Below are 121,896 nucleotides of genomic sequence, written 5' to 3' on the forward strand. Positions count from 1 at the left end.
ATGCCATGGGTTACGGCTAATCATTTAACTGGTGCTGTTTTTATTTTATTTATCTTCCATCCGTAAAACCAGGATCTTAGACTATGTCTACACGGTGAGAAAAGACCCTTGGTGTGACTATGTCTGGCTTGGGTCAGTTGACTCAGGCTCATTCTGGTGCTTGGGCTGTGGGGTATAAAATTGCAGTGCAGGGGTTTGGGTTTGGACTGAAGCCTGGGCTGTCACAGTGTAGACATACGCTATTGCAGAACATCTGATCCATGATACTAACGGTAAGTAACCTCAAAATTACCTAAAATAGCTAATGTAACTACATAGATAAGGCTGATATCTCAGGACCTGGTAGGTCCTAATAGTAAGTGTTTGTCCCACTAGAAAGGGGGATTCTTGGATTTTAAACCATATCTAGCACCCACCTATTTCTAGCCCTGATAGCTTACCAGACATTCTACTTCAATCCTTTCAGTGGTGCAGAACTGAATTTTTATTATTGCCCATCCTGAACCTCAAGCCAGTGTAATCCTGAGGGGCTGGAGGGGCTTGGAAATGCCATATTTTGGGGGGGGAAGGAACATTTGCCACAGTATTTTAAGTTATTTATGTGTGTGTGTGTGTGTGTGTGTGTGTGTGTGTGTGTGTGTGTGAGAGAGAGAGAGAGAGAGAGAGATGTTTGGGACTGCTTATAAAATTGGGGTGTTCAAAGTTCTCCTATCTGATTAGGGCTAGTGGGCAGAGGACAGCTGAGCAGGTGAAAAATTGTACAATAAATGGAGTTCATCACATCACACTGGTACCACCATGTCTACGGTACAGACACATTCACACAGCCAATTGCTCAGTGTGTCCTGGACCAGATTTTCAGAGATGCTGAGAACCCACAACTCCAGCTGCAGTCAGAGATCTGCAGCTGCTCAACACCTGGGGGCCAGCCAGGCGCCAAAGTGTCCCCGCTTCCCCCCCCCCCCCGCAAGAAGATATTAATAGCTCTTAAATTTAGATATCAACAAAAGCAAAAAAATTCAGGCAAAAATTGAGTTACTTACTCTGACAAAGTTCTGAGAGTTTAGACCACGTAAAATTTGTAAGACAAGTCACATGAGGAGATACTCCAGGGATGCGTGTGTAACCTGGTTTGCAGGAGTAGGTCACTACGGTACCAACTAGAAACTCTCTCTGATCGCTTCTGTCAGCGTACGCAAGTACTGGCGGGTAGGAACATCTCCCTAACAATCCAAAACAAGACAGGGATCTGTAAAAGTCATTTAACCCTGACACCTATGGAGAATGAAGCGCTCTTATAAGAATGTGGCATGTGAGACCAGCTCTGGAAATCAGTGGCCTACATTCTGCTCACCACTGCACTGAGCACAGAATTTGGTTCAGTAACTGCAATAATATAAAACATGTAGGGCTGGATTGTGGGCTGGGGGACGAGACAATGCAGAGTTATGAGGGGACACAATCTGCAATGACTACCTGCTTCACAGAGGACAGTAATAGTAAGCAATGAGAAACATGAATAGCAGTAATGTGTAGTGAAGTGGCGTGATGCTAGCCCCTGCATGGAATTAAAAGGAGAACTGTTACATTGTTAAATACATCACCAGGCTTGAAAACAATACATTTTCCCTTATGAAGAGATGGAATAAAGAGTTAGGATCAAATTGCAAATTTCCATTTGTATAGCACCTTTTCTGAGGACCTTTCTGAGGAGCTTTATAAACATCGGTGAGTGAATTCTCATCATACCCTTCTAGAGGTAGGGTCAGCAATGTTACCCCCATTTTACAGATGGGGGAACTGAGGCAGAGAGAGATTAAAGTCAAAAACTTCAAGTCTGACAGCTAATTAAGGATAGACAACTTGGGACCCCTACGGATCGTGATGTACTCTATGTGTCTCCTGTGAAGGCAGGGAATTGATATCACCATATCAGAGTTCATACGAACAGAAGACAGTATTGGTATTTAAGTATTGATAAACCATTGCATATTATATAAAAGCATATGGTCACAGGGGGGACTAGCCTAATTAAGAAGGAAGCCCTGTCCATCTGTGCTTTGTTAATGGCCTTCTAAGGGGACTGGAGAAAAGACACACAGTCTACCTAAAGGGGCCAGTAGCAATTGGTAAGGGTAGGTAGTAAGGGGAAGCAGAGATTGGGTCAAAGTTCTTGAGAGAACTGCTGGAGTTCTCTATAGCTTGCAGAGGAGAACTAGCTAGGAGAGCAGTGGAGGGAAGTTTGCCTATTGATCTCTTCCAGCCAAGAAAGAAGATCCAAGGAAAACATCTTGTGGCTCAATGTTTCAAACTAGAAACAGCAAGCTGAGGAAAAACCCAGAAGGGCATTAGGAATATGAGCACAAGGTGAGTGGCCGGGTTACTTTGCATTTTTGTGAAGGCCAGGGTAGGTGGACACTGCTTACTCTACTTGATTTGGGTTTTGAGTTCAGGTAAGGGATGTTGCGGAGAAATGTAGGAACCTGGCACTCTGTCTGAAGAGGGACGCTAAAGAAGAGGCTGTTTTTGGTATTAGAGATGTACTATGCTGTGACCTTGCTATGACTTTGGATGGGTGGGGCAGATATTCAGAAGCATTCATGTTAATAAATTAGCCCTCAGCAGGGGTATTATCAGACTGAAAAAGAATTGCTGCAAGAATATTAACAAGGGGAAACTGAGGTAGGGTGCCTGTAGGGTCACTTCTAGTCAGGAGAGGCACTTCAGGAGGCCTGTCTTGTTACCACATATGCCAATAAGGAATATCCATCTCTTATACTGTCATACGAATACCTCTGGTGGTGTCTCATTTCTAAAATGAAAGTCACAGGCGCTTTCTTGCTCTCTTGCATGAAAGGTGTTTTCTTTGTCCTCCCCGGAGCTGGGAAAGGACAGGCACCAAAACATTCCATAAACAAAAACCCAGATGTCAAAATCCAGCTTTTCCACTCTGCAGTCCTCCCAGTTTAGTGCCGCAGATGAAGATTAACTGCCCCAGCATTTGAATTACCTCCCAAACCCAGAGCTGTTTTTATCTGGTGTTGACTGGCCTCAGACTCTGCTCTCTGCAGCCAGCCTCACCTGGTCTTTCAGTATTAAACCTGGGCAATTAGCTCCTGTCTTTTCTCACCAATTGCTTTCCCCTGGGATCTGAACTCTCTGATGTTCATTTGATTCCCAAAAGAAAGTGAGAAAGGAACTTCAACAGAAAAAGGCTGCAGCCTAGATAGACATAAAATGGAAGAAAGGAAGCCGGGGGAAAAAGACAGACAGATAATCTAATACACACTATTCATATCACATTCATTCAATCATATCACATGCAACATAATGAGTTTTGTAGACTATAGAAACTTGCCCCAATATAGACACCCCACAGAGCATCACCCTACTCTGTCACACACTTACCTAGGTCACAAACCGGTAGCTGCGGATACCACTTGCCATCAGCTTGGCATTGAATCTTCTCAGCGCCCCTGAGGATGTAACCAGGATCACACTGAAACGTGACATTGGTTCTGTATGTATAGTTATGTGGAAGTGGAGATTTCAGGCTTCCATGTTGAATATGTGGGACTGGACAGTGAGTCTCTGCAAAACACCAAATAAGGCTTTCCAGATCCTTTTATTACTTAGAGCACATCTTTTAAAGTACCGGTTAATCCTCCCCACACCTCTGCAAGGCAAATAAGGAAAGAAACTATTTTACAAACAGAGAAACTGAGGCAGAGCAGCAAAAAGACTTGCCCAAAGTCTGAGAGGAAGACAGTGGCAGAACTGGGATTAGAACTCGGAGGTCTCCATTTCCCGGCCATGTGCTGGCACCGAACCACCTCTCTATACATTGTAGTTATTCAGTATCTGAGCGTGTGTGTCAGAGAAGTGGTCAGAGCATAGCCCATCATTATATACACCCCACTCACAAGCTGTTACAGGAAAATTTCATCTACTGTCACCTACGCACTGGCTTTCTTTGCTGCCATTGTCTAGGTAGCTTTTGTTACAAGAAAACTCAAGAGTGACACTAGATGTAAATACAAATATTTTTGGAGTCATCATTCCATTTTCAACCACTGAGGGAAACAGCAAAGATGGTGGTGCTCAGTCTAAGACAGGGAACAATGAAAGCCAAGTCACGTAGAGGACTGCTGGATCTATCTTCCAAGCAATCTGAACATTGTGAAAACACATGGTCACAAAAGAACATCACATTTTCTTAATCTTGCTGTTGACCTTTGTTTTTTAAGGAAAGTTCTTAATTCCACAGGCAATCCCAACAGATCATATCTTATTGCACTGGATTTGTGATGAAATTTGACTATTGGCAGGTCTCCTGGGGGGCGATTATGGGAATACTGGAGATGGGACAATGCAGTATTCAATACATGAACAGCTTCCATGCTGCCCGCTCCTCCCTGCAGCTTCCTGCTGCTAAATCAAGCCACCAGGATGATTTCAGCTTTTTGGATTCACTGTTCCTGCAAACGTACTGGTGGTGCAGACAGGGAGGATTATAGGCTTAAGGGGACGCTGTCAGGACATCTGTGCTGGGAACCAGTAGCCAGAACAAGGGTCGTGCACAGGTGGTGGAGAAATCAGTGTAAAAGGAGGAAAAGCATTAGCTTGGATGTGAGTCAAACACCAGATCAAATATATGCAGGGCCGGCTGCAGCGTTTTTGCCGCCCCAAGCAGCGAAGGAAAAAAAAAAAAAACCTGCGATCGGCGGCTCCTTTACCGCGCCGCTTCATTCTTCGCAATGGCAATTTGGCGGCCGGTCTTTCCCTCCGAGAGGGACTGAGGAACCCGCCGCCAAATTGCTGCTGAAGACCCGGACATGCCACCCCCTTCCATGGGCCACCCCAAGCACCAGCTTGCTGACCTGGTGCCTGGAGCTGGCCCTGCATATATGGGTGCTGGGTGAGAGAGGAAACTGGCAGCGTGCGTCTCAGGGAGTAGGTTGCTGGGAACATTGAAGGCACTGGAAAGGAGTGGTCAGCAATGGGATGGCAGAGGGAGGATGGGTTACAGGGACACATTGCACCAAATCATTCAAACATCCTTTCTACCTTTCCCAATATGAGTCATTTTAGTGTAATGCAGAATGAGTTACCTTCGCACTGAGGGGTAGGCTCGCTCCAGGTTGGAGTGACCTCATCACCAGCGATACACTGAATGGAGGCTTTTCCAACAAGTGAGTAGCCTCTGTCACATCTGTATGTTACCGATGAGCCATCAACAAAATCTCTCTTGCCCCAGTCATTGTACTGGCCATGGGAGATGTTTGGGGGTTGGGAACAAACTAGAATTGAAGAGTAAAAAATACATTATTTATACAGTAGATAAAAATCTCTAAAAAGAAAAGGAGGTGACAGATTCCCAGCATTTCCTGATGCCATTACAGGAAAAAACATAATACCTGAAAGAACACCCCAGGTATTTCCAACAACCTGCTATCTTGGTGTTCATCTCTTGCTATGCATGGGATCAGGACAGCATGCACAAAAATGATGAAAAGATGGTTAAGTGTTTATAAGGCCAGGGCCGGCTCCAGGGTTTTGGCCACCCCAAGCAGCCAAAAAAAAAAAAAAAAAAAAGCCGCGATCTTGATCTGCGGCGGCAATTCGGCGGGAGGTCCTTCGCTCTGAGCGGGAGTGAGGGACCATCCGCCGAATTGCCGCCGAATACCTGGATGTGCCACCCCTCTCTGGAGCGGCCGCCCCAAGCACCTGCTTGCCAGGCTGGTGCCTGGAGCCGGCCCTGTATGAGGCCATTCGGCTGCTGTGACTGTCATTCACATGCTTCGTGAACAGCACTGTAACACGGATGATGATGATGAAGATCCACAGAGAATCTGAATGCCTGCAGCTTCAATTGACTAGAAAGTCAGGCCTTGACTCAGTACATTGGCCCTGTTACACTTCCACCCCTCCAAATCCAGATCTGCACCTCCTCCAGCTGCTCAAAACTCTCCCAGCTTCCCAATCTTCCTCCAAGCTACCAAACCCTCCGAGTCCCCCAACAAACACCTCAGCTGCACCCCCACACCTCAACCTTCTCTGTAGATACACAGAGCCATCCTTATCCCCAGCTGCCCATCTCTTCCAAACTAGCGAAGGGGGAGGTTAGTTAGTACTATCCCCTTCACCCTATGTCTGATGGTTAATATAGTTTTTCTTAGTGGTTGGTTTTAGTCGTTGGAGGTCACCCATAGAATTAATACACATTTTATAGCATGATGCTAAACTAGTCCCAGGGCTGCTCATGTACATACACCCACAGCTCAGAAAATCCTCTGAGTGACCAAAGTCCTCACAAGGCCTTTGGAAAATAATTAGATGCCTAAAACTCTTTTCAGGTGCTGAGCATTTTGAGACCTGAGCCCCTCCGCCCCCGAACAGACACAGAGCTGCAGTTTGCACTTGCACCACTATCCTCCCTTAAGAGGAGCATAGGGGGATAGCATCTTTAATCTGTAGCAGGAGTTCCATACAACCCCCAGTAACAAAGGCTGCTATGAGATGCTCTGAATCTCAGGGTCCCAGCCTGTAGGGGACTGGGGCATACTCAGGCTGTCCTAGCAGTCACAGCTGGGCTGAGGATTGCCCAGCAGGGACAGGAGCCACCGGGCCAGAGCTAAAAGAATGACAGTCCTCCGCCATTTATACTGACCTGGTTCGCAAACTGGTACGGCAGGATCCCATCTGCCATCATGTTTGCAGTGAATCTGAGCATTTCCGTTGATACGGCCTTTGATACCATATCCAAAATCACATTGAATTGTAACAGTGTCCCCAAATGCATAGGTCTCCTCTCCAGGTCTAGGCATCGGTGTCTGTATTCCGTTGTTAACGTCTGGAGCTGGACAACGAACTTCTGAGAGACACCAACAACAGCACCCGCATTAAATCACTGCAAAGAACTGTGTGGCTGCAGATTCGTTTTACCAGGTGGAGCTGAAAGCTTTTCAAGCTATAGAAATTTGGCATTTCCTTGATATTGAGCATGTGAAAAGTTGTACAATAAATGCAGTTCATCACATCACACTGGTATCACCATGTCTACGGTACAGACACATTCACACAGCCAATTGCTCAACGTCTCTTGGACCAGATTTTCAGAGGTGCTGAGCACCCACAACTCCAGCTGCAGTCAGATCTGCAGGTGCTCAGCAACTGGAGGCTAACCAGGCCCCAAAGTGCCCCCCATAAGCTCTTAAATTGCTCTTACATTTGTATATAAACTAAAGCAAAGAAAACTCAGCTGAAAATTGAGTTACTTACTCTGACATAGTTCTGAGAGTTTAGACCACGTAAAATTTGTAAGACAAGTCACATGCGGAGATACTCCAGGGATGCGTGTGTAACCTCGTCTGCAGGAGTAGGTCACTACGGTACCAACTAGAAACTCTCTCTGATTGCTTCTGTCAGCATGTGCAAGTACTGGTGGGTAGGAACATCTCCCTAACAATCCAAAACAAGACAGGGACCTGTAAAAGTCATATAACCCTGACACCTATGGAGAATGAAGCGCCCTTATAAGAATGTGGCATGTGAGACCCAGCTCTGGAAATCAGTGGCCTACATTCTGCTCACCACTGTACTGAGCTCAGAATTTGGTTCAGTAACTGCAATAATATAAAACATGTAGGGCTGGATTGTGGGCTGGGGGACGAGACAATGCAGAGTTATGAGGGGACACAAACTGCAATGACTACCTGCTTCACAGAGGACAGTAATAGTAAGCAATGAGAAACATGAATAGCAGTAATGTGTAGAGAAGTAGCGTGATGCTAGCCCCTGCATGGAATTAAAAGGAGAACTGTTACATTGTTAAATACATCACCAGGCTTGAAAACAATAAGTTTTCCCTTATGAAGAGATGGAAGAAAGAGTTAGGATCGTATAGCAAATTTCCATTTGTATAGCACCTTTTCTGAGGACCTTTCTGAGGAGCTTTATAAACATCGGTGAGTGAATTCTCATTATACCCTTCTAGAGGTAGGGTCAGCAATGTTACCCCCATTTTACAGATGGGGGAACTGAGGCAGAGAGAGATTAAAGCCAAAAACTTCATGTGTGACAGCTAATTAAGAGTAGACAACTTGGGACCCCTAGGGATCATGCTGTAATTACTCTATGTGTCTCCTGTGAAGGCAGGGAATTGATATCACCATATCAGGGTTCATACGAACAGAAGACAGTATCAGTATTTAATTATTGATAAACCATTGCATATGATATAAAAGCATATGGTCACAGGGAGGACTAGCCCATTTAAGAAGGAAGCCCTATCCATCTGTGCTTTGCAAATGGCCTTCTAAGGGGACTGGAGAAAGGACACACAGTCTACATAAAGGGGCCAGTAGCAATTGGTAAGGGTAGGTAGTAAGGGGAAGCTGAGATTAGGTCAAAGTTCTTGAGAGAACTGCTCAAGTTCTCCAAGGAACAAAAGTGGTTAGCAGCTTGAGGAAGAGAACCAGGAAAAGCTCAAGGCTAAGAGAGCAGTGGAGGGAAGTTAGTCTATTGACCTCCTCCAGCCAAGAAAGAAGATCCAAGGAAATCATCTTGTTGGTCAGAGTTTCAAACTAGGAACAAGGAACTGAGGAAAAATCCAGAAGGGCATTAGGAATATGAGCACAAGGTGAGTGGCCAGGTTACTTTGCATTTTTGTGAAGGCCAGGGTAGGTGGACACTGCTTACTCTACTTGATTTGGGTTTTGAGTTCAGGTAAGGGATTCTGCGGAGAAATGTAGGAACCTGGCTCTCTGTCTCAAGAGGGACACTAAAGAAGAGCCTGTTTTTGACATTAGAGATGTACTCTGTTATGACTTTGGATGGGTGGGGCAGATATTCTGAAGTATTTATGTTAATGAATTAGCCCTCAGCAGGGGTATTATCAGACTGAAACAGCATAGCGGCAAGATCATTAACAAGGGGAAACTGAGGTGGGTGCCTGCACAGCAACTTCTAGTCAGGAGGGGCACTTCAGGAGGCCTGTCTTGATACCACCTATGACAATAAGGAATCTCCATCTTCTACACTGTCACAGGGATACCTCAAGGTGGTGTCTCATTTGTAAAATTAAAGTCATAGGCGCTTTCTTGCTCTCTTGCGTGAAAGGTGTTTTCTTTGTCCTCCCCTGAGCTGGGAAAGGACAGGCACCAAAACATTCCATAAACAAAAACCCAGATATCAAAATCCAGCTTTTCCACTCTGCAGTCCTCCCAATTTAGTGCCTGCAGATGAAGATTAACTGCCCCAGCATTTGAATTACCTCCCAAACCCAGAGCTGTTTTTATCTGGTGTTGACTGGCCTCAGACTCTGCTCTCCGCAGTAAGCCTCACCTGGTCTTTCAGTATTAAACCTGGGCAATTAGCCCCTGTCTTTTCTCACCAATTGGTTTTCCCAGGGGTCTGAACTCTCTGGTGTTCATTGATTCTCAAGAGAAAGTAAGAAAGGAACTTCAACAGAAAAAGGCTGCAGCCTAGATAGACATAAAATGGAAGAAAGGAAGCCGGGGGAAAAAGACAGACAGATAATCTAATACACACTATTCATATCACATTCATTCAATCATACCACATGCAACATAATGAGTTTGATAGACTATAGAAAGTTGCCCCAATATAGACACCCCACAAAGCATCACCCTACTCACACCCTACTGACACCCTAAGTGTCACACACTTACCTGGGTCACAAACGGGTAGCTGCGGATACCACTTGCCATCAGCTTGGCATTGAATCCTATCAGCGCCCTTGAGGATGTAACCAGGATCACACTGAAACGTGACATTGGTTCTGTGTGTATAGTTATGTGGAAGTGGAGATTTCAGGCTTCCATGTTGAATATGTGGGTCTGGACACTGAGTCTCTGCAAAACACCAAACAAGGCTTTCCAGATCCTTTTATTACATAGCGCACATCTTCTTAAAGTACCCATTAATCCTCCCTACACCTCTGCAAGGCAAATAAGGAAAGAAACTATCTTACAAACAGAGAAACTGAGGCAGAGCGGCAAAGAGACTTGCCCAAAGCCTGAGAGGAGGACAATGGCAGAACCACGATTAAAACTCGGAGGTCTCCATTGCCCGGCCATGGGCTGGCACCGCACCACCTCTCCATATATTGTAGTTATTCATAATCTGAGTGTGTGTGTCAGAGAAGTGGTCAGAGCATATCCCATCATCATATACACCCCACTCACAAGCTGTACAGGAAAATTTCATGTACTGTCACCTACACACTGGCTTTCTTTGCTGCCATGGACTAGGTAGCTTTTGTTATAAGAAAACTCAAGAGTGACACTAGATGTAAATACAAATATATTTGGAGTCATCCTTCCATTTTCAACCACTGAGGGAAACAGCAAGGATGTTGGTGCTCAGTCTAAAACAGGGAACAATGAAAGCCAAGACACGTAGAGGACTGCTGGATCTATCTTCCAAGCAATCTGAATATTGTGAAAACACATGGCCACAAAACATCGTATTTTCTTAATCTTGCTGTTGACCTTTTTATTTAAGGAAAGTTCTTAATTCCACAGGCAGTCCCAACAGATCATTTCTTATTGCCCTAGATTTGTGCTGAAATTTGACTATTGGCAGGTCTCCTGGGGGGGGGATTATGGGAATACTGGAGATGGGACAATGCAGCATTCAATACATGAACACCTTCCATGCTGCCCACTCCTCCCTGCAGCTTCCTGCTACTAAATCAAGCCATTGTGGTATTTCAACTTTTCGCATTCAGACTGTTCCTGCAAACGTACTGCTATTGCAGACAGGGAGGATTATAGGCTTAAGGGGATGCTTTCAGGACAGCTGTACTGGGAACCAGTAACCAGAACAGGGGTCAGGCACAGGTGGTGGAGAAATCAGTGTGAAAGGAGGACAAGCATTAGCTTGGATGTGGGTCANCATAGCCCTGGGGTGTATGCAAACTTTAAGCTGCCTTTGTACCTTCCCAGTACTGGACTGCTCCACACAGACAGCCGTGGGGACCTGTGCGCAGCTGCCTATGGGTTTGGCTTCAGCTTTACCCAGAATCTCTGCAGGGCTATGTGCTGTGAAATGCCCCAACACACCCCTCCCACTGGCACACCACTTACTTCAAGCCTTGCAAGAGGATTCTGGGAAGACAGCCCTATTGTTGTCTTTGGGTGGAGTCCTCTTCTGGACAGATCCGGGGCATTTAAAGACCTGTTTTGTCACTCTGGACCTTTTACTTGGCGTAAAGGGGCCAGACTGGGAGTGAGGATCGCACCTCAAATTGCTAACCATAATCCCCAGCGTTAGCAGGGAGAGAAGACCCTGACTATCCCTCCTTCTCTCTCTCACCCCATCGCTACACTTTGAACCATAAACAAGCTGAGTATAAGCACAATCTTCCTATTGGTGTTAAATTTGCTCAATTGAAACAAAGATAATTTGGCCAAATACTTACTCTGACAAAAGTTCGGCGCTGAAGACCATGTCGAATTTTGAAGACAAGTAACATGCCCTTGCCTTAGTCCAGCGATCAGCTTATAACCTGGGCGGCAGCCATATTTAATCACCTTCCCAGCTGGAATCAATGTGCCAACACTACTCTTCAGAATAGCATTGGGAATGTCAGGTGGATCAACACAATAACCTAAGGGTAAAACATGAAAAATATAAGGACATACTTAGCCAGGAAAACCTATCGAGGTGAAATCTCCTTGACAAGAATGTGATGTGAGAGCCATAGCTGGGGAAAATCAGAGGTCCATATTCTACCCTCTCTCGCTCAGATCCATGCAATCCCATTGCTCAGAATTTAGCTCAAGTCATTGCAAGGAAACCGCATAGAAAATACAACAAAAACAAATGGGAATATGGGTGGCAGTCACTATAGGATTCTAGCCTGCGTTTCAAATTAGAAAGGGAAATGCAAGGTCCTACATTAAACCAGACTGTATTTGTGTTTGTCTGTAACATGCAGTGTTGTTGTAGTCATCTCGATCCCAGGATATTAGAAACAGACAAGGTGGGTGAGGGAATATCTTTGATGGGTGAGAGACGCAAGCTTAGAGCTTGCACAGAGCTCTTCTTCATGTTGATAACATGATAACTTCTGAACACCACATCTAATCAATTCCAAACTTTCCGGGAGTGTTCTAGGCATCAGTAGGCAGAAGCCTATTCATTTTGGTGGAATGTGGACAATCGGAAGAGGGATGGGAAACAAACAGAGCTTCTTGCATCTGGTAATTGTCAATAGATCAAAGAACTGGTTGATCTCATCCATTAACACCTTCTAGCATAATACCTGCCATGTCAACACTGCCTGTTCTCCCAGTACCATTTAAAACCGGAGGGCAAACTACAGCTGTCAGGGCTTTCAATCCGGCCTGTGGGAAACAGAGCAGGGTGGGAGGGTGGCTCACAGGGATCTCGTGATGGAGAATGGAGGAACGAAAGAAGCCTAGTGGTGCGTGCAATGAGCTCAGCCTACAGACGTAACCAAGTGTCCAAACCACAAGTTAATTTCAAACTATAGAATGGTTTAAACCGGAATCCCTGTTTTCAACAGTAAAGTCATTTAACAGCAGCATCATGGGGCTGTCTCAGCTCAGTGAGATTCAGGCTTATACTGCCGTGACAATTTCCTCTTTTTTAAAAAACAAAACATCAGACTGGTTGCACCACTGCACTGGGTGTCAGTTCCGTGCACATCCCCACAGGCAAGCCAGAAGCACTCCTGTTCCTGAGCCAGCTCGTACACCTAGCTTCAGTCAGGCTGGGCAGACTGCGCACTGCAGATCCCGCATGGAGAGACTCTCACCAAGTCAGTTATGCTCAGTAGTAATTACATTAGCAGTGGTCCTATTCCGGTCACAATCACACTGATCAGGCACCAGGGAAATGCTGGTCACTGTTAGAAGTTAGAACCCCCTATTCATCTCCCCCCTTAGTCTCCTCTTTTCCAAGCTGAAAAGTCCTAGCCTCTTTAATCTCTCCGCATATGGGACCTGTTCCAAACCCCTAATCATTTTAGTTGCCCTTCTCTGAACATTTTCTAATGCCAGTATATCTTTTTTGAGATGAGGAGACCACATCTATACGCAGGGCCGGCTCTACCATTTTTGCCGCCCCAAGCAAAAAAAAAAAGAAAAGAAAAGCTGCTCGGACTCTGCCGCTCCTTATCATGTGCTGCTCCAGGCAAGTGCTTCCTCCGCTGGTGCCTGGAGCCGGCCCTGGTTACTGCCCTGCGTGGATGGGAGCAAAACATGTTGCTTTACTGTGTAAAGACCAGGGCTGTGGCATGGTTTGGTACAAGCTGCTGGACAGATGACACCAAATGCACTTTATAACTTGGTCAGCGCGCTACAGTATGATCCCTGGCACAAGAGAGTTGGAAGCATAGTGGGTCCTTTTGTTTTCAACATCAGATTTTCAACTCAAACGTCTCATGATTTCTCAAACTGAAAGACACACTGGTTTTTAGATGAGAAATCTTTGATGTTATTTTAGCCTGGCATTTGTTTTCAGTCGTAGTTTTTATCATCATATTTTAAAATATTTAAAAAGCATATATTGAAGGGCACCAAAAACAATGCTGGTTTGGTCCTTTTACTTCTTTACTTGGTTTTCATTTATATTGTACACACACAGTGCCCATTCTAAACTCAGTACCCTCAATGCTCATTTTAAAAATATACAACTCTGCAATCAGATCCCCAATTATCCCAGCACAGCACTCAACCACAAAAACCCTCTCAAGCCCTTCAACAACAAAAACCTAGCATTGCTCCCACTACACAGTTTCTCAAATCTCCTTTTAATTCTAGCAGCATGAGAGATCACCTCAAAGTTGAAATTGACAATCCATATTTCATTTAATAACAGCTCCCAAAAGCCAGATATATTTGTTACAGAAAATGTTGCCAAGAAAGATACTTACGCATTTTATGTGCACATTTACTACTTTTTTTTATCAGTTGAATGGGCTGTACAAATAATATGTCTAGATTAGGACTAGCTATGCCTACAAAATTCTCTCTAATAGGCCTAACTACTTTTTTTTATTTAAGTTACCTCAAGGCTTTGTCCAATTCTTACCCTGTGAATTCTTCTGAGCAAAGATTGTCTCACTACAAGCCTGATCCAAAGCCTATTGAAGTCACAGGAATATTTCCATTTGCATTCGATATGTTTGGACAACATCTGGTCCAAATTGCAGGCACTACTATACTTTAGTATTTCTTTACTCTATGAGTTTTCACATTTTTGTTTACATTCTGATGTCCCTTTGAGCCACACAAATAATAGGAAAAAAAGTTAACATGTTGTTCAACTGGAACTTTATAGCCTAAACAGATGTGATAGCTATTGTCGATGGCAGCTTTTCTTTTGGTTCCAGCTAATATCAGACTAACAGGTTCAGAAACAAATGCAGATTTAAAGATTGTCATTCAAATCTCCTTTTCAGATTTTCTTCCTTGGGAAGCCAATACACTAACTCTTTTAGATATGTTAACTATTTCCTTGTATTTATGTCAGACAGCTTCATTATTTTTCTTTACAAAAAATCACGTACATTAAAATGTTGATGAAAAATAGAAACATTTGTGAATACATTTAAAATGGACTTTAAAATTGAATTTGCAGCGATTCCCTAGCAATTAAAATATGGATATCGTTTCACATTTGACAGTGACCAGAGATCTACATTGTTTAGGCCCTAATCATATGGATAGTTAAGTACCTGAGTAACTTTTTGTACATGAGTATGCCCACTAAGTTCAATGACATTACATGTGTAAAGTTGCACATAGACATAAGTATTTGCAAGACAGGGAATTGAGTATAGCTAAGCAAAATGTTAAGCATATGTATGAGCATGGTATGTAAAATTATGCTCAAACCATCTAATTTAGCATTATCCCTGAAGCATCTAAATCTGTTCTTCTGTGTGTTTTAAATTTTACTTCAGGTACTGAAGTACTGGAATACTGTGTCCAGTTTTGGGCCCCACACTACAAGAAGGATGTGGAAAAATTGGAAAGAGTCCAGCGGAGGGCAACAAAAATGATTAGGGGTCTGGAGCACATGACTTATGAGGAGAGGCTGAGAGAACTGGGATTGTTTAGTCTCCAGAAGAGAAGAATGAGGGGGGATTTGATAGCAGCCTTCAACTGCCTGAAGGGGGGTTCCAAAGAGGATGGAGCTCGGCTGTTCTCAGTGGTGGCAGATGACAGAACAAGGAGCAATGGTCTCAAGTTGCAGTGGGGGAGGTCCAGGTTGGATATCAGGAAAAACTATTTCACTAGGAGGGTGGTGAAACACTGGAATGCGTTACCTAGGGAGGTGGTGGAGTCTCCTTCCTTGGAGGTTTTTAAGGCCTGGCTTGACAAAGCCCTGGCTGGGATGATTTAGCTGGGAATTGGTCCTGCTTTGAGCAGGGGGTTGGACTAGATGACCTCTTGAGGTCCCTTCCAACTCTGATATTCTATGATTCTATGATTCTATGATACTACAAAGAAATATCAAGTCCTCCATTATGGTAAGTTGCTTTTAAAATACCTTAGTATATTTCTCTACATTAAATATAAAAGATTAATTCTGTGTTATACTCTGTATTAGAATTCTGTGAACTGTACTACAAATTAAAAACATTTATTTCAGCGCTCCTTGAAACATAGTGAAAAAAAATGAGAAATTATTATTTTCAGTTGCTGAAGGGTTCTTTTTAAGCACACTAGAAAAATATATCTGTCTTAGACACTTAAAACTACTCCAGCAGCCTGGTAAGTCAGCCTGTAGCACTCAGCCATATAAAATCAACATGCTGCAACCATTCAGTTGTGCCACACTGTATACCCAAAAGAAAAATAACATAATTATGTGAGAAAGCAGACAGACAGGAAGATTTAGAGGTATTGGGTTTGTTTTGTTATTTTTTAATCCTTCCCATCACACCGTTCAATGTACTTTGTGAAAGAGGGAAGTGAGAAAACCCATCATGGATAAATTATAGAAACGAAGAAAAACACAGCTGTCTTAAGGTAACACTGTTCATTTCACAGTTTCTTAGCATAATCTGGTTTTATATATATTTATTCCCCCCCCCCTTATTTTAATTAGCATGAACAGCAGTATGATGGAACCATGCTCAAGTCTCCATAGTTAAATTGTGATAACCTCTTTTTTCAGCTCCATATAATTTTTGGTTAGAAAAAATTGAACTACCCTGAAAATTGCCAGGTTTACTATGGAGACAAAAGAGTTTTGTCTCTGAATTCTGAAGAAACTTGGTCATGCTGCTTTTTGAGTTACAAGGTCACTAAAATTACCACAACTTGAAACATTGGCCTTACAGCTCAAAATGTCTTGTCTCTGCACATTTGAGCATTCCATCCCCTTGCAAACAAGTATGAAAGAAGTATGCGAAGAAAAATAAGTTGCAATTAAATAAAGTTAAAATTGTTGCATCTAGTGAGTGTGCTGCCTATACGTAAAGACATGGACAAGTTTTGCCCTGTAATGGCTGATTGCAAGTTAAGAAGACAATGAGTCCTTACACTCTTCGCAGCTAACAAAGAGTCCCCTTTGACTCAGGCAGCAGAAACCTGTGGCTTTGGTGCTGAAGCACCAAGGATCTTGTCCCAGCTTTGCAGGAACATATGATTTATCTAGTAATATGTGAGTTTATTTGCAGCAAAATGATTGCAGGGGTCACATCCTGCCCCAGTATCGCACTGAATGGACACCAGTCTGCTGTGAGTGGCCCCAATCACTGGTTCCCACATGCTTCTAAACTCACTGGCTGTTAGGGTGACCAGACAGCAAATGTGAAAAATCGGGACGGGGGTGGGGGGTAATAGGAGCCTATATAAGAAAAAGACCCAACAATCGGGACTGTCCCTGTAAAATCGGGACATCTGGTCACCCTACTGGCTCTAGATAGACTCTAGTTACGTTTCTAGCTCTGGGTCTTTAGGCACACTCCCAGGCTCAGACCTTCTGTCCGAGCTCTTCCTGGGGATGTAGGACTCCTCAGCTCAGCTGCCGTAGACCCTGAAATCAGTGAATCAAACCTCCCAAATTCTCCCTTCCTCAGTCACTTGCACACAGTCCCTCAGGGTTCCACCTGGCTGTGGGCACTCTGGGCTTCTAGTTTAACCCCTTCAGGCAAGGAAGCAAGGAGCACAGGCCTTAGCAACGGAATTTCTTTGCCACAGTCACTTTATTGTTAAAAGAAACCTAGAGAGAGGCACAGATCTTTGCAAAACAACAGAAGTTCTGCGATGCCCCCTTTAGTCTGATCTCACCCCTTCTGCGAGTCCAAGGTTTGTCAGTGTTTCAAGCTAAGAGAGTCCCTCCTGCCTTCTCTCTCTCTCCAGCCAGACCATCTTACATGTGCTGATGGCCTACCCCAATGCTCAGAGAATCACCCCTCCCCTTAATTATAGTTTCTTTTGCCATGTGCATATTCTGAGAAGTTGCAGATCCACCAGCCATGCTGGTACCCGTGTGTAGAAAAAACATTGTTCCCTGGGGTTGGGCCAGCAGTTAAGAGACAATCAAAGTTGATGGCTCCAGATTGCTATGGTGGCTTCTCAATGATGATCTTTCAACCATGTGTTAAGCATCTTTCCTGGGAAGGTTGGCTATATGGAAAGCCACTTAATAACTTTGTCCAAGGCAAGGTTACAGGGCCGGCTCCAGGGTTTTTGCCGCCCCAAGCGACGGAAAAAAAAAAAAAAAAGCTGCGATCGCGATCGGCGGTAGCTCCACAGCGCCGCTTTCTTCTTCGGTAGCAATTCGGTGGCAGGTCCTTCCCTCCGAGAGGGACCAAGGGACCCACCACCGAAGAGCCCGACATGCTGCCCCTTCCCCTTGGCCGCCCCAAGCACCTGCTTGCTGAGCTGGTGCCTGGAGCCGGCCCTGTCTATACGCAGTATTCAAGAAGTGGGCCTACCATGGATTTATAGAAGGGCAATAAGATATTCTCCGTCTTATTCTCTATGCCTTTTTGAATGATTCCTAACATCCTGTTTGCTTTTTTGACTGCCGCTGCACACTGCGTAGACATCTTCAGAGAACTATCCACGATGACTCCAAGATCTCTTTCCTGATTAGTTGTAGCTAAATTAGCCCCCATTGTATTGTATGTATAGTTGGGGTTGTTTTTTCCAATATGTATTACTTTACATTTATCCACATTAAATTTCATTTGCCATTTTGTTGCCCAATCATTTAGTTTTGTGAGATCTTTTTAAAGTTCTTCACAGTCTGCTTTGGTCTTAACTATCTTAAGCAGTTTAGTATCATTTGCAAACTTTGCCACCTCCCTGTTTACCCCTTTCTCCAGATCATTTATGAATAAGTTGAATAGGATTGGTCCTAGGACTGACCTTTGGGGACCACCACTAGTTACCCCTCTCCATTCTGAAAATTTACCATTTATTCCTACCCTTTGTTCCCTGTCTTTTAACCAGTTCTCAATCCATCAAAGGATCTTCCCTCTTATCCCGTGACAACTTAATTTACATAAGAGCCTTTGGTGAGGGACCTTGTCAAAGGCTTTCTGGAAATCTAAGTACACTATGTCCACTGGATCCTCCTTGTCCATATGTTTGTTGACCCCTGCAAAGAACTCTAATAAATCAGTAAGACATGATTTCCCTTTGCAGAAACCATGTTGAATTTTGCCCAACAATTTATGTTTTTCTATGTGTCTGACAATTTTATCCTTTACTATTGTTTCAAGTAATTTGCCTGGTACTGACATTAGACTTCTCAGTCTGTAATTGCCAGGATCACCTCTAGAGTCCTTTTTAAGTATTGGCATTACATTAGCTATCTTCCAGTCATTGGGTACAGAAGCTGATTTAAAGGACAGGTTAAAACCATAGTTAATAGTTCCACAATTTCACATTTGAGTTCTTTCAGAATTCCTGGATGAATGCCATCTGGTCCCGGTGACTTGTTACTGTAAAGTTTATCAATTAATTCCAAAACCTCCTCTAGTGACACTTCAATCTGTGACAATGCCTCAGATTTGTCACCTACGAAGGACAGCTCAGGTTTGGGAATCTCCCTAACATCCTCAGCCATGAAGACTGAAGCAAAGAATTAATTTAGTTTCTCCGCAATGACTTTATCGTCTTTTCTTATTACATTTTTACACTGAATTTGGCAGTGTTTATGCTCCTTTCTATTTACCTCACTAGGATTTGACTTCCACTTTTTAAAAGATGCCTTTTTCTCTCACTGCTTCTTTTACATGGTTGTTAAGCCACGGTGGTTCTTTTTCAGTTCTTTTACTGTGTTTTTTAATTTGGGGTATACATTGAAGTTGGGCCTCTATTATGGTGTCTTTGAAAAATGTCTCTGCAGCTTGCCACTGCCCAAACACAGGCTGCATGCAAAACTGGTCAGTTTTGTTTGACAGCTCTGTGCGCGTGAACAGAAGCACCCAGGGAACAAGCAGAAAGAACCTGCCCAGGCAGCCAGAAGCAGACAAAGAAGGAGCAGGAAAGCCAAGGAGATGGCAAGAAATGCACTGGTAATGTGGGCTGAGAGAAAACGGAGAGTGTGAGCTTTTCAGTAGTGTGCTGGCAGAAACAATGCTTGGAACTGTGAGCAAAAAACCTGTCTCCGGTGTGATTCCTGCGGTTTCGGGGAATCAGGACTTTTGTCTCCTTTCTCTGGGAATTAACAGGATTGCATCAGAGAAACACCGAGCTCGATCATCAATTTCTCCTTCTAACAGAAACAGCCTGCAAGACCCTGTGCACTGGCTAACCGCTCAGGCCAAACAGTACTTTTCAACCTGTTGCGTCCAAACATTTACTGTGTGAGCTCAACTTGAAACATGGGAGTCGCCCCATGGAAGTCAACACAACCTGTGTGCTTAAAGTTAAGCACGTGCTCAAGAGCTGTGTGGAACGGGGCCTTAAGGAAAGAAAAGCACCGACTCCATTTGGAACTGGAGGAGAAATGTAGCACGGCAGAGCTGGAATTTGGCCAGGAAACCAGGATCAGAGCGGTAAGGATGGCATGGGATCTTCGGCGACCACAAGCGCCCAGGAGCTTGCCAGAGGGAAGCAAAGGGAGAGTCAAGGGGTGCGGGCGAAGGGGAAAGCCAGGAGAGGGAAGAAGGTGGGGATGGGATTGAAGGGAGAGGCTCATCCTCCTACTCACTGAGAGCTCCCCCGGGCAGCAGCATGAGTACCAGGGTCCCCAGGAGCCGCAGAGTCCAGCCAGAGGGAAGTGATGTCATGGTGCCAGGTGAGTTCCCAGAGAATGGTGGTGACAGCGCAGTCCAGGCAGGGCTGCAGCCGCTCCTCAGCTGGCACATTGTACAACACGGACCCCAGGTATGGCCACCCGTAGACACATGAGGCAAGGGGAAATGGGAGTCCGTGCGCTGCACCTGCAGGGGACCAGGAAGGGGATGGGCAGAGGGTGCACATGCTGCCCAGCCCCCTCTGTAGCGTAATGCTCAGGGCACACAGGGGAAGGGGTAGAGCCGGATACAGCTGCAGTTAGTACCGTCACAGAGGCAGGCTGTGGTCACCCCCTCAGCATAGGAAACACCTGGGGGTGACAGCATTTCCTCCCCCTGCCCCCTTCCAAGGGCTGGGCGGCATCAGAAGAACGAGACAGAGGGGTATTAATGTCTAGCACCCCCGCAGGCTGCCCACGATTGTTCTTTCTTTACAGAGGGAGCTGCTGGCGGGTGTAAAGTTTGCAGAGAGAAGCACCTGCCATTGCAGCGCTGTACAGCTAAGGGTTCTCCGGGGAAGGGAAACGCAGCATTGTTATTGTTCTGCTCTGGGGACAATCACAAAGTTATTCTGATACAGCAGCACGACGCCCCCCTGTGCTGATCAGCACCCCCAACAGTGATGATTTCTGAAACACAAGAGGCAGTCCAGTTACCAAAGGATCCTTTCTACTCATCCTGTGGGTCAAATTCATCCCTGCTGTTACTCCATCCACCTCCGCTCATGTCATTACACCGGGGATGTATCTGACTCAAAGCTCCCCCTGCCTTACAGACGCAAACCGAACCACGCTGGAGACTGACCTTCCCCTGTAATTCCACAGAACAGGTACCACTGACAGCAGTAGGACAAGCTTCCCCCTAAGCTACCTGGCCAAATAAGTTTCAACTCTAATCACTTTTAGGTGTGAGAGGAGGGGCTGTCCCATGCCCCTTCGAGTCCCTGATGTGACGGCTCCCTGGCCTGTGGGAGATATTGGTGCTTCATTCATCAGGAAAAGGAGCCTTTAAACATGCTGGGCATCTTCCTGTCTTACAGCCAAAGGGAGAAAATTATAAAAACAAAGACAATCCGCAGTTTTTACAGTTGCACTTTATTGTAGCCCGGCAGGGCAGAAATAATTGCTTGATCACAAAGGTGTAGGTTAGAGGACACCCCTATCATTCATTGGGCAAGGGGGAAATGGTTAGCGGGTTGCTGTCTACAGTTAAATTTTCACCATCGATTTGTGGGAGTGTGAGAGAGGATATAGAAATGCTACAGATGAGATCAGCACTGATGTCAACCAAAAATAGATGTGTTCAGTTTGGGAAGGAAAAAAACTGCCAACTTTTTAAATAAGAGGTTAGGGCAGAAAATTGGCTTTTTTTAAGCTTTACATTTTCACAGTGGGGCAGAGGGATTTGTGAACAGAGTTGCCCTTAAGGTTCATGGAAATCAGGCAGTTAAATAGCCATTCACTACTTCAAATATGTTTGGCTTATAATGCATTAAGGTAAAATATATGCAACAGTTGGGTGATTTCTGAAAGCTCAAGGTTGTTGGTGTATTCTGCATAGGGTCTGATGCTTGCATCAACTGAACATTTACTTCCGTACATTTTAATCTAGTTTCTCTCAACTTGCTTTCCCTTTTCGAATTGAAAGGAATCTGAATTCAACCCTTTTACTATAGTCCCCACAACATATAAGAGGATGAAATCCCTAGTTTATCAAGTAGGGACTTACATTTGTCAGATTGAAAGGAAAGAAAAAAAAACCCAAGCACTGGCACACAGCATGAAAAAAATCTGATTCCTGAGGTACTGGCTAATCTCTTCCTGGATCACTAGACATACTAGCAAGTTCTCTGCAAATAGTAATAATCATCATATGTACAAAGTAATTATACAAACTGCATCCAAAGGAGACAGTTTGTCACAGTAATGGGTCACAGATTTCAGCTATTCCTTGTATTTTTCTAGGTCTTGCTTAAATTTCTGAATCTCCAGACACAGTTTCTGTTCTTCTAGATGGGTTCTCAGTTCTGTCAGAGATATATTGCAGTGGAGAAACTTTACAATCTCGCGAACCATCTTGCACAGGGGAGACATTATTTGCTTCTCCTGTAAAATAGAAACAGAGGGACTGTGATTACGCTGAAGAAGATAAGGCCCTATCCTCACAAGCATGCTTGGTCCTTTCTGATCTGAACCATTATCCAGTGTGTTACATGTGTCTGTCTCATACAGTCTGTGTCTGACATATTATATGATCTCAAAAGGTGTTGCACATTCTCAATTAAAGCTGGCCAGAAAATGAAAATTTCATGTGAACTATATTGTGCTTTTTAAAACAGTTTCATCCTGAACCGGAAAAAAAAAAAACAAAAGCAAAAACGACCCTGAAATTTTTCATGGGAAGGGGTTTCAAGAAAAATTCTGCTTCAAGAGACCCCCAAATAGAAATGTTTTGGCTTCGTGGCTGATCACACCAGCCAGCAGGCAGAGACCCTGGCCACACAGACTCCATCCAAGCTCCAGCAGCTAGAGAGCCTGGACACTCACACTCCTCCTGACTTCAGTGCCAGGAAAGCAGAGCAACTGGGCTCTCTCCCTCTCTGGTCCTGGAGACAGCAGGTGTGGGTGGCAATGGCTGAGAGGCCGAGAGACAGGGCGCTCAGCTTTGGCAGCCATCTTGGGAAGGCTTTGGTCATTTACAATTTCTGCACATACACATATTACATGTGTCTATCTCACACCGTCTGTGCCTGACTTAGGGTCTGATCCCGATAAATGTTGAGTGCCCTCAATTCTTAACTTCTACAGGCTCTGAGACTGCTAAGCAACGTTGAGGAAGTTCTGAGCAACTTGCAGAATCAGGCACTGGACTGTAAACTCCTGGGACAGGAACCCGGGCTCCATTTACACTTGTACCATGCTGAACACCCTGGCAGTGGCTCACTAAAGCAGTCCGTCATGATATTTGCTTTAGACTGTGCCCCAGAACAACAGAAGATACATCACGTGCCACACCACTGACTGCTATTACTTCATAATAGGGCATAACATTTTCTTCCTGTTGTGATTTTTAACGACCACCTTTTACCTATTTTATATTATTTTGGGCATGGAGCAGCCACTCCAAAGGACGAAAACCTCCTCCCTTAAAATACAAGAAAGAGATGGGGTGGGGGAGTGATGGGATTGGTTTGCTTTCAGGTCAACTTATTTTTTCCACTTAAGTTGTATCAACGGCAGATCTATCTCCCTCGCCAAACAGACCTCATTATTTTAAAGAAGCAAAGATACATTCAGACAGTGTTATGTTTTACTCTAGAAATTGGGCAGGGTGCATCAAGAAACCCAAATGGACTGTGATGCTTACACACTTGTGTAACACCTTCCAGGTGCCATCAGCTGAACATGTAATATTCAAGCTGTCTGTTGTAGACTGATACCAATGGCCTGAAAATTGGTACCCAGGAGAGCATTTGAAAGTAATGTTTTCATTCACGTTGTAACGCTCTTTTTCATCTAACACATTGACCATTCTTCCATTTTGCACATCAGGCTTTGGACACCAAACTGAAAGGAAAAGGCAGAAGAGAAGACAGTTCAGTGCGAAGGGGAGATGCACGGTGTATAGGGCTTATTGCCAGTAAATCATGCCCTTAGTTCACTTCATTGCAGCTGTTTTGGTTTTTCAGAGAAATAAACTGCTTGTAACACCAAACCCACAGTGCATCTCTCTCTCCAGAGAAACAAACATCATGAGTTCAACAAGAAAAGGGTGCAAGTGAAATCCCATCCAGTACTGTGTATCATGGGCATTTCCTGGAGAATTGGCAGCTGAAAGTCCACACATGGAGCAGCAGAGCACAGGTGCTTTGTTGGTTCATTTAAGGAGGTCTTATTGGCAGACTTGGGACAACTGTGAATGTGCAGTTCACTCCCAGGCACACTTGTGGCCTTTTTTAAAATAGCCTCTTTGGTCTATTACAGAATTAGCCTCCTCTGCAGTGAGGGAGAAGTACATGGAAGTCAATGGAGTTACCTTGGATTTATACTGGTGGAACCAAGAGCAGAACTTGGTCCTTAACAGCGTCTTACGCTTCTATAGTGAATTTCATCCTGCAGGATGCCAAAGATACCACAGTGACTGGCACAGTACGAACACCTTAGATAGACAAATGTAAGGCCTGATTGCCCTGGTTCTCAGTGGAGTAAGTGAGAGGAGTAGCTTCAGGGAAGCCAGAGAAGTTACAGAAGAATCCGGCACTTGCTGTTTAAAGTGTAGGTAAATTCTCTTTAAGGGGAGCTGCTGATGGATCAAGCCCCATGTCAGTAAATTAGCCAAACCACCCTCCTACGGTGCTTAGTCCTTCCAGAATCATCGAGGCAAACAGCCCAACCTTCCTGCCACCTACCAACCCTCCCTGAGTCCCCCAACAAGTGCCTCAGTCCCACTGCTGAACCATCCCACAACGTCTCCCTCGCAGTGGAATCGCTGTCCCACCGCCGCTGCCCATCTAAACCTGTGAAGAAGGGGGAGAATTGTTGAGGATGTTACAAGGGGGCTGAGCTGGGACTAATAGGAGGAAATTAAGGAAAGGAAATTTTAGGCTGAACGCTAGGAAGGAGCCTCTTGAGAGTGAGATCTAAGAGACTCTTCAATAGTCTCCTAAGAAAAGGGATGTGAAGCTCTATTGATTGGCATATTTAAGCCTTGATTAGAAAAAGGCCTGGAGATTAGCCTATAGGGAACAGATCCATCTCCCCCGAGATGGGCGAGGTCATTTGATAGAAGACAGGGAGGGAAAAGGCCTTTGTAAATCAATGCCCCAGGGGGATCCTTCTAATAGACCCCCACCTAGAAACAGATCTGCTGGCTTTGCATCTTCTCTGATGCGGTTTCTAGGTTTTATAGGAGTCTATTTTTTCCTCAGCAGGATGATTTAGTTGTGTTTATATTTACCCTTAATACAAGATGGCTCTGGAGGATCCCACGTCCTATTGGCCTGGCATTTGATCGACTTGCTGCCTTTAAGGATGTAGCCAGATTCACATTCAAACTCAACACTGTTTCCAACTGTATATTCAGTTTTATTTATAGGGATCGGTTTTCCATGTTCAATCACTGGATCTGGACAACGAAGAATCTCTGAGAAACACCAATAAACAAAGGGTTTAAAATGTTTTTGTTCAGACAAAGGGTTTGTCTGCATGGGAAATTCATGGGGAAATTAGGGTGAAATAGCAAGGCTGTGAATTAAAAGGGCAATAGCTAACTCCACACCATCTCATCCCATGGACACTCTTATTGCACACTAAGAGGGCTTCTTTGTGGGTTAGGTACATTTTCTTCCAAAGTCACAGTAGACACACTTTCTGTGGCGGAGACTTGTTCATTGGGAGGGTTATTATTCCATTTCAAACCATAGGCCCGTGACAGCAAACTCATAAGGAGAAATGACAAATAACTATAATTTTAGTGTTAAGTCTAAAACGTTCAAAGCCCCAACATTTATATGGCTGTTGATCCATTATCTATGCAATCCCAACACTTGGGGAACACATGGCCAGCTGCAGATTTTCTCAATCACGCATTCCAAGAAAGTTCGATTTCCAGGGGCAGATGTGGCAAATAATTTCTCTCTGCACTCAAGTCACGGTGACGTTGGCACTGCTGGCAGATCTCCCCAGGGATTATGGGAATACTGCAGATGGGGTAATGGAGCGGCCCGTGCATTAACATGCGGCTAGTTGCTTCCACCCCAGCTTCCTGCTGCTAAATCAAACCACTGGGGTCTTTCCAACTTGGACTCAGATTGTCTCCACAAACATACTGACACCACACACAGGGAGGAGATTCTACATTAAAAGTGCCACCATCAGGACAGCTGGATCGGGAACCACAAACCAAGATACGGGTCAGGTGAGGGGTGTGTCTGAGGGAGGAATTCAGGAAGCTTGGAATGGGAGGATCAAGCATAAGTTAGGGCATAGGTCAGGACAGATCATGTGTCCGAGTGCCAGGGCAGAGAGGACACTGGCAGTGGGCATCCCAGCTGGGAGCGTTTGGACTGCTGCAAAGGAGGAATCTGCAGTGAGTTGACCCTCGACTCTACATATTTTCAATATTTAAGAGCTAAGATGTTAAATAGCCCCCAGGTCATTGCAATGGGCCCTCCACCCTTTCCTAATCTCAGTCACTCTAGTGTGATGAAGAAATGAATCACCTTTGCACTCAGGGGCAGGTGCATCCCAGCGCGGAGCTCCCCCATCACCAGCTATACATTGAATGGAGGATTCTCCAACAAGTGACCAGCCAGGCTTACATACGTAGGTCACACTTGAGCCAACAAGGAAAACAGTTTTCCAGCCACGGTCGTCCCGTCCATTAGAGATGCGTGCAGGTGGCTCACAAGCTGTAATAAAAGGGGAAAATACACCATTTATACAGAAAGGGAAATCTCCTAAAAGAAGGGAAGCAGCATAAATACTGTGGGGTTTCCTGACACTACATTTCCAAAAAAAAGGTGCTTGGAGAGGTTCCACTGTCTAATACCTCTGACAATCTGACAGCACTTTCTGTTAGTTTCTGGCTGTGAGTTAGCATGATACCTCTACGGCACTGGGAGAGCAAAGATAAAAACAGCAACATGCAGAACACTCTTAAAATGGCATTTTGACCTGTAGGGGCCCCATGGATTGTTGTTCACATGCTGACGATACTGAATAATTGCACTCCAGACCCTGAGATATACTGAAGGCCTGCAGCTCCCATCAACTTCAACAGTAGAGTCCTCCTGCATGGCTCCCTGAGTCATTAAACTGGCCCTGCTACATCTGCACCACCAAATTCCAGATCTGAACCCCTTCCATAGCCACTGAGTTCTGCCAGAACCCCCTGAAGAAGCATGCCAAGCCGCCTTCAAGTTAGGAAACTCTTCTGAAGTCCCCCAAGTTCCTCATCCATCCCCACTAGCTACTGAACTGTCCCACCATAGCACCCTTCCAGTATAATGAACCATCCTTTCTCCATATGTCCATCCCTCTTGAACTGGTGAGGAGGAGGACTGTTTAGGGTGAAAGAAGGGGACAGAGCTGGTTCTAGCAGGCTATGTAATTTTTCATAGTGGTTAGTTTTAGTCTTCCAACACTGTTCTGGGATTGTCACAGATTTCCGACGGTAGTCAGAGTGACGTGTAAAGCAGCCCCAGTGCTGCCTGTTAAAATAGGCCTACAGCTCTGAAAATACTCGAGGAACTAATAACTCCAATAACAGATATTACCTTACCCCCCGGTCTCTCCAATCCCTCTTCTGGCTTTTTGAAAATTCATGGATGCTTAAAATTCTTTTTTCATGTGCTCAGCATTTTGAGAACTGCCCCAACACTGACGCAGGTGCCAGAAGCATTTGTACCACTGTTCCCAGTCAATGGTTGCATTGTGGGATGGCAACATTAATCTGTGACAGGATCTTTATAATGGTCACAGTGAAGCTGGCTGCTAAGGGAGGCACAGAATCATTGTATCCTCTAGGCATCCCAGCCATCCTCTGTCTCACCCAGCATCATCTACACTTGGGGCAATGTTGTCTGGTCTCTGGACCACTGGGGGAACAGGGTATTGTGGATGCAGTCTCCCATCATAGCTCCCTTAATCCAGGGCAATCTTTCTGCAGAAGCCTTTTAACTCAGGGCTAGTCCTTAAAGGTTTAGAGCATATTTATCTTCAAGAAATCTGAACTGCAAAAGGCATTTATTTGTACGGACATATAGTCCAGGCACTAACTCCAATAAACAGCATTCTTTAAATGCTGGCTAATGAAGAATAGATATAAAGTACTGGGAGACTTTATGGGAGACTGTGAAAATTCTCCCAATACAGTTTAATAAATAAGTTGCTGACAAGCAGATACTCTAGATGCAGGACCGGCGCCAGCTTTTTTGCCGCCCCAGGTGGCGCCAAGGACAGAAGAGGAGAAGCTTCTGCCGAAATGCTGCCGGTGGCCGAAGATCCTGCTGCCGAAATGCCGCTGAAGAATGGGGCCGTCAAAATGCCACCGAGGGACCCACCGCCCAAATCCTGGTGCCCTTGGTGACCGCCTAGGTCGCCTAGTGGTTGCGCCGGCCCTGTCTAGATGGGGTAAACACTAACCTGCAGGAAAGGACAAAAGGATCTTCCTCAAGCATAGTTGCTAGTTAAAGGATTGGTATATAATTGTGCTAAGAATGATGCAATGGGAGAGACCCCATACTTTCTACGCTTGGCAGGCATCCTTCGCTATCAACTGATTTGTACTTTGAAATCCAACAGCAGAGGCAAGCTGCGGTAACCTATCAGCAGCATGGGAAGGACCTGAGATGCAGACTTTGCTATGCATATAATTTAGCTACTAAGAAAACAGAGAAACATCAGTTGGCAAACAAGTGGTGATGGTATGCCAAAGTAATCATGTCTACTGTAGAAGTGGGAGATAGAGACGTATTACACAATCTTAGTCCCACAGTAAATGAGAAAATTGCAGATAGGTGAGAATCATTAGTCTATATGGCACTACAGCAATTGAAAGTGAATTACATATCTACAAGGTACAGGCAGAGTTGGGAGAAGGTTCCATCCAACCCTGCACCAGGACATGCTTTGTCCTTGAGGATTCATTTCTGTTTCCAAAGCTATGGAGGTAGAATTGTGGAAGACATTCCAGTAATCTGGAAAATTTGATTAAAAAGTAGCTAATGCAAGCATACAAATTGTAGAAGGAGGTGAATCTTCATATGATTCCATTCTACAATCAAACTAAATCCTGTAGCAGGGGAATACTTCATTCCATGAAGATCAAAGTGAAGAAGCACAAACACCAGGAAATTCACCAGATGAGCTCTGCACTACAGCTGGGGTGAATTTGCCTAATTCTATCAACAACATCTGTGAGAAGTTCTATAGAGGTGCCTAGCTGAAGAAGTAAAATTAGAAGCCAATCCGCCCAATCTGTGGACCATGTTCTTAATTTTGCTACTGCCATTAGGGAGTAAAGGCCCACAGGCAATACTCGCTTATATGCACCTTTTGGTACTACTTGAGCCTGCCGATAGACACAGAGAAGTTAAATTGCCCGTCAAAGATACCACACTGCCAGGACATCAGTCATTTAGGTAGGGGAGAATGTACCCCACACAGAATCATAGAATTGTAGGACTGGAAGGGAGCTTGAGAGGTCATCTAGTCCAGTCCCCTGCACTCATGGCAGGACTAAGTATTCTCTTGACAATCCCTGGCAGGTGTTTGTCTAAACTTCTCTTAAAAAATCTCCAATAGAGATTTCACACCCTCTCTAGTCAATTTATTCTGGTGCTTAACCACCAACAGTTAGGAATTTTTTCCTAATGTCATGTCCAACCTAAACCGCCCTTGCTGCAATTTAAGCCCATTGCTTCTTGTCCTATCCTCAGAGATGAACGAGAACATTTTTTCTCCCTCCTCCTTGTAACAATCTTTTATGTACTTGAAAACTGTTATGTCCCCTCTCAGTCTTCTCTTCTCCAGACTAAACAAACCCAATTATTTCAATCTTCCCGCATAAGTCATGTTTTCTAGACCTTTAATCATTTTTGTTGATCTTCTCTGGACTTTATCCAATTAGTCTTTCCTGAAATGCAGCGCCCAGAACTGGACACAATACTCCAATTTAGACCTAATCAGCATGGAGTAGAGCGGAAGAAATACTTCCCCCAAGGTTTCACACCCAGCACAATTGGACCTTGGATCCTGACTGAGTCCTGTGTGTGCTACCGTAATATAAATATACAAGTACACAGCAATTACACTTTGAGTGTTAGATGTTCCTTTCAAAATCAGAGCTGGAAGGTCATTATATCAGTTCTTTAACATTTATACAAACTGGTTTGCAAACTGTAACAGCCCCTTAAAATAGAGATGAACCTATAATGTGAGATTCAGTCAGATTAATTTAAAGAGCTAAAAACATTCAAAGAAGAGTAATGGATCGACACCAAGAAAAAGTGCGTGTGTGAAATTGGAGCTGGCTAATAACCGTGTAGGGTGATGCCTTCTTTGGGTGGAAGGAAAATAGTGATACCATCCAACCACTTTTTGAAACAGATGGAGTCAGGGGGTCACAAAGCCAGTCCAGCTACAAGCACAGGGATCTTGTTTTCTGTGTGTTTACAGAGTGCTGTGTGTACTTAACAACTCAAAATAATGGGATCTGTCATGGTCACTCATACATCTACTCTCCCTGCAGATTTCTTCAGAGGAAACTCAGCCTGCCCCCTGCAGACCCCAACCTTCACCAGTTCCTTTTCTCCTCTTTTACCAGAGATCTGCTGACACCCCACTGGGCAAGTACCCTGGAATGAACTGGCGGGGAGCTGGAATGAACCAAAGTCTTACAACAACAACATCCCACTAGTAAGCTCATGCAGTGCCATTCACCAGCTTTGTTCCTTCTGTGCAGCTAACAACATACATTGACTCCCTTTGTGTGTCCTCGCCTCATGATGGAAGAATGGTAGAGAAAGGGAGGAGAAAGAATGTTTGTGAAATGTCTCGGTGCCAGTAGCATTTGGCCTGCCTGTCAGTCATTGTAATGACCCTGCATTTCTATCACACTGGTCAACCTGTTACGCCCAGAGCTATTTCATCCACCAGAGAAATGCAGCTACTTCTCCGAGGTCCCAATTCAGCAAAGCACTTGAACACGTGCTTAATGTTAAGCATGGAAGTGGCTCCACTGAAATCAACACTACGCCCTTGCTTAGAGTTAAGCATGTGCTCGAGGACTTTGTGCAATGAGGGCCTAAGTGAAGAAAAACACCACATCCTTTTGAAACTGCAGGAGAAACAGAGGGAGGCAGAGTGCAATGGCAGAGCTGGAATTTGGCCAGGAAACCAGGGTCAGTGTTCTAAGAAGGGCATGGGATCCTCAGCACCTTTCAGGAGAGGATTGAAGTGGGAGACAGAGGTTCAGGGTGATAGAGGCAGAAGATGGGAAGCTAGAAGGGAGGAGGTGGGGGTGGAAATGAAGGGAGAGCCCCGCTTTCCCCACTGGGGCCTCCGTGTGCTACCATAATATAAATATATAACTATGCAGCAATTACATTGTTTGGGAGTAGGTCAGGGACAGCAGGTCACCATGTCACAGTTCTTTATCATTTATACATACTCGGTTCGCAAATTGGTAATGGAGGATTCCATGCACGATCACTTTCGCACTTAATCGATCCATAATGGTCTTTGAGGGCGTAACCGGGATTACATTCAATGCGAATCTTGTCCTCATACTCATAGGTTGCTTTTCCAAGTATTGCTCTTCCATTGGGAATGTTTGGAAATGGACATCTAATTTCTGTGAAACACCACCACCACCAGTGTTAAATCAGAGCAAAAACAATTCTGCAGATTCATTTACAAGCAGCAGCAGAACATTTTGCTAGCTATAGAAAGTCAGCATTTCCTTCACATTTTTGAAGAGGCTGGTTTTCAGTGGAAGTTTTATATCACTGACAGACACAGCAAATCATTTCTTCCTGCCATGAGTGTTAGTGGCTGTGCCTTGTGGCTTGAGTACGACCCCTCCAGTTTTCTTCTGGGTAACTATTTGAATTGAAGTTGGCAGGATATTTTGGTTTTCAGCAGGGTTCTAAACACAGATTGCTGTGTTACAATACATTTTGTGTAGAATCCACCTTGATTATAATCTGCCTTAGGTAATATGGAGATTGTGGGTGGGAACAACTGATCTGTTCATGAATGTGTAAACTAAACTATTAACTATGACCCTGCTTCCTACTGTTAAAGTAAGAATTCCCAGAAGACACACTCACACTCTCTCTCTCACACACACACACACACACACACACACACACTTTGAACCACATATCGACTATAGAGTACAGCTTCCTAAATTTGTGCTAATTCTGTACCTCCATTAAAACAAAAAGCTAAACCAAAGATTAATATGCTTACTCCGACAAAATTCTTGATGTTCAGACCATGTAAAATCTTTTTGACAGGTAACACTCGCAGAGGATATTCCAGGGATTAACTCATAACCTCCCACACAGTTATATTTCACTACAGTCCCAGCCGGAAACAAGTTGCTGTTAGAATGATCTCGAAAAGTATTACGAATGTAAGGTGGGTCATCACAGCTACCTAAGAATAAAAGTAAAAGTTTAAGGACATACATAACCAGGAAATCTTATTGAGAAATAATTCTTCTCTACAAGAATGTGGCATGAAAGACATGTATATTAAAAAAACAACAACCCCAAAACCTAAAACCCTATCACAAAACAAGAAACTCCACTGCACATGCTTCTTTCCCGAGGAGAGGATGAGAAGAAAAAACAAAACAAAACAAAACACACATGCCAGGTGCACAGTTACATTATTTAATGCAATACTGGATGGCACTGAGATATTATGGTGATGAGAGCAGTATAAGAACTTATACAATAAATACATAACTCTTCTTCAGTAGATCTCAAAGCACTTTACACAGAACCTCAGTATCATTATTCCCGTTTTACAGGGGAAACTGGGCCACAGAGTGAGGAAGTGACTTGCGCAAGGTCACTCAGCAGGGATAGGACCCAGGTCTCCTGAGTCCCACTTCAGTGCTCTATCCACTCGGCAACACTGCCTGCAATAGAATAAAACTCGAATCCCTGTTTTCAGCATACGAGTCATTTAACGGAAGTATCATGGAGCTGTGTCAGCACAGTGGCATGCAAACTTACAAAGCAATCACTATTTCCTCTCTTAAAACAAAGGAGACATCAAACTGGCTGTCCCTGAATCTTGGGCGACCAAGGGCTGCAGGGTCAGATTGAAGGAGGTGGTCGTCACCATATGACACTTACTTCGCTCACAAACTGGTAACTGAGGATCCCATCTACTATTTTCATTGCATTGAAGTACGTTACTGCCTTTGAGGGTGTAGCGGTGGTCACACTCAAACAGAACAGAGGCTCTGTAGGTGTATACAGGACTATATCCGGTCATCTGTTTTCCATGGTCAACTCTTGGCTGTTCACAGCGAATGACTGTGTAAGAAAAACAGTGTCAGCTTGGTAGGTTTACTGTTAAATCCAAAATTGGGAACCAAAGTGAAGATACTTCTGTGGAATCAGATCTATTTACCAAGAGGATATGAACAGACTTGAAAGCACATACACATGGCCCTACAGAGATATCATGACGTGTCTGAACACTCCTGCCCCGTCCCCACCAAATCCACCCCAGAAACCACTATTTATTTATTAGAAACATCGTGTTAAGGAAAAGCAGGAAAGTATCGGTGGGTCTGATGCCATGTTCTCAAATTCCTTGGGGCATCGGTTTTGATAGAACCTAGTAGGCAAGATTTAGTCTTCATCTAGCCTTTTCTTAACTCAAGTAAAGTATCAAACTACACCTGCTGAATTAGTGACCACCTGCAATGGCAGTTCTGTCACAGGCAATTGTGGGGCTATGGGGTTGGGGTGGGTGGGGAGAGAGAAAGCATGCACACACATAATTACAATCTTTGACAAGAGAGGTCTCATTGGGCAGTAGGAGCTGTTGGAACTGCCCCGTCTTGTTGCTTATCATTTGTGGACATTATAAAGTCATTTCTCCAATCAGAGTTCCAGCTGTACTTATAGCTGACAGACACTCAAATCTGGTCTCCTGTGAAGAAGATAGGCAGATATGCTCCTGGCTTACCTGCAGAAACTTCAACAGGAATAGTTTCTAAAGTGAGCAAAAAATTAGATTTGTTTCCCACATACATCTTATCAAACATATGACCAATTTTTAAAAAAACACCCATAAAATGGGTCTTCAGTAAGTTCCATGGCCACTTGAACAATATTTTATATGAGTTTGTTTGGGTTTCTTTTTTTGGGGGGGGGGAACATTACAAACAATAACATAAAAAATAAAACATTTTTAGTAAAGTTGACAGTTTTTCACAAAACAATTTGCTTTTGTCCAAAAAATCACTTTTTTTACATAAAAACTTTGTTGAAAAAATTTCGATCAGCTCCAGTATTCTTCTTCTGAGGACTCTAAGTGAGGACAGAAGCTGAATAAATTCCACTTCTCTATCCTTCTCCTTCTCCTCTCCTTCCCCACCCAGCTCCAAGCCCTGCTCCATCCCCTGTCTTGGCACAGCTTCTCCCTTTGAGAAGCAAAAGACCTTGTCCGGCTCTCCTCCGTGTGAGTAGTCAGTCTCATGTTGCCTGCCTCTCTCCCCACATGGAGCTTTTCCAGGATTCCATGTCACTTCCTCCTCTCATACTGACACCAACTGCCTCTTCTAGCTTCCTGGCTCCCTGCCTGAGGGAGGGGTTAGAACACAGAGCATGGGCAGACCAAGAAAGCAGGCAGCAGTTCTTGGCAGGGTGCGTGGGAACTGAGGCCAATCTGGACACAATAAGTGTAATTCCCTGCACCCCTTAGTGTCTCTCCAAATCTCAAACTGGGCTCTGTTCTCCAATGGGTGTTACTAAGAACATGTGCTGTGGGGTAGGAATAAGATTAGGAGTCCTGGGGACAATCTGTTAAGCAGTGGCACTGTTACGACTTACGTTGCTAATGTGTACGTGCACACTGCCACTTGTTTTACAGTAATTGGATTCCATCACCTTTGCATTCAGGGGCAGGCCCGCTCCAGTCTCCATTTACATTATCCGTGGATGTACAGTGAATGGAGGGCTCTCCAATAAGCGAGAAAGGAACCTGTCCCCTCTCTACAGTGTTACACTGGTAAGTGACAGATGTCCCATAGTTGAATTCCTCCATCGTTGTCCCAGTATGTGTCCCGTGCTCTATTTCTGGAGGAGGCTTGCATGGTATCACTGAAGGGGGCGGGAAAAAGGAAAGAAGGGAAGCAAGAGAGAATTTAATTTATGTCATATCCAAAGTCTTATGAGAGAAGAAGAGGCTGAAATGCAATGGACCAAAACCTTAGATTGTTTAAAACCAGTGTAGCGCCATTGACATCAAGGGAGGAGCACTGATTCACCTGCAGAGGACCGAGCCTATTGACTACACTGGAGTTATGCCCATTTACACCAGCTGGTGCTGTGGCCCTATGGGAGACAAGATTTTTAAGACTAGAAAACGGGCAACGTTTCCTAATGTAGTTATGCCGCCAGGATGTGGTGGGAGTGGATGCACAGCCTGAAGTGTCATGAAAGCCGAAGAAGGGAGGAGAAATCAAATCAAGGTCTTGCCCATTCAAGCGTATTAAGGATTCTATGGCACTTCCTCCAAAGGGAGGAGTTAGCTATTTTGGTAATTAATCCCGCCTCCGTAAACTCTGCCTGCAGTTTCAGTGGAGTCCAGAATGCTTCACTCCCTGTCCTAAACAGTTACTGTTCTTTACTGTGAAACGCACCTGTCACTTTCCATCCTAGGGATAGCTGCGTATGAGTGACAGGCAAAGTTATCCCTAAATATAAAAATATCTGTAAAGTGCTTAGAGATTGTGCTATAAGCATCTAATACTATATCTGAAGAGCAAGGGTCTGATTCAGTTTACACCAGCTGGGGATCTGATCCAAGCTCTGTTAACCAAGAATCGGAGTCTTTTGTGCTTCTACCCCACAAACAGACAGATTCAGAAGCTAACAAAGGTTTTCTACAACATGGTGCAAGAGGAAAACAAAACTGAAGCGTTCAATAATTTAGTATGCAGTGAAATGATAAATGAGTTGTATTTCAGAATCCATCCAGCAGGAGAAAGTACGCTTTTCATTGTCTAACCCTGATTACACTTTCCCCATAAAGCTATTAAGAGTCTCTACTCACCTTGACAGTATGGAATATCTTTGTCCCATATAACTTGTGATCCTTCAAGCACACATTTTCTTTCTGCATTTCCAATTAGTCTGTACCTGAATAAAACAGGGGGGAATGGAATTTATACGATACAAACTGAGATTGGATGTCTTGCCTAGTCCATCATTAATAAGGCTTTGATTCTCTTACATCATCATTAGTAGGGTTGCTTCCAGTTCCAGGACAAACTATTGTCAGGTCCTTAGTCAGGTGTAAGGAAACAGAAGGTATTTTATTTATCTGTCGCCCCCTTCTGGCAGGCCACCATCTGCAGCAGACTTACTCAGCACCAGCAGGTAGGTCACAAATCAAACAGAGTCCTGTGTCATGCCCACATTTCTTCAGGGAAGCCCTGGCAGGCAGCTGTCTATCAAGCCATTCCTGGCCTTATCCAGGCCTCTCTCAGAGTCAGAGCTGGAGGTCTGCTCTCCTTCCCAGTCTGCCCCCAGCTGAGCGGTGTGCTCTACTTTTAACTCCTCCCTCCAAACCTGACACCTACAGCAGGTGTAGCAGGGTGGGGCTGACTGAGCCTACATCAGCTCATTAGCCTTTCCCTGGGGTTTGTATGCCCCATCCCAGAGTCCCTCGCTGGTTAGCCTGACATTGATCCCAGGCAGTCATGGAATGGCTGATATGGGGTGCAATCAGTAAAAGATGGCAGCTTTCATGGTTTCATGGAAAATAAATTTTATGGAACAAACTTGATATTGTTTTTTTCATTAGATTAGAAGTTTGGTTGATGAAGATAACTCATTGATATAATAATATACTTAGACTTCTGTAAGGCACTAGATTTAATACTGCATGCCGTTCTGACTAAAAAACTAGCACTATACAAAAAAAATCAAATAGATTAAAACTGGTTTAACTGATATCACTCAAAAAAAGAGAGAGTATGGGAGTGGGAATATCCTTAAACTGGTCATTTCTACTGGGGTCCCCCAGGAATCTGTTCTTGGCCCAGTGCTATTCAATATTTGTATCAATTATCTGGAAGAAAGTATAAAACCATTGCTATTGAAGTCTGCAGATGACAGATTGGTGCAATGGTAAATTACGATAAGGCCAGGTTAGTTTTATAGAGTTATCTGGGTTGCTTGGTCAACTGGGCTCATCTGAACACCATGCATTTTAATACAGCTAAATACAAAGGTCTAGGTCTAGGAAAAAAGAATGCCGGTCACACAGAATGGGGAGACTGTATCCTGGAAAGCAGTGGTTCTGAAAAGGACTTAGGGGTCGTGGTGGATAAACAAGTGAACATGAGCTCCTAGTGAGATGCTGTGGCTAAGAGGGCTAATGCGATACATGGATACGCAAGCAGGGGACAATTCAGGATGAGTCGGGAGATGGTATTACCTTTATATACAGCCGCCATGAGGCTACCACAAAAATACTGAATCCAGTTCTGGTGTTCACACTTCAAAAAAAGATATTCAATTGGGAAGAGTGCAGAAAAAGGCTACAAGAATGATTTGAGGCCGGGAAAATATGCCTCATTAGGGTGGAGGAAGCTCAATCTATTTAGCTTTTCAAAGAGAAGGTTAAGAGGTGACTTGATCATGGGCAGTCTGTAAGTACCTACACAGCTAGAAGATTTGATAATAGAGGCCTCTTTAATTTAGCAGAAAAAGGTATAAAAAGATCCAAAGGCTGGAAGCTGAAATGAGATAACAGTTTGTGCCTTGTATGTAGCCTGAATTTTAACAGTGGAGGTAATTAACTATTCGAGCAACATACCTAGGGATGTTGTGAAATCTCCAAATCAAGATTGGAATTATTTCTAAAAATATGTTCTAGCTCAAATACAAATATGGGTTTGATCATCAGTAGGTGAAATGTTCTGGGCTGTGTTATACAGGAGGTCAGACTAGATAATCATAATGGTCCCTTTGGAAATTAATAACCTATAAATCTATCCGCACAAACTGCCCATTACTCACCCCTCTTCACAGACGAAGTTTACTGTTGCACCAAACGTGAGATCTGTTAGAATAACAAGTCTGCCATTTTCTGGCTCTCCAGGGTGACGGCATGATCTTGCTAGAAAGAAATAAGACTGGAATTAGTCAGTAAAATGTAACCATAAAAGAACTAAAGATTCTGTCTCTATCAAAACTCTACTCACTTTTTGCCAGCTCAGAATACAGAGCCGGTCTTAACTTGGAATTTGTATATGTGCTTATTTAAATCAAACTCTGTTCCATTACCATGTGTGCATGTGAATATTTCACCAGTGACAGTTAGAACATCTTCTAGCCTGGAGTAGTCTACTATTTGAGGTTCAAAATCCATTTTTAGCATTGTGTTTTAAAGCTTCAGAGCAGGATGAAACCTTTGTAGACATCTTTGGAGTTGCCCATGAAGATCAAGGAGCAGCAGGTTTCAGATACGAACTGGTAATTTAGTGGTGAAAGCCTTCATATCACATCAGTGAACTTAACCCCTCCCTCCAGGCATACAGTCCCTCATTATGCTCTATAATCAAAAAGGGCTGATGAAAATCAATTAGTTTAAAAAAAGAAAAGTAAAAAAACAAAATACTCACCCTTGCAAAACTCTCCGGCATCTGACCATCGAGAATATGGCGTGCACTGAAGAGTGGATCTTTGTACCTTGCTATAACCTGGGCGACAGTTGTATTCCACTTTGTTACCAACAGCAAACTTATTCTGATTTCTGTACTCTTCCTTCAGCTCAGCAAAATTAAAACGCGGTGGCACACCACAATCACCTAGTGACAAAACAGAGGTGTCAAAAATATGTAACTAGGAAAATGTGCTATAGTTCAGACCTCATTTACTAAAGTGACCTTTCTTGGAATACTAGAAGGGTCGTAAAAAAAAAAAAATACCTGAGTTCTCCCTCCTAACTGACCCCTGCTACTCCACCTGGTTCTCTCAAAGATTTGGCTTAAAAAACATTTTTGGCATCAAACTAAGCTAAGTTCTCCTTAAAGTCAGGAAAACAATCTTCCTATCTGTAAGGGGAGGATAAGGATGCAAGAATTATTTTCTCTGCAGTTTGTCTGGACAGAACATAATATGTCCTTCCCCATCATCACTGTGATGGTTGCTGCGGCTCCAGCTGTGACACAAAACACTGCAGGCTGGGTCCTAGAAGGTGGATAAGCATCTGGACTAGAGCTGCTAAGGTAGAACCAAAACTAGTACCCTTGTACCCAGTTTATTCTACACTTTGAATCCAGCTGGGAAAGGGTAAGTTATTGGAGGTGACGCAGACCTGGTGCTTGTTACGCTATTGGCACCAGCTGATGGACAAAGAGGAAAGGAATGGACAAAAGGTGTGTGTCGGGGGAGGGGGGGGGAAGTGCTAGAATCAACTCAAAAAGAAACCATTGTTGTCCTGCTTAGATCCTTAAAACGGGAGGAGAACTTTGTGCCCTACTCTTGCCACCAGTCATCCCCCCAGTTATAAGCACCCATGATGAGGGAGGCCTCAAGTGTCCTGCGATCTTGGATGCAACCCTGAGAAATCCTGAATATCAAGCCACCAGCACGGATTGTTCATCATCCCAAAATATGCACATTTATCCAAGCCTCTTACATCTCAAGAACTTGAGGAGGGTCTCCAGTTAACTGTTGCCTCACACCTTGTGCACTCAGTTACACCAGTGCAAAGTGGATGCATTGCACTATAATCCTCATTTGGAAGCACTTTACACCCACTTTGCACTGATGTAAATGAATGCAAAAGGTGTGGAAAAAACATCAAGCCCTAAGGGCATTGGGAAGATTCTCGTCTCTTGTGAGACTTTTGATAAACTTCTAGTGGGATTTTAGACTGTCCAAGGCCCAGAAGTGCAGAGGCAGCAAGAAAAACGATCAGAGGGAAACAACAAAGTTATATGAACCTCCAAAAAGAGGTTCCTCACACTGAGATCTCACTGGATGTTCAGGCTGGTTCTTATTTTACCCAGATGGATTTGCCGGATACTCATGTTTACTCACTGTTTACAGCAACAATGAAGGCAGCAGCAAGTAACAGTGGAATGGCTACTATGTAAGAACGCTGGTTTCCAGGGTTTAGAGATAGCATCTTTCTTTATGTCACGTTCTCTTCTTGCAGACCTAACAAGGAAGTTAGCACATCTCTTTCCAGGCCAAAGATCTGTAACAATATGGGGATGGGGGGAGTAAAGTGTTTCATTTACATTTAGGATGAACATAAACTGTAAGATCCTTGGGGCAGAGACCATCTCTTTGTCCTGTGTTTGTACAGCAGCTAGCTCCTAGGGTCCTGGTCCATGACTGTGGCTCCTAGGAGCTCGATCATACAAGTAATAATAAACATAATACAATACCTAGCTCCTGTATAGTGCTGTTCATCAGTAGATCTCAAAGCACTTTACAATAGAGGTCAGTTAGCCACATCCTCAGCAGATGTAGGCTGGGGTCATTCTATCGAAGCCAGTGGAGTCACCTTGATTTACACCTGCTGAGAGTGTAGCCTAGGCTATTAAAAACAGAAGCAAGGTGGGGAAAGTTGAGAGGTGAAGTCAAACATCCCTGCAATAAGAAAACAAGGGTTTTAAATGATCTGGAGAAAGGGGTAAACAGTGATGTGGCAAAGTTTGCAGATGATACTAAACTGCTCAAGATAGTTAAGACCAAACCAGACTGTGAAGAACTTCAAAAAGATCTCACAAAACTAAGTGATCAGGCAACAAAATGGCAAATGAAATTTAATGTGGATAAATGTTAAGTCATGCACATTGGAAAAAATAACCCCAACTATACATACAATACGATGGGGGCTAATTTAGCTACAACTAATCAGGAAAAAGATCTTGGAGTCATCGTGGATAGTTCTCTGAAGACATCCATGCAGTGTGCAGCGGCAGTCAAAAAAGCAAACAGGATGTTAGGAATCATTAAAAAAAGGGATACAGAATAAGATGCAGAATATATTATTGCCCTTATATAAATCCATGGTACGCCCACATCTTGAATACTGCATACAGATGTGGTCGCCTCATCTCAAAAAAGGTATATTGGCATTAGAAAAGGTTCAGAGAAGGGCAACTAAAATGATTAGGGGTTTGGAACAGGTCCCATATGAGGAGAGATTAAAGAGGTTAGGACTTTTCAGCTTGGAAAAGAGGAGACTAAGGGGGGATATGATAGAGGTATATAAAATCATGAGTGGTGTGGAGAAAGTGAATAAGGAAAAGTTATTTACTTGTTCCCATAATATAAGAACTAGGGGCCACCAAATGAAATTGATGGTCAGCAGGTTTAAAACAAATAAAAGGAAGTTCTTCACACAGCACACAATCAATCTGTGACACTCCTTGCCTGAGGAGGTTGTGAAGGCTAGGACTATAACAGGGTTTAAAAGAGAACTAGATACATTCATGGAGGTTGAGTCCATTAACGGCTCTTAGCCAGGATGGGTAAGGAACGGTGTCCCTGGCCTCTGTTTGTCAGAGGGTGGAGATGGATGGCAAGAGAGAGATCACTTGATCATTACCTGTTAGGTTCACTCCCTCTGGGGCACCTGGCATTGGCCACTGTCGGTAGACAGGATACTGGACTGGATGGACCTTTCGTCTGACCCAGTACGGCCATTCTTATGACTGCAAGTTTCACATAATTCCTACGGGCTTTAATCAGACACATTTCTTTGCCTTTATTTGAAGTCATGTTTTTTCTTTAAATGAAAAATAAAATCCCAAATGAATAGGAAGTTATTTAATTTTTCGATCTACTGAAACCTGCCTCACATCTCACTTTCCCAGGGCACATTTATAGCACGGTAAACAGAAATGCCTGAATCTTGGCACACTTCAGGGTTCAACAACACATCCTGCATTAACCTCATCAGTTACGTGATTAACATGGCTCAAGCCAACCTCCAATCCTCAAGTCCTACTATGTCTGATAATGGAGAGCAGAGTGGCTTAAAGGAGACAGCAGTGGCCTAGGACTCAAGAGATTTGGGTTCTATCCTTGACTGTGCCATTAACTGGCTGTCACAGCCACAGGCAAGTAACATCACTGCTCTGTGCCTCAGTTTCCCCATATGTACCCATTGAGAGAAACAGTCATGAATAGATAAAGAACAAACTGTCAAAGGCATTTGTTTCTGTCAGTTATATTGTGACAGATATTGCAACTGCATGAATTACCTTTGGGGACCAGATAGTGTTCATTTTATGAATGGGTTATGTATCACTCTGGGCCAGGGATTGTTTACCACTTTGGTGTGGGGGAAGGTTACTACAGCTCCTCCAGAAACCAAAAATAATGTGTGTGGGGGGAGGGTGATGAAAGTGAATCACTCAGGATGAGAACACCTCCCTGGGGAGCTTCATATATACTAGGTCAAACTGGATTTTCCAGACAGAGAAAGTGATTCCGATATAAAAAGGCTGAGTTTAAACTGACTCATGTGGCCTCCTTTTGATTCACCAAATGGACAGGACCCTCTGTCCAAGGGGAGACCTCAACCCTTACGAAAGCGTTGGAAGGACTTTAGCTTACTAGGGTCCCATAAGACTGATGGACCTCTGGATCCTTTTACCGTACGTATATGAACTTTTATTTATTTTTTGTATGTTTACTCTGTAGTGCTTTTACCCTAAGAGTAAATGCATTTGGCTTTGTGGAGGCTGGTTGGTAGTTGGTATAGACTATAGTAGCCCCTGGGAAAAGGTTAATTACAGGCAATCTCAGCAAAGTGCAGAGGGATAGCAAGCCTAAACTCCTTGCCTGGAGGGAAAGAGATGCAGGTCTCCACCGGAGAGAGGTGATGGCAGGGAGCCTGAAACCTTAAGAGGCAGTTAACTCTGAAACTGCGACACCACAGTCTCTCACCCCTGGATGGGGCTAATGAAGCACTCAAACTAGATGAGGGAGAGTATGAATACTATCTAAGTCTCATGGGTCTCTTACTGGTGATTAATGGAAAGGCTTATGTTAATTTCTACTCCCCTATTAAACAATTAAATTAGCTAGTTACGTATAACCATTGTACAACACGTAGCTGATATTTGCAGTAACAAAATAAGTTAAAACATACCTGAAAGAAGGATTCAGACTTAAGAATGATTGCAAATTGTTTTATAAGAATGTGACTTCCTGTGTCTGTTTGGAAGTTTTATTGTATCTCTTCAGACCCTTTTTGTTCTTTGCATAAAGCGATATGACTCCTCGGTTAACAACTTGAGCTTTCCGCATGATAACAGGTAACAAATACACCTCCCAAAGCACAAATCTGTCCCCAAAATACATGCCGACTGCTTATCAGTTTGTCAGGCTTTGTTATTGCCAGGACATTGGCACTTTCCAGTCAGGCAGCCAAATTAATGCCAGAGGGACATAAATTGATCTGCACTTTCCAGAGAATTTATATAGTCCTCGAAGTCCATTAGAATACTCTGACAGAAAAAAAATTGCTCTATTCATAAATCTCATGGAACAAACCCTATTAGACATGGACAGGTAAAGCTCCCTCTGGAGTCAGCACAACTGCTGTGCAATATATTATACCCATAGGTATGTACAAGTGTGTGAAAAATACGTAGTGTCAATTGGAGTTTTGTACAAGTCAGTAGCGCGTGCCTGAGTCCCATTGCAAAAGTGCCTTAGGCATTTATGGGCTTGAACCTGCTCCCCTGGAAGTCAATGGCAAAACTCCTATTGATTTTAATAATTCAGGATCAGACCCTAAGTGCCTAATCACTTTTGAAAACGAGCTTTAGTCCCTCGGGAGCCTTTGAAAAAAATCTTACCTCATGACTACAAGATGTGCCCCATGTAGACAACTGCAAGAGACTCCTGTTGAAGTTATTAGCTTCCAACTGGTACTTCTTTTGTAAATTCACCTAGTCCCTTTCTTCGTCTCCCTCTCCCCAGTTCCCTTAAACCTAATACTTCTTGCTGTTATTCTGCTTTGCTAGCTCCCCCTCTTCTGCTAAGTCTGGCTTTGTTTACTAATATCTGTGCTTATTTGCTAGAATCGATTATATTGAGGTTTAATAAATGGTTCTGGATTTCCTGCTTCCCCCCCAGCCCATTTTCCCTGGGCTTCCCTCAGAGCAACAAGTAGCTGGCTGCAATCACAGTCAACTTACCGGTAGGTTTGTCAGCAGGAGGCAGAGTGCGCTCAGGTCTATTTGGTTACTGAAGGATGAAATGGGATCTCTGACTTTTCCAGTCTAGCCTGTCCTGCACCCAGGGATCACCATGCTAAACAAGAAGCTAGCACAATATGCTTACACATACAGAAGTGCGGAGATATGGTGAAATTGAGATGAGGTTTCAATCTGGGGCAATGGGGGGAAGGTTGGTGCACCAGCTTATCTATAAATGATTAACTCCTCCTCTAAAATGACAAGGAAGTAAATTATTCAACCTGCAATCAAATGTTAGATAATTCATTTCACCGCAAGCAGATGTCGAAATTGTTTACTTACTGCGCTATTCTGCCAACTCTTTACTGAAAATGACATGACTACAGAGTTCTCTGGAATTTGGTTGAATAGTTCATTGTTCCAAGAGCAAACAAAGACTGGTGGACTCACCAGCTGGTATATAACTACTGTACTACAAGGGCTATCTGTTTTGCATTTATGAAAGGGAAATTTACGAAAGTGGAAAACCCACAACAGTTTGTGTATATCATGAGTAGACGACTCCTGACCTGATGGTATTTTATGATGGAGGTTTTTCCAATAGTTTCTCCAAGTGTCTCTGAACTCATTCAAAAACGATACAGGCTGGAATTTTCAAAGGCGCTCAAGGGAAATGGGCCCCCAAATCTCACTGAATTTCAGTTGAGCACCTCCCTCCCCTTAGCCCTTCTGAAAATACCAGCCACGCTGCCTATAATGCCAAATGCTGTACTTTGTCTCCTGAATCAACTGTGTGATGCTGTTGCAAAAAAAGGCAAACAACCTTTTGGTGTGTATTAACAGGAGTTTGCTATGTAAGACAGAGGAGGGAATTGTTCCACTCTACTCAGGGCTGGTGAGTACTGCTGGAACCTCAGTTGGATTACTGGGTCCCGTTTTGGGGACCACGCTCTAAGAAAGAAGTGAACAAATTGGAAAGACTCCAGAGGAGAGCAACAAAAATGAGAGGTTTAGAAAACATGAACTATGAGGGGAAGTTGAAAGAATGGGACATGCTTAGAGTAGAGAAGGACATGACCGAGGGGAGGGGGAGGAGGGGACATGAGATCAGTCTTCAAATATGTAAAAGGTTGCTGTAAAGAGGACGATCAATTGTCCACTGAGGATAGGACAAGAAGAAATCGACTTAGTTTACAGCAACAGAAAAATTAGGTTAGATATTAGGAAAAGCAATTATTGGAACAGATTACTAAGTGAGGTTGGGGAATCCCTGTCATGGGAGGTTTTTAAGAATTTATTAGGCACACCCCTGTCAGGGATGATTCAGGTATACTTAATCCTGCCTCAGCACAGGGAGATGGACTAAGTGGCCTCTTAATGTGCCTTCTAGCCCTCACATTTCTACGATTCTCTGATTCTGGATCAAATCCCGGAGTCCTGACTTGGTTCTTAGTAGATCTGTACGGTAAATGCTCACTGACGTTCATGGGTGTTTTGACTGAGTAATGTCTTCAGCATCTGGCGCTTCTGTGCCTGTTTCTTCCTCCTCAGACTGGTTTCATTTTGGGCATGGTTGAGTTTTTAAATGGGCAGCTCATTTTCTTACGCCTTCAATCCTGGCATCTTAAGACAACATAAGAATTGTCAAAACTGAATAACCAATAGCCCTGGATCCTGTCTCCAGCAAGGAAGCAGTTTATTCAGCCAATGCTAGGTTAACCAGAAGACATTAACTCATCCACTGTGCAATGTTACACCACAGGGGCTGAGGATTCACCTTCTTGGTTGTGCTCTTTGTTTCTGCTGGTCCGGAGAACCTGTTCAAATATGCATGTGCAATGGTCTAGTTATTACTTAGTCCTGTCTTGAGTGCAGAGGACTGGACTAGATGACCTATTGAGAAGTGTAGGATTGGAAGGGACCTATCATTTTATGCTGGTGTCTGCTTGTTCCTTTCACTGCTACTCAGGAAAAGGGTTAGAACACGCAACTACCGTCAGCATTTACACTGCCGGGCTTGGACTGACCACTAGGTCACCTGGTTCCATACTGGAACCATGTCACTGGTGATGAAGAGTTATTACCAGACGATGGCTGTTGGGATAGCCTAGCTGAATAGAGTTGTGGGTGTCTTTCTAGTTCACAGTGGACTGGGATCACCACTATACAAACAAAATTTGAACTGGTACTAACTGACTCCCCTTTTCCCTCAGTTTGTCAGTCTCAGCCAAGATGTTAAGGACAGAACAGGCCATGGAGACAGAACAACCCTCCTGCCCCTAGACGTGGTCCTTGCAAAGAAGGGTTGAAGCACCTTGGGGCAGTGTTGAAGTTTGCTCTGCAGCTGCCCACACTAGTCCTGTCTTATCTAGCGCCTTTCACTGGCACCAAATTCACATGAAAACTTAAAAAGGAGACAAACAAAACCAACAAGTGGGGCAAGTCGTTTATTTAGGTCTCTTTTGCATACATCGGTTGGTTGCCTTGCCCTCTCTCCAGCTGGAATTTTAGCTTTTCCAAGCGGAGTTTCTCCATTTCCATCATAGATTTGGTTTCAATCCAGTTCGTCCCACATGACAGGGACTCTGCCATCTTACGCACATCCTCGCAGACAGCAGCATACAGGCTTTGACTTTTCTAAGAGACACACAATAGAAGGCACATCACTAAGCTAGAGAGAACTCAGACTTGATTGTGTTTTTAAATTTGATCAAAGTGCCAAAAAGCCCCTAGCAGGGTTTTAACCCATGACCTCTGACTCTAAGAGCATGAGCCTCTATTGCCAAAGATGAAGGACCAGATCTATTATTCCAGAGTACACCAAATCCATGAGCTTCTACATGACATCTACCAATGGGGATGGGGCGTGGACAAAGAACCACATTGTTTTGGTGTAGTACATACTCTCCTTGGCCTGGGAAGCATCTCCAGAGCATCAGAGGTTTGCAGCAGTTCAAATTCCCGTATGGGCCATCACATTACAAGTTGCAGCCTATGTGGGGAATTGAACTACTGTGAACCACTGACCCTTACGGTACACAAACACAGCAATGTACTACATCAATGCAATTATGCTGGAACAAAAGTCCTAATATTCACACAATGCACCAGTGAAAAATAGGGCTTGTACAAGTGCAATTTACCAGGGAGGGTCATACTGGTGCAAGTTTCATCTCATACCAGTGCAGCACATCTCCACCGGAAGTTTCCATTGGTGTAGCTACCTTGATATAGATACTTGAATGCAAACAACCCTAATTGCACTGCATCATACAGTTGATTCAGGGCCTTAGGTCAGGCCAATAATGTGGAATTTTCAACCCAAAGTTAAAAACTTTTCTTTTGTTGTTGTTTTTTCCCCACTTGGGGTGAGGGAGGTGCGGCAGCAGTAGAATTTGCTGTTTATCTCCTCCACTCTCTTATGTGCTTACTAAGCAGTTGATAACTCCAGCAGCACAGACATTGTTGCCTCTTACCACAGCTGTAGTAATAGTCTGTGTTATTTTCTCCATTACTAATGCTTCACTTTCTTCATCTTTTTTGTCTGGTGACCAAAGCGGCACATGAGTTCCAAAGTTCTGGAACTCACAGCTGGAAGGACCATGCACAGTGTTGACAGAAATTAAACAATGTTTTACAAACATGAATTAAGTCGTGCAACACCCCTGTGGCAAATATTAATCTGACCCTTTTGCAGAATGAGGGAGCTGAAGGGCAGAGAAATGAAGTCACCTGCCCAAGGGCATCCAGCGAGTCTATAGCGGAACTGGGAATAGAAGATTTCAAATCCTGTCACTTAAAATCTACCCTTTATCTTCCACAAAACTATTCTTCCTCCCATCCAACCTACAGACACAGATACAAAGGAGGCCCAAGTGTATACAGCATTACAGGTACAACTCAGGTGCTGTGGTGGATTGGGTGTCTGGACGGTGCCTCATGTGCAGCTTTGGTCACCTCCTCTCCAGAGACACTGAAGAAAAAGGACCATGAAAGGGCTATACAACTGAATAATGGCCTACAGCCAAGGTTTCCCAAAGTGACTCTGAATGCCCAACTTGTGAAACTTTAAAAGGGGCCTGGTTTGGTTTGGCTTGGCTTTTATTAAGAGGGAAGGTGCGCAATATTTTTGGAAAATTAGACTCCTCCAAGACATCTCCAGTTGGACCTCTAAAAACACCGGTCACTTTTTAAACTCTTGCCTAATGATTCTGCTTGGGTAATAAGTGTCACGGGATCAGGCCTAGCCCTTCAAAAGGCTAAACATACCTGAAGAGGGAGGGAGGGAGGGATGGTGAGTTACCTTTACAAATGGGTGCAGGTGCATGCCACTCCTGAAAGACGTACAATAAAGATTTTTTTCTCCAAAAAGACGGTAACCATTGGCACAAGTGTATGACTTGTTTTCCCTCATCAGCTCCCCAACTAGATGCAATGCTGTTGTCAACCTTAGGACTAACTCCACAAATTTCAGCTTAAAAAGAAAAACAAAACCCAGCACAACTGGAAAACAATCAGGAAGTTCTCATTCCCCTGTGCAGAGACAGAAGAGATGGTTGGCAAAAAAAAAAAAAAAAAAAAAAAAAATCACCCCCTGCAAGAAGGAACATGCCCCTTTACTGTGCAATATTAGCATAGGATCTGTGCTGTATAAAAGTAATTCTGCAGCGCTGATCAGGTTTCTTTTGTAAGTGGGAATAACTCTAGGCTTTGCAGAAGCAGCCACGCCAAAGGACAGGGTGCCAAGGACTTGTTGCTAAGGTTACAATGGCTGCTCACTATAGCATCCATATCTAACACTAGCCCCTGCAGCACTATATGTAACCCAGTTACACTGCAGAGCGATTGGAGATCTCTCGTCTACTTAATTGGATTTCTCAACTCGTATACTCGAGCAGATGGAGCACAGATCTCTGAGCGCAGGGGCAACTAGCCACTTGAGAGTTCTTGTGCATATCAAAACGGTGAGCTTAGCTCTAGTTATAGTGAGTTGCATTTTTTTTTAAGCCTGCCACTGTGGGAGCGGTTCTTTTGTAGTCAGTTAAGTGCTCTTGCAAGGTGGTGGGCTGGGTTAGGGCACAGGCAGCAGCACTGCAGGCCTACCAGACCCTCACTCCTTAGGTGCTGCATCCTAACCGAAAAAGACCTACTCCTATAGGCAAGATAGGATCCCACTGGCCTCTTTGCTTAGCTACTCCCTGTACCAAAGCCAGCCAGAACTAATTATGGTGGTTACTATGGTATGGTCACCTGTCCACTGAGAACTAGCCAGACGCAACCAGCTCATTTGACTCTGACCATCTATCACATGGTAACTACTCTAGAACCAGAGCTGGATTGCAACCAGCCACCTGTAGAGGAAAAAGCGCCCTATCCCATTACAAAATCCCTGAGCCACATTTACACAATCAATTTTTTTTAGACCTCAAAATAAGATCTAGGTCCTGTTTGATTTGGAGATTGGGAAGGTTCAGACTGGGACTCTTATTTTTTTTCTCTCACCCCTTTGTTCATCATATCCATTGTGCAGGAACATTTAGCAAACAAGGCAAAAAACAAAATTCATAATAGGGTTTGAAATGCCAAAAAAAGTTAGTAAGTTTGAGCTCCCTGAAGGCTTCTTTACAAAGCCCCTCACTGTCAGTCCCATCTTCTGCATTTCTGGTATTACTCTGCAAGTAGATTTAATGGATTTACTGAACAGAATAGGAAGCCAGGCGGCCAGATTGAACAACATTAGCCATATCTTCATCTTTTAATTCCCTTCTTGTCCCAAAGGCTAGATTCCCAGCGTATCACACAGCAGAGGAAAAAGATCCTGGAAGATCTAGAAACAGGAGACAAAACCAGGAGCAAGAACCAGTGAAAGAAGTAGAGTTTAATAAAAGCTTCCTGGAAACGGGGTATAAAACACAGGTTAAGGTATCCTTCTCCCATATCCCCCACTATCCACGGAGAAAATGTTCTTACAAATTGCGGTTCGTGATCAAGGAGATATTTAGGCACAGAAACAAAGCAAATTAGGAGCAAAAGAGCCCAGCAGCAAAGGTTTAAAGAAATCAGGAGGGAAACAATTTTAAGTGGAACTGATTTATTTTTTACCTGAGCCCAGGTTAAAAAAAAAAATAAGCAGAGAGTCTGGGTTAGTTTTCACTTTGTAGATGCCTTTTTGCATATTGGCTTATTTTGCTGAGCAAGTTTGGGCAAGCTCTGCTTTGCACAATAGAGGCATTGACCTCAGTCAATATTTAATCACTAGTCCTCTACGGGAACCAGGTTCATGTCAAGCACACACCACAGGCCTTCCCCTCAATTTTCAGACAGCACGGACTATAAACAGCTAAAGAATTATTTTGTGCAGCATGTCACCTCTTGGGAGTCTGTCCGACAGACAATAGCCTCCATGCACCTACTGCAGGACCCAGTAGCAGGGAATAAGGTAGGTTCCAAAAACACCTAGACAAAAACATGTCCCGACTTTGGCAGGCACAGAGCATCATGCAGTTTCCTTAATCCACGACTCTGCATCAGGCATTTATACAGTGGCTGGTGCGGGGGGGTGGAGGGAAGGGTATGCATCTGAAAAGGTGATTTTTTTTACCCACAAAAGCTTATGCCCAAATAAATCTGTTAGTCTTTAAGGTGCCACCGGACTCCTCGTTGTCCCATTTCTTAGAGCTCAACAGCTTCCCAGCCAGGGAACTAGTGTTTCTCCCTGGTTCTTTACATGTTTGTCTGCAGTTTGGAGTACCTTTTCTTGGCTGTTATGATGGACTGTTACTCCAGCCTACAGCTTCAAGACCAGTGCAGGGCTGCCCCCTTGCATTTCTCCAGGAATTTCACAAGTTAGTCGCTGAAGCTGGGCGGCTACCAGACATCAGGGGACTTAACAGAGTTCCCTAAAGATCCCCTCCCGCTAAAGAGTTATTGTGTAACTGACACCATGAGGCAGGAGGTAAAGAACACCTAGGATCTGTGCCTCACTATGCAGGGAGGTAGCGATACTTCTTGGGGTTACAATGCCAAGTCACTCCTTCTACCAAATAAGTTCGCCTGTGCAATGCCGCTTAACTTTCATAACCCTTCCAAATCAAACACAGCATGATATCCACAAACACTCCCACACAGGTCTTCCCAGTCTATCCCACTGCTAGAACAGCTCACTTGAAAGTTTATTTATTTTTAGTTAATTTTTACAATGTAAACCACACCTTGATATAAATACTCAAGGTCAGATTTTACATTTGAAAGAAACAAATATTTTTCAAAAAAACATGATTCGAAAACCCCTCACTGACCTTCCCTCCAAGCCAACTATATACCAGCCCACCTGCACCCTCACTCAAATGTTGGGAGGAAATCTGAGCCTTGGCTTGTGTGTGAATATTAAATAGACTTGGGTTGTCAAACGAATGAGGAAAGTCAATTTCTGAGTCAAAGAACCCTCCACTGAGCGCTCCTGGCTGCCAGCTGCAGATGTTCAAATCTTGGGACTCTCAGTGTGGTTAACGCTCATGATTTTATCACAAGTCTTGTGATACTGGTTGTTTTTCTTAAAGTCCCCTCTCCTGGAATCATGTGATTATATGAGACTCTAGGCTTTCCTAAAAAACAGTTTATAATCCTTATAGTTGTAGAGAAAACTTGAATATGTGAACCCTAAATGCTCGAACACCAGAATGCAAGTAAAAAGATCCCACTGGTTTTTTTTAATTATGATTTTAAGCCAATTATAATTTTTGGGGAATTATTGCAGTGAGGGTATAAGGTGTGGATGCAGTAACTACTTAATGTCATTCTCAAACCTTACCAATAATTGATCCACTTTGCATAGACCAGTCTTGTCTCCTTTATACATGTTAACTGTTACTCTCTTAATGGTTTCCACAGACTTTATATATTCCCAGACATTATTATGGTGCTATGATGCCTGCATACAATATGAACCCCAAACTGTCAATGGAGGCTTTGCCCATTACAGCAAACACTGGAGGGGAAAAATCACAGGGGAAACAAGATTTGTTTGTAGAGACCCTTTATTATAAACAAACATTTGTGAATGTCTGTGTGTAATTGCAACCAGCACACAGAAAATATATCCAGGTAGGTTTGCAAATACTGTACTCTTCAACCTGAACATAAAATTAAAAAGCAATAAAGTACCAAAATTCCAAGTATTCTTGGAACAAACATCTCAGAAGATATGTAAAAAGGACGTAAGTGCAACATACATGCTGTTTTCCTGATCCTGCACTTCTGATACAGACAAAATTGGGAGGGATAGCTCAGTGGTTTGAGCATTAGCCTGCTACACCCAGGGTTGTGAGTTCAATCCTTGAGGGGGCCATTTAGGGAACTGAGGGGAAAAAAATCTGTCTGGGGATTGGTCCTGCTTTGGGCAGGGGGTTGGACTAGATGACCTCCTGAGGTCCCTTCCAACCCTGATAGTCTATGAAAATTCTGACTGCACAAGGACAGCAGAATTGGGCCTCATAGCATCCTTTCAAAGCCAAATAACTATGCCTGTGACTTCATTCAGGACAGGAACCTCTGTTGTACAGCTTGGTGCAACCCCTCCCTCCCATTTATGTATTTGTTGCAAGTATCCAAGATCACATCAAGCACCCACAAATGTAAGTTACCCAGCCTGATTTAATTTGTTTTTATCTCCGTAAGCCTTTTTCAACATTCTAATTACCCCTGACACCTCATAGCTAAGATGGAAAAGATTTCGCACAAGTGAAAACAAACATTTTTCTTTTTTGAAAACTATCATTAAAAGAAAGACATGAAAAAAAAAACTGCAACTCACCAAATGTAAAAGAAGACAGCAATTGCATCTTAATGCAAGGTCCTGAGGGATAGACGGTGCTTATTTCATAGTGCAGGATGCAGTGCCTTGTTGTGTATTAACAGCTACTGGACATAAAAGCTAGTGAAAATTAGACGGAAAAAAAAATCTAGCCTCTGGGACAATACCAGGGAAGTCAATGAAACCACTTAATCTCTGGCTAAGCTGACTCCTGACAGAATATCAAACTGGTGCAAATGTAACGTGCACCTATTTTGCAGGTACTGGCATGAAAATGGTGTAACTCCTTTGCTGCTTGTTTTTGGACAGGCTTACACAGCAAAATGTAACTTTCACCACTAACAAATTTTTTCCTTAGGAACGTACCAAGGCTAGATTCAGCTTTGTTACATCCGTGTGGAGTAACTCAACTGGCTCAACTGACAATGGAGTTACCTCAGATTGAAAAAGGTGTAACCAGTGGGTAATGGTCCCCGCTCGGGGTTTGGTTGGGAAGTGTGGCCTAGTGGTCACAGCCACAACCCCGGACTGCCAAGGGGGCTGTGGGGAGGGGAGCCCGGGCCCTCCCACTCCATCGGACTCCAACCCAGGGCTCTTCAGGCTACCAGTAACCTGGCAACCATGGCTACTTGCGGCTGTCCTCCCTGGGCCTCTTCCACTCGTCACCCCCTCTGGGGTCAGCTCAGTCCAAGGCCTTTGCCTGGTGGGGAAATCCAAATCAACAGAAACAAGAGGGAGTTGCCACTGTCCAGGGCCACCGGATACTTCCCTCTTTGCTTGTCTCTACGGTGGGTCCTCCCTTCCCTTAAGGAGGGCCCCTTTTGGCAGCTGTGTCAGAGCCTTTGGTTTCCCTCTGTTCCTCTGTTCTGTTCTACTGGAGCTATGGGCTGCTCACCTTCAGCACTGCTCACCAAATGAGCTAATTCGCTGCCTTTTAATTCCTCCAGCAAATGGAGCATTTGCTGCCCGTGTGGTGGGGCGGGGCTGGCTGAACCCAAAAGGAGCCCTTGTTGTTCAATGTGGGGTTTGTACACCCCATCGCACAAGGCCAGAATAGTTGTGCTTAATCTTTAAGTAGGGCTAAGATAGTGCAACCCGTCCTCATGTTGGAGCACTCACTCACATGGGTAGCACTTAATTAAGAGGTGAAAGAGACAGCATGAAAAATTATATCGCTGGGTTCACCTCTCAGTTAATAATGACAAAACTCTGAACTCGGCCTGAATAACTCTTGCACCAGCCAAATACGTACATCAGTAATGGCTCGAGGCAAGAATGCATTTGTAAGTTTAGATGTGCCAAGACGTATTCCTACATCTAAAAGCACATTTTATCATCTATTCTGTTATTCACCTATACCTAGGTGCAGAGTATAAGAACTTCATTGTAGAAGAAAGCTCAATACAACATTGCCAGTACTAATATATTTATAAAATTATATATCCCTTTTGCAAGCTGAATTTAAGGTCAAACATTGATTGATAAAGATATCGGACTTAACTTAAACACAGGGGGCCACATTCTGACACGTTCTACACATGCTTGTTAGCGCCTGACCCTGCAAGCAGGGGGACTTCTGGCACAGTAAGGGTACCAGACCCAACTTCCTAAAACACGTTTCTATTGTGGAACCGATAAAAATAAATAAAATAAAAATAAATTAATGGAGTTATCTTATCTCCTAGAACTGGAAGGGACCTTGAAAGGTCATTGAGTCCAGCCCCCTACCTTCACTAGCAGGACCAAGTACTGATTTTGCCCCAGATCCCTAGGTGGCCCCCTCAAGGATTGAACTCACAACCCTAGGTTTAGCAGGACAATGCTCAAACCACTGAGCTATCTCTCTCCCCCTCATTAGTATTGATTAAAAAGTTACAATGTCAATATATTAGCAGCAACATTCATACATTCTGGCAGGTAAAAAAATACCAGTTATCTAATGATGCGCCCAAAAGCTCACCCATAATAGAAAAATAATTAACTTCACCATGTTGTGCAAAGTGATTACAGCCTATTGTGCATAGTCAAATTACAATACATTGCTATTTAACTTTACTTTGCAGTGTTATTTTAATCCTATGAAAGCAAGTAAGCAAATGGTAGATTTGGATGAAAGCTCATGCATTTAGACAGGAAGCGACCAGGGATGCAAATGTGCGACAGCCCACAAGTCTCTTCCTCCAACATGCTTTCTCTTCCTCATTTTTGTGACTTATCTCTAATTCACTAGATATCTTTCATAAATAAAAACAGGGGAGCCTGCTCTCACAGAAGTCAAGGGCAAAGCTGCACTGTAGGGTCAGGCCCATGTCAAATACTAAATGGGAGTGTTTGTTTTAATTCAGAAAGTGTAAGATTACGTTAGGCATCACACTCCCACACACAGTTACTTTAAAAGGGGCTTGGTAAGTTTCCAAGGTGAGGCTTCTTCTGCCCCAGCTGTGAATCATTCTAGCATTCGCAGCCAGGAACACTTTTATCATTTTTAAAGAGAGCTGAAAACATGTTACTGGCCCAAAGTGCGTAGTTAACTGGCTCACTCTACTTCCATGTCCGCAGAGGCAGCTCCAGCCAATATGTTAACTCCAGGAGATTGGCAATGCATTCTAATTCCACGATGAGATTGGTCTTTTCAAGTGTCCATTAAGTTTTCAGCCAAGTTCATGATGAAACCAAGACCTCTACATCATTAACCCAGACTTCCTCTAGAAATGAGAAATCAAAAAGGCACAAATTATAACTGTGCAAAGCTGAAAGGAGATAAGCCATTGAAATCACTCTGGACAATGGAGCTGAGACTACCTATAGCTAAGTATAAAGTATGATACTTTAATAGTATGAAATACAGAGCCATAACGTCCCAGCACTTTTTAAGACCATTCCTATTGATTTCAGAGGGGAGTTTTGCTGGCAGCACATGACCCATGACAACAACAGAGGTAACCCATTTTCTCTTCTAGGAACAAATATCTTCCACACCACAATCTTGTGCTCATTAATTCTCTCCTTCAGATACATCTCGGTTTCAAATTGTAACATCTCTGCACATTTCCCATAGTGTTCTTCCTCTAAACTTACTACATGTAATTCTCTTCTGGGCTATGACAACACAACTATAGAGTTGGTGCCTTCAAGTGTTACAGTTAAAGGACACAGTTTTACTTGGGAAATGATGGAAGCGAACTTTGGGCATATACAGCTCAAGTCTCCACCAACTCGCACTTAGCATCATTCTTTATCACTGTGCAAAGTGGGTATAAATCAGAATGTTGGCATTTCACACATGGAGTGTGGAACAGTTTATTGGAGCATGCGATGAGAAGAAAAACAATACTGAAGCAGTCTAGTGGTTCAAAGTTACTTAATTTTATTTATCTGATCCACAAGAAAGTTTACAACACAAATATTCAGAAACAACATTACAATATCTATTTTGCAGGCCCATATTTGCCAAAAAAAAAAAAAAATCAACCACATGAAACACTTTGCTGGTTTTACAACTATGCTCCTTCCATACAGGAAATGTACTAATGATGTTCTGATGCATTTTATAAAGAGAATGCATTCATGTGAGCAAAACTAGCAGGTAACTTTACAGACACGCAGTTATATAAACTAAAATACAAAGGCCAAGATTTTCAAAAGTGACTAATGTATTTAGGTGCCCAATATGAGTCACCTTAAAGGGGCCTGAATTGCAAAAATTGCTGAACATTTGCCCTTCATACAAAAGGGGCACTTCTGAAGATTGTGGCCCAATCTTGTAAAGCAGTCTGTGTCATTTTATTTATGGTTAATCATCAGTGTTTTGCAGTAAAGAGACGCAAACTAAGTCATTGATTCAATGACGAAAATCACCAAAACACATTTACTCTTTTGAAAACAAAACATTCAGAAAATCAGACACGACATTTTTCCATGTGTGATTTACAAACAAATCAGATCTGATTAAAAATAAAACTTCCCCCACCCCAAAAAAACACACACAGAAAAAACAAGCAACTTTTTATAACGAACCAATGCCAGCCTAAGATGCTAGTATTCTATAAAGAACGTGTCTATAGCAACACATTCACACTGAGTTTTAATGCAAAATAAAACCATTAGAAAGAAAGAAAAAAAAAAAAAGGATGTTGTAGACTAAATTTCACGAAGTGTTGGACTAAATTCCATCAGTTTGTTTGCACCCCCCCTCCACCAGCCTCTTCATATAGGGACTCGAGCTTAAAGTGCGATTATGGTTAGAAAATAACATTGCTAAAATGGCATTTGGGGGCGGGGGAGGGCTGCAGGTTTATTTCCTCAGGGTACAATTAATTTCTGTGCAAAGTACCAGCACAAAGGCCAGGCATAAGCAGCACGCAGGCCTTGTTCCTCAGTCCAGGGGTGAATTTCACCCTTGTTGATCAGAAATCTTATTTGCTCAGTTTACAAGTGAAAATGACAATTTACCTTGTTGCCAGTGACACAAGCTCCCACCTGGAGACCTAGCTGGGACCCTTCTGTCTCACCTCCTCCCCAGACTACAGACTCTGCAACTGGACCTTAGCCTGACCATTCCATTGGGCCTTGCTCCTCTGAATGTGTCACGGCAAAACTCTCACCAACTTGAGTGGGAACAGGATCCGCCCCACAGCGAGGGTCGGAGAATAAAATCCATCTTGCTCTCCCATGAGTACATGTTTGTGTCAGGAAAGTCCACAGATGAGACGAAGAGACACACAGGGAGCGAACTAAGAAGGTGCCATTTCTGCATAACAACTTTGCTGACAATACCCAAAACATTCACTCAGTATCTAGCAACATCCATTGATATTTTGTGCGTTATTGCAGCTTGGGTAAAACAGTCACACCATCACTTTATCATTTAAATAAAACTTTTCTGTATCTGTTATTTAAAATCTATGTTAAGATAGAGAGAATAAAAGACAAAACAAGGCACGTTACCCTGAAAGCCACAGCATAGTCATTTATCCTAAGGAATGTATGCCTATAAAATGCTGGTTACGAACAGGGAGGTAATCACAGTAAAAGTGCTAAAGAGATTCACTTTCATTACAAAGTGCAATTAAATTCAAAATCCTTTTGTTAGAAGATCAGTTACAAACAGCTCCTGGATAGATCACTGTGTGGTAACTACCAGTTCTGATTGTGCCTATAGATGCATGTTCATAACGTCTGTAGACATTCAATGGAAGTTGTTCAATTCTGAACGGAAGTTGTGCTTGTCTTGATTCAACACAAAGTACAGCCCTCCCTGCTTGAAAGAGGTGTTTAAGTGACATCTGAAAACAGCAAGACCCAAGTCTGACTGTAGCGTTCCTTTTTTTGGTACTGTCTTTGAGAATGAAATATGAATGGAGTCTCTTTTATGAAACCCTAATTTTCCATTCTTACTATGTGTGTTAGATGTCTGGAAAATAATTGAACCAGCAACCATTTTCCTTTCCATCTGCAGAACACAGTTCTACATAAAGAGAGAATTGGCATATGATTCGTAAGTGCAAACTGTAAGTTAAGGCAACTTAGCAAATGACAATTTAAAAAAGCAGTTTCAATACAGCTCGAAAATGAAGCTGTCAAATAGGACAAGGCATCTAACTTCAGTGTCACAGGGAAAAAATGCATTTCTCCCTCCCATTTTTTTTTTCTACCAACGAAACTGAAAGACAAGTGCATTGCCTATAAAATGGAGAAGGCCATAGAATATCTGTTCCTCAGAACATAATGTTGTCAATATCAAGAAGTATTTGCAACTCTGATGAATTGTAAACATAAATTTCTATAGGGTTAAATTCTGTCTTGGGTGTGTGGGAGGGAGGGAGTGCATTAGGTCCATGTAATGACTGGAACACCCAAGAGGAATTGTCTGGAAGAGTGTAGTCTGTACTTCCATCTGCATGGGGTAGTTCCTGGCCACTGGATCCATGAAATGAAAAAAAAAATAAAAATAAAACTGACGTGTTTTAACAAAGTTAAAAAGAATAACTGACCACCACGGTCATCTTGACAGTTTGACATGCAACACCAGATTGAGACGATCCCCATTAGAAAGCCTTGGAAACCAGAGTTTTTAAAAAGCTGTTTCAAGATCAGTTTTCTAATTTAAAATCAATAGTTAAAATGAGCTCCCCTCAAGTCCACGACAATATTTGGCACTTACATAGCACCTTTCATCGGATGATCTCAAAGCGCTTTATAAACATGGGTACTATCCCCAGATGGGAAACCAAGATACAGGGAGATTAAGTGACTTGATCAATGCTATAAAATTAGTCAATATGGAACCCATAACTTTTGATTCCCAGACCCCAATTCTAAAACATTCCTCTGGCTGCCAAGGTGGTCAACAAGAAGAGACAGTTTTTTGAAGGCCTTGTTCTAATGCAAACATTTTTCAGCTTCTTCTGAGAATATTCCTTTAAAGCAAAGTCACTTATACAATGTAGCATCAGTAACATTGTTGAGTATAGAAGTGCGTTCCAGGCACAGACAAAAATCACTGGAGAGAGAAAGAGATTTCATGCCAAATGGCTACAACTGGGCATAAAACAACTTCCACTCCATATCCACATGGTGGCAAGCAACCACAATGGGTAAAGCTCTCTAGGCAAAGAGTATTCAACAACTAGCAAATAAGCAATACCACAGGCATTTAAATGGAGTTGCAACAAATGCGTAGGGGAAAATGATACCACTCCCCAGAGGATAAAGCAAAAATGCTGTGATAACATTAAACACACACATACAAAACCCAAAGAGACACCTACTAAGAACCACAACGAAATTAAATAAAACCAAATCTCACATTGCACAATCCGTTTCACAAATAAGGTAAATAAAATGCAACGTCAAAGTTATAGAAGTCAATTTCACAGATAAGGTATAAACTGAAACATCAAGTACATCAAGACATATTTGTATTAACATTTGCAGTGACATTCACGCAGGCATTTAAAGCAGGGACAAGAAAGGGCCTCATGGTCAGCAAGGTTGGATCTGAGCAACACAGGCACAAAGGGAAGTACGGGTAATTTCCTGGCCATTCTGTACAGTGTGACACTAAATTCCTCTCGCTCGACAGCCTCACTTGGTGGCTGAGACAGAAACCAAGGACTCACAGGTGATGTTGTTTGCTGGCTCCCTGGAGAGAAGGGATAATAGACTATTTATGTCCTCTCTCACTGGATGTGAGAAACAGAGATGCTACAGTATCCTTCAGCCCCATCCAATTCACCCCTCCAGTAGGATTATGGGATCTGATAGTTAGTGAAGATTAATAATTATACTTAACACTAACAGAGCACTCTTCACTGTCTAAGCACTTTACAAAGTTCACAATCCTATGAGGGACCAAGTTTCTCCTGTAAGGTGGGAAATTAATTCAACTCCCACTTGAAGTCAATGGATGTTGAGGGTTTTCAGCACCATTTGGGACTAGGCTATAATTAAATAACCATCACAAAAACTCTGCGAGATAATACTTGCCTATCACATAGGGGGGACTGAGGCAGATAGGGTAAGAGATTTGCCCAAGGCCTCATAGAGCTGGTGTCCCAGCAGGAATTAAAACTCAAGAAGTTCCTGGCTCAGGCTACTAGACGTCTGGCAGAACTTTCCCTCCTCCAATTTATTAAAGTCTTCATGTAAACGGTTCTGAAGTCCTGCAGACTAGGGCTGTATCATGCCATCCACCTCTGTGTGTAACTCGCCATTTATTCATCTCGATAGGGAATTTCTAGCATGGATCAACAACAAAACTACAGCTACCTGCATCTTGTGCTATAGACAGGCACCTAGGGCCAAAATCTCCCCTGGTGTAATTCCACTGAATGATTTCTATGGGGTTACACCCAGAACGTATTGGGGCCTGATACACCATTCATCTATCCCAGTAATCTTGCTGATCTGGGGTGAAATTCACCCCTCTGCAGAGGGCCAGCATGAAGCCTATGCATCATTACATTCCATTTCAATCCTCACACTTGCCTCTGCAGATGATGAATTTCACCTATGATAAATAGATTCTCCACCAACAATGGCCTTTCTTTGATTTGCTGGACTATTATGTGACAAATGATTTCCTTCTGCCCCAAGCATTCATTGTTTCCCCCCTCCCCCCAATGATTGCCATGCAATTATAATTAAGAGAATTGCTACTTACTAAACAAACCCAGAGAGAATGCCTACAGGCTATGTTCAGTGATACTCACAAGCAAGCACTTCCCATTTGAAGCTGCAAAGAAAAAAGAAACAGCACAGGATAGCTCATACTGCATTTTAACAAAGACTAAAAAATAATAATGTAAAAGCAGAGCAGCAAACAAGGAAAAACTGAAACAACCCCCAGAATCTCTTGTGAAAGAGGGACCATTGCAGGCTTGTATAAGAAACAACTCCCTCATACAAGCCATGGAAACTGCATCCTAAAGCAGCAATGAAGTCCAGCCAGTCAATCAGCTTCTTGGCTGAACGCTCATTTAAATGGCTCTGTCCAACCCAGTGTATTCCATATTGATAAGCTGCAATGTTAATGTCAGTACAGAGAGAAATGGTTTTTAGTACTAAGTTTAAAGGGATGTTTTCGGGTTTTAAAACATACTCTATGTAGCTCAGATTTTCAAAAGTGACTAGATATTTTGAGTGTCTCCATTTTCATCAAGTGTCCTCTGAAAATCAGGCTCCTTTGAAGTGTCTTAAAATTGGGTATCCCAAATCTGTCACTTTTGAAAATTTAGACTTGTGTTTTACTATTACCACGGTAGAATTATTAGAACCGAACTGGGGCCCAAATTGTCACGTTACCGCTATTCTTTTTTGCTTGTGGAAATCAGCGAAGCAACACCAGTGTGAAAGCAGAGATACACTGGTCAATCAGGACCTCAGCTTTAAAAGTGTTACTTACAATTCAGTATTTAGGCAGTGTGAAGTGCAAAAACTAAGCATCCAGCGCGGACCAACAAAAACCGATTAATCCATTTCAATTTACAAAGAGGTAGAACTATTCCTCCCCGCAACAAGACCATGCATGCAAAGCTGCTGATCAGTATCACTTGGATCAGAGGATCAGTTTGTTGCATATACCTTATGACATTCGGACAACCAGAGACTCCCTTAAAAATCAACCTGTCTGTCCGGAAAGGGCAATCGTATTTTAAAGACACAAACCAGGAACTCATTGTTATTCAATGGCATTCACTCTGCAGGGAGCAGGGCATTTTATGCTTACACGATTGCAGCTGCACCCCAATTTGCTGACTCTAAGGAATCTGAAGCTATTTTAAAGCAGGGATGGTGATAAGGCATTTAAACTTCAAGACATTTCATTTGTGCATTGCACAGGACCATTGGAAAACAGGAGTAACTATTTGGCCATTAGTTCTCTGTTTGACCAGGGGGAGAGAGGTAAGATAGAGGAGTTACCACTTGAACACTGACTTGTAGCTTCTGCTGATCAGCTCCACCTCGAGCCTCTGGGAATAGCAGAGACCCCAGTGGGTTGAGAGGCCTGCTCCCAACACTGTAATTTCGTGTGCGCTTTATTGTGTCCGAACTGGCCAGAGGCGTAAAGCTGTTTCTTCTCATCCTTCCAGGGGTTTGGCTCTTTGGAAGGTTGTTCTGATTGAAAATGGAGGATATTACAAGGAATGAAAAGCAGAACCACAATCTGAAATCGAAGTTCATGCCAAGATATTCCTGATGCCAGAGACTCTTTCCACTTACCAGAACCAGAAACCTAATCCTGCTTCTGCTCTGCAGGCAGACCTCCCATTCAAACCAATTGAGGCCGCAAAGCCCATGGAAGTCAATAGAAAAATTCCTCTGTGCAGAGGATCAGCACAAACTCTGTGCGCCACTGAAGTCCTATGTTGAGAATTCACATGGTGCACAGGTGTTGTGCTAAATTTAAACTTCTGGGTGGCTACAGATTCAGGCCCCTCAACTATAAAATTTCACCTGTCACCTTCTTCAAAGTTATCCATTTCTAACCATTCCCTTTACCTTAGACCCACTGCACAGAGAAGAGTTGAGATACTGCTTTAGTCTAGTAGCTGCTGTTAAAATGCTCTCTTGTCAGTGCACTGTAACAGCTTTATTTCCCTTATCTCTGTGGGTTCAAGATTTTTTTTAAACAGGATGCAGAGAAAAAAAAATTGTATTGATAGTAAAATTTCCCCAAGCACTTGGATTTATTTTCAGAGCTGCTGTATCTTGCCAGGGAAGCAAAGAACCAAATAGTAGCAGCTCCTACTGTTTTCATGGAGGCAATGCTGAGTATCACACAGGAACAAAGTCGCAGTGTTAGTGCAATTTGAGGGGAAATTATAAAACGCCAAAATTGAACTCGCCACTGAAATTTTGCTGAATCTCCTCAGAGTGTCCATTTCAATGCAGGTTTTGTCTTTGCATGACACCTTCAAAACTTTTTGCCCATCTACAACTTCCAAATTTGTCAATCTAGGATTCTTTTGTCATCCTGTAGCTCAATAAACAGACAATTTAGATGCCACAAAAAGTTCACCAAGATTAGAAATAGGTATTAATGACAATCATCTTCACAGCACTTTACGTACGCTTTGCAAAGCACAGAGAGGTAAAGGCCCAAGTTTTCAAAAGCATGTCTAAATGTAATGGCATCACTTCCGATTTACACCAGTCTAACGGAGCCAGATTTGGCAGGTGGCCTTTAACTCTTGAGTGCTGCAGTTTTTGAGTGCTCGACATGAACACGCAGAGCCTGATTGTCAAAAGATGGCGAACACCTGGACCCTAGCGGTTGCAAATGATCAGCACCTCTGAACTATCAGGCCCTGTGTCAGCGTGTAAAGGTGGACACTCAATAACTGAAGCAACCTTTGAAAATTTGGCCGTAAGGCCTCAATTCAGCAGACAATTTAAGCATGTGTTTAAGTGCTTTGCTGAACAAGGGTAGGATGCTGAATGTGGGCCTCGAGGTATGCTTACATAACCCGTGGAAGGGCACTTCCCAGCCCAGGTCGACAGACGTGGGATAGCGGGGCTCATGCTAGCACTCTAAAACTAGCTGTGTAGACAGCACTCTGGAGTTATGTCTCAGGCTGGAGCTTGGGCTCTGAAGCCTATGGAGAGGGCGGGGACAGCAGCAGAGGCCATTACACATTCACTGCTGTTCGAACATCTGCATTTCAGTAGAGGTGCAACCGCCCACACCGAGGCTGAATTTGGCTCTCACACTGCCACTATCTTCTGTTCCCTAACATAGTGATGGCTAAGGTTGGTGTTCATATCCACTTTATAGTCATAAGGGGTCATTCCCCACTATCTGTGCCTAAGTTTCTGTGTCAGAATGTCCTTATTTGCACAGAATACGTAGATGTGTCTTTATTAAATTTAAGAGTATCAGTATGAAGAGACCAGGGTACAAAAAAAACCTCTCTAGTTGCCTCAGATAACTACATATATCTGTATCAGAGGGGTAGCCGTGTTAGGCTGGAACTGTAAAAAACAACAGAAGGTCCTGTGGCACCTTTAAGACTAACAGATGTATTGGAGCATAAGCTTTCGCATGCGTCTGACGAAGTGGGCATTCACCCACGAAAGCTTATGCTCCAATACATCTGTTAGTCTTAAAGGTGCCACAGGACCCTCTGTTGCTTTTTACATATATCTGGATCATTAGCTGAACCAACAGCAATAGCACAAATGCACTGATGATGGTGCCTTGAAAGTTTAGCTTTCCAGGCAGATCACAGTTACAGCAGTGACCTTGACCTTTCCACGGCATTTTAGCTCTTGTGAACCAGAGTTAAAGCCAACCGAGAAGTTTATTTAAGGCTTTTGTCCAATGCTATTTATAACTTTAGAAATATGAGAGAGAGCTCACATTAAAGAATTATAGAACGAGCACCTTAAAAAGACAGATCATAGCAATAACAATGGGGGAAATGCATCATTACACATTGGGATGATCACCCTAAAGCTTAAAAAGGCTGCATTGATAAACTTTGCATTCAGTTTTCCTAATATGATTATTTAAACAGTTTTAAAAATAAACTCTCTCCCATTCATGTTTGGAAACAACAAACTAAATATCTGGAAATGTATACCTGCAATAGTTCTGCTCAAAGAAGGTAATTATCCTTATAGGGGCAATACTTCAAAAGCAGTTTTTGTGATTCCATCCTGAAATGGATGGAAGATTTCTAGCAGGCACTCCACAGTGACTGTTCAGATTTGCAATATTATCTTTAATGCAGGCTCTAGTTGTGTAATTTGCCAACCCCGAATCAAGGGCAGGGATTTTCAGTAAAGACTTACAGTACTCCCAGAAGGCTTGTCTCGATGGGTATTCACTGCTTCAACATTCAAGGTGATCGTTTCCACTTTGCACCCTTCACCAAATGAAAAGAGAAACTTCAAAAGAGGAACTAGATTTTCTTTTAAAGTCAATTATTCTCATTACTAGCAACTGGACTCAACTGTTTGCAGAGACAATAAATAATTCAGTTTCTTCTTTTGTACAGAACTTGTACATAGACAGTACTTTAAATTTAATATTAATCATGGATTCTACATGAGTGTGTGATATGCAACATTTTAATTACTTTCTCCTGTAGATTTTGCTGCAGAAGTGCAGCTAGTAAACAAGGGCAGCCTTCACACAAAGATACATGCTGTATGGATTACACTTATTGACATGAAAACTAGTTCAAGTTTAGTTCATTCCCAGGTAAGAGTTCAAATCTCGCGGGAAAAACTGGTTTCCCAGTTAATAAATATAATCAAGAGATAATGGGTCTCTTTTAGAAGAAACTGGTTGTTACTCATTTTTTATATATATATATATATATATATATATATATATATATATAATAAAAATATAACGTTCTCTCTCATTTGGCCTCCCGCTTATTTTCTTTTAACTTTTATAATAAATGTAGCACTTAAATGCTTAACAGGACATAATTTTCCATGTGTATTTTGATATCAAATTGCCCAGCAAATTCATAAACATTCAGCTAAGTGAGAAAAAGGGAAATATTTACCGTAAGCAACTGGAGTGAGCTTGAATATGGTGTGAAGGGGGCACTTCAGATATGGCAACTCGTCTGAAACCAGACAAGGAGAAGTTAAACACGGCATGTACTGGGCACAGTTTGGAACTATGAAGGAATTTTGTGGTTCCTCAGTTTGGCCTGGATCTTGCAAGGACTTACACACATGCTTAACTTTAAGCCCATGAGAAGACCCATGGGGTTCAAGAGGATGGCTCACTTGTTTAAAGTTAACGTGTGTGAGTAAGTCTTTGCAGGATCAGGGCCTTCGTTTTCTGAAAAGCAGATGTAGACGGTAATCGCCTCATAATTTATTTGACATCCCTTTATCTCTCCTCTTGAGTCTACTGCTGCAGTCCTGAGGGACATCCTAGAATCAGCTTCGTGCACTTCCCTCCTGCTTCAACTCTTCCCCTCCCTGAGCCACCAAGTCACAGTCCAGTCATTCCATCTAAGGGCACATTACTGCTGCTATTCAGTCTGCCAGGAGAGTTCCTCCCACCACAAGTTCTGATCACCCTGCCTTTGCAAGTGTCAGTCTCTGCCTGCCAGCTTTGAAACCAAGAGACCAGGAGCTGAACCTAAGGGCTGAAATCCCAGCTCCACTGAAATCAACGGGAGTTTTACCACTGACTTCAGTGGGGCCAGGATTCCTCCCATGGCCAGCAACACAATCCCAACAGACAGGTCTTGAACTTAGATAGGGATTTTTTTCTTTTGTTCCTAACCTGCCACCCAGTGGAAATAGCTTTCAATAGCAGACACAGACATCCCCAAAAACGGAGGCTTATAGCAAAAGTCCTCAGAGACCCACCCACTTCGGGTATGTCTATACTGCAATGTCTACACTGTGCCAGCTGACGTGGGCTCACAGGGCTTGGGCTAAGGGGTTGTTTCACTGCAGTGTGGACGTTTGGGCTCGAGCTGCAACATCTACACTACAGTTAAAGTGTCTCTTAGCCGTAACCCTGCGAGCCCGAGTCAGCTGGCATGGGCCGGTTGTGGGTGTCTAATTGCAGTGTAGACATAGCTTCTTGCAGCCACAGGACTCTAAGGGTTTCTGCCTGGTGGATCTTAAAGATTGTGGCAAACACTCCAGAAGTTTAAGAGTTCACCTCCGTGTCCTCGGCTATAATTTCCCTTCTCTGTGCTATCTAGTCCCACTGCCATCCAGAAATTGGCTAGGTGATGCTTTCGCTCTAAGTACTTACATGACCCTCATCACCACTGTATCTGAACACCTCACAATCATTAATGGATTTTATCTTCCTCGCATCCATCAGGTAAAATGGTATCACCCCCCCATTTCCAGATGGGAAACTGAAACACGGGGTTGATTAAGTGACTTGCCCAATGTCATAGAAGTGTCTGTGGCAGAGACAGGAACTGAAACCCACATCTCTCAAGTCCCAATAACAGGGCCTATCCAGAATAACCTTCCTAAACTCACATGCCCGAAGTGGCTGCATTTCAGGGCACTGCAAGGAGAACTATTTGTGAAGCGCTTACAGATACTCCGGGCTAAAAGAGGCTTGAGAAGTGTAAAGTACTATATTACTGAATTTTTTTTTTTTCAAAAAGTTCTGTTTTTGTAAAAATTAAATGAATAATGCAAATCTCCCTTCCAGAAGCTCTGTGATGTAACCGGCAAACCCCACCCTAACACAGTGAATTTACTTTCATACCTGCGCTCTTGTCAAGGAAGTAGGCCAACAGGCACCGCATAACAGCCTGGTGAGAAATAACCAGAACACTGCCCTGACGCTCCAGCTCCATAATCACAGCTTCCAAACGCTGGACCAAGTCTTGGTACGACTAGAAATCAAGGGAAAGATTCAACAGCATAAGGATGTTTCGGGGTTTCACAAGCATGCGGAGATGCCAGAACCAAGAGCAGGGCTTAAAATTGCTTCACGTGAATCAAAACACAGGTTAAAAATCTTAAAATATGGAAGATATAGAAGAACCGATAGCGTGGGGGGGGGGGGGACTAGATATATTTTTGGACTGGTAACTGGCCCCTAATTTTGTGGAGATAGTCAGGTCTCTAGCAACATTTTCAACAGATGTAAATAAAAATAAATAATAAACTAAAATAAATAATCACGTCTATGGCTCTCTCCCTGCAATGAGCTCCACGTAGAAGGACCCCTATGTTTGCCCACAGCCCCAAGGAAATAATACAATAACCCTCATACATTTTACAAATATGATCAAGTGGTATCACTTGCATGGCACCATGAATGAAATAGTCACTGATCAATAACCCACTGTATTACAATTACATTTGGGATGCTACCAATAGGTCTATTGCCATTTCCCACATAAATCTAATTTTGTTTTAATTATTCCCTTCTTTCCTATCTACACATACTCAGCTACATTATTTTAAACCTGCTCACCTCTCCTCCAGGATAACGATAAAGATATTTCTCTTGATCCCTCAGCGCAAACTCATCTGGGTACTGAGTTTCAATTTCTTCATATGTCATCTCTTCACACACTCCCTGGTGGAAGAGGAGTTTGTTACAAGGGAATTCACTGGGGGGAAAGGATTGAACACAGAAGATTCTGTGCCTATGTGACGACTGTTTTACATTTCAGAACAGACAGGAGTAATTCTAACACAGCACTTCACACCTGAGAACCATGGAGCGGGCTTGCAAACATTAATTCCTTAAGCCTCGCACCCCTCCTGAAAGGCAAGCAAGCATGGGGGGAAGGGATAGCTCAGTGGTTTGAGCATTGGCCTGCTCAACCCAGAGTTGTGAGTTCAGTCCTTGAGGGGACCACTTAGGGATCTGGGGCAAAATCAGTACTTGGTCCTGCTAGTGAAGGCAGGGGGCTGGACTCGATGACCCAAGGATCCTTCCAGTTCTAGGAGATAAGATATCTCCATTAACATCCTCATGATGCAGGCAGGCTAGCTCATTTGGATGACCATGAGACTCAACCTCTGCACTGTGGGATTGAGCCCCTCTTTGGAAACTAGTTTCTTGAGAGTTTTTTTTTGGCCTGTGTTATGTGGGATATCAGACCAGGTGATCACAATGGTCCCTTCTGGCTTTGGAATCTATGAATACAACAGAAATGACCTCAGCAAAGGAGCAAACGTTCCTCCACAAATAACTGCAATGTGTTTTCTAGTTTGAATTTTAAACCCAAACCTTTATGTTCTATGGCTGTGGTTTTGGTTGGTTTGTTTTTAAATCTGCAAATACACCTCTACCCCGATATAACACGACCCGATATAACACGAATTCGGATATAATACGGTAAAGCAGTGCTCCAGGGGGGCGGGGCTGCGCACTCCGGCGGATCAAAACAAGTTTGATACAACGTAGTTTCACCTATAACGCGGTAAGATTTTTTGGCTCCCGAGGACAGCGCTATATCGGGGTAGAGGTGTAATGGAAACAAGTATTTATTTCCAGGTTATTATCTTTACAGCTTATTTGCATGAAAGAATTACAGTGGGAACCACTGAAAGCCCAACATATGCCTGTTGTGCTGTAGTTGGTTGTTGCAGGTACCTGGGACCTTGAATGTTGAGTTTTTAATGGTATCTTCTGTAAAGAGCACTGGGATACTTAGACGGGTAAAATCCGTAGGCATTTTCAATTTTACACCAAGCAGTTCTATAGCTCACTGAGGTGAGGGGTGCAATAGAAATACATAGTGTTCTGAAGCGTAATTAATGCTCAGAAAGTATTTAGATGGGAGGGGAAAGACATTATTTCATGTTCACTATTCTTATTTACAACCCCCCAAAAGTTCAGTGTATAGCTTTGGACCATTTCCCCACTGTACTCACAGCATCGAGCTCGTTCAGAATCTTCCACTGCTCATAGGGGACCCCCAAGAACTCGGCTGTCTGGATGGTTCTCTTCAGCTGGCTCGTCCAAACCTTCAAATCCACAATCTCCTGCTCGGCAATGAATTTTTTAAGGGCTTGAGCGAACTAGAGAAATTGAAGCAGGTTGGGAGATGATAAAAGTAACCATTGTGAATTCACTCTTCATTGTGAAAGAACGTGCTAAACTTCTCACCAGACTGGCATTAACTGATGCCATCCAAAGCCAGTTTCTGCCACTCTGGGTTTAGAGTTAATATGTTCACAGTTGTGAGCTGTATAGATGTCAAACATGCCTTCAATACATGTTGGCAATAAGTTACCATAGCTCCCTCTCAGGCCCCTTTTAATCTGGAAGCTAAACACGGCAACTAGAATTACAACTAATCACTGCATACGAGCTCCCAACTTTAGCTTCCTTTCAGGACTAAAGACAATGGGAATCAATCTGCACATCCAAATGTGTGGGACATCTTGTCTGGGAAGCATCTGTTAAGCTAGAGCTGAAGTACACATTCCTCAGGAAAGGAAAGCTCAATGCTTGTTAAGGAGTCTTCCAGCTATTAGACTCTGAAACCAAAGACTTCCATAATTTACTTGGGGATAAGACTTCCATCTCTCTTGGTCTAGCTAAAGAGAGCCCCCACCAGATGACAGACAAGAATTTCTTGTTTTCCTGTGCAGAGTACTCAACTGTTTCCTATCAAGAACCAGAGCTGTGTGTAGAAACGGAGTTACACCAGTTAAGAATGCTTGCTAGGCGACCTATAGAAATATGAAGAACATATATAGGTCAAGCTTCCTGATACCCCAAGAAATTCAAACCAACAATCTTTATCCCAAATTAGAAACTGCACATTCATCTGCTTTATGAATTAAAGGTACCATCTCTCTAGATGTGATTACCCTGTCTGTCTTTTCAAAATTATGTTTCTTGTTCCACTACAAGCCCTGAAAGATGTGAAATAAAAGGTATTGGATATAATCAAAGAATGTATGGACTAAGTCCACTACATTTAGAGGAGCTGTAAAGAGATTTTGTTTGCTTTCTTTCTAAATAATTGCTAAATTAAGCGGTATGAACTGTATGTCACTCAAAGGAAAAAGAACATTGAAAGATACATGCAGTGTTGTTAGTCCCAAGATATTAGAGAGACAAGGTGGGTGAGGGAATATCTTTTATTGGACCAATTTCTGTTGGAGAGAGAGACAAGCTTTTGAGCTACAGGCCAGGACCTGAAGAAGGGCTCTGTGTAAGCTCAAATCTTGTCTCTCTCACCAACTGAAGTTGGTCCAGTAAGAGATATTACCTCACCCACCTTGTCTCACTGAAAGATATAAGCAGCTAACCAAGGCATAACTTTGAATCCGAGCAGAGATTCCAATTCACAGTATAGATAACACAGAAAAAAAAAAGATAAAAAAATGTTTGAAATGAATGAAACATTGAAGTCTTCTACGGATTGAAGAAATTTGTTATACGCTAGCGTCATCTGCTGGATATCAATGGAAACAATGGAGAACGAGAGCTGAAAGCCATTCGGCAAGTGGCCAATAGAAACTGCAGCGTTTCTCAAATGCGGCTTGGCCACCAGGCTTTTCTTACGGCCACAGCCTCCTGGGCAGTGATGGGGGTGGGGGGGGAAGGGGGAGAAGGGACCAGCAGGGCGTGGGCCCTGCCCCCCTGAGGATCCACAAACGCTAGAGGAGCAGGCAGCCAGTTAGTTCTCCACCTTCCTGGGAGCACTGAGGCTCGGATTTCAGGCCTCAACCCTGGAGTGGTGGGTAGCAGACTCCGGTCGTGGGCCTTCGGGCTCTGGCCCTGGACCCCGGCCGCAGGTGCAAGCCCTTAGCTCACCCTCCCCAACCCCGCATCTAGGGTTGCCAACTTTCTAGTCGCACAAAACCCAACACCCTAGCCCCGCCCTTCCCTGAGGCCCGGCCTCTTCCCCAAGCCCCCACCCACCACTCACTACATTCCCCCTCCCTCAGTGGCTCGCTCTCACCCACCCTCACTCATTTTCACTGAGCTGGGGCAGGGGGTTGTGGGTGCGGGAGGGGGTGAGGCCAAGGGCTCTAACTGGGGGTGCAGGCTCCGGGATGGGGCCAGAAATGAGCGATTCACAGTGCAGGAGGGGGCTGCGGGATGAGACGGGAGTTGGGGTGTGGGAGGGAGTGAGGGCTCTGGGCTGGAGGACTCTCTTCACAATTCCTCTGGCGTTGACCCTTTTTCCAGGGCTACCATCCCAGGGCTTATTGTCGGCCCCCCGGTTTCCTCCTCCCTACTTCTCTGCTTCCAACAAGTGACTGCAGGCTCTCCCCTACAAATTCAAACTTCCTTTCTTTAGATTCCCTACCCAGCTTCTCCCCCAGCTAGGCTTCACCAGCCATTAAGCCTTATCAGTCCCTGGCTCACCTCCAGGTGTAGCCTATAAGGTTAATTGGCCTATTTTATCTGTTCAGACATTGTGTGGGGTGGACAGCCTGTCACACTGCCAAGTAACCAAACCGTGGATTTTAACTAAGTAATGCTAAACATGTGTTTCTCCTTGGTAAATCCAAGCACACTGGCCTCAGAACTTCAAAAAAAGAAATGTAAGCAATTGCTTTTGATGTTTCAAACTAGTCCCTATCAAACCAAACACGAAATAGAATTATAGAATATCAGGGTTGGAAGGGACCTCAGGAGGTCATCTAGTCCAACCCCCTACTCAAAGCAGGACCAAGCCCCAACTAAATCCCCAAATGGCCCCCTCAAGGATTGAACTCACAACCCTGGGTTTAGCAGGCCAATGCACAAACCACTGAGCTATCCTTCCCCCAATTAGCAAAGATGAAATTCATAAGAGAGAGAGTACCTTAAGACAAGGGCATCCTTAGTCTTCGAGAGAATTATTTGAAGGGTGATAAATGCATTAGAGATGATAAAGAACTTAAAACTGGTGACAATCAGTAAATGTAATAAGATTTAGGGTGATTTGTTTTGTTCCTCGGAATAGTTGCTGGATCCCAACACTGGGTCTGTGTTACTCACGCAGAAGGCTGCATGTGTATTTTGCATTCAGCATACGCCTACAAGATTTGTTGTATCCACACTTGATCAATCAATTGTTGTTTATATACCAATGAGGTTCTAGGTGAATTAATAAACTGCTGATTGGTTAAGAATAACAAAATGTCCTGATCTCAGAAATACTGTCTAAGATAAAAGAAGACCTGAAAAGAACCTAGTATTAAAATTAGTAAACTAGCACTCCCTGGATTCAATAAAGAGGAGTTATCCTAATTAAACTGCATCCCAGCATTGGCAGTAACATTTCTCATATTGGCAAATCTAGTCTATTACATTTCAGCTTTACAATCTAAGGCTAGGTCTATACTACCCGCCTGAATCGGCAGGTAGAAATTGACCTCTCGGGGATCGATTTATCGCGTCCCGTCGGGACGCGACAATCGATCCCCGAATCGGCGCTCTTACTCCACCAGCGGAGGTGGTAGTAAGCGCCGCCGACAGAAAGCCGCAGAGGTCGATTTTGCCGCCGTCCTCACAACAGGGTAAGTCGGCTGCGATACGTCGAATTCAGCTACGCTATTCACGTAGCTGAATTTGCGTATCTTAAATCGACTCCCCCCTGTAGTGTAGATGTACCCTAAGTGGCACCTTGGCAATCCATAAAAATTTACACCCATTCTTGTTTGTGCAGTAAAGAATGAATCCTTTGCAGAATGAACACCCCTCATTGGGAGGGAGCATTGCTACAAGGGAGCAGGGAGAGTGACTGCTGAAGTTGCATGTGGGGACTTCAACTCCAGGCCGAAGAGAAGTCACACACCCCTGACAGTCAGATTCAGGCCAATTTATCTGCTGGCATAAACGAGCAAAACTCTGTTGAAGTCCATGGAACTGAGTCCATTTACATCAGCAGACAATCTGACCTAAATCCAGGTTCCTATTATCCTGACACACTTTAAAAGGATGTCAGTCCTGACACTGCCAAGAACATACCTGCTTCCCACGCGGCGACAGGCCAGAATCCCCACCGATCTTGCCAACAAGGTTAAAGTCGCTTTCGCCATGCCGGCAAAGGTAGATGGTGCGTGGCTGGACATGAATGTTCATCAGGTAATAGACGATTTTACTCTGGATGTAATCCCGGACACGGTTTACCAGGAACCGCTGTCCCACATTGATCACTTTAATGAAGGAAAGGTTTCTACGGTCAACACAAAACAAGGACACTCATCAGTATCTTTAAAGCAAAATGTGTGTGTGTAGGTGCGTATTCTCGTAATACTGATACTGCTGCTACCACTTGGCACTGAGGTGCCTTATAAAACTCTTAGAGAGAAAGAACAGACAATTACAATGTAGTATAGTTTTCTATTTAAACATTCCCATTTTATATACTAGGGAGAAATCCTTGCAAATCATATTGGACATAATTCTGCATGCCTCACACAAGCAAATCTCCCATATTGCAAAGTCAATGAGAGTTTCGCCAGCATAGGGACTGCAGCATGTTGGGTTAGGGAACAAAACTGGCAAAAGAAAGCAGCCCACGCGTCTGTTTCCACAGCATATCCAGTATGCAACATGCTGCTAAATCTCGCCTCTTACTGGTCATAATTATCTGGATCAAGGGGCTGATATGTGACTTTATAGCACTCTATCCTCTTCAGGAAATCATCCATCACACAGTCTCGATTTCTCTCTGGGTAGTCAGGGCTGGAGACCTTCACTTCCTGAACAAGAGAGAGAGATTTTATAAAAGTTAAGCAAACTTTGTATAAATTAGAATAAGTGACATTATTCTTCAATTTTCAAACAAAAAACAAACAAACAAACAAACACTGTTTACATTTCCCCTTCCCATCTGCCCTGTGAAGAACCTGCTCCTGAAAAGGAAACAAAGAACAATTCCAAATGTCAGAGGGTAGCATTTGGCCTGGGGACAGAGACAGATGGCTTGACTTTTGCCTTTCCACACAAACCACTTACTGCAGATCTTCCCATGAAAATAAAATCAAGTTCCAAGATAAAATGCTTCATGGCTTTAGTTTGGTTTCCAAGTTCCCACATAAATAACCCATCTGTCTTGGTTGCCATGCATCTGCAAATATTAACCACTTATTTCAGAACTGAAACATCAGAACAAGGCTATCAGAACTACATACAGTATTGCAAAGGGAAACCCCACCCCAGGCAGTTTATTCAGGGATAGGACTGCACCAGAATAAGAACTGCAGAGTTACACTTAAGCAGTTCAGTTTCAATTTCTTTCTGCCTGGTGAGATAACAAAGTCCAGTTTTTCTGATCCTGGCATAAGCTGCACTAAAGCAGGGTAAGGGAATACTGGGTGAGTTTAACCTAGGATGCCCTTTGTGATTGCAGAAAGGAAAATCAGAATGAAAGTTAGAACTCAGTCTTTGAGCCAGATTCTGATCTCTCTTAGGACAGCATAAATCCAGTGACTCATTTTACTTCAACTGGGTTATTCTGAATTTACATGGGTGTAACAGAGATTAACACCAGGCCCAACCAGACACCTGAGTGTAGAACACTCAGTACGACTTCACAGAATCACCTGCCCACAGGCAGGCACAACAGAATGAGGGAGAGTAAAAGCCTTTAAACCCAGAATCCCCTGAGTTCTGTGGATTAGATTTAACTTTACTGTAAGGCTCTCTAATAATAATGAATCTCAGCTGTTACTGTGAGCCACTATAATAGTCTGTGACCTTCCCTGACAAACATCAAGGCTTCTACAGAAGGATGTTACAGACTGAGCCTATGAACATTCAGCACCCACCAGGATATTGGCAGCAATGACTTCTGGATCATCACAGACAGACTCCACAAAAAACACCTAGAGAGGAGGCAATGAAGCATGTTTAGTAGAATTAAGAGCCTCTAGAGTAATGTAAATAGGTCATATTAATTTCCAGTATAGCCACAAATGAAGTCAGCAGAGTTACCCAAGGGATAGATTTAGTCAGATATGCTTTGTGAGAAACTAACCTTAACAGGAACCCACTGTAAGGGGCATCTGTCTATTTAGGAATGTGTGCCACACACATCCTCACGATCTCTGAGCTCCAGAGAGATAAGAGCTGATGAGGGCAGAATATTTTGTTTGGGATATCCCAACAGCCAATCCATTAAACAGGGTACTTCCCAAATCAGACATATGCATAGAAGGGTGCTGATTCTCCCCTACTTTGCACCTTAAATATTCATTGACACCGGAGCAGAGTGGATGAAAAACACCACCAGAACAGCATTTCAAACCAGCTTTGCAGAGGTGGAAATGATGACACAAGCCCTGAAACTACAGCAGTACTGTACAAAGATAAGGGCCTATCTGATGCTACTGACGCTAATGGCAATGGGATACACCCAAGGGAGGCATTCACTCCTACAGTCCTTATCCCAGATCAACAAAAGTCACCTTATAAGCATTCTCTTTAGCAAAATTTAAGATCAAGTCCCTCCTCTCTCGAGTCGTGTTGGTTGCATCGAACACCTAACAGAAAAAAATAATCCCAACAACATTAGCTACAATTTTTAAAGCTGCCAGAAGGGTTTGGATGAAAATTTCAGGCTTTGATTTAATACTCTTTTGATTTAAACTCGGTATAATCAAGTGTTATCTTACAGCTATCTGCCCGCACTCCTCCGTGACATAAGCTTTCACATCTTCCAGAGCCACCAAGGCACACTGTCTGTAAGGAGAGAAATTGGCAGCATTGCTAACCGTGCAAAGTGTTCAGATTCCAAGCCTCATGAACCACGGCTCCAAAGCTCAAAGTGGGATAAGTTACAGAGCCAACCCTGTTTAAATCCCTTTTCCACCTCCACGCCTCTGTTCTGAGCACTCTAGCTTTCCAGCTCAGGAGTCTGTTGCCATCTTTCCTTAAAGGAACAAATGGGTCTCTGTGGAGTCATATTCTTTGGGGACAGGTGTGCTGCCTGCCAGGGAAGATAGATTCTAGGAGCAGAAGCTGAATCTAGGTCTCCCAACTGGTCACTAAATGGGACAATAAGGACTTTTTAATCCATCTGCTTTTTATTTGTATTACATGCCTCTCTTATCATCTGAGTTTTGTCCCTTGGGCCCCATTCTGACAAAATTCCCACTGACTTCAATGGGAGCAGGTTTAGACCCTTTATTAGATTTATTGTTTTAGCATCATTTGACATCTCTCTCCAGGACGTCTCCTGTTGTTGAACAGCCACTACTGTACCCCTGGTGTGAAATCCTGCCCTCCACCCCATGAAAGTCAATGGGAGTTTTGCCAGGGACTTCAGCGGAGCAAGGATTTCACCCTTGGCATTCATCTATAAGAATAAACTTTCCTTAAAAGAACATATCTATGCTCCAGTCAAGGGGGTGAGAGAGCACGGCAGCTTGTAGACATGCCCATACAAGGACCAAAGGGCACTTTCTTGGAAGGATAGTTATCTCTCTGCCAACTTGTTACAGAGGATCTGAAGTTTGTTACCTACTCATGAGCAGGAGGCCTCATGCCCACCCTGAAGACCCAGCTTCTAGGGCAGCTGTTTTAATGGCATGCACTGAATACCCAACAAAGCACACAGCGTGTGTCCCCTCTGCCCCGATGTGTGAATTTTATGGAATAAGGCTGCTTGTCACCTTGAATTCATACAACAGTGTTGGAGCCCTGCTGTGCGCAAATGTCTGTAAGAAAACTGATCTGGAGTCCGGAGCTGGGAATTGTTTATTCTGGTGGAGAAGTGCAAAATCAAAGCAGAACCCTGGAACGGCATGACTTTTAGACTGACCTAGAGGTAACCTGAGTTCAGAAGCAAATTCCAGAGCAACGCAGAATTCAGAAGAATGATCAGTCACTAAGCCTTGATCTTAACAGCTACAGAAAAAACATAATCCTGCTGCCATTATAATCAATGGGGGGTTTGCCACAAATACTCGTGGGAGGATGAAGCCCTAAATATTTTATCCTATTGGAAGGTATAGAGAAATACACAGAGATTATAGGGGCTATAAAATGGTATATTTTAGTATGCCTGAGACCATTTACTAGAGAGTTTAACAACAATATCCCTCTCCTTTGTAAGAGCCACAAGCAAGCTCACATGCTTGGAAATTTCCCACTGCACTGTCTGCAAAATTAAATTACCGGGTAGGGTTAATTTACTTTCTCCCGCTATAATTCCAGGTATTCACTTACAGATGTTCTTGGAGTTTCTAGTACCCCTAAACCTGTATAGTGACAGCTGTATCGTCAACTGGGCAAGGGTCAACTGCCTTTTTTTCCTCCTTCTCAAAGTGCCAGCAACCAGGAGAATGGAGGTGGGGAATATGAGGATTTAATGAAAAATATATCTATTTTTGAAGAGCACTAGTCTACACAAAATTAAATTCTGTCACATGCTCCCAAAGCAGTTTTTAAAACTTGTAAAATAATCTGGAATTTCCTCAAGTAGAATAAATTATTAATCCACTCCAGAAAACCTTTACTGCAGGCCCAAATCTGCTGTCTTTACTCACACAGTGTAATACCTTACTCTGTGAGTAGTCTCTATTGAAATCAGTGGGAGTACTGATGCAATAAAGTCCTTCTCAACCTAAGCAATGGTGGCAGAATTTAACTCCATATTTGTCTATTGACATTAAATGTCACTTCCTACAATCAGAGGTATAGTCTGAAACCAGCTGCACAGACTTCAGAATGACATGAACTTTTTCCTCTACTATTCAAGTTGGGTTTCTCCCTCTGACACAGACTTACTTCCGAATCTTCATGGCTTCTTTGTTATCATGCCTGAAAAAATCATAGGACTTGTAGGACTGCACTGCTTCACGACGATATACTCCTAGATTAAACACTTCACAAAAAAACAAACAAAGACGTGTGATTTGCAGCATTTCACAAATACATGTTACCTGGTTGTGAGCCAAGAGGAGAATCACATCCTTATCTTGATTACAGCAATTTATGAGGTATCCCTCCAACTAAAACCTTCCAGCAATTTTACTTCAAATTAACTTTTGCAAACACCACGAGAATTCCTTATGACTGAAATCTGAAAAACTTAAACTGCACCATAGATTTTCAGAATATCTGATTTTCCATGTGTAACTTTTCCCAGATCTCCTCAAATTAATGCACATTTTTGATAACTATCCTCCTAGTTATCAGTATATTCATGTGCAATCCCTATTCCCATTAAGCAGGATTACATGCACTCACTGAAAAGAGAAGAGGCCCAAGTCAAGCAGAAGGGGCTTTATAATATCTCATGCACTTTGCTAAAGAAAAATTTAGTTCTCAGAAAAAATACCAAATTTGGCAGCCCTGGCAGCCTCTGTCTGAAGCACTTAAGACCTACTTCGAGGACTTAAGTAACGCACAGATTTTGTGCTGGCCCTCTGCACCGGGATGATGTTCCCTCTATAAGCACAGAATAGATACAGCTTGAGTAACACTAGTTAAACTTCCCCAACATACTGACCCTTTCCAATCTGCCTGGAGAAACCACCTCTAAGGGTTCAAGTGGAATTCAGTTGTTATGGATAACTGAATCTTCGGGCTCTTTATTGGCACTGCCAATAAGGTTTTATGCCCTAGGCGCTTGTTCACCAGGGACAACACTGATCAAGTTATGACAACTTTCAGTGACTATAAACCTGGGCTGGATTAAAACAAATGTCTCATTGCCAGCTCCATGACCCATCCATCACTTTAAGCTACCACGTACAAAAATCCGTACAGACCTTTCGTAGGCACACCAATCCAGTTGAGGTAGCGTGTTAATTTCTTGGCCATATAAGTCTTGCCCCGGGCAGGAAGGCCAATCATTACAATCAAAGTAGGGGAGTTGGTCATATAGGAAGCCCATGCTGGAAAGAGGAAGCGGCGAAATCATTAAAAACAGCTTAGAACAAAAACCAAGTCAGAAGCCAAATTCATTTCTGGAGTAACCCACTGCCTCTGCCCATCTACCAGCCACACAAAAGGTTACTTACTGTATGAAACACACAGTGGATTCATTATCATGCCTTTCCATCCAATTAAATGTTAATAGCAATCACTGGACCACAGCATGGCTCTCTGAGGTGTTAGCTAATGAAGTAGGTTAACGACTGATCAGCCACCGGGGAACAGGGAAAATAACGTGTGACTAATGTGTCAGCCAAAATACGTCAGCCCAGAGTTAAAAATATTTAACTATTAAGGAGTAACTGTCAAGGACATAGGAAAAATTCTTTAATGAAAGAGATCATATTTCTCTACTGACAGCAGACAGGAATCTAATTTCCTTCCTTAACATACTCAACAAATGATCTGAGAAACTAAATTAGTAATGTTTAACCTGTTGCTGTGAAGCAGGATTTTTTTTACCATTAATGTTTTTGCATAAAGTTTCTTGTTTCTTTAAAAAAAAAAAAGTCACGTAATTTCCCAAAAGCAACAGATTAATTAATTAATCCACTAATTAAGTAAAACTGAGTTTTATAGAACTATATGAAAGACACTGATTATAGACAGGGCTATGGGAGCATGTGTTGCTATAATTAAACTGGTCAAAGCAAGTGACTATAAACTGAATGGAACACAGAATGGACAAAATAGGATCTAAAGTCTTTTCCATATCTAAATGACCTGTTGAGATGGTTTTGCCACACAAGATAAAATGCAAATCTAACTGCAATATTGATGGGGCTTTGTCAGCTGTAAATCTAGTCAGTTTCAAATACTTTGTTAAAGGTATATCTGTGCACTACACCTGCTCCCAAACCCCCATGCCAATTTTTTTTTATAGTTTATAGCCATATTGGTCTATTATTAGGACTGTTCTTCTCTCACTTGTTGCTGTGCACAAAAACCCAGCACAAACAACAGGGAAACTGACTTTGGGGAAGCCATCTGTACCAAGTGCTGTCAAATACACAAAGTAAACAAATGGGAAAAAATAAATATTTTCCCCCACAGTCTCTTCCAGTCATAGTTATTTTAAGGAGTATTTGCAACAATTGTAGGTAAAACATTGTCAAACACAAGCATAATTTTTAAATTGATGATGTCCCTTTAAATAGCTTTATAAAAAATCTGAAGGAAGAGGCAAACAAGATGTTAAATTTTAATTCCCAGAGTGACCTAGATCGGGAAGCTTTGAAAAATCAGTAAAGACACTGTGTTATGGGATCCAGAATGGTTAGATATATAAGCAGGAAAAAACAAAATGAGTGTAATCTGTATAAGTGCAACTAATACATGTGGAGAAAAAGTAATCCCTAATAAAGATATTCAATGGGAGTGAAAATCAATGGGGGAGAGATACTTGGAAAGCAGTAAACATCAAAACAGACCTTCAGTGATTATGCAGCCCTAAATCATAGTATTGTGTGTGTGCATCCTTCCTACTGAGCAAATATCTTTGGGATTCTTTGCTGAATGAAATCTGTTCCTGGCCTATGACAACAGATGATTGGAAGAGCTAGATTAAAAGAGTTCAATGGAGATTGGTAAACACTAGTTTTGGCATTAACTCAACAGATCAGGGATATGGGTAGGGTTAGGGTCCAGAGTGACCTAGACAAATTGGAGGATTGGGCCAAAAGAAATCTGATGAAGTTCAACAAGGACAAATAGCTGAGTCCTGCACTTAGGAAGGAAGAATCCCATGCACCGCTACAGGCTGGGGGCCGACTGACTAAGCAGCAGTTCTGCAGAAAAGGACCTAGGGATTACAGTGGACGAGAAGCTGGATATAAGTCAGCAGTGTGCCCTTGTTGCCAAGAAAGCCAACGGCATATTGGGCTGTATTTAGTAGGAGCATTGCCAGCAGAACAAGGGAAGTGATTATTCCCCTCTATTCGGCACTGGTGAGGCCACACCAGGAGTATTGCATCCAATTTTGGCCGCCCCACTACAGGAGGGATGTGGACAAATTGGAGAGAGTCCAGCGGAGGGCAACAAAAATTATTAGGGGCTGGAGCACATGACTTGTGAGGAGAGGCTGAGGGAACTGGGGTTATTTAGTCTGCAGAAGAGAAGAGTGAGTGGGGATTTGACAGCAGCCTTCAACTACCTGAAGAGGGGTTCCAAAGAGGATGGAGCTAGGCTGTTCTCAGTGGTGGCAGATGACAAAACAAGAAGCAATGGTCTCAAGTTACAGTGAGGGAAGTCTAGGTTGGATATTAGAAAACACTATTTCACTAGGAGGGTGGTGAAGCACTGGAATGGGTTACCTAAGGAGGTGGTGGAATCTCCATCCTTAGAGGTTTTTAAGGCCCGGCTTGACAAAGCTCTGGCTGGGATGATTAGTTGGTGTTGGTCCTGCTTTGAGCAGGGGATTGGACTAGATGACCTCCTGAGGTCTCTTCCAAACCTAATATTCTATGATTCTATCACAGATGTAACATGCCCAGATCACTGCCCGATGAAGCACATTAGACAGAAATATGGAACAATGTTTCATGGTGGGCTATTTTAAACCACTGTTCAGTACAGTTGTGCTACTTGTTGCCTAGTACATGTGGGTGGCTTTCAGGAACAGAGATTGCATTAAAACTCTAATCTACATTAAAATAGAGTTCCTTTTTAAACAGCTGAATTGCAAAACATTATTAACTTGAAAGATAAACATTTGCCCAGAAGAGCAAAACATGTAACAAATATAACTGGACAGAAGTGATACAAACAAGAATTGTAAACAGTTATAAACCTGTGAAGTACTACTTTAGGAGCCCATATGAAATTATTTCTGATGATCTCAGTTCCAAGTGGACATCATAAAAACACATCACAATTGTTCCCTTTGTTGACAGCCTCACCAGAAAGGCCAAGAACTGACTGGGATGTACAAAATGAACAACCCTCCAGATCAGAGCTGAAGCACTGAAGCAGGGGAGGTGACATGGGGGAAGCCAGCACTGCCACTGTTGTACTTGTACTGAGGGTTGCATGGGGGGCACAATTCAGCTATCGAGTCAGAAAAAGTAAAATCATTCAAGATGTTTATGTTAAAGACTTAAAAACAAAAATTGTGCATGTTAAAAAAAAGATCCTGATCCTGCACTCATGTGCAGCTCATTTCAGGATTCGGGATAGGCCTAAATTCATTCCTGGTGTAATGACATGAAGTCTATAGAGTTGCACTAAGGATGAAATTGTATTTGTCTTTACTACTGCACTGAGCTAGAAGGAATAAAGCATGACTGACTGACTACCTCTTTTTATAAACAGGTAAAAGAGAAATTCATTGCAAGCCACAAGATCTATTTTCCTCAAGACTGTTACAAATACTCACAGCACTTTTTTTCTGAGACTCGCATATTTGAAGTTTTGTTTTCCTGGTTGCTGCTGTTGTTGTTCTGCTCTGGGACTAATGCTGTATGTCCTGACATTGCTGCTAATCTCACACTTGGTCAGTGTTGGACCTTCAGGCTCTTGGAAAAGAAAAGAAGAACCAAGAAACAAATCCTTGTGAAATCCAGTAGACAGAATAAAAGAAGATGCATAGCAACTTATCAGTGCTGTTCCTTGTGGGAGGGAAAGGAAGCCATATAACAGTCTCAAAGCTGTAGTCCAAGGTCAACAGCAGGTCGTAACATACTTAGGTCGTAACATATGTAGTTGGCACAAGATAACGCAAAGCACAGAAAAATGAAGCAGAGGGGGAAAAATACATCCCTCACCTGGGACATTAATGAACCATCTCAGCCAGGGAACAGAAGGATTAGAGGGGAGTGTACCTACCTTTGCCCCTTGCCTTTTGTAAGTACTACAAATATAAAGGAACAGCCTTCCCCCAACCTCCCAAAGTCATTATGCAGCTCCTAGGCACTTTTTTAGGGGCCAGCCCCCGAGATGCCAAGGCGGGGAAACAATCCCAGCTGGTTTGACAGCATCCTCTGAGCAGGGGACTGGGCAGGTCTCTCAGCCAGGCTCTCCCAAGCCCCGCTCCAGGATTTCTGCCATTCATCGGGTGCCGACCTGCAGAGCCCCCCGGACACACCCGCTCGCAGCGCGGGGGAACTGAGGCGCAGAACCCCCCAAGCCTTCTTCAGCACGAGCCCGGGGACCGGGTTCCGCGCTGAGACGTACCACCTGCTGCACCTGCCAAGCGCTGCGAGCCTCAGACACCGGCCAGGAGCCTCCCGCAGCAGCCAGGACTTGGATGAACCGGCCGGCTCGCGCGATCCCGCACTGCAGCAAGGTAGCCGGCGCGGAGCCCGCATCCCCCCCGCGCGCTGCCCAGGTGACACCAGCCGCCGGCTGAGGCTGGCGGACCGGCAACGAGATGCAAATGATATGCTAATATGGCGCTCACGTGACTAAGACGCAACCCTGCAGCTGTGCTGGGGAAGGATGCGCAGGGGGAGACCGGTGGAACCAGAGGCGCGGGACCAAGCGAGGCAACTGAACGGGAACAATTAGACTAGGTCTAGACATGCAAACGGGCCCATAGGCACAGGGTGCAAATGAGATGCAAATACGTCCACAGATAAATGGCATGTAAATGAGCTCAGACACTCAATTAGTTTCCCCTGAACTGCGAAGGAGTAAAAGAACAGGTACGTCTGATACGCAAATAAGATGCGATTATGCAAATGAGGTGATACTAGAGCCCCGCCCCCACCCGCTCCTAGTCCACCTTGACCGCGGGGAGGCAGAACGCGGTGACGTGTCCCCCCTCGACTGTGAGATTCTCCGTGTGCGTGTGACGGCACCAAGGGCGTCCCGAGCGTTCCGCCCCCAGCCGCGGATTGGCTGCGCCGCGGGCACGCGGGGAGAGACGCGGGTTGCGGCGTGGGGCCCGCAGCCAATAGCGAGGCACGGCGGAAGCGTCGCGAGACTTGGCGGGGCAGCTGCCCCGGCCATTTTGCTGGGGCAGCAGAGTTGGGAGCCCCGGCCCCGGAGGAGGATGCTGCGGCTGCGCTGCAAGGCCCGGAGCGGCTCCCACCCGCTGCCCGGCCTCACGGCGCATTCCCGCCTCCGGGAGCTGCAGGCCGCCCTGGCCGCCCTCACCGGGGTGCCGGCCCCGGCCCAGCGCCTCCTGCTCGGCTTCCCCCCGCGGAGCCTTGACCTGAGCGACGGGGAGCGGCGGCTGGGGGAGCTCGGCATCCACTCAGGTGAGGAGCGTGGGGACACCGCGCCCCCCTCCCCGGCGGGCTGCCTCTGCCTGGGCTCAGGCGACAGGCCTGAGCCTGGGGGGCTCCTGGCTGCCTCCATCGTGGGCAGGGCAGCTCCCCTGGACAGCGCCTGCCGGGGGTTCAGGCTGCGGGTCAGCGTCTCCTCCCCTCCCCCTAGGGCGCGGGCAGGGGCGTGGGGGAGTAGTTCCTAAAGGCTGAATGCGGCCGGGAGGAGGGGAAAATCCCAGTGCAGGGAGGTTGCTGTGTGCCCCACCGGGCAAGGCTGGTCTGAGAAGGAGGTACTTGCCCTCGAGTGCTCAAGATGCAGCGAGAGCAGACCCAGGATAAAATGGGTGGAGGAGAGAGGATCATGCATAGAAGTATGTATTTTTTTGACCCCTTTGAATGGATGTTGTAGAGACAGCTGGGTTAAAAGTATGTTCAGGTTGCCCCTATAAACTCATCTGATCGTGCTCATGGCTCACTGAAATCGTTATGGATTACTATGCATTTCCTTTCTATAGCTTATTTCATTCTCTCTGCAAATATTAAAGCCTTATGAGCCTGCTTCAACACAGTGTAAAGAACATCTAGCAAAAGCTGTAGTCCTCTCTGGCGTAAAAGGCACTAGGTGTTTAAAGACACAAGGTTAATATTCTGCAGCACACAGTGTTGTTCCACAGCTCAAGACAGGAAGAGCAAAAGAATGCCATACCTAATTGAAACTTCATTTTAGCAGATTATAATTACCTTACCTGAAACTTGGTTGGGACATTAGGGCTACCACCCTTTAATAAAAAATTGATTGCAAAATAGTGCTGTCAGTGACTGTCCAACCTGTTTATCAGCTTCTGTAAATGTAAACATCTTCTATTTCACTGCCTCTAAAGTGGGTTTTCAAATGAAAGGGATTGAGTATCACTCATGTTCCAGATTTGGACAGTAAACTTGAAAACATTAACCACTGTGCTAATTTGGGGACTTCAGTACAAACCCTGTCTCTTTATGTGAACCAGCAATATACAGTGAGCCCAAAGCTACAATCTGCTGCAGTTTGTTATTTATTTAATTGGTAATGCTTTCTATTGTGCTGATCTGATTGTCAGAACTGAGGCATGATATACTGGAGGCTTTAAATGGTTTGCTTCTCTGTATTTGTAGTTTTTCCCTTTCTGTTCGTAATGCACTTTGGTGAAGCAACACTGCATTTCATCTACCTAATCCTCATAATTCTTGTTTTTTTTATTTTTGACAGGTGATACTCTAATTGTTGAAGAGGACACAACCAAACCCAAGAATGAGTCACCTGTAATTGCAAAAAGGAGTGTCCCTACCTTGGTCAGGGAAGCACTGCCTGTACTTGCAAGGAGGGTTGTTCCAGCAGATAACTCCTGTCTCTTCACAAGCATATTCTATGTGGTAGAGGGAGGCATTTATGATCCAGCATGTGCTCCGGAGATGCGCAGTCTTATAGCCCAGATAGTGGCAAGTGATCCAGAGTCCTATTGTGAGGCAGTACTAGGGAAAACCAATGAAGAGTATTGTGAGTGGATCAGAAGAGAAGATACATGGGGAGGAGCCATTGAAGTATCCATTCTGTCTAAGTTTTATCAGTGTGAAATCTGTGTAGTGGATACACAGACAGTCAGAATTGACCGTTTTGGGGAAGATGCTGGCTATGCTAGGCGGGTCCTTCTGATTTATGATGGGATTCATTATGATCCACTTGAACGTAAAATCCCTGACTCAGACGTCCCTCCCCTGACCATTTTCTCAACAAATGATGATGTTGTTCTTGCACAAGCATTGGAATTGGCAGATGAAGCCAGACGAAAGAGGCAGTTTACTGATGTAAATCGCTTTACACTAAGATGCATGGTGTGCCAGAAGGGGTTAACTGGACAAGTGGAAGCCAGAGAACATGCCAAGGAGACTGGGCATGCGAACTTTGGAGAAGTGTGACATCTACATGAGGATGGTTGCATCTACTACCTCACTGCTCCAGAATAAGATTCTGGGTTTTCAGATAAGCTATATGTAAGCATAAAAAACTCCCTTCAAAGCTTGAAAAGCCCTCTTAACTTAATGAATGAGATGCACAGGTTTGTTATGGATAGTGTGCAGGTTTACAGTTAGGTATGCAGTAGTGACACACTTTTCCCAACTAGTTTGAAATAGGTAACTTCTTGCATGCTGATTTTAAAGTAACTGGCAGCTGTTTGTTGTATGTTAGCAGCTAAAAGTCCTGACTCCTGAAGAACCTTATTTTCTGATGGAGAAGCTGCTGTGTGACATGGCTGGACAGGCATACAATACTGTACCTAGAGTTACATAGACTTAGTAACAGTTTCAATCTAAACTCTGAATTATTGGGTTTAGTTATAATCTTTCAGTCCTTGTAAACTGGTCTTAGTTTGGCATATTCACGTGCCTATCAGCATTTTGTACGAAGAGTTACATAGTAACTCTTATATATTCAAGCAATTTTTGCAACAGAGATGCCTATAGAGCATACTTCATATAGAAATGGTAACACCAAAGTTGCCCTGTATTAGGTCACAATGAACAAAAGTAGAATGTACAGTCTGATAGTGGCTGTAGTGAGAGCCTTTTTAAAATTAATGAGTAGATAGTTAAGTACCCAATAAATTTAATATTTTTCTGTAGATACTACTTGAAATGTAGTTTAGTTGCTTGAAAATTAACTGTCAACCCCTCTGTTTACACTGCATCAGGATGTTGGCATGTTTCTTGAAATACTTGGATCCTTGGTAACAATTTGATCTCAATTCCAGCAAGAAGGAATTACAGTAATTGAGATTCAAATTACAGATTGTATTGGTTAAACATTAAAATACATTTTTGCTAAAATGTGGCTGTTCTTGTGGCCACTGAAAGTGTTAGTAAGCTGTACCGGGCTCCAGATATTGTGTTAGCACTTTTTAATCTTTGGTTCTCACTCTTTTACAGTTCAAAGGCTTGTTCTTTTTTCAGAAGGTCAGAGCATTCATCCAAAAGGGAAAAACTTGAAGTTTTTGTTTACATTCTGCCAGGTGCCCTTTAACTTGCTTGATTTCTCCCCAGTGATTAAGTAGCAAGACCTCTATTCTAATAAGGAATGGAGCAGTTTTTCACAACAAAATAAGCTAGGTAAAATGCTCTACTTCTGAAATGAAAAGCAGGGATGTCAAAACTGGTACAATAAAGAAATCTCACTTTATGGGGGAGTGCGAGGCTTAATGTAGAGTGCTTTGATATCATCTAAATTAAAGATGCTGTAAATGTGCTTATTACTGAAATTATTTCTTAGAATGCCTCAACATGTGTGTGTTAAGGCATTTAAACTTTTAGCCATGTTTTGTTACTTTTGTTCTGGGTCTGAAATGCCTTCTGAATGCTTGTGCAAATGGGGAACAAAGATACACATCTTCATAATAAAGTAGCAATGTGTCAGCTTCAGGAATGGAAACTTCTAGTTATTCAAAGACAAACAATTTACTAAGGCTATCCTAACTAAAGCCCTGCTTCAGGAAAGCCCCCTTAAGCACCTACTTAAGTAATTTCCTGAATTGGAGCCCTCATGCATATCTAAGTATAGGGATAGTTCTATGGACCCTCCTTGGAACTAGGAATGTGCTTGTAGTTACATGTGCATAGGGTGTCTTGGTGATTATACAACTTTGTATAGACCTTAATCCAACAAGAGTATAACGGACCAGAATTCTTTTGCTCAGTATTAAGTTACATTGCACTCATGAGTTTGTTATAGAAATCAAGTTAGCTGCCAGTGTTAAACCCACTTAGCTTTTAGACTTGTTTTAAACTGTTTTTAATGCTCGACTAGAAGCAGATGCTTAAAGCTAGGAACATGAAAGATACTGTATTATAAACACTTGAGATGGAACTTGGGTTACTGACTAGACCAAGGGACTATCAGACTCCTACATTATATTCCCAACTTTGTCAGACGGTGAACGGGTGACACACCCTGGACAAATTGCTACACCTCAGTCTGTATATTCATCTATAAAATGGCTATAATATCTACCTCACAGAGGTATTGTGAGGCTAATGGATTGATGTTTGTAAAGTGCTTGGATGAAAGGTGCTACATAAGTGCAAAGTACTATTATTGTGTGCCATGTTAGCAAACTTAGTCTTGGCTTTTGGGAACATAACTTCTGTACAGCAAAATCCTTTAGTTTTGTGCTCTGGAATCTGCAATATAAGACTTTATAAATCTTTGCATACATTGTAACCAAGTCCAAACTTTATCTGCAATGGATCTTTAAAGTGGATAGCATGGTCACAAGTGTTCATTTGCTCTGGTCTAATACTAAAAAAAGTCTGCTTTATTTAATTGAATCTTCTATATTGTATTTAATGCAAGTGTCATTCTCATTGCTTGAATGTGTTTTTAGTTACCTAGAAAATCAGATGGATTTGGATCTGAAATCACAACTGAACTGCTGTAATACGTGTTCAGATTTTTTTTTAGTGTAACAATTAACTTTGAAAAATTAAGACATTGAATTTTAACAGAGCAGAGTAATTTACAGACTCTAAGAGATGGAAAGTGGTCAGTTACCTTCCTCCCAAGCAGAACATCTAAATTTTCCGTGGGGATAAATTGTAAAATATATTTGAAAAAGCAACTTCACATGTTTTCTCTTATGGTAAGACCTTATAAATTTGTGCTAGCTTCATTATGTCTGATTACTGCTAGCATGTGTGTGTGCGCCCTTTTTTTTTTTACAGTACAGACATGGAAATCTCTCTCATTTCCTTATCTCAGGGGAATTAACCTCTGACTTTTTCAACACCTCTGTTAATTGACTTGCACTGAAGCATTACTACTTGTAGCTCCAAGATACTAATTGTGGACACTTTATAAAATTAGTTTTTCAACACTGCATGGAACTTAAGCTCAGGTAACTGGCATTTGGGGATGAAGCTTGTCATCTGTCCATAATGACCCCAAAAATACCATCAGATATGGACTGATGTCTTTACAACTCCCTCCAAATATTATTAGCACTAATTTCCATGCTGAAAGTTTCAGCTGAGACTAGAGATTGAATGGGCCATGGAAACTGAACTTCCTACCCCTAGAGGTAGATTCCTTGGTAAAGGTTGAAGCACACTACTATCCTTTTGAAGCTGGCCTGTGCGGGACTAGTTCTGATTAATTATAGGACTTCAGCTTCCATGTTGCCAATCTGGCCCTTTTCACCAGCACTCAATTCCTTTTCCTGCAGAAGGGAGGAAAGAAGCATAAACTAATCATGTGGCCTTTCACAAACATTTTATATTGCATGAAGAAATGCACATCTCATGATTTTCACAGCACTTTAAAAGCTTGTCAAAGTTTACATGTTTAGCAGTGTTTTGCAGGGACCTAGCCTGATGTAAGTTTGGTGTTGCAGTAAATAACAGTGAACAATTTCTAAAAATCTTGTTACTAAAAACATACCCATGTATTCCAGTGACATAACATCCTGCTGTTGTTTTATCATTAGCACAGGTTATTTTTAAGTATTTCTCAAAACATGTGCCCTATATTGCAAAACTCATTATTGCATTAATAAAAGTGTGATTTATGCATATTTTTGATGTGTTCATTTGTGGCTTGGGTCTTGGGGTTTAGTTACAGTGGTGGAAATACCTGATTAAGTGAACGGAGCATCAATTAGTCTTCACAAGCCACTAACAAACACTTGGCCCCTTGCAGTTAACTAGTTCCAAAGGCAAATAAGCGCTTGTAATATAGCTTTTCTGTGGAATTCATGGACAAGTAGAGTTTTGAGACAAAGTCAAACACTACAGTATCTGTGTAAGGTCTATTAAAGTGTACATGACATTCCACAATGTAAAATTGTTTTCAGTGTACAAAAAAGAAATCACTTCTAAAGGGAAGTGCAATTAATATGGTCTCAACCAGGGGTTTGGAAGTGCAATTAGATCAACTTTTGAAACTTGGACTCTGTAAATATAAATGGAAAATGTGTCTAATTCACTATGGAGCAATGTAGCTTAGTTGTTAACACATGGTTAACAGGGGTGGGGTTTTTTTTGGGGGGGGCACTTCAGTTCAAAAAGCACTTTGTGTAAAGTCACTGCATTCAGTCACAGTCTTTAGTGTTCCAGTTAGACTACTAGCTTTGATACTTCAAAAGGAGTTGGTTTTGGACAATAAGAATCAAAAGACATGCACAAGAGAAGACTCTTCCAGAAGCCTGAAAAACTGATGCCTACAGTGCAAAAACCATGGGGTAAGGTCATACCATCAGTAATGGCAATGCAAGTTTTATCTTTGACTTTAATGGAGGTGTGATTTCACCTACGGTTGCTATATTGTGCCATGATAGTCTGAAGCATACTGTACAGACATAAGAGCATGAAGCGATACACAACACTGGAGCTTAAGTAATATACAAAGGACAAAGTTGTATAATTGTTTCCCACTCTTGATTGCAAGAGATTTAATATACAGTAGTTAAATTAAAAAATAGAATACATCTTACCAGCCCAATTAGACAATGTAACCTTTAGCAAATAAATTCAGAATATTGTAGAAAGGATATTGAACTGAAACGAGCATAAGATGTAGTTAAGGTAGAAGGGCACGGTTGTCAGAAGCTGAAGAGAGGAATCCTGTCCAAGATGGCAAGAGACAGAAGAGGATTTTGGTGTCTCAAAATATAGTGTTAGTAACTTGAGTCTATCTTCTATGCACACAAGTTCACATCAGAATCCTGTCATTACTTGTGGCATATTGTTTGTCCAATCTCATTTTCCAGCATTCTCAGTATGTCATTGCTGTGAGGACTATACAGAAGACAACTGCTGTGTAAGTCTTCTGAAGCCATTTGAATTTGCTATTTTGAACACTGCATTATTCTACTTTTAAATCTATATGATTAAGTGATGCTATATTCACTTTGCTTATGGAGGGGGAGGGAAGTGAACACTGTCAGGTAAACCATTTGTCTTCTGCATAAGATTTTCACTGGTTGCTTGGTGTACAAAAACCCATGTAATGGTTATACAGTAGTCCAGGGGTCGGCAACCTTTCAGAAGTGGTGTGCCGAGTCTTCATTTATTCACTCTGATTTAAGGTTTTGCTTGCCAGTAATACATTTTAATGTTGTTAGATCTTTCTATACGTCTATAATATAACTAAACTATTGTATGTAAAGTAAATAAGCTTTTTTAAATGTTAAAGAAGCTTTTTAAAATTAAAATGCAGAGCCCCCCGGACCGGTGGCCAGGACCCGGGCAGTGAGAGTGCCACTGAAAATTGGCTCTTGTGCCGCAGGTTGCCTACCCCTGCAGTAGTCTATTCAATTTGAGGTCATTTTCTAAAGGATCAGCATACTTGGTCAATCTCATGCACTCGATGTATTTCTCATTTCTTAACACCAGAGGGGGATGTTAATGCATCTTCCCATTCAATTTGTAAATTTTATGCATATGAATGATGAATAGTCTTTGTGCTCAGTCTATCTGAAGTAATACATTTGCAAGATTGTTTACCCCAACTGAGTACTGTAGTTTGACAAGTGAAAATCCCTCTCTTCCCCCCAAATCAGGATCTGAATGACTAGATACTGGGCTTAATCGGATTAGTTTTCATGGCCATTTTGCAAGGCTAAACAAGTACTAGAAGGTATTAAATTTTGCACTGCAACTATATTAGGGCACCTATTCTCCCTTTGGTGCACAGGTGGTTTAACACTAATGAGCTTCCAAAAAGTACATATGTTCTTTTATGGCCTTGTCTTCAGTAGGAGAAAAGGTATGTTTAACCCATGTTAACTAACCACATATTACAAAGCTTGTGGAGACAAGCCAGTTGCAGTTTTAACTCATTTCAACTGGCTTTGGTAAACCCAATAGGGGAATCTGTCGGTTGCCAGGGAGTCCCTATTTTCCTTGCAGCAGAAATCAGTTAAGTGCTGTCTTTCATATGTTGAAAGTGATATTTGCACTAAAATCCATTACCTAGTCAAGAGTCTGTTACTATATTTCTCTAGTTAACTGCCTACATTGTCCTGAAAACACAGTACAGAGACAAAATGGGATGTCTGTGGGGGAGTGATATACTAGTGATGGTCAACACATTTCCTCATGCATTACTATATTTTTGCAGCAAGGATTGTATTGCCCACCAAAATTAAGTCTCCATTTTGATTGAACATCCCCGGTAGTTAGCCGCCCCACAAAACATTGGGAACTAGCTGCTATTTCTAGTATAACTTGTCATTCCGTGACTTAAATGTTTGTTTTCAGAAATGTCCTTTTATTTTTGTACAATATATTAATAAAAGCTGCATTGCCCTTTAACAGGACATAACTTGTTTTGCTTACATTTTAGGCGTAGCTACAATTTTCAATCTTTCATACTTTCGGTTTTAAATGAGATTGGGCCTCCAATTTTTACTATTACCTTCCTGGTCTGGCTTGGACAGAGTGAAGTAAAACTACACTGGAGAGGTGGGGAAATCACTGCTTTTCTACTGACTCAAAGCACCATGAAGCTATTTGTAATGAATGACTGGCAACCAAGCAGTTAATAAACTTCCCAGCCTGACAATGGCTGCAGTGTCCTTTGTACTATGGGAAAATAAGAGGGGGAGAGATTTTAACTGTATCTCTAATACTCACTACTTACTACCTTGGGCAAATCACTTAAGTTCTCTGCCTTATTTTATTCCTTCTGTAAAATGGGGGAACTTAACTATCTCACAGCTGTGTTAAGGTTCAATATTGTAATGTATTTTGAAAATGAGCATTTATGTAGCACTTCAATCTGTTAATTAGCATTTTGCCTAATTAATTAGTTTGTTGGTAATGAACTGTACACAGCTGACAGGAGAAAAGTACCTGACCCTCCTACAGAGTCAAGTGGAAATAGCACTACATGTAGTTAACTAGCCCAGCCTGGTAAGATACCTTATCGACAAGCGCATTTTAATCTCACCCCACCCCCCGCAACACACCCTCAGTGTCGATACCGAATTATTTGTATTTATCGATAGGGTGAGGTACATTGAACTTGTTAACACGGCCAAAGTCCTTTTGTGTTGGGAGTGGGGTGTTTGCCTATAGCATTGTGTGTGCTTCATACTGTGTATATATAAAAATCACACGCCGCTTTAGATTGCCCCTGCCTATATTGTTGGAGGAAGGACATGAAAATAACTCAGGTTCTCACTAATTCATTATCTCATGGATAGGGTCTTTAGTTTCTGTGCAGTCAAACGGGGTCTTTTTATAGGCCTACTCCTTAGGGGTGCTACGCATTTGATACTTTAATGGGAGGTAAGAGGGCTAGGCCCCTGGCAGATCAGGACTTAAATTAATAGATGTTATGACATGTTTAATTCACACAGAGGGTATCAGTCTGCGAGGGGTTCTATTTTCAAGTAGTTAGAACTATTTTGAGTCCTCCTGCTAGATCAGTAGAGGTGCTGATAGCATAACACATGCCTCGGAATATCTACAAAACAAAATTCTATTTGCACTTGCAGTGGGTAAATACACTTTTCTGATTACTTAACTTGCCTGCATAGAGAGGAAAAATAGGCAAGAACCAGCCAGAAGCTTGTCATAGAGCAAATCACCTAAACGGAATGTCCTTTAACTTGTTGAGCCACATATTTTTGACTATATTTTGGGAGTGCATATCAAGTGTTAAAATAGGTCACGTTTTTATTCAAAGGTGATTAATATAAAACAGATATTTATAGATTTAGTACGGTCAATGTTTGTGCCTCTTCCCTCAAAGGAACCTTTTTGTTAATTATTAAGCAAGGAGAATGTGCAGCTTGTGGAAAGCTGTCGTGTATTCTATTTTATTACCAAACCCACAGTAATGGGAAGAAAAATATCAAGTAAAAGACAAAGAGGAATTGTAAGCAGTTTGTTTTTCCAAATGCTATTTTGCTCACAAGAAAACTGCCAAACTGCTGAAAGGTAAAATTATTTGAAAAAGTTTTCCAAAATTTAAGAATTTCCATAAACTACCTTCTAATTAAGGGGATTAGGAAGAAACTGTACCTAGGGACAGGTTAGTCCATGACTGTCCACTACAGACTTTTTTGCATCTTCCTCTAAAAAAATGTATCTGGTGCTGCCGGCTCTTGGAAACAGCCAACTGCACTAAATGAGCCACTTATCCAGTCTGGCAATCCCTGTTTCCCTAACTAGAAAGTGACTATAAACAAGAGGGATGTAAATCTAATTCATTAATGAAATGCAAATACATTTTTAAATATAATTTGCTATCTGATATTAGAACTAGAGTGAAGGGATTTTTTTTTAATAAACTACTTTAAAGCAAGTATGATATTGCAGGTGGAACACTTGTATATGTCAGTGGAAGTTTCATGACCCAAGGACTACAGGATTGGACCACAATCTGTGTCCTTTGGCTGTATTGGTGTATATGGAATAGTGTGGCCTTCAAGTGCCTGTGTATGGAACAACACTGCTGCAGACAATACGAATCCTGAGTGTGCATAATGTATATTTACAGCTGTGTTGCATACCACCAAGCACGTGTCCGCCTGAATTTGTTTACACACTAACATTCAATGTTACATAGTAGTAATCGTAAGAAAAATATCAACTCTGCTACAATCTTCTGCTCAAGATGAGGCAAGATACTGTTTACAGCAAAATAAAATAAGCAGCTCAGGACATTTTGAACAGAGACATATTGCCCTTAGTTTTAGGGCATCTGAAGAAGTGGGTTGTAGCCCACGAAAGCCTATGCTCTAATAAATTTGTTAGTCTCTAAGGTGCCACAAGTACTCCTGTTCTTTTTGAGGCTACAGACTAACACGACTGCTACCCTGAAACCTGGTAAAATATATAAACATTTTCAAAAGCACTCAGTGTTGGCTTAATTCTGCTCCCAGTGAAGGCAATCGGAGTTTTACCATTTACAGTATTTCAGTAGGAGCAGTGTTAGGTTAATGCTGAGTATTTTTCAAAATCCCACCCCATACTTTTAAAATTATATTAATTTTCAAGACCATGTTTATGAACTGAGCAATTGGTAGGTAGATGGGTGAAATCTTAGGTTTCTTACATACAACCAACACTACAACTCTTTCCTCTATGGATCATCTTTATAGAACATGGATGCATAAAATGCCAATTATATACCAGGGAAGGAACATAAATGTCAAATCCACTCAATTATACAGGCTAGTGGTGTTTTAGGGGTAAAACTGAGGACCAGCAACTCTGACATCCAGCCGGATTCTCTTCCCAGGGATAACCGCATGGATCTCTCACCTGGTTTTAATGCTGAAATGACATTCATTTCTGCAGGTAACTCTGCAACTGTCCCTGGGGTCTCAGCCATGTGGCAGCAAGCTGTATCCATTGTGTTCGTGTGGAGGGGTGTCCCTTCTCTTTGGATCCATGGCTTTAGGAGACTGCTCCTCTTCCTTGCTCTCTGACCCCCACACCCTCTCCCATTTGATTGGAGAATGACCAGGATGACCTGAGGTGAATCTCTGTGCCTCTTTGCCTTAGTTTTTTCTACATGGCTCTGAATGGCTAAATAACATTTCCACCTAACTATTCAGGGTAGTGCTAAGGGAATACATGTTGGAATAGGAGCAGCTCCTTTATTTGATAACTGAAGCTTGTACCCCTGAGTGAGCCAGTCAGCTAGTGGATTTGACTGATGGGAGTTTGCTGCTGGGGTTATTCTTGGATTTTTTTTCGTGGCTGGATGTGGCAAACCTCATGGAGCAGATGTGAGCAGCAGAAATAAGCCCCACACTGCTCGCCAACCAGAAGGGGTGTAACTTTAATAGTAGCCTCAGATCCTAAAGTCAGGGAAGCAGAAAAGGACAAATCATTTCTTATTCTTTTAACAGCTCCTACTGCACAGCACAGAGTCAGCTGAGTGATTCAAGAGATGCCTCGATCTGAAAATAATATCTGGACTCTCTATCTGCCTAATGGAGACAGACTGCAGAGGTGACATGCTTGTTCGTGGAGGTGAAGATGCTACCAAAGGAGATGTCTTTTCACTTCAGATGATGACAAGTGGCTTTGAATGAGAAGTGGAAGGTGTTTGGGCAGGAGAGGGAGTGAAACCCTGGGAAGTAGAGAAAGTATCATGGGCAGCAGGGGCAACTCTATGTTTTTTGCCGCCTCAAGCACGGCAGTCAGGCGGCCTTCAGTGGCATGCCTGCGGACAGTCACGCGAATTCGGCGGCGTTTCTGCGGGTGATCTGCCAGTCCGGGGGCTTCGGCATACCCGCCGCCGAATTGCTGCCGAAACCATGAGACTGGCAGACCTCCCACAGGCATGCCGCCGAAGGCCGCCTGACTGCCACCCTCACAGCGACCGGCAAGCTGCCCCCCCGCGGTTTGCTGCCCCAAGCACGCACTTGCTGCGCTAGTGCCTGGAGCTGCCACTGATGGGCGGAGGGAGTCAGGAGGATTGAGCTTTGCACAGGACCCATGGCTCAACATTCAAACCTTCTTTGTTAGGAAAAATATTTCTGTGCTCATCACCATCTGTGAGTGCTGTGAGAGTGTTTTAATGGCATTTGCAAATAGTTTTTTTTTCCTTTTGCAGTCTGTAGAAAGCACTAATGCAAACGGTAGAATCATGATGGAAGGTGTGTGTGCTCACACTTACTCTCCTTCCTCTCCCGCAAAAATAAAACACAGTAACTCAGTATGCACTGTGCCAGGGCTAACACTGCGCCTCAATCCTGCATGTGCTCTGCCTGTGAATTCCCACTCGGCCAAGGTCCCCCTTGACGTAACTGTTGCAAGTCAATGAATGGCTTGCACTTAGACTTGAGTCTGCAAGCCCTTATGCACGTGAGTAGCTGTTACTCACAGCAATGACACCACTGAGATCAGGGCTACTCACACGAGCAAGAGTTGGCAGAGTCAGACCCTCAGACTCTAATCCTGTTCCTGCTGCAGTCACTGGGAGTTGAAGGCACACAGCAGAGTCGATACACAAGGTCAAATTAAAGTCACTGATTTCAGTGGCATTACCAGCCTGCTTTGCTTGACTCCAGCAGCAGCTGAAAGCAGCTGTTACAATAGCTTGAGAGAAAGGTGCTATTGTCTATGAACAATCAGTTGCTTATATGGCTGAGGGAAAGTTTCCCCTGCTTGATTGGTGTCGAGGTTCACAAAACAGTCAGGGAGCAGGAACGCATATTGCATGAACTCATTGCTGTGGGTGCTAGGTTTGCTACAAAAACTGTTAATGGAGATGCAGATGACTGGGATATCTGTAGGGGTGGTCCAGTCTGGGAAGAAGCCTTTCGTAGAATATCAGGGTTGAAAGGGACCTCAAGCGGTCATCTAATCCAATCCCCTGCTCAAAGCAGGACCAATCCCCAACTAAATCATCCCAGCCAAGGCTTTGTCAAGACTGACCTTAAAAACCTCTAAGGAAGGAGACTCCACCACCTCCCTAGGTAACCCATTCCAGTGCTTCACCACCCTCCTAGTGAAATAGTGTTTCCTAATATCCAACCTAGACCTCCCACACAGCAACTTGAGACCATTACTCCTTGTTCTGTCATCTGTTATCACTGAGAACAGGTTTCAGAGTAGCAGCCGTGTTAGTCTGTATCCGCAAAAAGAACAGGAGTACTTGTGGCACCTTAGAGACTAACAAATTTATTAGAGCATAAGCTTTCGTGGACTACAGCCCACTTCACCACTGAGAACAGCTGATCTCCATCCTCTTTGGCTCCCCCCTTCAGGTAGTTGAAAGCAGCTATCAAATGCCCCCTCATTCTTCTCTTTAGTGATACATAGACACAAGCTTGTTTCACTAGCAATGCACACTTTTATAGTTGTGAAAAATAAATCATCCTATTAAAGCTCTTCTGCAGTGAGCTGCAAAATCTAAGCTACTTAACCACATAAGAGAATAAACTTGCTGAGAACTAATATATTCACTGCCACATACCACTAGACACCTCATAAGAGAGCTAATTATTATGTACACACACATTTTGGTCAAGGCTATGAGTTTGACTCCTCCAAACGTCACTAACTATGCAGAAGAACAGGATGCCAGATTAAGGTGTCTCCTGTGAGACCTATTTAAAATGTTTAAGACAGAGGCAGGAAGTTAGAGGGATGTGGGGGGGCCAGCAGAAATGAAAGGGCTGTTCAGTGACCTGTAAGAAGTGACTTGGTTGTCTCCGTCTAGTTGAGAGAGGATAGGTGATCTTACAATAAGAAACACCATAGCAACTGGCATGCCTGTTCAGTCTCAGCAAAAGTTGGAAGGCAATGGATCTATTCACAAAAGACAAGGGGCAAAAAAACAAGGAGTCAGGACTTCGAAGTTCTTTTCCTAGCTCTACCACAGAGTCACTTTGCCTCAGTTTCTCCAGCGATAAAAGAGTGATGCTAGTACCTTTCTCCCAGGCATAATTAGGGAATGTTCATAAAGGACTTTCCCTCAGATGAAAGTTGCTCTAGGCATGGGAAGTATCAGCATTCTGAAAGGATTATGTCACCCTGCAACTGACCTCCTTAGGTCCAAGCAAGAGGCATTTTGTTGGCATTGGGAGATGGGGAGCTTGCCCCACCTATACCTGTTCTGTGGACAGAGGACTAAAGCATCCTGAGTTAGCCAGTCTGCACATCTCAGTTGCACTAAGCCATTGACAAAGGAAAAGGGAGAGAAAATTGCCCCACTTAGGAGCAGCGAAGAAGCTTCTCATGACAGTTGAGAAATTAGTTTAACTTACATTTGTTCACCTGTCTGTTTAGCCTCCCCCCTTCCCTCAACTGACTACCAGAGCCCTTTTTGTTGCACTCAGCCCCTCTCAAGCTGCCACAAGGTGTACCCCACCCTCTGATCTCATTGGCTGGCACGGTGTGAGGCCAAGAGCTTTGATTGGTGAAGATGACTTTCATCCCACCCCCACATCAAGCCCCTCCCTCCCTCCTTACTTTTGAGAACAGCTGGAATGAGAAGTTGGGAGGAGGATTTGTGATTGGGTGGCAGTCAACAGTCAGGTGGGTGAGGCATACCTGTCCAGGTAAGTCAGTGATAGGTCATAAGCAGAACAGAATAGGAGGAGTTTGTTTGGGGTTTCAGTTCCTTGCTTAGAGAAACAGACTTTTGATCCTTCTCTCTCTCATAGTTAAGGTGAGTTAATCTCTAACTGAGCTGTATTTGTTTAACATAAAGTGGAGAGATTCCGGGACAGTTGGGGGGAGGAGTAGGGTGGAATAGGAGTTTGGGAAAGGGCCTTTGAGTCTTACTCAGATTTCCTCCCTGCCATTTCAATATCTGCTGCTGCAATCTGCCTGCTCTGCAGGGGCTGCCGACCAGGTGAAATCCCTTGGGGGTAGAATTTCTGGTAAAGCTTTCTAGATTTCTCACTGCTTCATTATTCGTGCTGGGGAAAGATTCCTCTGCAACCAGCTTTGGTGACAAAAGTTAAAAGCGTCTAATGAGTGACAAGTAATAGTTTATTCTGCCTGGTTTCTAGGAAGAAGGCTGGTGAGAGTGGGAGATAAAACTTACAAGGGTGGAATGTAAATCCCATTGACTCTAAGTCAAGATTTTACTCTGGGTTTTTAGCTTCTAGACCCTAAAAATTAAAATGGTTTTATGACCAGTAGTTTGGGGGGTGGGGGGAGTCTTTAATTTCTTCTAAATTAGAAGCACCTGGTGTTCTTAATACAGTTTTTCTTGTTTGCTTCTAACTAGCATGGGAAATTTATCAATTAGATCTATTTATGTAACCAAGAGGAACTGGTGTGACATTAGCTCCCATCTCCTTTCAGCATGAGCCTTGATACCTCTGATCCTGTTGTTGTAGAACTAAAAGGAGTTGCACCTTTAGCTGCCAAGATTTTTAGTTAAACTTTTTTGTGCCTGTGGAAGTGGTCTGTTGAATGGGATCATGCCCTTTGCAACCTGTGTATAAAGTGCATGTTTTGTGTACTTGCTCTGCCCTAGCCAAAAAAAGCTTCATGAATGTGTTGCTCAAATAGTTGTGTCACTAATACTCGTGTTAGTAGCTGCATTAAAAGCTGCCTTGATATACAGAATTAAGTGTTGCATTGTGGGTCAAAGCTTTGAAGGGTAGTTGTAGCAATACAGCTAACTGCATTTATTTATTTGGGTTTTTATGGTTAAACTTGATTCTTGTTGGGAAAATGGCTTTTTTTCTCAAACGAAAAAAAAGGAGAGAAGTTGGGTATTGTTGAAATTTAGTTTCTCATAGTTTTTAAAAAATCAAAATGGTTACAGAAATGTAGTTTGCTGGTCCCTTTTTTGGGGCGGGTGTAAATGGGAAAGTTTTTGATAACTATTTTGAACCTTGCAAAAGGGGGGAAACATGTCTCAATTTTTCTTGTCACATTTTGACCAGCTATAGTGAGTTGAAGTTCATGATGTAAGATCATGGGGGGGGGTGGGGGGGGGAGAGAACTTAGAAGGTAAATTCAAATTATTGTTCTTTCCATTTTTGGCAGCTTTGATCTACCCCGTAAGTGTGTGTGTGTCTCTTTGGTAGTCCAGGATGCTTTTCTTCCCCAGCTTTGCCCTAAAGAACAAATGAGACCATGTGTGGTAATCATGCAACTCTGTATGGTGGTTAGTTGTATATTTTTGTAAATGCCATATTTGTGGCTGTGATACAGATCCAGGTGAACTTTTTGTTCCTAATAATTAGATGAATTTAGGCCTCTTCACAAAGAGTGACTTATACCTCTTTATATAGAACCTAAAGCTCTTGTGTTCAAGTTTGGAGAGCCAGTATTTTGTTGTTTGTGACGTGTAACTGGTCACAGGGCATTGTTTCTGTTGAAGCTGGCTTGAACTAGCCACTTCAGGTTTCAGCCATCACACAAGTCGGTGTAAGACTTTGACTTTCCACAAACACCAATTCACTTCTAAATGTTTATGGGTGGGGAACTAATGAAGAGGTTACAAGTACCACTGAAGCAAACTTGTGGGTCTCATTCAAACTAATGTTAGCATGTGGCTTCTTGCATTGTTAGCATTACTAAGTCATAGATCCCATAATGTCCTAGGGTCCCTTACACTCAACCTTGTCCTCATACTGCCAAACTGTTGGACAGCTGGCTGTAAAAACTACCTGCTGTCCTAGACCAAAGGGTGGTGTTTTATTTAAAAGAATACTTTATCAAACATTAAATTGAGAATTTTTTAGTGTTTCCTGAATAAAGATAGAGAATAAATTCCAATACACACCGTAGGAGATATGATCTCTCAATGCATACAGCAGTCTCAGTCTGACTAATCCTGTATTACTAGATGTGGCTTCCTGATGCTGTTTTAAAAAAAAAAAGCCAGCTGCCACATTGCTGAAGGCCACACCAGGTTACACTACAAAGAATTGCTTTGCCTTTTCTTCTGGTGGGTAATACCGGCTGTGGTTTTTAGTGGATTAAGTATTTGTGGCCCCGCCCTTTTCCTCTCTCTGAAGAACAGGCAGTATGCATCTGGAAAATATGTATCACTCTCTTTTAAATATGCAACATCACTGAGCTGTGTTTCAGAACGTTAATATTTAATGTCTCAGATTTTATGGCTATAAATAACTACACCTTTTTAAGCTAAACTTTTAGCCTTTTTTTAACCTGAGTTTCACACCCCCTAAATCCTTAGCAATGCATTCTAGTGTTAAGCCTATGAAAGGCCCGCTCATTCTCAGTCGACATTTGACCTCTATTTCAAATTTCATGTCTTCACTTTTGCTGAAATACTTAGTGTTTTCTCTGCCTCCATAAAGCGTTGTCACTGGATACTGTACATACAAACTTGTCTAAAAGCAACATGTTTAAAACAACCCACTTGTCTGAACTTGCCACCAGGTGTAAGGAGCTGGAAGTCTCTTGGGAGCCAAATACACTTGAGTTTAGCCTCTATCTTAAATCTATTAGCCTAGAAACATTCAAATACCTGCTGGTATCAGGGGAAGAAGTGACCTCTAGAAAAGCAGCCATTGCATATGGGCTGTGAATCCATCAGTTATAATTTCCTAGCTATTTCTATTACCTGTGACAATGTCTCTGCAGTGGTCATTTTGGCATGTTAGACTTAGAGGGCTTGTCATACAATAAATCACAAAATAGGCAATATTAGTACCACATTGACTGTCATGGTCCTAACAAATGTGAGTTAGAGATCTGATTTTAGTCTCAAGACCAGTTGCCCATGATGGGAGGAAACGATATTGATCAGTGGCTGGATGACTTTTAGAATGTGTAGAGGGTGGGGTTGGCAATAAGTTTTATGATGCAGGGCTGATCACGGATTTAATTATGAAGTTTGTGACGGTGTGGTCACAAGGCAGCATGGTCTAGTGGCTAGAGTAGGGAGAGAAACCATTGTTCCATTCTCAGCTCTGCTACTGCCTTGCTGTGGGACTTGGGCACGTTGCTTAGCCTCTGATCCTTTATGTGGGAAAAGGGGGATAATTTACTCCCACTCTGCACAGTGCTTTAAATCCTAGGATGAAAGGAGTTCTGTGTTTTGTACGTAAATGGAATTTCACTGATTCAAGGGAAAAAGTACATCTGCATATGTCTCTGAATTCCAACTTCCATCATTTTCCCACCCCCCCGCCAATCAAAGCTCTCACTACACCCACAGTCCCATTAAATAAATGAGTTACTACAGTTTATCTGGACTTCCTAATCCAGTTTCACAGAGACCCTTAGCAATCTCGCACTGTCTGAAGCAAAACCCTTTCCTCTTGGCATTACTGGCATGTCTCTTTCTCCAGTGAGAACAAGGAACCTCTGTGAGGTGCTCTTCTTCGCACAGGCTATGCCATGAACACACCCATCCAAACGCATGACTTAGGTAAACAAGCACCTCTCCCTGTGGCAGCTGACAAACTTGCATCATTTGGAGGTGTGGGGTGGAAGAAAACTAGCACCTTGCAAAGAGGAAGCTCATGGCAAAGCAACGTGCTGCTAGTTCAGTTAGCAGGCTGGTAAGATTTACGCCTCACCTGTTTAAACTCTTCAAAATACCTTGGCTATGTTTTTTTCAGTCTTGTCTATGCTACGAATTTTACCCTCTTCTGTCAATGGACGCAGTTGAACCAGCACTAAAAAATGTTCAAACAGCAAGTGGTCACAAGGACAAAGTGGTCAGCACAATTTCAGAAATTGCTTCATCCCATCCCATCCCAGCACGTGGACTGAGCCGAGCGGAGTGGAGAACTAACCATGGCATTGCTTTTGCTCTCTGGCTTTCTTTTCTCTTGCCCGTTAATCACTACCTTACCCATGTTGCAGAGACCCCTAGACTGTCAGTGGATAGAGATGGGCTTGATTTGAATTGGTGGCCTATTGGTGGCATTTACCCTATTACACATCTATTGAGCTCTAGAGTCTTCCAGGTGACTTCTATTTTTTTTTTTTTTTTTTTTTTTTTTTAAAGTCACTAACTTGTGAACCATCTTTCAGAACAGAAGGCTGGCCAAATCAAACCGATCTGAAGTCCTCATTGCTTCCTTAGAGTTAAATGCTAATGTTGCTGATGCGTCTGAATTGGTGCAAGCGAGTTCTGGGCAGAACTAATGCAACACTTAACACATCATGCTCTTTCTGCAGCTTGAGTTGGAACTACGCTACACCTGCTCCTGGAAGTTCTTGCCGCGGTGATTTGTGTTATGCCGAAAGAGGATTTGTGGCTAGGGACAGCTGGTCAAGATTCTGGCAGTTGTGACAGCATGGTCAGCACTAACTCAAGCCACTCTGAATTTGTAAGTAAACATTTTAAAGTAACCTTTATTTTCCATGGCTAGCAGCTGAGTGGCCCTGTAAGTTCTGAAGGAGGGATTCTAGGTAGGCAGAAAGTGCTCTGTTCTATTTTTTTTTTTAAATACATATTTGTACTGGAGTAGCATGAAGAAGCCCCTGTGATGGATCAGGACCCCATTGTATTAGTTAATGTATAAACATGGAACAAAAGGATGGTTCCTGCCCCAAAGCGTTTAGTTTTTTCACTCCATGCATCTGAAGTGGGTTTTTTAGGCACAAAAGCTTATGCCCAAATAAATCTTAGTCTAAGGTGCCACCTGACTCATCGTTTTTTTTCATTCTCTCTCTCTCTCTCTCTCTCTCTCTCAAACCATTGTGCAGCACAAACACAGGCGATATCTTAGCCTAAGCAAAGGGAGTGAAGCACAGTCCTATAAAAGACTCATCACCACAGGCATGAATCAGTACAGCTGAATTATGATGCCAAACTCCTTCTCTGGCTCCAAAGCAATCTTAACACTTGGCAGTTGAACTGCGGTGGTATTGCTCAAGATCTATACGTTATGGAGCTCCCAGATGGTAGTACAATGGGAGAGTGTAGGGAGAGATCTATCAGTGGCAAACTTAAGTTTACAAAACAAGCCGATCACCTGCTCCCAACTGATGCGCAGGTTGGCTGTGTTTGCCGATGTGCTGAGCTTTGTGTAGCTCAGAATGGCTTGGCCAGTGGGGACTATCCTTTTGCCTCTTCTGAATTGCTAGAGCCTTGAATCCAGAGTGGGTTGTGTCAGGCAGCAGGGCCCGCACACAGTTCATTGGGTAGGAGGAGTCTAGCTGGCTAGATCTCCTGAGAGGGACCAAAGTGTGACTAACTATAACAAATTGATGCCAAGTTAATCTAAAGGAGACATGTATTAAACCACACTCCACTTTGATTTAATTCCAACTAAGTCAGTGATGAATTTGGCCCATTAGACAGTGAAAATCATTTGCACCCATCCATTAGGGCTAGTTTGTATCAAACACATTCCAGGATTAGGGAGACCAATTATTCCTCTTGGACTTGGAGCATATTGCAATGAAGTCACTGCAATTCTGTACTGAAACAGACCCTCCATGCTATTGCACACCAGAAATAGACCTGTTTATAACTAACAGGGTTGGGCAAATAGTTGTTGTATGATACCAGATCCAGCTTGATGCCTTTTTCTAAAATAAGGGAGTTTTTTCCAAGGTGGAGATTTGTGTGTCATGCCTAATACAGTTTTCCCCCTTCCATGCCTTCAATTTTATAGGCCTCTAACGATGCGTTAGAGTCAAATAGCATCTTACCTTGGCCCGGACACTAAGGCTTGATGTGACGCAGAAGAAGAGTTGCTTACAGTCCAGTGATAACTGAGCCGGATCCTATCGTGCTTGTTGAAAAGGGGGAAGGGGGTTACAGAGCATGGAGAGAAGCCATCATACCTCTGAATTTCTGGATGCTTAGACAAGTTTCCAAAATTCAATATGGCTGATCCATACAAATGTGGCTTGTCCAGAGTACAACTAGCCAGCCAAATGTGTTACGGGATTACTGATGCTTCAAAGGAAAGTTAGTGGCTGCTGCCGGGAGCATGATTCTAATTGCTTGATTGGGAATGCCAAATCCTCAGAGGCTGTTTGATTATATTGCCAAATGAGGTTGCCCTTAAGTAGTGCTTCTGGTGGTGAGTGGTTGTCACTAGGCAGACTGGCAGTTTCTGGGTATTCAACAGTTAGATCCTGCGGGAGAGAGCTGTCCTTGGCTTCATTTAAACTAGAAATACTATTGTAAGTAGCATTATGCCTAATTTCCCCATTTGTGGTTTGTTTGGTTTTTTTTAGAGTGATAACAGCTATGACTACTTATCTGTGGAGGAAAAGGAATGTTTGATGTTCCTAGAAGAAACTATTGATTCTCTGGATACGGAAGCAGACAGTGGGGTTTCTGCTGATGAGATCAATTATGCTGAACGTTCTAAGCTCCCCAGGACATGGCCGAAGAGAGATGTTGTTCCAAAAAGTAAGGTTAAAACTTGCATTCTGAACCCCAGAGAACTCAGGGCCTGGACTGTGGCCAGGACTGAAAGCCCTGTGATGCAGGAAATCTTAGTAGGGGGGACAGAACATTGTCCCAGCTTCCCTCATACAGTAAACACCTGGTAGTACACAATTGACTAGAAAAATCTGTGCTGGGGTGGGGAGAAGGGACTAAAGGTTTGTGTCTCTCCAATGCATCTAGTGTAGGTTACCCTTGGAGAAGAGCCTGCTGGTTGTCCTGGTAAAGGTAAACCGCTAGTCTGCAAAACTGTAGGACAAAATATCTATATGCTGTTGACACTGGAAAATATCAAATGTTAATCTCTAGGACTCATCAGGCAATGTGTGTGTCACTAACTGCAAACTTACTATCTTTGCAATAGGAAAATATTAGCCTCCCTACCGCTAACATGCCCCTAGTAAGCCTTTTTAAGTTGGGTATCTTGGCTCTGTTCCATTGGCAGCCCTATTAAAAAGGTTAGCTCTGTATGTAACTAGTGGGTGGTCTTGATACACTGCTCTGCATATAGCTGCATGCTTAACTTATTTTTTTTGTCTAGATTTGGACAGTAGGTCTCCCGCTGAGAGTTTTGGTCAGCGACATGAATTAGAACAAAAGGGTGATAAACATGGATCTCTTCTCTCAAGTTCTGCTCCAGTGGGGGTTACAAGCTCAGGCTACCGCAGCCTTCCAAGGAGTGTCAATGCAGGAAGTGCACAAACAACCATCAAGGTTTCCGTCAGCAAAGCAGCTGACATCCCTGATGGTCCAACTCCAACAGCTCAAGAACCAGGGAAGTCTTCATGGAAGATGCCCAAGAAAAGGGGGGTTGAGGACAAGTCAAATCACCAGCCCAGCCTGAGTACTCAGATGAAGCCATCAGACTTGGAGTCTATAATTATCTGCCCCCCTGAACCCTTCCAGGATTCCAGAAGCAAGGGGTCTGGCAATGGCAGTGAAGATGAGCTACTACCTAATAATTTGGAGGTAAAGGGAAAAGCTGAGGAAGCAATGGGGAATGAAGTTGCATCACAGCATTCTGCCCCAGAGAATGCAAGGCTGCCACTGAAAGAGGAAAAGAAACATTGTGAGCAGGGAAGAGAAGGAGCCCCTGATCTTCAAGGCAACCAAGAGAAATCACCCTCAAAAGAATCTTCTCTGGATTCAAACATCAAGCCAGGGCCTCCCACAGCCCCAAAGCCAAGAAAACTGCCACCAAATATTATCCTGAAACCTAGCAAAATCAGCCCAGCACCACTCGTAGACCCCCATCACAATAGAAAAGGGCCTTCTCCATCTTCACCCAAGCACAAATCCAACACCAGTGACTCTTCTGTGGAAAAGCAGGAAAGGGCAAGGTGGGAGGCGTTGGAGAAGTTGGGACTCCTACATGATAAAGGAAGGGAATCTAAAGTCCATGTTGTCAGACCTCCTACTGCTCCCAAACCAAACCCTGTCCTCATTCCTAGGGCTGGTAGTAGGGATAACTTAAACAGTGATGATGGAACTGATGTTCCTGTGAATGGGAAATCTGACCAACAACATGCTCCAGGATTAAATCCAGCAGAGAGCGCTGCTCCTGGCTTGAGACAGACCATCAAATCCAGCACCTTGGAGCGTTCAGGCATAGGTCTGAGCAGCAAGGACCAGAACACGGACAGCAGCTCACTTGGCAAAACATCTGTCCTTAAGATGGCGGCTCCCAGTGTTATCAGGAATAACCGAACACGCCCAGCTTCCCTCGGCACAAGGGAAGACTTTATTGAACTCACAGCATCCAAAACTGATAACGAGGAGCCAGGGAAAAGTGACAAGCGCAAATCTTACCCGTTGCTGAAGTTTCCTCGGCCTACTTGTGTCAGTGTAAAAATCACCCCTAAAGGAGCTACAGATGAAAACCGGCGGGAGGCTCTGAAAAAACTTGGCCTACTGAAGGAATAAACAATTGAACACTTTGTGCAAATTCACTTATGTTTTTATGCTATGAATACAGGAACTTCTGTCCTTCCTCTTAAGCAAAATGGGACAAACTGTGGGTGAATACAGGAAAGTCTTGTAACAGGGTTCTAGGCACACTTAGATTAATTCTGCACACTCTGAACTGACAGTATGAAAATGAGCATCTTCACAGTTTGATTTCTACCCCTCCAGGGCCTCAGGAGGGCAGGCCTGAATTAATACTGCCATTAGAATTATTCAAAGCTTCATGCTAAATAGACATCACATGTATATAGTGTATATAATTATTTATATGTAATGGGAATAAGTATATGGATGGGAACATTCCCCTAAATGTTTTATTGCATTTGCTCCCCTAAATGTTCACTGTTTGGAAACCATGAACTCCTGGCATGTGGTGGCTGAGTCGGGTGGGGGGAGCCAATCTGGGAAAGACAGGATGGCAGGATTTGACTCAGATGTGTGTGGGTGGTTGGTTTTTTTTTTTTATTACTATAAAACATTTATTCAAAGCTTTCTGGGACCTGATCATCACATTGGGCACATGCACGTACCTCCTGAAGCCAATGGGAGCGATGCATATGCAACTGCCAGCGTGAACAGGACCTGGATATTTTAGCCTGGATAGCAGTGAGGAGTAAGTGTGCCTGATGTGGGTCTGCCTGAGAGATGACTGGCAATAGAACTTGTATAGGTATCAGATTCAGAACTGCTGCCCAATACGAGGAAAAATACAGATGAGCAGAAGTTGATTTTTGTTGTTGTTTGTTTGCTTTCATGAACTTTTATCTGACATCTGGTTTATTATATCCAGCTGTATGAGCAAACTACTGCTGATGCCTTGTTGTCAGCTTTTATGTTATGCACCTTTTATCTTAGAGGTTTTTTATTTTGGTAATAAACTATTTTAAATGGCCAAATGACTGTATATTGTGGATTTCCTCTTTAAAAGACAGTATGTTTCAACAGTAAGGTGTTGGAGGGTGGGAAAAACAAGTTTTATTCTTAAATATCTCAACCTGGAGCAGTGAACCAATGCGGAAACTGTTCCTTCTGCACTTGAGTGGCAGAACCTGAAAAGTTGCACTATTTTTATTTATTTACTTCCATTTCTATAATATGACAGCAGTTACTGGTCTTGCTGTGGTACGAAGTGTAACCCACTAAAGTAAGCAGGGTTGCGTTGGATGGTAGCCAGAGCAAAACTTGAGTCAATTTCTGAACTGACCTTGATAGGGTCAGTTAGTTCTTCTAGCACATTAGACTCTAGAGAAGTGGTAGATTTAGCCTTAGTGGTAGCTTTCTCTGCTATGGGCTTGGCCTCCTCTCCAAGTTCATCGCATACAATACACTTTTAAAATTGTATAGGTTAATTGGATCTATTCACGAGCAATGAGCCTGAGCAATGACGCCTTGCCCCGACTTGGCAAAACTTGGGATGATGCATGTATCCAGGAGCAACATAGTCATCCCTTAATTAATCATTGGGCACATAGCATCCTGCCAGCAATGTCCCATATGGTTATACATCAGTTACTATAGAAGACAATATTTTCCCTTCAGTGGATGTAGCTGCCTGAGGTTAGAGGAAGAGTTGCTCATGCTTCTGGGTGATCACATCAGCGCTACAGAAAATCCTGGGAGGCCTGAGCTGGTGAACATGACAACTACAGTTTAGGACTTTCTGATCTCCACTCTACAGCACGAACCTTTGTACGATCAGAACCGTGTGTTTGTGTTACACTCAGATGACCTTCGTGCTGGAGAGAGAAACGTGTGTTACACAATGTCACAGCTGAGCCAAGAGCAAGGCCTGCCCCTCCAAACTGACTCTAGGTACTGACTGGAGCACAGGTAGGGACCAGTCAGAACCCACATTCTCCTGGCTGGCCAGTGGCGGGATGCTCTGCCACACCTCCTTTAAGTTTCCTGCTTCTAGAAAGTGGAGGTGAAATTTCAACAAAAAGGCAGCTGCAAATAGATTTCTTCCCTCACCCCCAGCTCTTCAGTTACTCGTCACTTATTCTACACAACTAAACTAAAATTCTCTGGTTATATAGTACATCACCATTTTAACTCTGATTTAACTTCTGCGCTCAGCCCAGAATTTTTTTTTAAATCTGGAGATCAGGACCTTAGATAACTTTTGAGCCATGACAGCAGCTATGCATAGCCCACGTTATTAGAATAGCAAGATCCAGGTACTGTGGCAGAGAGCTGAGACCCTTAAAAAGCTGGTGGGCCAGCCTGCTTCCCTTACCAATTCAGGATTGAACGCTACTCTGTACATTTTTATTTAGGAGGACCAGCCTGGACGGTCTGAGGAGGTTGCCTGCAATAGCAGGGAGCTGGACTTTAAGCCAGGAGTTCCCTTCCACTCCTCTATAACTCATTAGTGCCAACCAATTCCTTGGAAGACTATTCTACATTTTAATGATGTCACTGGGGGAAGATTTTTCTTCCCTTGTCAGCCTGGAGTTAGTTTGTTTGTTCTCTTTCCCTGAAGGGATCTCTCTGATATTTCGCAGTATCTAGCCAGTATCTGTATGTTCCTGGGGCTTGCCTCTATTATTGTAAGCTCTTCCAATTACTGTGGCCTGGCTTTTTGTACAGAATGCTGCAACTCACCATAAAAGAACTGAACAGAAATGGTTGTAGTAGCAATAAAAAAAAATTGCTTCAGATTTACAAGCTCAGACAAGCTGATGCCATCAATGGATATTTCAACTTTATTACATAAAAAGCATCGTTCTGTCACGGGGAGGCCCTGTTACTTGTTCAAGGTATGGGAATTTGAGACTCCACCTCCCAGCTGTAAAAGGGGTATTTAATACATTTACTCTACTTCTGGCTTTCCCTTGCCATGTCCTCCCCTCCCCCAAGAAGTGTGGTGCAGGGAGAGCATGGTAAACAGGTGTCGGACTACTGTTCAAGCCCCTGAGGCTAATATACATTTCCTCTCAGAGCTGAAAGGAATAAGTTGTACTTCTTACACTGATCCCCTTAGGCTTCCTGGGAGCTTCCGCTGCTCTAATGTGAACACTTGTAAGCCTGAGCAACTCTTCCCATAGCCTTAGGCAGCCGCATTTGTTGGAGGGAAAATAGCATCTCCCACAGTAACTGCTGAGTGACTTTATTAGTGCCAGAAATGCAACGTTAAAGAGTTCCTAGAGTAGAAGATGGCTGGAATGAGGCCTGCATGCCCTTCTATATCAGCTACCACATCCTTGTCTTCAATGTGCATATCATTTCCTGTGTCTTTTCACCCACCCACAGATGCTTTGTTCTGTGAATGCTGCAGACATTTTTGCTCCTATGGTGCTCTCCTCCCACAAACAACTCCGCTTTTCTCTGCAACCTTTTTGTCCACAGCAGGGCTGCCCAGAGGATTCAGGGGCCCTGGGGCAAAGCAATTTGGGGGGCCCCTTCCATAAAAAAAAGTTGCAATACTATATTCTCGGGGGGGCCCCTGTGGGGCCTGGGGCTAATTGCCCCACTTGCCCCTCCCCACCCTGGGTGGCCCTGCCCCCCTAAAAGTTCATCTGAGTCTGTTTGTTCTACCACCCAGGCTCTGCTACAGACTTGCTTTTTTAGCTAGCCTTCCATCCCCAACCTCTGCTCCGCCAATCATACTTTCTTGTAGGAGCTTACTCCTCAGTCTATACGTGTAATTAATGAATTTATTAAAAGTATGGACTAAAGAGATCTGGATAGCAAGCGTATCTCATCTTATTTTACCATATGCTTTGTTTGCTTTGCCCAGGCTATTCTTGTCAAAAAGGAATTAAATTGGATGGCCCCTTTTGAACGTTTTCTCCTTTAATACATTGGTCCTGATTTTCAAAGGGACCGAGCTGCTGCATGTCCTATGGGCTTCACCTCTGAAAATTAGGCACAGTTGGGCACTCACAATCCATGACCACTTTTGCAAAAATTTGGCCAGTGGGAGTCCTGCCATTGGTGCCCTAGGGGTCAGTTAAAATGTCTCCTTTCTTCTGACGAAAGGAGAAGTGGGCCCCAAATGACCACCTTTGCTGATGAGGAATGTTGGTGTTTTGTGGACACGCCACACAGCAGCATACAAGTGCCTCTTTCTGCATGTTACAGTTTGCTCACAGGGAAGTCTTGTTCTCAAGTTTTTGCGTTTTTAAGATTCAATTGGGTGAATAAAGCAAGCGTCCTTATTCCAGCAGGAAATTTAACAGCTAAATGTCATGCAGCCTAACAATACCTATGTCAACTGCATGCAATATTTACAGAAAGTCACAGGCCAGAGATAAGACAGCTAACCTGGCAGTGAAATTAAGCAATCAACATTCCTTGTAAGGTCAATATTATGCAAATAGGCCCAGATTTTTCAAAGGTGTGTAGGCATTGCCAGTTTTGCAAATGACACTTAGGGCCTTAAGCCACTTAGACCATGCACTGCTGGTTGGAACATGATTAAATATTGGTAAACAGCTGGGCCATGGCGTTTTAAAAACATAGAGAAGGGTGCAGGCTACAATATTCAGAGCAAGGTTTCTAATCACTCCAAAGTTTGGGGGGGGGGGGGGGGATTAGGAGCTAGGATTTTGAATTGGGACCTTCTTTCTTTTAAGAGTGTTTTTCCTGCAAACCCCACCAACGGGTCCAGCTCCCTACCCCTTTAAAAACCCTCCACAAAATAGAGCAGAAAAAGAAAGCAAACAAAATAATATGAATAAATGCAAAGTATTACCCCTTGTAAAGAATCCAAACAATGTCAGAGAAAGATGCTTGAGAAACTACTGCTTATGAAAACAAAGTTTGTTTGCAGGTAAGCTATTATCTTAATTGGTAGTGGGCTGGTCAGCATTAACCCAAACCCACACACTGTCGAGAGGAAATGAAGCAGGTGAGTTATACTGAACAGTGCCTAGCTGGAAACCCTTCTGGTTTGTCCAGTATGAAATATCCTGCAGACACACTGGATCCCACTGGAGGAGCTTGTGAATTTTCCTAAAGCTCTTTGGCCAGTGTGAAAATCCTGCTACTGAATTTTGAACCTGGAGTCAGACCTACTATGAGCCCATTCCAGGTATGGGAAGTCTAGGGGTCCACATTGCTGTTGCCTTGTGATATGCTGGTCCACAGGGGCTGCAAAGCAGCCACGGAGCCTCCTGCTGCAGCCCTCTGTGTCAGATGCATATTGGAGGCAGGCACGGATTCTAAGTGGTAGGGCTGGGACAGCTCTTCTCCAGTGGTTACAAGACCCGTAAGAGACTTTGGGCAACTGGGCACAAATTATGACTGCTTTAACCTACTGAACTGGCCCATCCCTTTCTCAGTCCCTGCACCAGTAAGGGATGAGTTTAGTCCTTGGATTCCATTTTCCTATTACAAGTGGGTCATGTAACAAGTTATTTGTATTGGAGACCCACAATGCAACCTCCTAAACTACCTGATGATCTTGGCTTGGGGACGTGCCTCTGGGCTCATCCTGAGCAGGGATCAAGGGAAGATGTGGTCTGTTTTCCTAAACCCTGTATTCACATCAGTCCCACCCCACCCCGTCCTCCTCATGCCTCTCCTAGGAACAGATCGCACCCAGCCATGCTGGTCTGAAGCCACGTGTTCTGTTCTGGAGTCACGCTGGATCAAACTAGAAGTAGAGAGGGGAGATTTGTCCTGGGGAGCCCTTCCTGGCTGTTGAAATAACATCACCGGAGTGGCTCAGCTCTACCCTCCCTGCTAAAGAAGAATTCACTTATCAACACTGATTATCACACACGAGGGCTTAACTCCAGGTGGCACCATGCAAGAATATGTGCTTGTTGTTCCAATGTCCCAGCTCTGGAAGCACAGACACAGTGGGAGTAGGACGACTTGTGGGGATAAATAATTTGGTTGCTAGTGACTCTATAAAATAAACTGGCCTCCAAGTTGCCCCAGTTTGTTTGAAGGATTGAGGTAGCAGCTGCTGCCAGGCTGGAGGTACAAAACACCCACAGCCACCCACCCATGATAAGAATCGGGATCTAGTTTACCCCATTGACAGCACACAGACAGCTAGAGTTAGTGCAGAGGAGAAGCTGTGGCACCTCTTATGTTGGTGTTAAGCTGTCATGCTTTTACTTTATGCACTTCCCTTTCAGTTTACATCCCATGGGCCAGATCCACAGCTGTTGTAAATGGGCATCTCTGCACTGAAGTGTCAGCATAGTAGTGTAAACTTTGGACATGCAATCTCTCTCCGGAAACTTAACCGATACTTTGCCACACTGCATGACAGATAAGATGCCATAATATCCCCCGGGAGTTAATTAGACGGAACGTTTTGCACCTAAGATATTTCCTTTATCCAAGATCATTTTGGAATGGTGCCTCTGTTTCAAAATCACGCTGATAACCAAGCAAAGGTTTTGTTTGACACAAAAGCTCTTTGAGCAATACTGGCAGACTCCACCTTTTTGCTTAGATAAACAAGATCAGATTGCCTTTAGGTTAAAGCTGCCTAGGTATCTGTTAAAATAGGTCTAATAAAACAACACTCTTTTTAAGATGCATGACATACGAGTCATGGATGGGTACAAACTCCTTTACAGAACCCCAAACAATATTCAACTGTTTTACAGTGCTGGAGGAAGTCTGCAGAAGAACTGGACTAACCAGAAAACAGTTCAGGTCAGCCTCTTTTAGTACAAAGTGGGAGAAGCGTAATGCTCAAGGCCTGAATCTCCATTGTCCTGCCCCTTGTGTGATCATTTGCACTGCTGCAGTAAAATGCTACCTTTCTGAGTGGAGGGGTTTTTACATCCTCTTTGCACATGTGCAAATGACTAGAGAAGGTGCAAGGTAGTGGTGAATTAGGCCCAGAGTGATTTAAGAGGGGAGATTGAGGTGTGTATCTTCTGAGCCCCCCCTTAGAGCTGTGTGAATTCTTTTTTCCTTTACTAAATTAAAACAGGGGACTGGGATTCCTGCCCTAAAGTTTCTGCTCTTTCACTCATGCACTTTGTAATCTTCATCTAGCCACAAGACCTCTGTTCACCTTAGTATGTCCATCGGTAAAGTGCCTATCTTACGGGTTACCTAGTGTAGGGTGGAATGAAATATTAGTAATCGATTTGACACCCCGGGAGGAAGGATGTGGGAGAAATGCCGAGGGTTTTCACTCCATGGGGGAGGAATCAACAACGTTTCTGCTGGAGCCCATCAGCGCTCTCCCACAAATCTGCTGCTGTGTGTCACCAGAGGGCGGAGCAAAGCGCTATCAGGCTGCGTCTTATTTTAAGTGCCCTTTCCAGTTTACAGTCATTGGGCCAGATCCACAGCTTATGTAAATGGGTGCAGCTCCACTGAAGCATCAGCCCAATAGTGTAACCTTTGGACGTGAGGCTCCCAGCCCACTGGTAGCCAAGGGAACACCATGCTGATAAAACATCAAACCTGCCTGATTTCCCTTATTTACTGGGGTTTAAAAGGTAAACAAAAACCATCCTGGTAAAGTGCCCTCATGTGATCAACCCATCAGGGTGGACACAGCTCTGGGAGAGAGAGCTGGATTCCATTCTGCCTTACATTTCCATCACCAAAGATGCCAGCTAAATTCTGCCTGCAGGATCTCTATCACTGGTGATAATGTAAGAGAAAGGCAGGACCGATCTTGATTTTTCAGATCCCAGGTGGGGAGGGAGCAGATAACATCTTTGGACTTGTAAAGTGAGGAAATTTGCCTGGACACATGGGGAGTCAATACAGATGGAGCCACCTGATATCATCTTGAGAGAGTCACGTTTCAGAGCATAACTGTGTGTTAATACATCCTGACAAACGCAGTCTGCACCATCTTGAAATTTCTTCTCCTCTCTCTCGGTTAACTTGCGGCCTTTTCAGTTAAGAGAACCATTTGCACTTCAAAGTATATGGCGTAAAGAGTTCAGAACTGGGTGGAAACTTCTTTTGCTGCTATTTGTGCCCCAGACTAGTTTAAACCTGCTGGGTCAGAAGACAGTTTACACACAAAGCAACAGATATTCTTTCAGTGATGTTTACTGTAGGGGCTGGGAAATTTAGCATCCGTCATGACATTCTTTCACTTACATTCATTGATGTAATTGTTCCATAAACACTGGCAGGATGAGTTGCTGGGAGCCAAAAGAGTTTTTTTTAATATCCCTTATGCAACTCATAATCCTTACATGTATAGAATGAATTTACCTTCACTCTAACCTATATATTTGCCTATCTGGGTCACTCTATTTAACAAACTTCATAAATTAATTATTTTTAACTAGAATATTCTGATCAAATATTAATTCAAACCTTGTTTGATGCCACGGGGGAAATAAATTGCAGGATTATAAAGGATAAAGCACCACTGGTATGAAAAACTACACACTATCATAGATAGATATTTATATCTATTATAAATCTAATCTAATCTATAGATTAGATTAGATAATGAGTTGACATTCCCGTCTCAAAGTGTTTTACAAACTAATGATTCTAGAAGCTACAGGAATCACCTCTAATGTCACTGAAATGCAGCAACACTGCACTGCAGTTTAGGAGAGAAAGTAAAAAGGGATACTGTTTCCTACTACTAAGAACAATACTTTACATTGCTACAGAACCTTTAGAGATCTCAAAACCCTTCCCAGACATTCTTAAAGTAGCTTCATAACACCTCTGTGAGGTAGGTAAGTATTAGCCCCTTTTTACAGATGAGGAAACTGAGCCACAGAGTGGTTAATTGACTTGCTCAGGTACATTCATGAAATGGACAGCAGAGGCAGGAATAGAAATCCGGAATGTCTCCTTATTCCTGGTTTTGTGTCTTAAGGACGAGACTCTGAGCAGAGTCCAAGTTGGCATTTGGCCAGGTTACTGGGGTGAAGGGAGAATGTAATGAAGGATCACCCAAAGAACTGGTGAATGTAACCTCAACAGCTTTAATATACTTGGACAAAGTAGGGACATCTCATGGTGGGCAGCAAGGTTCTCCCTATGAATTAGAATAAATGCTGTCAGGCAATTTGATTTTAATGCCTTGCAGGGATTGTGTACTGACCCATCAGGGCTATATTGGCTCAGACAGGTAGTTTCTGTTTCTTATGTGAATTTACCAAGACTTATCACCCAACTGAACAACCCAGTTCAAATCCAGGATAAGCGGTTTATTAAAATCAGATGACATCAAAGATGATGCCCTTATATAATACAATCTGGAAATTCAATCCTGATTCCCTCTTGATTCCAGATTGTATTAATGGCTATTAGCCAGGATGGGCAGGGATGGTGTCCCTAGCCTCTGTTTGCCAGAAGCTGGGAATGGGAGATGGGATGGATCACTTGAGGATTACCTGTTCTGTTCATTTCCTCTGGGGCACCTGGCATTGGCCACTGTTGGAAGACAGGATTCTGGCTAGATGGACCTTTGGTCTGACCCAGTATGGCCGTTCTTATGTTCTTAGTACTTAAGGAACCTCATAAAGCAACTGGCATCAGTAAAAAACACATTAAAATCACCAACCTAGTTGTAACAAGGAGTCCGGTGACACCTTAAAAACTAACAGATTTATTTGGGCATAAACTTTCATGGGTAAAAAACCTCACTTCTATAGATGCATCCATTGGGTTTATCCCAGAGTAGCTGGCATCCTCCAGGGTGAAATGCTATTTGAAGAAGTGAGGTTTTTTACCCACGAAAGCTTATGCCCAAATAAATCTGTTAGTCTTTAAGGTGCCACCGGACTCGTTGTTTTTGTGGATTCAGACTAACATGGCTACCCCCGGATACTTGACAACCTAGATGTTCCACAATCTCAATGGGAAACTGTTACAACTTCTACTACTTTGGAGATTTCTCAATCTCGACACTAGACAACGTAATAAATCTGTCCTGTGAGAAACATGTTTTAGCTGGATTCTTTACAGCTGCTTGTTTTGAATCTGAGACATGGGATAAATGTCTGTGGCTTTTTAATGGAGCATATATTCCAGTATGTATTGAAATATTCTGGCTTAGACATACTGTTAGTTTATTACATCATAGGGCAGCTCATTAGCTGTTGTGAATTGTTGCAGCTCTGTTGACTTCATTGGAGCCATGACAATATTCCAGCAGAGGTTCTGCCCCTCTATATACATGCATGTCAGAAACGGAAAACTGCAGGTCTGAGCTGAAATTATAGATAGGCTCCCCTAGCTTCACTTTCAGATCTGCCATATCGTCCCAACCCAGACACTAAGAGCCAAGTGCCTGCTGGGTCGTTAGGTTCACACAGCAGGGAAAGACGCCTACCATCCTCTCACGTGTGTTAGAGCACTGATGATCTATTTCAAAGCTTGGCCATTTTTTAATTTCACTAAGTTCTTCTTTCTCACTGGCCAGGGACTGAGCCTGCAAATGACCTGGAGTTCAGCAAAAGACATAGTCCCTGGTAAGGAAGCCAGCCCCTGTACCCGAGAAGAAAGACACGCCTGCACCCTTGCCTTAAGAGAGTGCATGTCAGCTGTGGAGTAGATCATGCTATTGGTAGTGTTAGCTAGTAGTTAGGAATCCAAGTCCTGATTCAGGAAGCACATGTAGAACTTTAAGCACCTGTGTAGTCTCATTTACTTCAATGGAGGTGACTTCAGTGTGACACTTTGAATGCTTTGAGCACCTTGCTGAATTACAGTCCTAAATTGCAGGACCTCCTGGAATCGGTTTCCCAGCACTGCTCATTATACAACCCTAGGCAAGTCACTCTTTGTGCCTTAACCTACCCCTCTGTAAAATAGGGATAATTATACCTTCCTCCTGGGATAATTGTGATGCTTACTTAATGCCTTTAAAGAGCTTTGAGATCCTCTGCTGCAAGACACTGTATAACTAGAGCATATTATTATGATTAATAATCGTTCCCCACTGTGATTGTAGCTCAGGATATTCTAGACTTCTTTGTATTTGGCCAGTCATGTGAGATTCTTTGAGTGGCCACCATATAAACACAGTTTGGAACCAACATGAAATTAGACCTTTACTCCTCACTTAGAGAGCAGCAGGGTCTCATGTTTGATTCTAATAAGCCAGTTGTGCTGGATCTGAGCAAGGTAATACAAGGCCGATGTGGTATATTTTGTTGGGTGATAAGTCCTAGTAAATTCACACGGATAAAAAAAAATTACATGTCTAAGGAGTGTAGTCCTGATGGGGCAGTAGATAGTGCCTGTAAGGCACTGAGATTACATTTCCTTTCAGCCTTGCTGGTAACACAGAGGACTTTGCTGCCCAAAGTGAGATGGCCCCTCTAGCAATTTGTCCAAGTGTAATGAGGTGTTGGGGTTACATTCACCAGTTTTTTGGGTGATTGACAAAAGTATGATGCTAGTTTAATGTCAGAGGGGAGGTTCAGGCACAAGCTATCATGTTTGTACAGCCTCTAGCAGCGCGGGAACACCATTTCAGTTGGAACATCTGAGTGGTACTGTCATACAAATGGTTAATGATTATATCCATGTTGTTGCTGTTACAGCCTGCAACTCTCTTGTCAGCTTCCTTACACAAAGTAGGTTTTGTTGGGTCAGCCCTTGAATGAGAGCGCACCCAGGAAAACCCAGGTGGTGTAGGATGGTGATTCACAGTGTGTGACCCTGTCTCCTGGGCCAATGCCTTTTCAGAGCGCTAGGGCAGAGGTGCCATGTTTTAGATTCAACATAAACCAAGGCCTGGGACAACTTGTGGTCATTAGGGACCCTGTGGCATTTTTCAGAGGAAGGTGCAGCAAACTCTAAAGTGAGCAAGTATGGAATGACCGTCTCATAAACTAAGTTTCTTCCTATCCCTCTTCTAAATGCTCCTGCTTCAGGGGCTTACTGATCTCTTCCATCCTTTTCAAAAATGTAATGTAAACATGGGTGTTCAAGCCACACACGTCTCCACACCTCTTCTAACTCCTGCTATGTTCCTGGTCCTGATAATGTCTCATGGTAGAGAGTTCCACATGCTAACTCAGCACAGGAGAGTGCATTGTGGAACTCAGCACATGTTTGACATTTCTCTCCAACACTTTTTCCCCCCCTTGTTTTTTGTTCTAAGTGAGAGTCAAAGGTACTAAAGAAAAACAGTCACTCTGAAGTTCCCTTTCTGTTAGCAGTGGGGCACTTGGAAAATGCAGCTGTCTTTAGGCGAGATTGTGAACATTGATGAAGGACATTGTGGGTTTCAATGCAGACTGTTCCTGATCAAAGGCACTCAAGGTTACAAGTCAAGCCATGGTTTATCAGCCTGGAATCTTAATACTAAACTGGATTCCTTTGCCCTCATTTCTGGTAACAGAATCCATGTTCTGACCTGGCCCAACCCCTTTAGATTATGGCATCCAATTGGATTATCCTGACATAAATTGTGAGTCAACTCTGGCAAGCAGAAAATACACTCAGTTTATGTTAACTAAATGCAGCTGCATTTGGCTTGTAATGCCCTATAACTTTGCAGCTCAATAGAGACAGGAGGGGTAGCTGTGGTGTGTTATGCAGGAGACTTTGCAGAACGATAACTTATCTGGGTTGTTTTGCAAGAGCACCTCTTTGGCTAGGATTTCATTTTTAACTCTTACTGGATTTGCAAAACTGGTAGGAGGTTGCTTAAAAAGCTGCAGAGCACTGAAGGTCAGAGGTGGGATGTGCTGATAACATGGCCCTGACAACTACATATCGTTAGCAAGTGTTGGCTATAGATTCAGTGTAACGCCCCATGGTGATATTACGGGCCCCACAGATTGCCTTGTTGTTTTACTTCTGGTAAAAGAACAGATTCACTTGGCACCAGCTGCTCATTACATGAATGAAGGTAATTTCCATAATGAAGAAGGTCTGTTTGCGCAAATTGTTACTCACCTATACCATAGCTCTTCTATGATGCACACAGCAAGCTGCAACCAAGTAGTGATTACACCTCCTCACTCTCTAGGCATTGCACACCTCCCATTATTGTTGTTAGCCTGTCGTCCCCACCTAGCACTCCAACCTGCTTGATTGTCTCATAGAAGGCCAGAAGAGACCATCATGATCAGGCCACAGAACCTCGCCCACCCACTCCTGTAATAGAACCATATCCTCTGGGTGAGTTAC

General features: G+C 43.2%; 5 protein-coding genes and 1 long non-coding RNA gene across 25 annotated transcripts in view; 3 read left to right on the forward strand and 3 right to left on the reverse strand.

The window, feature by feature from the left end:
• LOC117875745 (C4b-binding protein alpha chain-like) overlaps positions 1 to 20,358 on the reverse strand; it is a 111,905-nt gene extending 91,547 nt beyond the window's left edge. For all 3 annotated transcript variants that reach the window (XM_034767090.1, XM_034767091.1, XM_034767089.1), the window contains exons 1-2: positions 20,176 to 20,358; positions 11,447 to 11,635 (exon numbers count right to left, since the gene is read on the reverse strand). In XM_034767090.1, coding sequence (XP_034622981.1) covers positions 11,447 to 11,635; positions 20,176 to 20,332 — 346 coding nt within the window. In that variant the 5' untranslated portion in view covers positions 20,333 to 20,358. The remainder of the gene's footprint in view (positions 1 to 11,446; positions 11,636 to 20,175) is intronic.
• Positions 20,359 to 21,337: 979 nt separating this feature from the next.
• LOC117875744 (complement receptor type 2-like) lies at positions 21,338 to 44,410 on the reverse strand. 5 transcript variants are annotated; one of them, XM_034767087.1, is made up of 14 exons: positions 44,198 to 44,409; positions 40,424 to 40,575; positions 40,071 to 40,230; positions 38,648 to 38,833; positions 38,043 to 38,142; positions 36,070 to 36,155; positions 34,902 to 35,114; positions 33,135 to 33,317; positions 32,236 to 32,424; positions 31,433 to 31,615; positions 26,481 to 26,669; positions 25,217 to 25,402; positions 23,627 to 23,826; positions 21,338 to 22,365 (listed from the first exon to the last, which is right to left on the reverse strand). In XM_034767087.1, exons 3-14 carry the CDS (start codon positions 40,156 to 40,158, stop codon positions 22,204 to 22,206), a joined length of 1,965 nt encoding a protein of 654 aa, XP_034622978.1. In that variant the 5' UTR covers positions 40,159 to 40,230; positions 40,424 to 40,575; positions 44,198 to 44,409; the 3' UTR covers positions 21,338 to 22,203. The 5 variants fall into 5 exon arrangements, with proteins under 5 accessions (XP_034622978.1, XP_034622976.1, XP_034622975.1 ...); XM_034767085.1 differs by lacking the exon at positions 40,424 to 40,575 and having other exon boundaries at positions 26,481 to 26,672; positions 31,436 to 31,615; XM_034767084.1 differs by lacking the exon at positions 40,424 to 40,575.
• Positions 44,411 to 54,818: 10,408 nt separating this feature from the next.
• PFKFB2 (6-phosphofructo-2-kinase/fructose-2,6-biphosphatase 2) lies at positions 54,819 to 83,451 on the reverse strand. Of its 10 annotated transcripts, none has more exons than XM_034767101.1 (16): positions 83,195 to 83,417; positions 79,656 to 79,781; positions 78,670 to 78,766; positions 76,554 to 76,620; positions 76,347 to 76,421; positions 75,708 to 75,764; positions 74,515 to 74,639; positions 73,903 to 74,110; positions 69,858 to 70,004; positions 68,446 to 68,550; positions 67,729 to 67,858; positions 66,035 to 66,097; positions 65,307 to 65,380; positions 62,433 to 62,627; positions 61,174 to 61,245; positions 54,819 to 55,714 (listed from the first exon to the last, which is right to left on the reverse strand). In XM_034767101.1, exons 1-15 carry the CDS (start codon positions 83,289 to 83,291, stop codon positions 61,219 to 61,221), a joined length of 1,593 nt encoding a protein of 530 aa, XP_034622992.1. In that variant the 5' UTR covers positions 83,292 to 83,417; the 3' UTR covers positions 54,819 to 55,714; positions 61,174 to 61,218. The 10 variants fall into 10 exon arrangements, with proteins under 10 accessions (XP_034622992.1, XP_034622990.1, XP_034622989.1 ...); XM_034767099.1 differs by lacking the exon at positions 54,819 to 55,714 and adding an exon at positions 56,354 to 60,153 and having other exon boundaries at positions 61,223 to 61,245; positions 62,448 to 62,627; positions 83,195 to 83,433; XM_034767098.1 differs by lacking the exon at positions 54,819 to 55,714 and adding an exon at positions 56,354 to 60,153 and having other exon boundaries at positions 61,223 to 61,245; positions 83,195 to 83,432.
• A 1,305-nt stretch (positions 83,452 to 84,756) lies between these two features.
• YOD1 (YOD1 deubiquitinase) lies at positions 84,757 to 90,623 on the forward strand. Its single transcript, XM_034767109.1, has 2 exons — positions 84,757 to 85,019; positions 86,275 to 90,623. The coding sequence occupies exons 1-2, from the start codon at positions 84,812 to 84,814 to the stop codon at positions 86,979 to 86,981; spliced, it is 915 nt and encodes a 304-aa protein (XP_034623000.1). The 5' UTR covers positions 84,757 to 84,811; the 3' UTR covers positions 86,982 to 90,623.
• Positions 90,624 to 94,893: 4,270 nt separating this feature from the next.
• LOC117875732 lies at positions 94,894 to 97,280 on the forward strand. The gene is made up of 3 exons (XR_004645342.1): positions 94,894 to 94,997; positions 96,363 to 96,542; positions 96,920 to 97,280. It is a non-coding gene; the product is annotated as an uncharacterized LOC117875732 (long non-coding RNA).
• Positions 97,281 to 99,971: 2,691 nt separating this feature from the next.
• On the forward strand, positions 99,972 to 109,730 carry C4H1orf116 (chromosome 4 C1orf116 homolog). Of its 5 annotated transcripts, none has more exons than XM_034767113.1 (4): positions 99,972 to 100,081; positions 104,646 to 104,797; positions 106,662 to 106,839; positions 107,417 to 109,730. In XM_034767113.1, exons 2-4 carry the CDS (start codon positions 104,705 to 104,707, stop codon positions 108,796 to 108,798), a joined length of 1,653 nt encoding a protein of 550 aa, XP_034623004.1. In that variant the 5' UTR covers positions 99,972 to 100,081; positions 104,646 to 104,704; the 3' UTR covers positions 108,799 to 109,730. The 5 variants fall into 5 exon arrangements, with proteins under 5 accessions (XP_034623004.1, XP_034623005.1, XP_034623003.1 ...); XM_034767114.1 differs by having other exon boundaries at positions 100,063 to 100,191; XM_034767112.1 differs by lacking the exon at positions 99,972 to 100,081 and adding an exon at positions 100,233 to 100,377.
• Positions 109,731 to 121,896: the final 12,166 nt, after the last annotated feature.

Source organism: Trachemys scripta, chromosome 4 (assembly GCF_013100865.1).
Source record: "Trachemys scripta elegans isolate TJP31775 chromosome 4, CAS_Tse_1.0, whole genome shotgun sequence".
NCBI lineage: Eukaryota > Metazoa > Chordata > Testudines > Emydidae > Trachemys > Trachemys scripta.

Coding starts and splice junctions, on each gene's coding strand:
- C4H1orf116 (XM_034767113.1), top strand. CDS start 104,705: ATGCCGAAAGAGGATTTGTGGCTAGGGACAGCTGGTCAAGATTCTGGC. Junction 104,798..106,661: donor ACTCAAGCCACTCTGAATTT/GTAAGTAAACAT, acceptor GGTTTTTTTTAG/AGTGATAACAGCTATGACTA. Junction 106,840..107,416: donor GAGAGATGTTGTTCCAAAAA/GTAAGGTTAAAA, acceptor TTTTTTGTCTAG/ATTTGGACAGTAGGTCTCCC.
- LOC117875744 (XM_034767085.1), bottom strand. CDS start 40,158: ATGCTATCTCTAAACCCTGGAAACCAGCGTTCTTACATAGTAGCCATT. Junction 36,156..38,042: donor AACTTCGTCTGTGAAGAGGG/GTGAGTAATGGG, acceptor TGTTTTATTCAG/GTACAGACTAATTGGAAATG. Junction 23,827..25,216: donor AGAGCCATCTTGTATTAAGG/GTAAATATAAAC, acceptor TTTTCCTTTCAG/TTTGGTGTCCAAAGCCTGAT.
- PFKFB2 (XM_034767098.1), bottom strand. CDS start 83,291: ATGTCAGGACATACAGCATTAGTCCCAGAGCAGAACAACAACAGCAGC. Junction 74,111..74,514: donor GATCCAGATAATTATGACCA/GTAAGAGGCGAG, acceptor TGTTGACCGTAG/AAACCTTTCCTTCATTAAAG. Junction 61,246..62,432: donor TACAAGTCAGTGTTCAAGTG/GTAACTCCTCTA, acceptor TTTTCTTTGCAG/CTTCAAATGGGAAGTGCTTG.
- YOD1 (XM_034767109.1), top strand. CDS start 84,812: ATGCTGCGGCTGCGCTGCAAGGCCCGGAGCGGCTCCCACCCGCTGCCC. Junction 85,020..86,274: donor GGAGCTCGGCATCCACTCAG/GTGAGGAGCGTG, acceptor TATTTTTGACAG/GTGATACTCTAATTGTTGAA.